Below are 141,393 nucleotides of genomic sequence, written 5' to 3' on the forward strand. Positions count from 1 at the left end.
CTGACTAATCCTCACAGACTGGCAAAACCTCCCAGTTTCACTGAAAAAAACAAAAAAACCAAAAACCAGTCCATGATAGTTTTGGGGAATTTCTGCTGCAGCAGGTGAGGTGTGCTCCTGCCCCAATTCCCAGAGCCAGAAAGCTTGGGGAGTTCAACAGGGGCCTGGAGCTCTGCTCAGCATGGGGCTACTCAAATGCACTTAAAGGAGTGTAACTGATATGGTAACATTTTTGAGCTACTACAGACAAGATACACAAATTACAAATAGACACAAGCGACACAGAAGGAAATTGAGTTTTTTTGAGAGCAGTATTCCCATTCAATTTTAACTCCATTTGTATTCAAGCACCCAAGAGTTACTGTCTGGGGGCGTCTACAGAGACTCCCTTGCAGGGCAGAACTCCAGGAGAAACTTGCTGCTACTGCTGTCCAGTTCTCTTCAAGACACCTTTGTGAAAACAAGAAATATAAATCAAGTGCATTTTTAAGTACAAAAGGGGACAAAAGCAGAATGCTCACCAGGCAGTTTTTCCTACCCCTAGGAATAGCACTGAGCTGCTGGAACCTGGCTGGGACATTAATCCTGGGACATTAATCCCCTGCCCCCAAGGCAGGCACCAGAGCAGCCCAAGGAATTGCAGCAGCTCTTATTATTAGCTGGAGCAGGGAGGCTCCCATGGCGAAATGCCCAAGCACGGCACGGGGAGGGCCGGCAGCACACGTGTGTACTCACACTCACCCCTGGTACCTGCCACTGACAGCACACTCAGCAGCTAAAAAACAACCAGAGGCGACAGGGATACCTCCTCCTCTGGCTGGCACGATGAAATGCCATTTAATAAACTGCATCTGAGCTACTCGGGTATTTTTGCACATAGTTCTGGTGACAGCTGCTGTCTGGGGAGGATCCCAGCCCTAATTCTGGCCAAGGGTTGGGATTAAATCCCAGGACAGAGGAATCTTGTCAGGTGCAGTGCTGGCTCCGTGTGAAGGCAGGTGTCTGCAAGCTGAATCCCCGGCATGAATTCACACCAGCCTCCTCTCACTCATGGAGGGTTGGGCCATTCATGTACCAACTTTCCCACACCCAAATCCAGAGGTAAACCCTGTCCAGTGCAGCTTCTTGGGCAGTATTGCATCGTGCTCTTTAGGAGTGGAACTGAAGCTTAAACCCCAATAAGCACCTCCTGTGGAAAAGCTGCCTGGGGAAACTCAGGCAAAGCAGTCAAGCTCACACATCTGCACACGCCACATGGCAGCTCAGCAGGGAGATGCAAGAAGGCCCTTGCACTAGATCAGTTTCAGCCAGGTTTATTTCTACCAGCTGAAGGGGTATCCAGAGTCAAAGAGGGATGAACATGTCTCAGCTCGGGTTTAAGTATGAGCTTCAGCAGGCACTGACCTTGAGGCATGAGGGCAGTACAAAAGGCAGGTAAGGTCAGTGACCCCTAGGGAAAACAGGGCCAGTCATTGGGATCCCACCATCAGTGAAGACAGAGGGGAAAGGAGAAACCAAAGGGACAAGGGATTAAGAGTGGGAGGAAGCCAGGGCAAACCATGATGTACAGAGCACCACTGGGGAGTTTTCTCTCTCAGGCTGGGCGGAGATTTCAAGCCTGTCCTGCCAAGGCCAAACCCTGAGTATTGAGTCAAGGGGTTGCCAGGACTGCACAGGGCAGAAGTGGGGACATGGCATCAGGACTGCCACACAGGATGGGAGATCTGATAGCTCCTGGGTGCCAACAATCAAATTCCCTGATAGCTCCACACATGCATCCCCAGAGCAGGTGGGATCACGGAGGTGACAGGATCCAGGAGTTTTTGCAAGCCCACCACTGCCCAGTTTGTCACACTCCAGCACTCTGGTATCTCCAAAGGATTGCCACCATGATTCACTGCTTGGCTCCAGCACAGTACAGAGACCAGGGATAGGACACCCTTCCCAGTTGCCCTCAGGAGCCTGGGGTTGCTGTCAAACCCCACCAGAGCCAGGTTAGGGTGCCAACTTGTGGGGCACAAACTTGTGGGCACCTCAAGAGCAGAGCACTGCAAATCTGAGAGGGCTCAGGGCACGGGCAGGCAGCAGCAGTGGGGGCTGGCAGTGGCACAGTGCTCTTCCCAGTCAGGAGCATCAGAGCAGGATTTACAGCAACCAGCATCAGGCACATCTTCCCTTGACACCTGTTTAGTCAAAACCACTGCCCAAAGATGTCCTTTCCTTCAGGCATTGACAAGGAGACACATTCCATGCTCAGGGACACCAAGTACCCATCCCATGCTCATCCCCTGCTCCTGGGCACAGCAGCCCAGGATATTTCCAGGCTGGACAGGAGCTACGTGCCACTGCCAGCCCTCTTTGGGAGTGCCAGGAAAGGCTCTGAGGCAGCTTCAGAAAACCCTTTATGTCAACCCACACCCACACAAAGCCTCAGTATGTGACAGCGAATTCTTTTCACCCCCCACCACCACGGGGGCTGCCAGGCTTGTCCTGGAGAGGGATCCTGCTTCCAGCCCCGTGCCACAGGGCTGACCTGCAGCCACCTGCTTCCCCACTCCAAAGGGAGGAAGAAAAGGTAGAAGAGGTTTTTTTGGGGGCAGATCCTGGCTCCAGGCAAGGTGCAGAGCAGGCTGCCCCCACACCCTGTGCTGGGCTGTCTCAGGCTTCTTTTCCTGCTGCTGGGAAGAATTCCAAAGCCCTGAGAAAGAAGGGGCAGCAGCTCCAGCCCAGACCTCAGCCCCGTGGATTTTGCTAAGGGAAGGCTGAGTTATGGGGAGAGGAAGGATTTAAATCAGTGCCCAGGATAAATAATTGCATGTTCTGTTTATGATCCTGAGACAGTGACAGTCCTGAGACAAAACACCAGAAAAAGACTTGAAAAGAACCAGAAAACACAATCCTGGTAAAATCCAGCAGTTCTTGCTGAGCTCTGAAATTCACCCTTTGCCTTTCTCCTGTAAATATCCATGAGCTTAGCAGGCTCCTGCCTTGCAGCAGCAGCTGTGGGAAGCACGAGAACAAAGATAGGGATGGGGAAGAACCATGAGACCAGCCATAGAGATGAGGCTGTTCCAAGGGCTCCATTGGCCCCCACAGCTACTTTGCTCCAAGGGCTCCAGAGCCTGGAGCTCTCTGCAACCAAAATAACCAGGACCAGATGTTCTCAGGGCCACTATGCTCACACAAGTTTCTTGTAAGCACAGGGACTCAGAGGGGTACAGAGATGTCATTGGGACCTGACAGACAAACAGGCTGCACAAGGAACACAGACACTGCAGTGAGGGGGGCCCAGCCAGGTGCCTGTGGGCCCACAGGCACAGGAGCAGCTGAGAGAAAAGCCAACAATGCCCTGACCAAACATAGAGAAAAACAGTCAGTGCAAATTCCCCTAGGTAGGGAGGCTTGTCCTCCCTGCTGGGCCTTGGGGAAACACCTTCTGCCCTCAACCTCTGACACACTCCTGCTGTGCTTGGCCACCATCCCAGGATGAAAAGAAATCCTGTTCCTATTTGGGTAGAAACCTCTCAGGGTAGTAAGATAACTGTTAAAGGATATGAAGGCAATGTAACACACTGGATTTCAACTGCATATCACCAGCCTGAAGCAGGAGTTTAGAGTAAAAGAGAAGACAAATCACCCTTGTCTGGCAGAGCATCCCAATGTCAGGACCAGCTGGGAACCTCTAGGGAGCAGAGAATGGGGCACGGGGAACAGGTACCCACAGCCACCACGTGGAACACTTACCAGATGTCCAGAACATGACTTCACTTCCCCAGGAGACACAGAGAAGGCATTAACCTCATCTTCCTTGCAGTCTAGGGCACTGTGGGCTCTCCCCAGGTCTGCCCCAGGCAGCCCCACCTGATCTGTTTTGTTGTGCCTGAGCATGTGCCCAGGCTTTTTTTGGGAATGTTCATCAAAGACCAACACTTTGCTGCTGCTGAAAAATTTATTGTGGCCTGTAGCATCCCCACTGTGCCCTACAGGTCCCTGTGGGAGGTTGATAAATCTTGATTGGTGCCTCCTCGTTCTCCTGGGAAAAGATCCCCAGAGGGACAGCAATGATTTGTCATGGATCAGCTCATAAGAAGGCTCATCCTCAGGACTGTACACTCTGCTCTTCGGACAGAGGAAGCCATAGACACTTTCCTGATCTTCAGCTGATGAGGAAGAGCATGGGGTTGGGGGCTCATCCTGCTGGCCTGGAGACATCGGTGGCTTTGCTTGGTGCTCAGTGCTCCTTGGCTCCATCGTCTGTGGATGGAGCCCTCGCCCCCACTGGTAAAGCTGGCAATGCAAAACCATAACTCATTAGCAAGAACCATACAGGAGACTACATTTATTTTGCTTTTCCTCATTTTCCTCTCCATTCCATTTGATTAGAAAGGGGTGTTATGGTCCTTACTCTTGAAACCTCCATGCTCTGCTCACCAGAGCATGCGGACTCACAGTTACAACTCCACCAGCTGGGTTTGTATTCTTCATTTCTCTCTCAAAATACCAAACTCCCTCCATACTTTCAGAGGAGGGTGTGGTTCACATCGTGCCCTTTTCACTGCTGGCAATGCAGTGCTGGGGAAAGAGCAGGGGTTTGGAGGGGGCTTGTTGGGATGGATTTCAGGTGCTGTCTGAGTTGTTTTCCAGGCTCCTGGGAGGAGCTGGGGCCAGCACTTCTGCACAGGCAGAGGAAATTTGGCTGAGGCAGGGAATCACATTGTTTCCTCCCACCTGGACACCATGGGGAAGAACAGACTTCCCAGGTGGCAGGACTCTGCCTGCCCATGTGTCTCACTGTCCCCAAGACTCTGATGATGCTCCCTTGCTTCCATTAGCAGCACAAACAGCAGCTGCTCAGACACAGAGGGCTCAGAGCACAGATATAACAAGGTGCCAGGCATGGGAAAGCCGTGGCACTCCAGAAAACTTGCCCTGTTCCCTTCCCTGAAACGTGGGCAGAGGGGACAAGGTTCAGGGAAGGTAACTGGGGCAGAAACACCAAACCCGTCCTTCCCACATCAGGAAGCACACTTATTATTGGGTTTTATTCCAACTAGGATTCAGAATAAATAGAGCAAACCTTCGCTCTTGTCTCCCAGAGACCCTGAGTCCCCCAGCACAAGCACTGCCCCTGACAAGGTGGCAGCAAAGCAACGCAGGGACCTTTGTGTCTGTCCCAGCAGCTGTCCCCAGTGCTGGTCTCTCACACCTGCCCTCGGTGACGCTCTCCCTGACATCTCTGCTGAGGAACCCATCATACTGGACACAGCCTGTCCCGTCCCACCCATCACTGCCCTTGCATTGAGTACCTGCAATGTGGAGATTCAGCAGCCTCCAGCCTGACTTCCAGCTCCTGCAGCCATGTCACCTTGTTTCCCTGTCAGGAAAGCCAAAGGTCAGGAATCAGGTTCACAGTCCCAGCTGTCAACACCTGCACTGGAAGGGTTACTTCCTGATTTTACTGGGAAAGTCCTTCCTTCCACTGCCACCTGCCCCGCTCATTTGCCCTAGGATACAATTCAGCAAGCAGAATATTTGCCTTACAAGATTCGCTTGGGGGACAAAAATGCTACATTTGAGCTTTATCCAAACAAAGTGTAACTACAAAGCCCAGAGCTGCACTTGGGAACACCTCTTTTGAGTGAAACAGCTACATGTCCAGGACTGGTAAACTGTCCCTTTTTTTGCCCCGTGTTGAATGAAAGTGTCTTCTTGCCCTGAGCAGGCAGAAACCCAGCAGCAGGTGAGGCACCACAGTTCGAGCGGGTGGCTGATGGTGGTGGCTGAGGCTGCTAGCTCACAACTCGCCTCCCGGAGCTGCCTGCAAGCTGCGGGACCGAACACGCCGGCTGTGCTCCACAGAGCCACAGGGAGGTGACAACTCAGCCGCAAAAGGCTGCCCGGGATGGCGCTGTCCTGCCGCCCTCTGGTGAGCACCGGGCCATGGTAGCTTTCCCCAGCCCCGCAGCCCATGCCCGGAGCAGGGGCAGCGTGTCCCTACTGCCACCAGCCCCGGGCCAGGGTAGTGTCATGGTGTCAGGGATGTCCTCATTGCCAGCCCGCAGCACAGAGCGAGAGCATGGACAAACTCCTTCCCGGCCACTGCCTCAGATCGTGGTCCAGCTCGGAGCTGGGGATGGGCTTAATTGCCTCTGGTTCATTAACCACTCAGGGATGGGCCTTGATATCCATTCACCCATCAGACCCTTTCCCAATAGCGTTCTGCTCCCCCACTGCCCCCACCTCGTTCAGCCCCCGGTGATCCCTGGGCAGCACTGCTGAGGCACAGGCAGGTAGGTCCCTTGGGTGGCTCCTGAGACCTACTGGCCCTGAAACCACTAGAACACCGACTTTGGGGTACACGGGCACCACTGCTCCTTCCCCGAGCAGCCTGTGAGCACCAGCAGGATCCGAGCCTGGGCGGGGCGATGTCCCGGCTCAGCCTCACGGGCTCTGGCACGTGTGGCCCATGTGTCCTGCTCTCCGTGTGAGGCCAGGGAACACCAGGGTAGGGACTGGGGAGCTTCTTCCGCCTTCCTGCCCCAGCCAGGCCAGGGGAGCTCCTGGTACTGCAGGTGCCACTGGTACAGAGAGCACAGAGCTTCCGTCCACAGGTCACACTGCCCACGTGACTCTCCGCCTGTTTGAATTTTTCAAGTTAAAACAAATAGATTCTTTTCCTTTTTATTTGTATTAAATACATCAAAATTAAACATATACAACAACTTCTACTGATAAACAGTATCAAAAAAAAATCCTAGTAGGAAAGAACGCCTGGTTTGTGCACTGGAAGATCAGCCATTTCTCTGCAGAGCAGTTCTCTCAAGCACTCCATTATAGGCAACACAGCTGTTTCTCCTTGCCGCCCATCCCCAGCAGCTTTAGCCAAGAAGGAAAGGCCTTTCCCCTTGGAAAGCACAACAGTTCTCACCACAGACATTTCCAGCACAAATTAAACCTCTCTGTTGTGGCGACAGGCATCACTTCCCTGGAAGGCCCTTGGGAGGGGTGTGCTGCACACCTGGCTGGACAGGACGAGGGATATTCAGGGAGCACTCAGCACTCCCAGGTGACACCAGCACTTTAAAGGACTGTCAGTCAGCTGCATTAATTTTAGGCATCTGCAAGTACCAAAGAAGCTCGAGGCATCTTGTTTCCCCGAACCAAAATGGTTTGGTTGTCTTTAAAGTGCCCATGTCCCACTGGCTTTGGGACCACCCTCTCGCTGAGGACCAACTGGTTCTGTCACAGCAGGGGCTCTGCAGGACCTCCAGGGGTGGCTGAGGAACAAGCCCTAGTTTGGGCTTTTTGACTTTCTGAAGTCATGTAAAAAATTCAAAATATTACCGGAGCGATTAAATGCTACTCCAATTATCCTTCAGACAGAACAGCAGCTCAAGTCACAAACCCAGAGAGAATCCAAGCAGTTCTTTGACAGTGTGGTTAAATTCTTGTAGGACAGAAAGATTCAACTCAAGGAATCCCACCATAGTCAGCAACAGCTTTACCATCCACTTCCCTTGAATATTTCTTTTCAGCTTCAAAAAGCAGAACTAACATTTAAATGAAAGAAAAACTACATTTCATACCAGCAATAATTTAATGGAAGCTTTAAAATTCCCCTTTCCATGGTTCCTGTGTCTACAAACCACCACAGCTCTCCTCCAGCCTCTTGGTGCCACAGCCACACATAGCAGCTCGTTATCCACAAATGCAAAAATGCACTTTTAATCTGAAATTCAGCAATTTCCATCCCAACTCCCACCCACCACCAGTGTTTACAGCAGACTGCTCTTGCACATTTAACTAGAAATTAGGCACACTCGCACCTCAGCAGAACCCACAGACCTCAGTTTCAGTCTGTCTGCACAAATGTAGGAAAAAGGACATTTTACAGCAGGTTTTTCACCCCGGATATTTCATGGATTGCTGACTGAGAACAACAGACAACAGGAATCATTTCTGTAGTTTGCAAAAGGAAATCCCAGCTCCCAATGTCTGTGCCAAGACACCTGACCCTCGCACACCTGTACCCAGGAGAGGTACACAATGAACTTGCAGTGACTGGGGGAGGCCCCTCCCTTTCATTAAGTATTAAGCAAATTAAAACCCCACAAAACAACCCACAAAACAGTGTCTGACATTGCATGAGAAGTACAACGGAATAAATGCACATTTGCACATATTTTTTTGCTATCCCCATAAACAACCAAAGGAACAGACACAGAGGCAGGTGAGAGCAGAATTCACATCCTACTTCCAACACCTCTAGTACCATTTACTTCCCTTCCTTTAAGCTGTTTTAACACTTTGGGGGCCAAGCCCCGGTATGGTTTTTCAGACCCAAACAGCCTGTGCAGCAAAACCCCAACTTCCTGCACAGAACCCCTTGTTATCATACATACATATTCATGGTACTTTCCAAGGAATTTTCACTTCCCAAATGCAGAGAGCCCAGTCTCTTGCTACAAAGCAGTCTCAGCATTTCTGCAGGACTCTGAGCTTTGTTCCCTGTGGTCACAGATCTGTAACTTGCAGTGAGACCAGTCCCCTCATGGATGCAATGCTGAAGGCACCAAGCTGGAACCCTCTTTCCTGCCACATGACAGGATGGACACACACCATACATGGATATGGGCAAAAGCAATTCCATGCCACCACCCCCTATTCCCCGCAAACGGACCCAACAGAGTTTTCACTGAACTCTCCTTTCCTGGGAAAGTCCCAGTCCCACAATGCCCTGGGTGTGCATCCCACCACTCTACAAGGGAATGAAAAGGAGTCAGACGCATCTCTTTCCTCTCCACACATCATTGCAGTGAAGTTCTATGGTTTGATAAGGCATTTTTATCTTCAGTGAGAATCCAAGCACAGGCAGGAAATCTGCCAAGTCGTGAGAACTTCAACAGCTTGAAAATCCAGGATCTCCCGCTCTCTCTTCAGAGGAAACAATCCCTGTCCCAGTGGGCATTGTTTATTTAACACCACTACAGAACAGAGCTAAATAAACCCCTCAGCAGCTGGACCTCAGTATCTTTCACAAAGAGGGACACACAAATGAGCACTTTTTGGAGCTCTCTGGCTTTATCCCACAACCTGCCTTTTTACAGTATCCCTATATATAAATTAGAAAGAGATAAAGCCAAGGATTCACTGCAGCCTCCACAAAAAAGTCCAGTCCGTGTACCAGTCCCTCTGGATGGTGCTCACTGAGGGGTGAAGGTCAGGATCATCCAGCTGATGACGAAGTAGAAGAGGAAGATGGGGTACACAACGAGCGCCTTGCGGTTGGGGGGCTGGCTGTCCGCCAGGAACGCCGTAGATGCTGCGGAGACACAAAACACGTGGAGCACGAGCAGCAGAACCCTCACAGCCCCCACTGCATGGAGCAAACTGCAGCGAGGATCTGCACTGCCATTGTGTTGAAAAAGAAACCACTGCTCAAACCAACGGGCTGTAATCACCAAGTGCAACTTCCTGGAATCATGTAATCACAGCATGGTTTGGCTTGGAAGGGATATCCAGCTCCACTCCCTGCCACAGCCAGGAACACCTTTCACTAGCCCAGGTTGCTCCAAGCCCCTGCCAGCCTGGCCATACATGCTAATCAACAATATACAAGAGCCAGACTTACACATAAAGAACAGGAGAAATCATGCAAACGCATCTCTATAAAATCAGCATTTTCTAATAGTATTTATAACATAATCCTAGAATAAACCATCAAGCAGTCTCACAGAGTTTAACACTATCATCATCCTGCTGCCCAAGAAAATTTGCATATGACCATGGAAATCACCAGGAGCAGAGGTAGAGGCTGAACCTCTGCCAGCTCAAGGATTGGAAGAACTACTTCTACAGCCTTTCAGCAGCCCAGGGACACCTTAGACTAGAGCATCCCTTGGTTTTGCCTCATGGAATGAACATGGATGAAGCTCCCCAAGCGGGCACACATGAGGGACTCACCCAAGGTGGACCAGCCAAACATGGTCCCCACCACGATGAGGCGGATGATGAAGCTGACGGTGCCCGCGCCCGCCAGCAGCACCAGCCTGCACACCAGCATGGCCACGGTCAGCGGCATCACGCAGTAGCCCAGCACACACAGGCTCTGGAAGAAGGAGCTGCACGGGGAGACAGCAACAGGGAAACAGCAGTCAGGCCAGAACTGCCCAGACAGGAGCACGTGAACTGCCACGGAACGAACCCACACTCACATGGTCCCTCCCAGAAGCTTCGAGTTGAGTGTGATGACAACGGCCCCAAACCAGATGATGACAAAGACCTCGGCAAACTGGGGCCCTCCGTCATCCTTGCTGTCTGCAGAGCCACCCTGCAGCATCCTGAGGGGGGAACAGGGAGAGAAACAGCTGCAGTGGGGAACAGACACAAGGAGGCATCAGCACTGATGGAGTTTCCCTAGAGTGGAGCAGGTGCCAGAGCAGGAGCCCCAACACTGATCCCCAGTTATGCTGCAGGCCCACAGTTTTTCATCCATTTTTGATTTTCCCTATAACCTGAGTTTTGCAAAGGAAAGGAAAATGGTTGTGGTTTAACTGAGGTGATTTCAGTCCATTTGTTTCCCTGTTTTGAGGGCTGTGAAAGCATTCAAAAGAAAATCACGCCATAGACAACAGGCTGAGAAGGAAATTAAAGTACCAAAGTTTTGGTACCTCTCAAAGCAGCAGAGCAGTATGTGATTGAACAAATCACCCTCAGAGAAACCTTGGAATAACTACAGGATGCATGCACCACAGCTGAATCAGGACAACTTGAGACACCTTCAGTAAAACCATTCCTATACCAGGGGGCCAGGAAGAGCTCATCCTTAAGTCCTAAATTTAGGGTCAGGACGTTCTAATGGGCTTGCAGTGTCACAAACACATTTTATCGGAGAACCCAACCAAGCAGTGCTTGCACAAGACAGAGGGATCAGATGAAATTGATCTTAATACATTAATTAGTAATTTTTAATGCCTCATTTCCTCATGCTACAAAATCCCAAATTCCCCTAGAATACTCACAGAGCCAGGGAGACACAGAGCACCAATGGGCCCCACAGATCCCCTGCAGGGAGAGAAAAAATGCATCACAAAAGTCACGGAACCATCCCAGCTCCGCTTTCCTGGGAGTGACAAAGGCCCTTGCCCAACTCCCAAGGTGCCATTTTCCACATCTCACTGCTTTACAATTTTCTTATTCAGCATCTTTCCAAGACCCACCAGTTGCTAAAGCTCCCAGTTCCACCCCTCCTGGCCCACGCCACCCTGTCACGGAGCCCTGGTGACCCCCCAACTGTCAACTCTGCTGCTGAGGATGTTCAGCACTCCTGAACCCCTGTCCCGCTGGATTCTGCCTCTCCTCTGGAGATCAGGAAGGCCCCAGCACGTACAGTCTCTGAGGAGCGCGCTGCTCTTCCTGGGATACATGACATGGACAAACTTCTTCCCAACAGCCTTCAGGTCCCTCATCTGAAACAAACACAAAACACTTTTAACTTATCCCCTCACAAAAATTACAGCTCCCAGCTAAAGCAAAGAGACAGAAGCAAAAGAACATGGACAGCAAATTAGGAGAGGATCGAACCCAAGTTCTTTAGCATCCCCTGCAACAAACAATGACCACTGCTCCTACACAGCATCACATCCTTTTCTTCAACAACAACAACATGGTATCTTTTAATAACACCAGAATATAACCAACAATTTGTTTGCTCCTCTGGGAAAAGAAAATAAATGAAAAACACCTCCAGTCAGTAGAGTTTCTCACAAGCTCCCACTGTGCCCTCACATTGATTTCAGGATCACAGAGAAACTCTGGGCCACAATTCAGACACTTTTTGACCCACAGCAATTTGTTTTACAGGAATTGATGAGTTCTCAAACTATGCCCACTGAAGTATACATTGAGCAGAGCTGTGCAAAAACACAGGTTTTGCAAAATAGCTACCAAAGACACCAGAACATCTGAATTTTACCCCAGCCATGGGCTCAGACTCACAATTGTGTCCTTGACTGGCTCATCCAGTGTGGAGTAATCCTCATCAGGAGAGCTAGATCCCACAGGGACAGTGATCTCCCCTTCCACTGGAATATCCTGGGATATGGACACATCTGCCAGACCTGGGAACTGAATGGGTACAAAAGTTTAGGAAGAAACACAAACATGCTCGTGTGCCCTTCAGATGGGTTGTGGATGGCCAGAGCTGCTCAGAATTCAGGGATACAACAAATAAAAGGTTCTGCAGCAGGGCCAGGCTGTTGCTGCCCGATGTGAGCAGGTCATGGCCCGAAGAGCTGAGCAGGTGTGTGTGAGCCTGTCCCTTGCCACCCCCAGAACCTGCCCCCTGTGCTCTGTTCCGGCAGCAGTAACTGAAAGAAGTAAAAAGCCCTTATTTTAAGGGAGGTAATGCCTGGGGGCTGTACAGCCGCACCACCCCCGAGTACCCGCATTTAACAGCCCCGGGGAGCTGCAGAGACACTGCAGCCCGGGTACACACCGAGGCTGATCAGGAACCAGGCTTAATCGGGCTGATACCCTCCTCGCCTGCGGGCGAGGCAGGCTCTGCGGTGCCCGGAGGCGAAGGCAAAAAGAACGCACACCGACCGGTTCTACGGCAAACCCTGTGGCAGGCAGGGCAGGGAGGGCACGGCGGGAAGCCGGCGGCTCCCCAGTCCTGCACCTGACCCTGTCCCCTTTCCGGTCTTCTTTTCCTCTCGCCTTCCTCGCCCCTGTCCTCGGCTCCTTTCCCCGTCCCCGCCCTTCGGACGAGCCGCCGCCTGCCCAGGCCTCCAGACCCCGCTCGGCCTTTGCCCGACACCTCACCGACTGCCTGGCCCCGCTCAAGAAGAGAGGGAAGCCCGAATGCCCCCGGCCTGCCCGCAGTCTGGCCTCCCGATTCTCCTCCTGCCCCCCCGCAGCTGCCCCCCGAGCTCCCGCGGCCGCACTCACCAGCGTCCCCCCAGACCCGCTCCCCTCCGCCGCCGCCATCTTGGCCGCCCCGGCGACGTGGAGGCTCTGACGTCATCACCGCACGCCGCCGCGTCACCCGCAGCCGCCGTGGCGGCGTCCATGGCAACGCGTGCGGGCGGTGCCGCCCCCGCCCCGCCGGCAGGGGGCGCACTCGGACTGGCGCGCGGGGCGGCGGCAGCGCCCGGCCCGGATCGTGCGGAGCGGACGGGAGCGGAGCGCGCGTCCCTCGCCGTGCGGAGCGGCCCGGCCCGGTCGGGCTGGGCGGGCGGCGGCCCCGGGCGGCTCATCCCGGACTACACCTCCCGGCGGCAGCGGCGCGGCCGGAAGCGCGGCGAGCGGGCGGGCGGGGGTCCCTCGGCCGAGGCGCGGCAGCGGGAGCGGGCGGGGAGCGGCGGGCGGGGCCGGGCGAACGGGGCGGGCCCGCGGGATGCCGGCGGCGCGGGGCGCCCGGGGCGGCGGCGGCAGCGCTTCGTAGGCGCAGCGCGGCGGAGCCCGGCCGAGCCGCGGCCATGGGGCACCCGCCTCTGGAGTTCAGCGACTGCTACCTGGACAGCCCCGACTTCCGAGAGCGCCTCAAGTGCTACGAGCAGGAGCTGGAGCGAACCAACAAGTTCATCAAGGAGGTGATCAAGGACGGCAACGCGCTCATCGCCGCCATCCGCGGTGAGCGGGCCGGGGCGGGGGTCCGGGCAGGGCTCGGCCGGTCGCTGGGGTGTGTCCCGTTCCCTGGGCATCGCCGGCAGCCCCGTCCTGGAGCCGCTGCGGGCCCGTGCCCTGCATCGCTCCGGGGAGGGCTGGCGTTCCCGGGCAGCGGCCGCCACCCCCGGCGTGTCCCTGTCCCTGCACTGCCACCCCCGGGGCCACCCGCAGCTGTCCCCGCGCAGGGACAGGCCGGATCCCACGTCCCGCTGGGTTGGGACCGGCCGAGCCTCCGCGGGCATCGGTCTGCTCGTTTGGGGACCGTGATCCCCGCTCGGGAAAGGCGCTCCGTTATTCCGCGTCTCCCGAGCGCGGGGGGAGCGTGGCGCGGCCGTCGCTGGGCATCTGTCACCCTGGGGGCCCCCTGTGAGCATGAGAGGGGCCCTCCGCGCCCTGCTCCAAGTCCTCCTTTTGTTGTCGGTGTTCTGTCATCCTTTAAATCACGGTGAGCATTTCCCCCCCATGAAATGTCGATTTAAATGTTGACTTTGCGGGAGTCGCCCGTTCAGAAGTGCTGACAGATCACCGGAGCACCTGGGCCAGGTTGTGTCACCTGAAACCACCAAGTCCCACGTGTCTGACACTGACGTTCTGACTGCTTAGATTTGTTTTCCCTCCCCACAGCTGCGGATACACCTTTCATACACACCTTCCCTGTGTCGTCTCCCATGTCTTCCTGGACTCCATGATCGTAAAGGTCTTTTCCAATACAAATTATTCCATGATTCTCTGCTGTTACTGATGCAGTAGAATCCAGGCCCAGGCCAACAGAGCGTCCGTGGGGGCATTGGAGGGACACAGACAATCCATGCTGGTCACACACAGTTTTCCTGCCAGCTGGTTGGTTTCAGTTGGTGTTAATAGGTTTAGCTGCTGCCCTTTTGTTCAGAATAATTCAGAGCTTCCTTGTTATCGAGGCTGTGGCTGGAATAGCCCATGTTTGCCCATCTGGAAGCAGCAGAGACAAAAGCTGGTGTGACTGAAACTGCCGACGTCACAGGGCTGTGAGACCTAACGTGGGTACAAAACCCCAAATCTCTGCCCAGTCCAGGGCAAAAAAAGAAAACAACAAACAGCAAAATGGAAATCAGAGGGATTAAAACAAACCTGCTTGCTAATGGAAATGCTTTTCTTCATCACTTTGTTCAAAACCATTTCCCTTTTCAGTGTTTTTAGTGCACAGGGATGTGAGGGATTTTGCTGGGTCAGCAGACCCGGCCCAGGGAGACTGGCCAGGGAGGAAGGGCAGAAGCAGAAGAAAGCAGAGCACACCCAGACAGCACTGAGAACCCCCAGGGCTGAGGATTTCTTGCCTGAAATGCTGTGGGGTGTTTTTGTAGCTGATCCAGCAGGCTGCCAGGGAGGTGCTGGGGACAGTCCTGCCTAGGCTTCCATCAGCTCCTGTGTTTAGCTAACAGATAACTTTAAAAAGTAGATCTATCTCTGAATCCCATCCATGTGGAGCTGTGGGTGGGAATCTGGGGTACTCACTGGCCATGGCTGGCTGGATCCAGCTGGTGGATCACAATATCCACTCAGCTATGGCTGACAATCCCTCTGTGCCCCTTGTCAGGGTGGGGTGGATGTGCCCTCAGCTGCTGGGATACAAAAGGGGTGGTGGTCATAGCAGAAGAGTGAGATCCAATGAGGATAGAGGGTGAAGTACCTGAAGGGGCCTATAAGAAAGGTGGAGAGGGACTTTGAACAGGAGATGGAGTGACAGGACAACACGGAGTGACTTCAAACTGAAAGAGAGCAGACTTCGACAGGATAATGGGGAGAAATTCTTTCCCTGTGAGGGTGGTGAGGCCCTGGCAGAGGCTGCCCAGAGAAGCTGTAGCTGCCCATCCCTGGAAGTGTCCAAGGCCAGGTTACCGGAATGAGGGGGGCACTTTAGATGGCTTTAAACTACTTTGGCCTTTCACAGATTAAAAGAAACTGGTTCCATTCCCTCTACCCAACTGATGTGTCACAAGCTTGAACAAATAAAATTCTGGGGTGAAGCTCTTCCAGGGGCCTGCAGCCCAATATCCCAGGGAAGGTCATCCTGCAGCCACAGCCCTACCAGTACTGCCTTTGAATGTGATGTTTTTTCTTGTTGACTGACACCCCCCCAACACCTGAGTAGTCACAACTATGTGGGACATCATAAGGGAATAAAGTATTCAATATTGCTAAGTGGGGAATTAAACTGATGAAAGCAGAGAATACTCATGTTCATTTGTAATAGGCTTGGGTGTGAAAGCCAATAATAGAAAATAATACTTTCAGTCAGAAATGGAAATTATTTTTGTTGTAAAGTTGGCTGCATCCCTTGTTTTTGTGCCAGGAGTATGGAGAGTCATGGCAGTGCCAAGTGACGATGCTGGTCCCACACGTTGTACTGGCAGTGCTGAGACCACTGCAGCCTGTGCCTGGTCAGGAAGGGAGAAGGACTGTGAGGTGTCTGTCATTCATTTTAGTGCCCATCCCCTTGGGATGGCCAGGAGCAGGACCTGATGTAGGATTTGGCTCCAACAGCAGCTTGTCCATGCCCAGAGCTCACCATGGCCAGCACTGGTGTGACAGAGGAGCCTCACTCAGAGCACATGCTCTAGGCCACCAGGATGTCTCCATGTTGGGACTCCATGGCATCACGATGGCTGTAAGAATGGCTGCTTTACAGCAGTTTCTCTCTGTGCTTCAGTACGGGTTTCTTTAATCTCTCCTGCTCACTGTGCTCTGCTGTGTGTATGATAATGCAAAACCACCTATTTCCCCTGTCTTTGATCTGCTCTCCCAATTAAATTGCGTTGGAGAAATGTCAGATGGAGGCTTTTCTCATTAGTACCTATGAGTGCTGTGATGGTGAAAGTTGTCCTTTGAAGCTCGAGGAGCTGTGAGTTCTCATGCAAATATTGTGTATGTGGTTTTGCGTTTGATTTCTGTCCAGCGTGGAGCTCTGCAGAGTGCCTGGGACTATGCTGGCAGTTCCCAGCCTCCCCCAGTAACTGTGAGCATTTCAATCGGAAGGATAACATGTTTCACACATTATCACATGATAAAGGAATGTGTAGGGACTGTGTGAGCTTTTCCCCACAAATGGGGTTCCTTGGACACCCAGGAAGGTCCCACCATCATCATCATCCCTGCAGGTCCCACAGGGATGTGCAGTGGTGTGTGTGGGAACTGGCGTGGCCCCTCAGGGAACTCCTGTGTCCCTCAGCGTGGCAGACCTGTTCTGGGCAGGTTTCTGTGCTGTCGTTGGATGTGGTGCCTGGGGGTTTAATGCTGTGGAGTGTGGGAAGCAGCGTGGCATTGGAACAGGTTATTTTAATGGGATTGAAGCCACCCAGAGCAGCCTGTCTGGCCAGTTCCCCTGAACCCCGTGTCCTGGTTCATGGGAAGGCTGTGGGGACAATGGCTGGAATCTGTTTGTGCAGTATGTTACAGCCAGACCCTGGGGACTGTGTCCAAAAAACCCTAAAGCTCCTCTGGAAAATGGGGAAGAAGAAGGAGTCCATCCCACACCAGGAGAGGCTGCAGCTCTCCAGGCAAGCATCAGCTTTGCTGGGAGGCACAGCTGGGCATTGAGGTGCTACAGTGACAATGTCTTGTCCCACAAAGACACCTTAGCCATGAGACAGTATGGAGCAGGGGGGAAATGACCTGATGGAAAATGCATCACTCTCCTCCAGCAATAATGTGACCTCTTGTCCTTATCGGCTCCTTGCTGGTCTTCCTCATCCTTGCTGGGGATTTCAGCCATTAAGGGCACCAGTTACTGTAAAATTGTCTCCTGACTTCCCAGCTCTAATTGTCTCAAAAGACGTCACACCCAGAGCCAGACCTCAGCCCCCACTGGCAGCATCTGCACCCTGCAGGCATCCTCAGCACAGGTGGGCAGAGGAGGTCTCTGCAGCCAGCAGCTGCTGATGAAGCAGCTCCTGCTCCTGGGCTGCAGTCTCTGAGCACACGACTAGGGCCCCAGTTGGTGCAAATCCAAACCAGACACACTTTAACCAGAGTCTAAAACACAATAGCGGAAAAAAAGAACAAAAACCCTCCCAAAAGCGAACTCATCTCCAGCGCCAGAGCCATATCCTCAGTGCAGGCAGGAGAGATGAGGGGCCAGCACAGGATCTACCAGATCCAGCTGCAAGGCAGATCTCACCCCGTGTTTCTGGGCTCAGGGATATGTTTGCTGGACTAGCTCTCTGGCTGGGCATGTTGTCGCTGTTGGGTTAGTTTTGCCAGTGGCTGAGGCGCCAGGCTGGGTACAGGATGGTTTGATGGCCCCAGGCCTGGCTCCTGTCCCTCACTCCTTCCCTTCTGCAGTCCTGAGCTTCTCAGCCTCCCCCCCAGAACCACTGGGTTCTGCTGGTTACAGTTGCCCCATCCATGCCTAGGTGTGCCCTGGGCCTGATTTGTTTTAGGAAGCCCAGGGCAGGAATGTGGGCAGGGGTGGCTGGCAACAGCATCAAGCCAGCCCTGTCCCTGCCAGCTCGGGGGCTGGTGGGAGGGCTCTGGATCAGCCTTGGTCCAGCTTGAACAAACCAATGTGCAATGGTTTGTCATAGTTTTTCCAACCCAAACAGGCTTCCCGAGGACTTGCCTGTGTACAGCAGCACAAGGGGCCAGGACAAGAGGCGAAGTCATTTTCATGTGTTTAAGGATATTTTTTCTTGTGCTGTGTATGAGGCATGCAGGCAGCTTTTCATCCATCTTCTACTGTCTTTTCTGGCTTCTTCCGTGGGAGGATGGGAGGTGTTATCCATGTTCTGTGTGTCTCACAGCCCATGGCTCTCAGCAGCGCTGCTGCTGACCTAAGAGTTTCCTCTTGAGTCACTGTATGAAGACTCAGCTTTTCTGGCTTTTTTCTTGGGGTATTGTTGGAATATTTTATTTCCTAATGCTGTTGATGGCACACTGGTAACCAAGGATGTGGCATCCTATGCTTGTTCCCAGGCTTTTCAGAGGTGGCTTTTGTCCTGCTGGGTGCCAGCCTGGCTCTGTGGAGTGACAGTGGTGTGCCCACTCTGTTCTGCTACAGCGCACAGCCAGACACCTGTGGCACATCCTGGCCACGCTGTATCATCCTGCCCACACAGTGTGGCTCTGGCACTGATCCCTGGCTGCCCAGCCATGGATCTGGGCTGCAGGGAGGGCCTGCAGTGCCGGGTTGGGCTCTTCTCCAGGCACAGAGGGCCAGGTGCTGCTGTGGGGGCTGCAGTGTCCAGAGCCCTGCTGTGCAGCTCTGCCTGGAACACAGAGGTTTGAAGAACTGTGGGTTCATGGGAAAAAACTCTGGTGAACAACCAGCACCGTTTACATGTACTGAGCACCAAAATGCAGCAGCTTTGGAAGTGCTGGAGAAGTTCAGGAGGCAGCAGTTATTTTTCCTTACTCAGCATTAAATGAATCTTCCAAACACGCAAAGCTTGTGTCTGAGGTTCTGACACGTGTGAAGGAGAAAGCTTTTGGAACCTTGTTGTTTCTGTTCTGGGGATGGTGGATTGTCCACACTGGCCTGTGTTGTGTCTCGCAGCCTCCTCAGTGCTGCTGGCTGAGTTGCTCTACTTGGAGCAGCGATCCCAAGCCATGCTGGCTGTCTTCTCCTGGGGCACATTCAAACATGGCTTCTCTGCCCTGTGTCCTTTCTTGTCACTGAATTCTCCATGCAGGTGAACGTGCAGTCATGAGTTGTTCAAGTGATGATAAGAGCAGCAGCATAGCCTGAGATAAAGTCTATAAATATAAGTACAGCCCAGAAGTCAGTTGCTCTTTCAGTCTGATCTCTCTCCTTTTGATCCTGTTCCCCCAGCCAAGCCTGATTTTGAAGAGCCTGGGGTTGTTTAAAACAAGAATAGATGTACTAATGCTACTAAACCTTGTAGCTGTGAGAATGAAGAACAAGGGACACAATCTGTACCTGTTCCATCAAAGGATGAACTGGTGACTTGCAGAGCATTGGGGGACCCTTTGAGGTGGAAGCACAAAGCCAGACCCCTAAATCCTTGCAGAGGTGCCCAGAATGGGGGGTAGCTCTTGGCAAAGCCCCTTTAAGTGTGCTCTGCAGGTCAGGCTGCCCCAGTGTCGGTCAGGTTGACCGTGCCCAGTAGTCTCCCAGGAGGTGCCAGCTGGTGCAGGACAGGCCATGTCCACGCTGGCATCCTCTCCCAGCCTGGATCAGGAGGGATATGCATTCCTCCCCGCACCGAACCACTTCGAATAGCTGGTAAGCCGCCGGGGATCCCTCCCTGGCGTGCTGTGTGAGTCAGCTGGCCCCCTGCCCAGCCCCGCTGCACCCTTATCGAAGGAAACTCTGAAATCATCTGTGCTCAGAGCGAGCGCGGCTCCTGCTCCGTCGGAACCTGCCCTGCCTGGGAAGGGGGGCTGCAGGGAGATGCATGGGAGGACTCTGCAGATCATGGGATGTCTCTGTGGGGATTGCTCGTGTTCTGCCCTGGATAAGAGTCTGTTGTTTTCATGTTTGTTTTCCCTGTGTCCGTCCTGCCTGTGCAGCGGGGAGCCGCGGATCTTGGAGCACACCCTCTCCTGCCGCTCACGCCAGAGCACTGTGCCAAGAGCCTGCTCAGCTGCTCTCGGAACCGGGGGCTCTGGGTGGCCTGGAGCACTGCAGGGACTTCTGCAGCTCTGCCCTCGCTCTCCTGATGTGTCTGGGAAAGCGGCTGCTGCCCCTCCCTGACAGCTCACTCCTCCCAAGGGAGGAGAAAATCCATTTGTTTTCCATGGCTCAGCTTTGTGTATTTTTATTTTTCAAAGAGTTTGTCCTTCATTCCCCAGCCCAAGGACCTGCCCCCAGGCTGGTCTTCTGAAGGCAGTGACTGGCTTCTGTGGGACAGTGATGTAAACAGGTGGATAAATAGGTGCAGCAGCCTCACCAGCCAGCCTCACCCTGCTTCCAGCTGGCTGCCTGCTTGGCTTCCAGCCCCAAAGTGTTACCTGGCTGCCGCAGCCACGGCTCACCTGGCACTGCCATCCCCAGGGCTCACCTGGCAGCAGCATCCGCACGACTCACCTGGACATCTCTGCTGCAGGGGCAGGCATCCAGCAGCCTCTGTGTTGGGAACTCTCAGGAAAGCTGCTGAGTGCTGCCGTCCTTGGAGCCTCCCATGCAGGCTTTGGGAACCACTGACTGCCCTGCACAGGAACTGCCCACCACTTCCACCAGCAGCACCGGTGCCCACGAAGCTGGGCACTGTCCCCCAAATGTGGCTCTCCCTCCTATGTCCAGGTTCACTGTGCTCCAGGGCAGTGCTGACCAACTCTCTGGTGTGCTGACAGTCAGACTGGGTCACCAGGTGATCTGAAATTCCTGCAGGTGTGGCAGCACCAGCCCCATGACTGGGCTTGGTCTGTGGTGAACCAAAGAACTGTGGTGACGTTTCCTCCTTTGTGACTCTTCTTTGCCTCTGTGACCCTGTGAGCATTTGTTTAGAAAACAGTTACATTATTTCTCACTGCGCATTTCACCACTTTTGCTGATTTCTAAGGCTCTCTTAGAAATCATCTCTTCTTAACTTCCATTTCAGTTGGCCACGTGTTCTGGGCTGGCTGCCCTGTGTCTCTTCCCAGTTTTGCTGAAGCAACTCATCCAGCTTTGCAGGGCTGCAAGGTTGATTTGAAAGGCAAGCAAAATGCCAAAGGGAAAAGAGCTGTTCTCTGAGAAGTTCAGGCTTCCAAAGTGCAGTTTTACCCATGGCTCATCCTGAGGAGCACTAAGGGAAGTGCTGATGCCAGTGGGAGTTTTGCTGCTATGGGGAAAACAGGGGTGCCCTGGCTGAGCTGAGCCAGGCAGGAGGCTGTGCTGCAGCGTCCTGTGCTGCCCTTGTGTTTCAGAAGCTAAAATTATTTTAAAAAATTAATCCAACACACTGTCCCTTATAAAAATATTAAACATACAGCCTGAAGTGCTGCTCTCTAGGAAACCAATACAAGCCAGTGAGTGTCACTGGAGGAATGGTGTGTTCTATGTCTCTGCTTTGAAATGTAGCTCCGCTGCATGATTCTCCTCCTGATCAATGGATCTGTCACTGTGCAGGTCTTGGGAAGAAGATGCTGGATAACTTAATCGAAGGGAGAGTGAGAGTGCATCCTTCTCCCGAAGCTGTATCCCACATCACTCCCAGTTTTCTCAAAACCAGACCAATATACCCCAAAACTTTGTCGTCCTTCCAGTCTTGCTTGGTGGCTTTGTGCTTTCGGGTTGATATGTTACCAAACTTCTGAGCTGTTGGTGAGGAGACCCATGATCTCCTCGTGCTCCAGCTATCCAGGAAAGCTCCTCTGTGTGTTTAACTGCCTTGAGTTTCCAGGTGCAGCCTCATAACCTTTGCCAGCTCTTTTGGAGCATAGCAGGTTTGGCAGAGCCAGTTTCCTTCAGGCAATGAGGGAGATAAAACAGGCGTGAGAATTATATGGTGAGGGTGCACCATTGCCATCTGGGTCCTTGCATATTTAATTTAACAGTAAATAAGAAAATAAACCTGTCAAGCACGTTTGGGCACTTCCCACAAGGCTGGCTGGGCAAGGAGGAGAATTTATGAGAATAGAAGATTGAAGTTTAGGACAGGAAACAGAAACTGTGGAGGGTGGGGGGAGAGTGGGAGGGGGATGTTTGTGTGTGTGGAACTGATGGTCCAGAGGGCAGGTAACCAGCTTGCAGAGCAAAAGGTCACTGGTTAGGGAGAGGTACTGAGAAAGGTCCTTTTGCTGGGAGCACAGCCCTACTTTTCTGCCTGGAGCCTGGGCTGGACTGGTTGAGAAAGGGAAGTGGCAGCTTATGAACAACTCAGTCAATGAAGGGCTGATTAGGAGAGGTAAATGTGTGACAGAGTGTGAGACATCCAGTAAATTCCTTTGCAAGAGATTTGTAAAGCACAGCTAAATATAGCAAGTTATTTTTAGCAGTTCATGCTAGCCACTTACTCCTGGCAAGTGGAAAACCCGTGTCAGTGTGGGAAAAGTGGCCTTTGTCCAATGTGTCAGGATTTCTGAGTCCCCACAGAGCCTTCAGGGGCACTTGCGGACGCCTTGCCCTGGGCCAGTGCCAGGCACTGCCTGTCCTGGGTCACTCTGTAATTCCCTAGTGGTGAGCATCTCTCCACTGTGCAGCACTGAGAAGGCTGGATTCTTTGCAGGATCCTGTGTGGATTTGGACTATCTAGAAAGCTGACCAGAAGGTTATTTTTTATCGTCATCTGAGAAAATCAGCTTGTTTCTGTGTTTGAGCAGCTGTAGCATATTTGGGAGTGTTCCCTGAGTCAGGGCTCCTTACTCCTGATGGCACACCTGGGCTTGGGGAGGAGAGGAGTTCATGGTTTTCCAGGGTGAGGTATTTTTGTGGGACAGAGACTGGGGACTTCAAGTGGGTAGAACACACTGTGTAAATCCAACAGCTCAGAGCAGAGTCTGGCCCCTTGGCCACTTACTTTGTGTGTTGGCTCCTAAAATTCTGCTGCAAGGACAGAGAATTCCCAAGAAGCAGTGGGTCAGGTACTATGTCCAAAACCTTGACCCCAGGGTAGTGATGGTGATCAGCTCCATCTCCTTAGTGATGCAACTCCCTGGGGAATCCTTTGGCAGGAGCTGGTAACAATGGGCACATTATTTTCGCCTTAGGAATCACAGCCCTCTCTCTGCATGCTGGGAAAAGTGGTGTTTCTCATGCTGTACGTATGCCATGCACAGCTCTCCGCCAGGGAGGAGAAAATCATCCATAGGGACCATTAGCAGGAAATGTAGGTGTGTTCTCAGCTGCTGTGTGTCAGGGTCTTGCAACGTTTCCGTGACAAAAATGGATTTCCAGGGCTGAGATCCCAACCCAAAAATTTCTGTGTCTTAAAATGCTCCTGTTTAAGGGCAGAGTGAAATTTCATTGTCTTTTGTTTGCTTATTTGAAAGGAAGGTGTGTGGCCAGCCTTGATAGTTCTGTTTTTGAGCTGGGGAAGAAGAAAGCAAAATGCAAAGATGGAGCTCCTGCGTAGCTTTGCTCTGGTTATTTGCACTGCCACGGTCAAACCCAGGCTGTGTTTTCCCTATTGATTCCTTGTCGGTTTTATTATTCATGGGTTGCTGAAGCTGTTACTGAGTTGCTTGGCACTGCAATCTGTGGGTCAGGCGGATGCAGAATCTCAGAAATTGCTTTTTCCCCCATGGAAATCTCCACTATCTGCTCTTCCCTGAGCTGCCCATGCGTAGGTGCAGGCAGGGAGACCAGTGAAAGTCGCTGGTCACCACCTTCTAGTGTGGGCCGGGACATCCTGTCTCTTCCCAGGAGCAGGACAGCGATGCTGCAGCCCCATCACTGCTCAGCTATTCATGCCTTCAGCTGGATCAGATTAAACTCAGGATTGCCTTTGCACTTTGTCACTGGCCAAGGATTGCAAAGATGAGGAGGTTGGGGTGCGGTATTTTTGTTTTGGTTTTTTTCCTCCTTAATTTGCAGTGTGATGCCCTGGAAGAAGCATGTGATGGGGATTAACCAAAGGGCTGCTGAACCCACTGCTTGCTCGGCCCCTTAGCTTCTGGAGGAGCAGCAATTGCCACCTGGCTGTTTCCTAGGAAGAAGCAGAGTGGTGCTGTGTATACCAGTTGTTACACAGACAATGAGTCTCATATAAACAAGGGCTATTTGGGTGTGGATAAGGGGGTGAGCGTGCTGCCAGCCTGGCCCTGGCTGCTGTGATGTGTACCCTCCACACCTACTCTCTTCTGCATAGCTGGAGATGTTCTGTTGGTTTTCAAATTGTTTATTTTTAAAAATCAGGCTGTTCTTTGGACCTGTGTCACACCCATGTCCCATTGTGTCCCTGTGGTGTTAAATGAGGCAACCCAGGCAGAGCCCTCCTATCCTGGCTCAGAGATCCTGCTGGTCCCCATAGTTGTCACCACTTGGTTGTCATGGCCACTTCTATTTCCGTGTGCTGAGGGGCATGGTTTCCTCTCTTGGGAACAGAGGACCATTGCAGTCACACAGACTGTGACCTCTGAGTTGCAATTAATAAAGCTAATTAAGGATGTGCACCTGTGACACCTCGAGCACTGCAGACCCTCGGAGCAGCACCTCTGTGTCCCATTCTCTGGCTGTCGGCTCACCCTGTTGCCCCATGGTTTTCTCCTGTGGTGATGGTTTCTTTCTGGTTTAAATTCTAAGCACTGGAGGAAAAAGCAGCAGCACACCCTGGTTTGGGGTTCTGCTTGTGTTTGTGTTTTGTCAGGGACATGTGGCTTTGGCAACAGTAGCAGCACTTTTTTGTTTGTGGTTTTTGGTTACCTGTGGTTGCTGTCAAAGGTTGAAGTGAGAATCGTAGGTCCTTACTGAGCAGGCTGTGAGGCACATCCTTCAAGAGCTGCTGGCTCTGGAGGTGTGTTTTACCACACATAAATACAGCCCCAAGTTCTTTGTATGCCCCCTAAGGCCGGCACAGCTGGCTCTGGTGCTCCTGCCCTGCAGCCTCGCTGGGGCCACTCTGTGCAGGGATGGAACTTCATTTTGACTAGAAGAGTAAATTATTGTAACTAGCAATGGTGAAATTTGGAATTGCTTCCCGACGCTGGAAGTGAGAGGAGTGCTTGAGGACTCCTGATCCAATTCATTTTGGTGTGTTTCCATGGAAACAGGCTGAGCAGGCAGGGTCCTTGGGGTAGTGCTGGGCCTTAGCGTGCTGTTAGCAGGGATATTCCAGCTTGGAGCATGGCATTATTCCTTGATCCTTGGGTCCTGGTGCTGGGGGACCTGCACCTCTTCCTCCTGCCAGGCTCTGGGGGTGCAGAGCAGGAGCCTTTGGCAACCGAGTGTTTGTATTGGGGGAAAACATTTCCGATGGTTAAAACAAGGAAGAGTACGGACTTATCTCTCCCAGCATGGGATGGAGCCTTATTTTTCCACACAGCAAATCTCTTCCTGCTGGCTCCTTCCTGTGGTCAAGCCTCTTTCCTGTGGCCATGGCATATCTCTTTCTCCCTGGCCCCACTGCTGGTGTTACCACCCTGCCATTCAGGTGCCACCGAGAGAAGGGGCAAATGTCCCACCAAGTGTCTCTGAGCACTGACACCAGTTCTCTGCCGCAGGGCCTGGTGCTGGGTCCTGCAAGGACAGAGCCCCTGAGTGGGGACCTGCTCTGACCTCCTCTGCTCCCCTGGTGCCAGCAGTCAGCCCTGTGTTACGTCCCAGTCACACCCCAGAGCTGTGGCGGTGCTGCAGCAGCAGCGATGCTGTCCTGTGCATACACACATGAGCTCTGTCAGAGCCGGTGTTCAGCCAAGGCTCGCTACGTGTGGGAGTCAAGTTGTGTTGGTCTGGAGAAGCCTGGTTTCCATTAAGCGTTCCTCTGGAGCCCGCCAGGCACGCGTGGTACAGGCTCACGCCCCCTCTCCCTCTCCCCCTCCTTCTCCTCTGGCCTGACAGGGACACACGGCACATGGAGACCCTCTGTCCCTGCCAGGTACCCCCTGTGGAACTTGTGTGTGCTGCCATGCTCCTGGCTCATGGGTACACTGGAGCCATGGTGCCTTGTCACCTGCCCCCAGCCAGCACCAATGGAGGGGACAGACCGACAGAGACAGATGCTGGCTGGGGGTGCTGCTGCTTTCAGAGGGGCTGAAGAACACACACACTGAGCTGGGAGGGGAATTTGGAGGGATGGATTGAAAATCACCTTCGACCAGCAGGAGGGGAGTGGCTGGTTGGGGCCCTAGCAGCGTCACGATGATGGGGGATTTGCAGGGGGATGAATAAAGATTCCCCTGAGTAAGGGCTGAATGAGCCTCTGGCCTGGCCTGAGCGAGCACTGGGGGACTGAGGGGGAATTATTTGCTGAGGTTTTCCATCAAGTCAGTGACATCGTTCTGTGTGAGAGTTCACCCATTTACGTGCTCCAGCCCCTGGCAGCTGGGGCTAAATAGCGACATTCAGGCCTGAATCTGCCCATTCAGGAGCAAAGGTTTGACCCATCGGAGGGAGCTGCTGAACGAGGCTTTTGAGGGAGAAGCAGGGACTGCACTCTGAGCCTGCACTGGGGACCCGGCAATCCCCTCACCCCTGCCTGCCCAGGGACATTGGGGTGGGTCAGGAGCTTCTGACCTGGGGATAGGGAAAGCAGGGCAGTCTGGGGACCTTACAGGCCAGTTGATTTCTTTTCCCCAACATCAGTTTCAATATTGTCCAATTTTTCTCTCCCCTTCACAGCAGCATTTCAGAACATCCCATGATTACCATCACAGTAGTAAGTCTTATTTTCAAATCAAGAAAACCCATCCGTATACACCAAGTTCCTGTATACAACAATCATGGTGCTGGTTTGGCAAAGCAGTGGTGGGAGCTGGTTGCCCGTTAACATCTGTGCCATCACATCTTCCCCACTTGTAATTTCGTGAATTTCTGAAAGTGCTGTCTCTGTGCACCACCACAAAGGAGTCCAGCCTAGGACTGTGCCTGTAGCTGGAGTCCCAAATTAGGGAAATGAGAGCAATGTAAATCAGAGTAACATTAATCCTTTGCTTTTCTTTTTGTCACTTAGATCCTACTCTCTGAGGCCAAGCAAGTGCAGTCCTTCTGTTAGTATCTCAGGAATTGTTGTAGCTTTGTGCAGGATGATGTGGTCAATCCAGTGGGCGTGCTGTCCCCGCTGGCCCCGGGTTGGCCTCTGTTGTGGTGTTGCTGTCCTGTCCCAGGGCCCCTCTGCCAATGCCAGCGGACGCCATCCAGCCACATCCTGCAGCCACACAGGGTGCAAAGACACAAAGCATCCTTTGAGCCAGAAACTTCTCTGGAAGATCCAAAAATAATTTGGATTGAGCCACAGAAAACATCAGGCAATTTCTTTCCTTCCGGCCTGGACTGTTCCGCACCAGCGGGAGCAGCAGGTCCCAGGGCCATCTGTGGGTGCCCAGGCAAGCTCAGCTGAGCCCCCTGGCTCAGCTCTGTGTTCTGTAGCACTGTCCTTCCCTCAGGGCCTGTCTGTGTCCATGACCCCACAGAGGGACAGTTATTTTTAGTCCTGCCTTTTTCCTCACATTTATTTTCTGACTCTACAGATTTTTCTCCCATATTATGAAACAATTCCTGTGAACAGTGAGCAGTCTGTCTGACAGCCCCTGTGCTCCAAGGAGCTGTGCTGCTGCACAGAGCCCTGGAGTATCTCCTGAATGTTTTCCTGCAGGAAAGTGTGTCAGTGTCCCTTCCTGTATGTGGCTGGACACAAGGCCATCGATCAGTTGTACTGTGTGGTGCATCCATTAATGGTGCAGAAGCTTTTTCAGAGAGAGAAAAAACCCCAAATCCAATGCTTTCTACAGTCTCTGAGGGTTATTATGAAGCTGCATCATGTTCTGCAGGGCTGAAATCCCCAATGCCTATGGATTTTCATACCTTCCTATGGTCTTACTCCATTCAGGATAAAATTCCTAAGACATGTAGAACAACTGCAGAAGCCCCCAGCTGATTGCTCTGTCCTTTTCCAGGATACTCCTCAGCAGTGCAGAAGTTCTCCCAGACTCTGCAGTCCTTCCAGTTTGACTTCATTGGTGACACACTAACGGATGATGAGATCAATATTGGTGAGTTCTCTGCTTTTTGAAGCTGACTTCCAGTAACTGTAACAGTCTCCCTCTCTAGGAATTAGCCTGCCTGATGGTTTTTAAGCTGCCTCAGGAGCCTGGTTCCAGGCAGCTCTTCCAGAGCTTATTTTATGAAGTTGAACAGTCACGGGTCAAGTTTCACATTCCTAATTCACCGGATAATTTGCAGAGGTTTTCCATGGCTCCAGGCCTGCTCCATGCTGCCAGGTGCTGGGGAGGAGGGGTGGTGCTGACCTCCTAGCCAGCCCCTCTTCCCAGTGCTGCCATGGAGCCATGCTCCCAGAGCTGCCTTTGCTGCACTGGAAAGATCTCACAGGAACAAACTGCCCCATGCTGCCCTGCAAAGGCACCAGGCTGCAAACTGCTGGGAAAAAGGGTTGCTGGATGTGTCTCAAATGGAAAACAATGGCCATCTGTGCCCTTGCAGGACTGCTCCCTGCACATCTGCTTGAGGATTAGTGATTCTGGAGCTGTGTTAGATCCCTGCCCTCCCTCAGCACAGCTCCGGGAGTCACTCAGCATCCACGGCCCGGGGGGATGAACCAAAGGGCCTTAATGCCCCAAACCCCACACATTTCACATGAAGCTGCTCCTGGCTTAGCAGGGTGGGTGGACCCTGTGGGGGTGACAGGGGGGCTGCAGGAGGGACAACAAGGGATCTTCAGCCTGCGAGGTTCTGACCCTGCCCCATCAGACAAAACACTTGGGCCACCTGCCTGGGCTGAGGGGCTGGAGCTGCCCACAGGCTCATGGGGCATTCATGGGGTGGGGCACAGGGCACAAGGTCTTTTCCAGGCAGTTCCCGAGGGCTGCACATGGAGGAAAAAAAGAAAACCAGCTTTTGTCAGGCAGCAGTTGAAGAGTGGCAGCAGTGTGACATTGCTGGTCTCTTGGCCCCTGTCAGAAGGGGAAGGAAGCAGAGCCTGAGCTGTTGTATTTAAAGCCACGTGAAGCAGATTGCAGCCTGCCCCTCCAAGGCTCATTTCCTTTATAGAAAGTCTTTGGGTGAAACCCACTGGAAATGAGTCAGCTCCAAATGTAATGGCAGTGGAGGTGCTGAGCTTCCAAACACATGTGGGTCAGGGAGGGGAGAATTCTGCCATGAAAATGCCTCTCCTGGGAGCTGAGGGGTCTGAGGCAAATGGCCATGCAAGGAAAGGAGTGTCTCTTCTCTTGGCTGGAAGGGACAAAGCTCCAATGACCAAGCAAGGCTGCTGGGAATGAGAGAGGCTGAATAAAGGGATTGTGGGATGAGGGGGAGCAAGACGAGATCACAGCAGATGTAAAACCCTCCATGGTGAAAGGAGCATGTTTTCCTTCTGTTTTGCTGGGGAGTATTTGTTTTGCTTTTTCAAGAAGAGGTCCCTAGTTTCCCTGTGGGGAAGCCTGGGCTGTGTTCTTCCTCTCACCCAAGCCCTGGTGCACCTGCAGGGGTTGAGGCTTCCTTATTCCTGACACAGCAGTGGGGCGTTGACGTCTCCGTAGCAGCTCCTGCCAGTGTGCCAGTGATCTGTGTGGGAGTGCAGAGCTCATTTGATGTGCAGGATATGGGAGTGAAGCAGAACACTTACAGGCATTTCTTATGCTCTGCAAGAGAACGTGTTTGGGTTGTAAATAGAGCTAAAGTCATGCTGCTTTCTTGTTGTGTGGGCATAGAGCAGCCCGGCACCCGAGCTGGTGGCAGCGGGGACACTGAAGGTGACAGTCAGGACAGTGGGTTGATGTCTGTTGTGAGCAGCACTTTTCCCTGGAGATGTGAAAGGTCATGGATGCACCCATGTTACTGCACAGCTGCAGCCCCTCCTGTGCTCTCTCCTGCGGCTCTTTCACTGTCACTTCACAGGACCCAAATCAGCAGCTCTTTCAGAGATGAAGGAGGCAATGAAATGGAATGGCATGTTCTTCCCTCCCAGGCAGGGGAACCTGGAATCCTCTGGCTGCAAAGACCTTCCTGGAATGCTTCTGGCTGCCTAGCAGAGTTGCTCTGGCATTTCTAGGAGTCAGTTCCCAGGTGTGGCTGGGCAGGCGGTGGCTGCTGGTGGCCCCTCTGCTCCACAACGCCCTGCAAGGGCTGGCAAATTCTGACCCATGCCAGTAGCACAGATCGACCCCACTGCTCCCAGGCACTGCTGGGCTGGCAGCAGGATCTGAGTCTTGTGTGTGTGGTGCAGGGTCAAACTCAGTAGGTTGTTCTGTGACTGGAGCCAGGAAATATGTTCCTGGGCTCTTCCTGTAGAGCAAAGAGGAAAAAATGGCTAGGGAACATTTTAGGCACTGATATATTGCCTGTAAGTTTGGGGCTGGATTCTCTTTCTCCCTGTGATAATTCTTTTCCTGGCTTGGGCCCCTGCTGCCCATGCACTCCGTCATCCTGGGGAGCCACAGTGACAGCCACGTGTGGCCCTGGGCATGAGCACCATGAGCTGTAGGGCCATTTCATTGCTGGGTGCTGGAGCTCTCACTGCAGGAGAGCTCAGAACTTCCTGACTCATCAGGAAGGTCTGTTGTGCCACTGCCAGCTGAGGGCCCGTGTCACGAGGCTGCAGTTGTTCCCTTTTGTGTCTCGGCAGCTGCAGAATGAATCCTCAGGCTGGATTTTAGCAGGACAGGTACCTCTCCCGAGGTGCCACTGTGGATGAGGGGAGAGGGCCCTCAGCTCGCACAGAGAGCACAGGAGCACCCTCTCCCTGAACTGTGGGACAAGCTAATCCTGTGCCTGCCTTGCTGTACTCCTGCTGTGCCCCCTCGTGTGCTGCCCTGCCCAGCCCAGCGTGCTGCAGGGAGGGAGGGTCTGAACTGCAGAGCTCTGGGGTCTGACAGAACCACTCTGGGATGTTTCCACCAGGGCAAAAGGGAGCCTGGGACCCACCAGACCTGTCCCACATTGTGCTGAGCAGGCTGGAATTGTGGGAAACCTTCCCAGCTAACTCCCAGGTAGTTCCCAAGTACACTGGGGTGATCAGGTTGTTTCCCCAGGCACACAGACACACTACCTGCATGGGCAGGTGTTTGCCCAGCCTTGCCTTGCAGCCCAGAGAGATGGGAGTTTGGCTCGGCAGTCAGTGCTCTGCTGCTGAGGTTTCCTCCCCTGTTACAAATTCAAGCCCTTCCCAAGTTCTTCTTTGATGGGCAGGGAGAGGGGCTGCATGTTTCCCCTTGGTGTGGGGTCAGCTACTCCCTCCTAGTCTTTTATTTCCCCAGGCTAAATTATTCTTATTTCAGCTTGTTAAAGGAAAGATTTCATGCTATTTTTACTGTAGTTGGACTCCAACTGCTTATCAATTAGATCTTTTTGTTTCACTTCTAGCATTTTGAGGACTGGTGTCAGTGTCTTTGACTATGTCTACACCTGCTGCCTTTCCTCCTGTACACAGACTTTGTGCCTCCTGGTGCTGAATGTGATCTGTCATTCCAGGCCATTTTCATTTGACACATTTGTCCTGGTCCTGGCAAGCACCTGCAGCTCTTCCTGGGGCAGAGGTGCCAGGCCCATACTGGTGCTGCTGGCAGCTGTCCAGGCAGGCCCGGCAGCCCTATCCTGCTTGCAGCTTCCGCTGTGGCAGGGCCTATCCTGCTGCAGGCCCTGGTAATGGCAGCTCCCCTTCTCCCTGTTTGGCCTTTCCCTGCCTTTTGTATTGCCACCTCTATAACACAATTCCTAATAAAAGCTAATTAACATCCTCTTACCTTCCCAGGGCCTTCACTCCTTCATTGCCCCAGGCAGGAGACCCTCCTTTCCCTTGCATAAATAAATACCCCTCAAGGCCAGCCTGCACCTGGCATTGCATCACACAGTTTCTGCCAAAAGGGGCCACCTCGTTTTCTTTGCCAGCCTTTAGACGGCCATGCTGGGGGTGCAGCCACATTGGGGTGTCCTGATGTGTGTCCCTCACTCCAGTGCAACATCCCAGCTCCATTGACCAGTGTCTTCTTTTCTTACAGCTGAGTCCTTTAAGGAGTTTGCAGAGCTGCTGCAAGAAGTGGAGCTAGAGAGGTCCATGATGGTAAGGAGATGGGAACTGGGCTCTGTGACATGGCTAAATGCCAAATCACAGCCACAGCACCGTGTGCCTCGGTGTGAGGCTTCTCATCAGAGGGAAGCCAGGAGCGCTGAGAATATGCTTTGTGTTCATCTGGTCCGCGGTCCCATGGCCATAGGCCCTCCGAATGGGGCAGGCACAGCAGTAGGTGTGGGGAGCTGTGGCTGTGGCTCTCCCAGGCAGTACAGGCAGGCACAGAGCCCCAGGCCCTACAGCTCTAGGGGCTGCAGTGTGTGCAGGCTGCTCACCGACTGCTTCTGTAGTGAAACCAGGGGTTAAAGAATGAGAAGTGGTTTTGCTCAGTTTTTGCTGGCTGCAGGAAGGCAGGTGTCCCTGAGCCCATCTGTGCTGGTCCAGCTCCTGCAGTACAACGCACTGCCATGAGCTTCTTGCTGCCATGTGCCCTCAGCCTCTCCAGGGCTCCTCCAGAGCCCGTGCTGGCTTCCCATTTCATTCCTAATTCCAGGAAAAACATGAAAGTTAGGCTCGGTGGAGAGCTTGCAGCATGCCAGGAATGTGCTGCTTGGCTCTGTGTTCCCCTGCCTCATGCAGCAGCAGGAGCTCCTGCCAGGCTGGGCCAGAGGGTCCACAGGCAGGCAAGAAACAGCAGAAAACCAGGAAAGCACTGAGATAGTTCTTTATTATTAATTACATCCCAGGTGTAGTGTCTCCTTTGGCAGTGGGGGAGCAGTGGAATATATTGTTTCAGGGATTATGGGCACTGTCCAGTTTTCAAAGTTGGAGGGTTTTGCCCTCTACTTGTCGGACCAGTTCTGTTTTACAGTAGCTCCCTCACGAGGCTTCACATTCACCATGTTCATCAGCTTTAAATTCCCTGAAGGGCTGTGGCTGTGTGGTGTCTTGCCCCCTTCTCTCCCCCTCTTCCTTCTCTGGAGCTTTTTTTCCCTGACAGAGCCTGTCAGGGAAATGGGGATGGGAGGAGACAGCAGGTTGGTCCCAGTGCCAGGCTGCAGCTGGAGCCAGTGATTCAAACTGGGATGAGCTTTCATGTGGATTCATGGTAATCTGAGGTGTGCCATTCACCATCCGGGAAGGCATCTCTCAGGCATGAGAGAGGAGCGGAAGAGACACAGGCAGGCTTCCCCTTGTCCATAGCTGTTCCTGTGCCAGATAACCTTCCGGCTGGATCTCCAGACAAGGGAAGCCCATCCTTTATTTGAGAGCAGCCTGGTTAGCTGGGGGTGGGGGACGCCCTCTATCATCCACCGGATGCCCCCAAAACCTCCTGGGATGTGGTTGGGGTTTGCTGGGTGTTACCAATGGGGAAGAGCAGTACAGATGGTTTAAGTGAATTCACCTACAGACAGAGAAGAAGCTTCCAGTCAAAAACATTAAAATCTCAGAGTTCTTGGCTTCTAGCCCTGTTCGGCCTCAGTTTAGGAGAAAATCAATCAGCATCCTGCAATTAAAATGCTTTTCCTTTGCACTGTAGGTGCAGAACGCGAGTGATTTGCTGATCAAACCTTTGGAAAACTTCCGAAAGGAGCAGATAGGGTTCACCAAGGTAAGGCTTGTTTGTTTTCAGTGTAAACAGATTTGTTTTCTGTTACTGTGTTTGAATTCAAATTTTTCTCCTGTTGTTAACAAGCAGTTGCTCTACTGCATTCCGACTTCAGGGCATCAGAAACTCTTTGTTCAATACTGGCTTTCAGCTGCTGGCATGAGGGTTCATGCTGTGACTTTTAGTCTGATTTTTCAATCATAAGAGGTTCCAAAATCTTTTCCTGAATTCTTTGGGTTCTCTCCTGGCCTGATTCCAGCACCACCTCTGTCCTGAGCAGGGAGAGCTTGTTTCAAACAGGAGATCTTCCTTGCTGCTTTCTCTCCTCTCCCCTTTGTTCAGTCAGTGCTGTTGAGAATAAAATACTTTCTGCAGAAAATACTGGTAGAGTGGGAGGGAGGATGGAAAGGAGGGAAAAAGGGAAGGAGAGAAAGCAGGAGAGGCCAGCAGGCAGAACCTGATTATAGTCATAGGGCTTTTGTTATGAAATATTTACATAAAGCGTCTAATGAGTCTTTCAGATGGATGAAACTTTTAAAGAAACAAGCTATAAAAAGCAAATTCTGCACATGTGCAGCACAAAAGATCATTTTTCCCTTGTCTGCTATCAAGAAGTCCAGGTTCCATGTTACTCAGCGGCAGCTTAAAATGGGTCTGGCTCTGACCCAGCTCCGAAATGGAGATGTTTTGGAGAACACTTGAGGCTTGGATTCAGCCCAGCCCATCTGGAGGCTTTGACGTTTAATAAATACAGGGTTTGAGAAGAGATACTTGATGGCCCTCCTGCCCTTTACCATGCCCTAAGGGCTGGTGTATGCAACCCTCTTAAGAGCTACAGCCACAAGCGTGGCAGAGGTGCTGCCCACGGCCCCTGCTCTCATGTCCTTTGGGCTGTTTTCTTCCCAGGGAGCCCTTAAGGTGTTTAAGGGCCACTTTGCCCACAGCCCAGAGCATGCTGTGCCCCAAGAGCCGAGCTGCCTGCACCCACGGGCCATGTGCCCATGTCCTGCTCTGCAGCAGGGCTGGTGCCATAGCCCCGGCACTGACACAGATTCACCTGGCAGCCTGCAGCCCTTTCTTGGTCCCTGTGGATGGGCAGGGTGCTCCAGGTGGAAGCACAGGGTGGTGTCAGTGTCAGGACACTGCTCAGAGCAGCTGGAGAGATGGTGGAGGGCAGGGTTGCAGGTTGCAGGTGGCTCAGCCATTGTGGTTTGGTTTAGGGTTTTGTTTCTTGTGAGGAACATGAACTGCAGAGGTGCCAGAGCACTGCAGTGGGAAAAGGCCTGTGCTGTGGCTCAGCACAAGTGTTCCATGCCGGAGCTCACAGGGCAGCACCTTGCACTGTGCCAGGATCCAGGTGTGCCAGCACTGACAGGGATGCACAGGGAGGTACCACTGTCCCCAGTGCCACTCCAAAGCCTCGAGAGGCTGCAAGTTGGGGAGCGAGCCCCAGCCGCTCCAGCCTCTTGTCCTCAGCTCTGATACTTCCCTGACAGGAGCCTATGCCACACTGCTGGTGGGCTGCACCCTCAGATGTCACCTCGGGCACAGAGCCTTTCTTCACTTGCCAGCCTGCAAAGCATCTCAAGGTCATCCCCACCTGGCAGCAGAAGGTGTGAAGTACAAATAAGACTCCTCATAGCAGTGCTCTGTCAGTGTGTGTTCCTCCCATCACTGCTGGGCCTGGCATCGCCCCATGGACCCTTTCTGATCTGCACCAGGGGCAGAGGCCGAGGCCTGCCTGTGGAAAAGGTTGGAGACATGACACAAGGAATTTGTGCCCTCTGCTTAGTTTCCGTATTTTGGCAGTGCCGCCTCCTGTGAGATGTTTTCTGTTCCCTTTGCGAGCTGCTGGAGCCAAATAGGAAGAGCCCTTGAATTGGGGCTTTGTGATGCCTCTGGCTGGAGCGCAGCCAGTCTGACCAACACATCTGAGTCTGCATTCACCCGTTCTCCCGCGACGAATGGAGTCTCCTCGGGAGGGTGTGCTCCCACACGGGCAGCCCTGGGCTGTCACTGGGACCCTCTCCAGCCACTCCCTCGTGCCACAGCCCCATGGGGTCACTGTTTTTTCCTGTGACTTGCTATTGGTGTGAGTGACTTGCTGTGCTGTGATGTGCCACATCAGAGATAAAAGGGGGGATCTGGGACCCCCTGAACTGACCCATTTCCCACCTCTGGCACTCGTGGCAGGGGATGAGTGTGGAAAGGAGCTGAGGCATGTGGAGGCCCCATCCCTCCCTCTCCATAGCCCTGGGGCTCAGCTCCACACAGTGGGGCTGGAACACTTTGGGAAGAGCCTGGCCACACTTACTGAGTTGAGGAGGATTTGAATAGAAAAGTTTAATTCCAATTTCACTTGGAAGGAGACAGCTTAAAAAAAAAAAACAAACCAACACAAAGCCAACCAAAAAAATCAGAGGCAAAAGCTTATTTAGATGTACTGTAAGGGCAAGAGGAATGCTGAATAGCTGCAATGTTTGTCAAAATTTCTTCCATAGGAGATAACATATTCCTAAAAGGTCTTAGTTAATTCTGCTAATAATTTCATTAATTATAATTTTAAGTGAAAGGAGGATAATAACTTTTACTTGCTTTCATCTCTGGGGGAGCAGAGCCTAAGGAGTGTTTGAGAGAATGCAGTGGGTGAAGGAAATATGCCAGGATGAACTGACTGTGCTTTGATAGAACTGCTCTTTCTACACCCCTTAACTTTTTAGAAATCTGTCTTTGAATTAACTGCTGATGCCTTATAAAAATGAGTTATGATGATCCTCTATCCACTGCTTTTGCACCCAAGCCCCTCAGGTGTGCGTGGAGGTGGGGGCTTCCAGCAGGAAAAGTGTGTTTAATTCCTTATGGAAAGAAGTGGCCCATGAGCTGGGCTTCTTCTCACTTGCCACTCAGTCCACCTCTCCAAAGACGGGAATTTCAGAAGATCCTAATTAGCAACTAATGGTTGAGGGGGAGTTTTGGCAAGTGAGCTGGACCTGGAGCTGCTCAGGGGCTCTGATGTCGCCCCAGTGCCAACAGCAGGTGGAGTGTGGGCAGGACCCAGCACACACAGAGCAGCCAGAGCTGCTGCTGGATCACCTGCCACAGCAGGCAGCCAGTGCTGTCCCACAGGCTCCTGCTCATTCCTGGGCACAGCAATGCCCATCAAAGCTCCCAGCGTGGGGTTTTTGCAGAGCACCCTTCTGCCTGCACTCAATGGAATCCGCTCGGTTGGTCCCAGTGAGCAATAAATGGAAGGTGGGTGGCTCTTGGACTTGGCAAACCTTAATGGGAACGTGGTGCTGCCCTTTGCTGAATATTCATGAGGAATTAATTTGTGCTCATGTTTCCAGATTGTGCTTCAGTCTGGGTGATGTTTTTGTGTTGTTTTTTCGTCTTGGCTTGCTCTGTTCAGCAGCCAATTCAGAAGGATTTGTAGGTCATCCTTCTGCTGTTCAGTTATATGCTAATTAGCCAGAGTGGGAATGATTGGCAAGCTCCCTCTTAGTGGCCTAAAATGCCATGCTGCACTGTGTTCCTGTCACACATGGGTCTGTCTTGAACATCATTCCCAGTCCCTTCAATCCCCAGAAAGAGCTCAGTGCTCCAGGTCCCCAGTGCAGCCGTGTGACCCTGCCTGCCATAGGTGCTGGCAGAGGAGGAGGCACTCCCTGAAGGAGTTACTGTCTGGCTTCCCAGCTCCTGATGCAGAAGGAGCTCCACTGCTCTCCCAGGCTCTTCCTTTCTCTTCACCCTCTTTCCCTGAGCAGAGGTGACCCCTCTTGCTCAGAACCCACCATGCCTTCCTGCAGGGAGCTGCTCACAAGCTGGTGGCAAAGTAGCTGCCCGGTGGTCTGTGGTCTCCCTGTAGCTGCAGGCTGTGGCCTCTGTGGCCATGTGTTTGGCCACCATGGCCACACACAGCTTGTGGCCTCCTGCATGGACACCACAGCCTCCCACAGCAATGTTCCCTCTTCTAGGGACAAGCCAGGAGCCACTTACTCCCAGGCTGCTGCATCCAGAGGTACATCCCCCTGCACATCTCATCCTGCTCGCTGCCCATGGGCTCTGCTCTGTCTGGCCACAGTAGCACCAGGCTCTGGTGGGCAGCTGTTCTCTTGCTCCATGCTTTTCCCACAGCTCCTGCTGAGCAGCCTCCCAGACAGAGAGCAGGAGGCGTTGGTCCCAGCTCTGGCCTGGAGCATGGGTGTCTTCCCTGGTGGCCTCCCCACAGGGTGGGCACAGCTGAGTTACCCTACATGTGCTGCTTGCTGGTGCTGAGAGGCAGGAGAGGACTCCTGGAGTGGGTTTCAGCCCTGTTCCTGCTGTACCTTCAGCTCCTCACCCTCAGTTCTGCTGAGGAACAGGGATGGCACCATCCCTGTACTGCTACCACCACCTCTGTGTGCCACCTTGGTGGAGACAGTGGAGCTCTTGGCTGGGTTTGGAGCTAGCTTTCCATGGCAGCACTTGCTTTTCTATCTCAGGACCTGCTGCTGGCAGAGGCATCTCCTCTAAGACCTGAGGAGGTGGCCACAGGAGTGCTGTGCCTGCAGCCCCACAGCTCTGCTTCCCTGCACTTCTGTGGCCTTGGGGCTTGGAGGCTCCTGTTTAAGGAAATGGAAACAAGGCAAGTTCCTGGCTGCATTAGATGGAGCATTAATGGCGCAGACAGCCCAGGAGTGTGACCTTACAGACACAGGAACTGCTGCTCCGCAAACGCTTTCGCCTACGCTGGATTTGGATTTGCTGATCAGGGCGTTAGTCACGAGGGTGGTGGTTTGTTTTGGTCGTTCTTCCTGGCCTCAGCCCCACAGTTGCTGCGCTGCCTAAATTAGGATTCACCCTTGGAGGACTTTCTACTCCTCTGGATTTGGTGTAGATCTCTCTGATGTGTGAAGCTGCTAACACAGAGTCACAGTACCTGATTGGTGATTCCAGAGGATGCACTTCCCTTCAGGTGTCCTGTAATTCCAGGGTCTGCAGGATGTCTAATTGCAGGGCAGGATGTGTAATTGCTGAGGTGAAAAGGTTTGCTGGACTAAGCCTGCCCTGCTCCAGACAGTTACACGTAAGCAGGGGTAGTTAGGTTGGTGCCATTTCCTCATGGTAATTGTGCTTTCACCACAGCCATGTGGGGAGAGAATCCTTTTCCCCTGAAGGCAGCTGGCAGGAAGGCTTGTTGCTGTCATTGGGAGCCACCTGTGCTGAGCCCAGGGGTCTGGGGAGGCCCCAAGCATCGTGCTGCAGGGCATCATGACAGACAGATGGAATAGTCCATCCAAGTGGAATGGGGAAGCAAAACTACAGGGGAAGCTGCGGTCACTACTGAATTAATGAGGAAAATTCCTAATACTCAGCAGCCTGGCAGAGTCCATCTGCTCTGGTTTGTGTAGCACTGGTGTATGCCTGCTTATCCATGCATTTCTGAGTGGGGGCATGAGAACAGCATTTCAGGGCTTTCAAGAGACTGATGTTGAAAGATACCAGTAATTCCCCAGGAAGCTGGAACTGCTTTCCACTTTCTTGAGCTTTTGAAAGCCAGACAGAGATCTGGGCATCCCATACATACCTGCACTGTGTGTACACAGTCTCTCAACTGCTTGGACCTGGCACTGAGGCTGCTGCCAGGCTGGAATTTCCTGATTTTAGTAATTTAGTTGCCTCCCAGGAATCTGTGATATGTCAGATACCATCTGAAGTAGGTATTTGTCAACCTGGCCCCTGCCCTGGTTGTTTTGTGATCGTCAGTGTCACAGTCAGTGAAAGGCAGGAGCCAACAGCCTAGTGCTCAGTTCTGCTGCTCCCTGCCTGCTCTCAGGGGCTCTTTCTTGAGTGTCTCTGTTTGCTGCTCTCGTTCATATGTGCTCTCTTTGCACCACTGCTGACAGCAATGAGGGTTTCCTGCCTGCCTGTCGACCTGCCAGCCTTCTGCCTTCCTTCTGGTACTCTTCAGAAACAAATGACAAACTCTTTAGAACAGAAAGCTGCCAAAATCTAATGAACTTTTTCTTGACCTTGACATGTCTCTGACATTGCAGTGTTTGCCCAGTTGTTTCTGGGCTGTGTGAACATCATGTCAGGAGATGGTGAATAGTTTTTTGATGTATGAGTACATCTTCAGTTTACTGGATATTGAAAATATTGAGAGAGGGAGCAATGCCTCATTGGGGGGCTTTTGCCATGATGTTGGTATGAAAAAATACTTCTTGTGCCACAGAGTATTGCTAGACTGGGTCTTGAGGTGTAACTGCATCCAAGGTAGGCAAGGAGCTGTGAAAGCAGAGCAAATGAGAAGTGGCCTTCTGTTCTTTGGCTGGGTTGACCAAAATTTGTCCATGGGAATACAGAATTGCACAAAGGATCTTGGTGTTGATGCATGTTCTTATCTGGAAAATGCCAATAACTGGTTCTGTTTCAACCTCTTGCACCTACAGGAAAGAAAGAAAAAGTTTGAGAAGGATGGTGAGAAGTTTTACTCTATGCTGGATCGCCACTTGCATTTGTCTTCCAAAAAGAAGGAATCTCAGTTACAGGAGGTGTGTATGGAGTTTTTCTCAGAGTTAGGTCCAGAAGCAACAGCACCAGCTACTCTAGGTCTTAAAAAAGGGGAGAGAAATCATCCCTTCCAGTAACCTGTTGAACCTGATAATCAATTAAATCTACCCAAACCCTGGATTCTCTGTGAGACCAGGGAAATCAAGCTTACAGTTCTCCTGTGTCTGTTGCATGCTGGTAGTGGCTTTGACTTGTCATTGTTTGTTGTCACCTTGATGGTGAAGGGCAGTGACCAGTGGCACTGGCACAGCTGGGTGTGCTGTGCACTTCAGCTGGAGAAGTGCTCTTGCTGAAAAGTAACCAGTTTTTATTCCTTTTACTGGCCTGGTGTCTTGCTGGTGCTTTTGGGTAGCTGTGGGGGCAGGCAGAGGAGGGGTCTTCCTTTCAGCTGGTGCTGCTGCAGGCATGTTGCAGCAAGGAAGGAAACACAGCTGTTCCAGCGCACACTAGAGCAGCTGGATCTGGTCAGATCTGTCAGACCAGTTGTCAGATCAACCTACGAGCATATCTGCAAGGCAGACTTGATGTGAGCTCTGGGAGCTCCAGGAGTGTGCTCCTGGCACTGCTGCAGCTCCAGAATTGCTGGTTCTGGGACACAGATGGGGTCGGGCAACAGAGTGGTGATGGTAGGAGAGGGAGAAGAGGTTTGTGCTAAAATAATAAATAAGCTTTGGGAAACCCTTGTCCTTGCTGAGTAAAAAGAGGTTTTGGATCCTTGAATGAAAGGGAGCCAGAAATGGGCAGACTTAGAAGAATATCCAGTATTCCAGTTCACAGCTGGGCTGGACACCAGGGAGGTTTTTAGTGAAGACAGAACTAAGTGTGGGCTGACAGACAAAAGCGAGTCAAATATTTTCAAACTACATATGATGTATTTTCTTTTTTTACCTTTCCCTCTTTCTTCTAGGCTGACCTTCAGGTAGACAAAGAGAGACACAATTTCTTTGAGTCCTCCCTTGAGTATGTGTACCAGATCCAAGAAGTACAAGAAAGCAAGAAATTCAGTATTGTGGAACCGGTAGGAGCTTCCTTTTCTCTCAGTCTCATTGTTTGACGCTCAGATATGCTGGCAATGGCAGGAAGGGATGTGTTGCCAGGTTGCATTAGATTCTGTGGGGCAGAAGTTAACCCTGCACCCTTGGCTTGCTGCAGCTTGATAGCCTTAGTGGTGCTTGCTGGAGCAGTGTAAAGCCCCAGGCCTGTTTCTTCTGGCTGTCTGTGGATCCTGAGGAACAGGTTGGACAATGTACAGAGCTACAGGTCTTGTTACAGCTTATCTTGGCCCCCTTGGGCTTGGTAAGTGCTGTCTGTCTGTCTGCAGAGGGACAGAGGTGTTACCTGTCCTGCTCATCCATCCCAGCCTGGCCAGCAGGGGTCCCAGACAGTGGCTGAGGCCAGAGACCCTGCCCTGGGTGGTGGCTCTGCCCCATTGCTGGCTGCAGTGGAGAGTGGAATCGTGGGATCCTGTGGATCTTGTGGATGAGCACTCTGCACACCTGCTCTGGGTCTTCCTGCAGGGTCTTTCATTCTGAGTGTTTTATTCAGACAGATGTGTGGGTGGTAGTTTGGGCTTTAAGGACACCATGGTGGATAAGCCATACCAAGGTTGGCATTCCAAAGTTGTGAGGAGAAAGTAATTGTATTTGTAATTTCTGAAACCCCACTCTGTCCATCTTTCCTTCCATTACAAACACAGAAGTTCAGTGTGTCCTTTCCCTCCACTGCAGGTGCTGGCATTTCTCCACAGCCTTTTCACTTACAACAACTTGACAGTGGAGCTGACACAGGATTTCCTCCCGTACAAGCAGCAACTCCAGCTCAGCCTGCAGAATGTGAGTCTCTGCCCAGCTGAAGGAATTTTCAGTGTGACTTCTGTTCTCATTTGGATTGACACACCTCTGATGGCAAGGTCTATTCTGCAAGGTCACCCAAGCAGTCTGACCATGTTTGCACTGTTGCAGATACCGTTATTTCCTTTCCAGTTCACGTGGGTTTTCCCCTCTCCTGCATGGAACAGTTCACAGGTCTTTGAAATCGTTTTCTGTGGAAGGGGCTACTGCAGTTGCATCATTTAACCTGGTGCATAAACAAGCCTGAGATTTTCTGTCCTCTAAGAAGTTCTCTAACCTTGGCCTTGATGGTACTGGCTTCCTACAGGCTTGCTACACACTTTAGTAAGCTCCCCTGTTGGCCAAGTGTGTTCATGGGGTATATCTGAGTCCCATTTTCTTTATCCTCAGTCTTTCCTGACTGGCCTTCCTTTCTGTGGAATGACAGCCATAAATCTGAGCCAAGATGGTTTTACTGCTGGCTCATTAATTGTTCCAAGTAGTATTCCATCAAAATGCCTGGATTTTGTCCTCCTATTGATGTGACTCTTTCATGCTAAGCAGTGTAGCATGATCCTTTGGGAATTAGTACCTTTGGAAGGAGAATACACCTGTTACCCAAGCAATGGTGTGAACAGGAGCTCAGGTGCTGCCTCTGCTCCAGCCAACCTTGAAATGTGCTGAAGTTCCTTAATTAAGGGAACAAGTGGCCTCCCAGCTGTGGCACTCCAGCACCATCTCTGCACATGATGTGTCTCTTAGAGCTCAGTGGTTGTTATATCCAGTTTCCATGTGGATCTGTGGAGTGATTTCCATGTTTTGTACCTTGGGAACCAATTTATTTCTGCTACAGAAATGAATAATAACCTGCAGCTCACTTTTTGCTCATGTTCAAATATGCTTCTGTTTGTTTTCTGTTACCAGACAAGGAATCACTTTTCCAGCACACGGGAGGAGCTAGAAGATTTGAAGAAGAGGATGAAGGAAGCGCCCCTAACCTGCAAGCTGCCTGGGCAGCCAACCATCGAGGGTTACCTGTACACTCAGGAGAAATGTAATGGCTTTGGGATGCACCTGGATGCAATAGGGAGCATGCAGGCCTGGGCTGCCCTGACATAACCCAGCTGTGGGCTGTATTCAGCTCCCATGCCCAGGCCAGCCCTGCTGCACTGGATGTCACTGCTTCAGGGCATGTCATGCCCAGGGTGTCACCTTCTGCCAGTGCCTGAGGTGCCCGGGGTGTCACCGCCTGCAGTGCCTGGGGAAGCACCAGCAGCTTGGTCAGAAGTGGCCCAGAGCTTTGTCCAAGTGACATATCTGTGACAGCTCATTGCCCTGCTCTCTGATGAGATGGGATTTATGACTGCAGAGCCTGGAGCTCTGGCAGGCTCTGCCTTGGCTGTGTTTTACCAGGATGAATCTGGTGTCCTGCACAGCCTCCCTCTGGCAGCCTCTGCGGGCAGCTGAGCACAGCCAAGGTGGAACCAGTGCTGAGTTAAGCTGCTGAGAGTGAAACTCACAATCCTTAGCAAAATCAAATCAGACCAAATACAGCTTTTTCCAAACCCTGCCTGCGGCTCTCCATGGCCATACAGCAGGAATGCTCAGGGGACAAAAGTCTGTGCAAAACTGTGACCTCTGAGGCTACAGACAACTTTGTAAGCATTCATTCTTATTCCTGTACAGAAATTTATTTATACATATATTTATAAGCCTGTTTATCTTGCTTCTAAAAGAAAGCACACTCAGTAATTTTAGACCCCAAATGTGGCTATTTGCTGCCTCTATTTACGCTTCCCTATAAATCAAGTATGGAAAGTTGTTCTTCATGACAACTGCAACTTAAAAAAAAATTACAGAAAAAAATACCAGTTGAATTATTTTCTATAAAGGGGTTCAGGTAAGAAAACAGAGAAAAGTGGAAATGAATCCAGAAATAGGAACTCCAGAGTATTTTAAAGCTACTGTTGTTTTTATTATTGAGTTTTCACCCACAGGAAAAAGTAGTGGGGTTTGTGAAACAGACGTTCAGGACATGCAGGATCTTGCCTCTGTAGGTCTTGGCTGGGCTTGGCCAAACCAGCCTGGCTTGTGGTCAGAGTCCCACAAACGCCCTTTCACCAGCAGTGAGTTGGGAGGGTGCTGGAGACAGCTGCTGCCCTGTGCTCTGCTCCTTCTCTCCCTCTCTCCTCCTCCCCTCCTCCTGCTCCACCTCTCCTCCTGCTTCTGGCTTCATCTCCTCTCCTTTCTCTCCTCCTCCTCTCTCCTCTTCTCCTCCTGGCTCTTGCCCATGGAGACACCTGCAAGTGAGATGTCTCCTAGGGCTGTCAGTGTCCATCCCAGAGAAGGGAGGACATGTGGGCGGCACTGACCATGCGTTGCTGGCTGCATCCAGCTACAGCCCTGTCCCTGATTCCAGCCTCTCATGTGTTCTGCAGGGGCACTGGGCATCTCCTGGGTGAAATATTACTGCCAGTATGAAAAAGAGGCAAAAACTTTACGGATGACACCCATAGACCAGAAGCCTGGAGCTAAGCAGGTGAGTTGGATTTCTGCAAACACTGGCCCAACCACCGGGCCCACCTTCCACCCATGTATGGCCTCCCTTCCTGTGACAGCTGGCCCTGCAGCTGCCACAGAGCAGAGCGGTGGGCTCTGTCCCCTCCCTGCCCACGCAGGGCAGTTTGGTGTCACCTGTAAAAGCCACCCTCATGAGGAGAGGTCTCACTCCACTGTGTCCCTGGGAGCCCAAGCCTGCAGGGTTTGGCAGCAGACATGGGTCGTATGACATGAGACACCAGACAGTGCTGGGCCGTAAGTTCAGTCTGGGGTGAAACTTGTGCCTCTCTGGACCAGCTGACATTGATTCTTCCCTGTGCACAGGGGCTGGGATCCACAAGAACTGTGGCAGCCACTGAAGTGCTTGAATAACTCAAGTTACTACAGGAGTTACTGTTTCCCAATGCAGCATTTCCTTTCCCTTAGCATATGCTCAGAGCACTGGTTTGTGGTTTGATTTCTGCTCTCAGCACTGGTTCTGTGGGACTGGGACAGTGTGGGGAGAGGAGATGGCAACAGTGCAGCTCCAAACTGCACTAAGGCAGCAATTTGGGTAACTACTTCTTTCACAAAGTGCTTCGGTTTACTGAGGTCTGGGAGTTCCCTCAGTCCCTCCGCGTGACAGGAGAGGGGTGGGAGGATGGAGCACAGCCAGTGCCTCCAGCTGAGTCCCCCACCCTCCTCTGCCATGGAGCGGGTCCCCAGGGCCTTCCCAGCCAGGCGTGTGTGCTCCAGTGTGTGAGCTCATGGCCTGATTTTGGCAGGGCTCTGCACACTGCAGCAGGAAAATAAAATAGATGTTTTGCAACCCCTTGGCAGAGAGCTGGGCAAAGAAATATCCAAATTATTGTATGGAGAGATTTGTTGTCATTTATTCCTTAAGCATATCTAGTAAAGCCCATTACTGCAGGTGAGGGCTTGGAAAACTTAGTGCCTCTCCCAAACACTGGCAGCCTGCACCGTCAGGTCACTGCTGGCCACAAACCCACAATCAAATTATGAACTGACCCTGCTGCGGAGTACAGGGTCCTGAACACCCAGGGCCAAAGCTGATTCTCCCCAGAGCACATCTGCTCGATCTGGGGTGAGGAAATGTACGTCCCATTGTCACACAGTGTTTGTGTAAATCCATTTGGATCATTGGTGGTGTGGATAATTGGTACTGATGACCAGCCCTGATAAAAATAAGGACCTAGCTGTGTCAGAGCATGGTGAGCATGGTCCTGCCCTCAGAGACCAGGGAATGCCTTGCTGGGTTGGTTGGAGCAGTGTTCCAGCACTGTAGAGGCAGAGTGCTGCTGTGTGGGGTAGTGCTGTTGAGTCCAGAAGATTCTCTGGCTGAGAGCAAGTCTGGAACTGAGAGCCTCTTATGTATGCCTGTGATGATGGTGAGAGGACCACCTGTGCTCCTGGTACCAATGCCATTGGAATGTCAGGACAGGTACTGTGGGCAGTGCTGTGCTGGGCTGCAGCTGAGGGGCCTGAGGAGCCCAAAATCTCCCATGTTTCTGTCCTCTCACCTTGGCTTTCATGTTCTCTCCTAGGGCACGTTGGATCTGACCCTGAAATCCTGCGTAAGGAGAAAGACTGACTCCATAGACAAAAGGTTTTGTTTTGACATTGAAACTAATGAAAGGTGAGAGTCTTCGTGTCTGGTGGCCCCGAACTGCACAGGCTTGCAGCAAATCCCTCTTTGCTGTCTATTAAAAACAACTTTTCTTCCTTTCCCTGCCTGTCCCCGGGGGGATTCTGCGCAGGTCCGGGACCATCACGCTGCAGGCGCTCTCCGAAGCCAACCGAAGGCTGTGGATGGAGGCCATGGACGGGAAGGAACCGGTGAGGGTTCCTGGAGCTGTTCCCAGCTGGAATGCGCTGCCGAGCAGCGTCCTCTGCCGGCGGCTGCTGCTCGGGATCAGTGCTGCACGATTGCCATAGGCTCCATGCTGTTCCCTCAGCTCCCACTGGGGATTTTGGGACTAAAAAATCTCGGGAAGTTGCCTTGCTGTGCCAGCCCACCTGAGGACTGGCCTTTCCGGGACTGGTTCATTCCTATTCCTGCTCCTCACTACCTGCTGGAAATGATGTTTTGTCTGTCCCTGCTCTTAGCCACCTTTTCAAAGGTGTCAACTTTTGTCACCTTCACGGGTGCCCATCCTGCACAAGTGTTCTCCCACTTTTCTGTGCCTACAGAAGGTGTTTCCTTCCTTCAGTCTGAGCAAAGCTCAGAGCCCTGTGGTTTCCCTACAGAACAGAGAATTTCCCTAGGAATAGATGCCCCACTGAAATGCAGGGAGGCAGCAGAAACTCCTTGATTGTGCAGATAATGGGTTCCTGCCTAATGAGATTTTTGTGGGACATGGTCTTTTTGTCTGTGATTGCCTCTGGGTAATCTAGGGGTGATTTATGGGATGCTGCATTTTCTTTCAGAAATAAATACCAAATTGTGCTGATGATATTTTTTGCTTCTCCCTCCCCCATTCTCTCCGTTTTTTTCAGATTTATCACAGCCCCATCACGAAGCAGGAAGAAAGTGAGTCACTTACTTCTGTTGCTGTTCTCTGGGCTCTCACCGCCTCGAGGCTAGGCAGAATTTTCCTTACAGATACACTCATCCTCAATTCCTGCTGAGTAGCACAGTCCCTGCTCTGTGACAGCAGTGTCACTTCTGTTCTTGTACCACAGTGTCTGGCACTGAGCCCAGATAAGAACGAGTTGCACAGAACTGCAGTGAGCAGTTTTTACTTAGCCAGGACTAGTGGGATGTAAGGTTCACATTGCACCTCCAAACCCCAGTGAGAGATTCGGAGGATGTGTCCCTTAAAAAAAGTTATAATAAGGCAATAGAGGTGACACTGAGTTCCCTGGATCTCCTACTTACCACCATGTCCCATGTCCCCCCTCTCAGTAGTGGGGTGTAACCTGCAGAGCGCTGGAACCCCTCTGGGGTTCTGGTAGCTGGATGAAACCTGCATTCTGTCCCAGAATGGTTGTCATTTATGCCTTACATCAGCACTGTAACTAGTTGGCTCTAATGAGCATGGGGGGAGCATTCCCAGAAGCATGAGCACAAACCTCTGTGGCCATGTTCACATCACACGCTGGGAGGAATGTGAATTAGAGTTTCACTGAGTAAACATTCTCTATTTGTCATAGATTAGAGCTGGTAAGAATTCCAGTGGTATCATAGCCCTCAGTGTCAAGCACCAGGTGGGTCTGTACTTATTCCTGGGGTAGGGCTGAGAGATATCTGAGCTTGATGCTGCTGTTCCTCAGAGCAGACAGAATCAGTATAAACAACCTGCTGAAAATGCAGGGATCCCATAGGATTCCCCAGCTCAGTGGAGCAAGCCCTGTGCTCAGCTTTCCTCAGCACATCAAGCTGGATTGGTTTTGCTCTTTAATCCTAGTGATGTAGATAAGCAGAAATTACACAGTCTCATGATGAGGAAGAGCTTTAACTACAGATTTTGGTCTGGCAGTGATTATTTAAGTCTTTATCAGACACAATCCAAATCCAAATAATAATAATAATAATAATAATAATAATAATAATAATTATTATTATTATTATTATTATTATTATTATTATTATTATTATTATTATTATTATTATTATTTCACTGATTTACACTGCTAATATTAAAGACAGAGAGAGGGTAGAGAGAAGTGCTACAACTCAAAATAAATTTGAGGAAAAAATGGGAGAACATATGGAACTAGTAACTCCTTGTCAGGATGCCCATAATGCCGATGTTTCCTGAGGGGGTAGGGGATATGGGGGCAGGTGTGAATACTCTGTGTGCTGGGACATTGTGGCTCTGGGTGCCAAGAAAGGCTGGGGCTGGGGGATCTCCAGGACTGCTCAGGCAGCTAACACGGCTTCCTTGTCCAAAACAGTGGAGCTGAACGAGGTGGGCTTCAAGTTTGTTCGGAAGTGCATCAATGCAGTGGAGACCAAAGGTGAGGAGCTCACCCGGCCTGGTCGTGCTTCCCATGGTCCTGAGTTACACTGCAGTTCCTGCAGTACAGTGTTAGCCACTGACACAGGACTTCAGCTTTTAGCTGAGGAATGTGTGTTGTTTGGTTAAATGCATGTTCCTTGGCAGCAGAAATCACACCTGTTTTGGAGTGTTGTACCAAGTGGGTTGGGGTTGAACTTCCACTTCTGTACTGTTTTCACTCGTGGTTTTCTCAGTTTTGGCCCTGTTGGGCAGGAGAACAGCTGTGGCAGCAACCCACTGTTGGGCAGGAGAACAGCTGGACAGAGGGGTGGCTACAGGCTGCTTCAGCCCCAGTCTGAGAAGAAGCAGCAGAAACAGGTGGAAGGGTGGCAGCTCATGCCCTGGCCTATCACATATCATCCAGCCTGCACCAGTGAACATCACCAGTGTGGGACAGGGGCCTGGATTCATCTCCAGACGTGGTCTTGGGGCTGCTAGGGTGTGGCAGCCAAGGCCCACTGGAGTGGGGAGCAGTGAGGGTACAAAGACCCTTTCAGATTCTACTTCAATGTGTTTGTCTTCTGTGGAGGTTTGAGCAAATCCACGATAAAGCAGTATCCCACAGAAATAGGGTGTGTGGGCTGGTGTGTCCCACACCCTGGTTGTGTTCACCGGACCACGGTGACCACAGTGGTGCTGATGGCCTTGGCTGCTGGGCTGAGCAGAGTCTCTGCCTGCAGTTCCTGGGGAGTGGGACAGGGCCTGAGATATGGGACAGAACCTGGGGTGTGGGACAAGACCCGGGATACGGGACAGAACCCGGGGTGTGGGACAGAGCCCAGCAACGGGAAAATAATTCCACTAGATGGGGCTTTTGGGTCACCAGCAGGAAACCTCGGCTAACGCTCTTGGCTTTGTACTCTAAGGAATCACTACGGAGGGCGTGTACCGGACTGTTGGCAGCAATATCCAGGTGCAGAAGTTACTGAATGCCTTTTTTGGTAAGAATTAATTATTCTGTGCAATTACACTGTCCTATTCTTGAATTGTTTGTGAGGGGTAGAGAGAATCTGGTTCCACAGTGAGAAATGTCCAGCATCCAGGCTTTGGTCCCTGCAACCCCCTCTGAGGCTCATCTTCCCCTTTCTTTCCTGGGATAACATGATGAGCTGGACTGGAAAGGTGGCCTTTGCAGGAAGCTTTCCACCCTAGTGTTTTTCTCTGGAAGGTTGGGGACACCTTGCTGTGTGCAGTGTCCCCATCCCTCCAGAGAAAAACTGTATGATAAAGATTTAATGCACGTGTTAAGAGATCAATGGATGTGTTCCTGCTGTGAGCCTTCCTGTGGCTGGATCTGTCTGTCATACAAACTTGGCAACTGGGGACAGTGTTTACAGTCTCAGCAGGCAGTGGGGCTCAGCAGTGCTGCTTTGTGCAGGGGCAGACCCTTCTGGGGTGGGCCCTGCCTGAGGCCATCATACCCTCACCTGCGAGCCTCTTGGGGGACCTCTGGGGTCAATCCCACCTGCCCGAGGCCAAATCATTCTCTCCTGAGGCTAGAGCACAGGGCAGGGATTGCATTCACCTCACTGCCTGCCTGCCTCGGACTCACGCCAGCTGAGCTATCTGATATTAACACAGCATTCAAAGGCTTTGGCTCTTTCCTATTGCTTCTACTCTGGATGTTGTTTATTAAAACCCTGGTTTGTACTGGTGTCTGGCTATGCCCAGTTCTCACAGAGCCATGACTTCGGGCATCTGCCCAGCTCCACTGGCCTATGACTCATTGCTGAGCCTCAGGTTTTATTGGTGCGTGATTCTCACCCTCCCTGTGAGCAACGCTGTGATTTTCTCCTCTGAATCCCACCAGTGAGTGGCTTTTTGTTTTGTTTATCTGTTTATGAGTCTGGATCACCACTTGCCACTGCACTGCATATGAAAGCACAGTGGAAAGCCCAATACCACAGAAATAACTGCTGCAGCAGGATTTCATCTTTAACCACCCGAAGGAGATAGATTTTTTTTTTTTTTTATCTCTAGTCCTATTTATTTTCAACAATAAATACTCCTGTTTATTTCTGTGGTCCAGCCTCCCCCCATTTCTACAGCTACATCGTTCACTTTGTGGCACCACAGACATGATGTGGTTTATCAGGGAGGGATAGCCAGGAGCAAATTGTACTTCCTTGCTGCTGGGCCTCCCCGGAGTTCCCTCCTCTCCGTGCAGCAAGAGGGAATGCTTCCAGAACAGCCTTCAGGGGAGTAGCTGCAAATGAGAGATTGGAGCTGGCATTCCGATTACTTTGGATGTCGGAAAGCTTGTCTTGGACCTGTTGCAATGTGTCGTTTCTGTCAGCCTTGGGAAAAAATAAACTATAGAGAATATGCTCTCAGTAACTTCGCAGCACTGCTTAAATTTTACTTTATAGTTCCCCTCTTTGTCCCTTATTAGCACCACTCCCCAGCCTCTCCAAAATACTGACACTGGTGCTGTTTTTCTGTTTTTCCCAGCCATGGGAATTAGGAGCTCTTTTTGTGTACTGCTGTGGCTTTGTGTGTCTCGAGGGGAAACCCCCTCCCCAAACAGACTGTTTATTAGCCACCTCTAAATTAACTTTATTCTAAATCATTTTCATTTTTCTTCCAGATCCAAAATGCCCTGGGGATGTGGATCTCCAGAGTGGGGATTGGGACATCAAGACCATTACCAGTTCATTGAAGTTCTATCTCAGGTAGTGCTGCAGGTCATGGCTGCCCCAATGAGGCATAGGGGACAGGGGCTGATGCAGATGAAAGGTGATATGAGCTGCCAGATATTCACATCTGGCTGTTGAAAAGGGCAAAGTGACAAAGGCTTTGGGAGGAGGATCAATAAATATGGGTGTTGCAGAACTCCTCAATCCCACGGGGAGGGCTGTTTCACTGATATTCACTGCAGAGAGAAATGCCACTGGGACTTGGTGGCACTGAGGGACAAGCCAGTTTGCCTATTGATCCAAGATGAGTCACGAGAGGGTCACAATGCCCTGCAGAGCTCACTTTCCTTTCTGTTTGTTGCAGGAACCTGTCTGAACCCGTAATGACATACAAGCTCCACAAAGAGCTAGTCCTGGCTGCCAGTAAGTCCCACAGCTTCCCCACTGATGTCCCTGGCCCTGCTGTCCCCAAAATCACTTGGCAGAGCTCTGCCAGCCCAGCTCTGTGGTGTCTGTCTGCTTTGCCTGTAGAAAGAGCAGTGGCTCTCTCCTCCAAGTGTTTGTCTGTGCAGGGCATATGGTGCTGGATGTTCCCTTCCCTCCTTTGCTACTGCAGTGCCCTTCCCTCAGACAGGGTCTTGTGCTCTCAGGGGGTCTGGAGAGCCAGAGGATCTTGCTCACTTGAAAGCAGCACAAGTCTGTCACAAGAATTGTTTTCCCCTAGTATTGATATATTTGTTTTAAAACCTGTGAGGGAATGGGATGTGCTGTTGCCACCCAGATAAGTTGGTGTTCCATTCAGGTTGTGAAATGTTGGAAATAGAGTGTCTACCAGTACATGGAAGACATTTCTCTGCTGTAGCTGTTGGGATCGAGTCACATTTGGGAATAAGAGGTCAGCCAAGAAGCACTAATGTAGTGCCAGGGCTTTAACTGTGCTGAGCCAGCCAGTCCTTGGCTGTCACCTCGTTGTGGCTATTGCAGATAAGCCATGACAGCTGTGACCAAATGCCCTGCAAGGGAGACAGGGATGCAAGGAACTGGTCATCACCCTCAGCATGGGAATGCTGGCATTTGGAAATGTGTGGCATTAGAGCATCCCTCATCCCACTGTGCCTCCAGAAGTCACTGGGAGACTGGGAGGGTGCCCACTTCTTCATCCCTCTGGAGAATGAATAACACTGATTCTTTCTTGGAAAGGGAAGTGTTCCACTACTTGCTGAAGGTGGTCAAGGCCAGGATTAATTCATTTCAGAACTAGTTAAGCCCATGATGGCTGGTTGTGGGCAGGGCATTTATCCCTTACCTGCCCTCCCTCAGAAACTTGCACCATTGAGATCCTCAGCCACCCAAACCCCATACCATTCTTTTCACTCTTGAGTATTTTATTGTTTCCTGATTTTTTATTCTAAGGGTGACCTCTTTGGATCAGGGACTCGGGTTTTTTCCCTGCAGGATATTTTAGGTGTTGTTCAGTGTCAGAGCTCTCTGAGCTGATAGACTCCCAGAGGCAGGTGTGTGGAACAAGGATGCGAAGGGGAAGACCTGCCCATGCCCATCCTCTTTTGGAGTGTGTCCCTGGACTCCCTTTCAAGCTCCATTTCTTCCTCTTTCCACTTCATATTGTTTCTCACAGTGTTCACCCTGTTGCTGTGAAATCTCACTTCCCTCTGATCCCTTTCGCTCCCATGCTGCACAGTGAACAGCTTCCACAGTTTTCCTTTGGCTTTATATTTTCCTAGTGTACTTAGTTTGAAAGTGTTGGGTACAAATTCTTTGTGTTTCTGCTTTCCAGAGTCTGAGAACCTGGATTACAGGCTGGGAGCCATTCATGCACTGGTCTATAAACTGCCTGAGAAGAACAGGGAGATGTTAGAACTCCTCATTCAGCACCTTGTCAAGTAAGCAGATGTTTTCCTCTAAAACCAAAGAAAGGGGAATAATAGAATCAGCAGAACAAGGCTTTTTGGGTGGTTGCGTTTGCAAAATTTTACCCACCATAGTCCCCCTTGGGAATTTCCATCTGGATTGCACAAAGGGGGTGACTATCCTTACTACCCTCCACATGAAGTGATTCTTCTCTTTCTGGTTGCTCTTTCCATCCCCTTTTAGACATGCACAGAGCAGGAAATTATTTAAAAATTAAAATACTCTCTGAGGGCAGGGTCTGTAAATTATAGCCCCTCAGAAATTTATTGGAAACCACCATAATGGACTCCTCATAGTCAGTTCTCTTCCTTCAGAGAGAGGGAAAATTAAAGCCAGAAGTCAATTCTGGGTAAAAAGGATACAGGATTTAAATTATTCCTTTTGTGTATATGTTGTGCAGATAACTTTTGATTGCAGAGTTAAAGAGGAGCTGGGAGTGGGAAGAGATCAAATAAAGATGCTATCAGCACATTGCTCTCTCCAGCATCTGTCTGGGCTAAATGTGTGTGTCAGAGCTAGAGCCATGTTTGTCACTTCTGGGAAACAAATTCTGAAACACAATGAAGAAAATTGAGTGACTGATTCTTATTGTATCCTGGGTTTTGTTTTGTTTTTTTTTTGGAATAAGATCTGTTTGGAAAAAAAACCAAACCAAACCAAACTCTATTCCCCCTTCCCCTGCTCTCTGCAGCGTCTGTGAGCACAGCCGGGAGAATCTGATGTCACCTTCCAACATGGGGGTGATCTTCGGGCCCACCCTCATGCGAGCACAGGAGGACACTGTGGCAGCGATGATGAACATCAAGTTCCAAAACATCGTGGTCGAGATCCTGATAGAGCACTTTGGGAAGGTACGGGGCAGCCCCGGAGCAGCTCCAGCTGCTCCAGCCTGCTCCTGCAGACTGTTGCTGTGGCAACACGGCAGCGCTCCAGCTCCTTCTGGAGTCTCCTTGGGCTAGCTTTATGTAACACGCTGCTCTGAAAGGCTTCAGGAGGAAGCAAAGAGCAGAAGTTGTGTTCCTCGATGTTGCTGTTATCTGGTCCCAGAGGAAACAGCTAGTTGGGGCATTTTTTGCCTTTTCTTTTTAAATACAGGGAAGCTTTGTTGAAAAAAACCCTGTTGTATGACTGAACTTTACAGGACTTCACTCTTTCCTTTGCTAGGCCAGAGCAGAATTGGTTTTAATGGGCACAGTCCAAGGTGAGACACCACACAAATGTTAAATCAGTGGAAAAAACCTAGAGCAGACAAGTGTTGAATGGTTGATGAAAGTAGTTCAGATGTGACTGCATTCAGATACAGATACAAAGACAGTATGGAGATGGTATGGGGAGTCTGAGGGAGCTGCTGCCTGGGGAGGAGCTGAGGTTGCTGCCTGTGGCCCTGGGCCACGCTCTCACAGGACCTAGAGTCCTGGAGGGCCTCTAGTCTCATCTGCCTTCCATGGATCTGTCCTGGTTATTTCATATTTCGGCCTAAACATTGCCCGTGTGTCCAGGCAGGGTCCAGCTGGGGTGGTGCTGAAGACGCACGTGCAGACAGCAGCTTTGTCATGTGGAGTTGTCTTTGGAAAGCAGAATATTCCACTTTGTCTGTGTTCACAGTTGCTCTCAGTGGTACCCGACACCCGCTCACGGGTGTCAGGTTGCTGGGGGGTGGCAAGAGCTGCTTGTTAATATTGAAAGCTGGAGCAGCATTTGCATCCAGAGCAGGAGATCCCGAGTAGGGAGCAGATTACTGGCCTGGTAACAGCCCTGGGTTCCAGGGAGTGAGTTTGGTCCTACAGGTTTCACAACAGAGTACACAGTGTCCAAAGCTCTCTCATGCCTTAGAAGCAGGAAGCACATGGAGCCATTCATTCAGGGATGCTGTTTGCTGTGAGAGGGCTGGGGCAGCTCCCAGCATACAGGGCAGCACAGGAGTGGGGACAAAGGTGCCTTTGGAAAGGGAGGAGGCAGCCAAAGCTGGAACAGCAAGGTTCTTGCAATGGGAATGTGGAGCCAGAGCAACCAGATGGGGACCACATGGGGGATGTGGGACCAGATGTGGGGGTGAGAGTTGGCTGTGATGCCAAGGATTGAAAATGGGATGAAGCTCAGAGAGCTTTCTGAATACCCACAGTAGAAGCTCATGGAAACAACAGCCAATTCCTTTGTAGGTCGCTACAAACACTTGTAATAACTCCCACAGAAAACCAGACTGGTTTGTGTCTGGGATCCCTCACACTGGCTCCGGAGATGAGGCTCTGTGCTCTCTTACAGCCTGCAGCACAGTCTGAATCAACATACTCTGCCACCTCTGAGAGCTGGGACGACAGCTTTAATTAAGACAAATGTCCTTTTGCTTGCTTTTAATTTCTCCATCAATAAGGTTAAATTACTCACATTTATTGGATTCAGTTTGTAAGTTTGGTGTTGGAGTTGAGAGTGTCTTCAGCTCACACATGAGCAAACAGCTCTGATGAATCTTGAAGGAGGAGGGAATGTGGGTTATATGGTGCAATCTGAAGACTCTGAGGATAAAGTAACTATTCATGAAGTGTTTGTGGATAATTGCTGTTTCCACAGCTCATGTTTCAGTGCCGTGGTTAAATTAAATAGGTTGATTGTTCTGGAAACACCTTCCCTGTACAAACCTCCTTAAGCTGAGGGTCTGTCAATATCTTTGTACCTTTAGGTTATTTAATTTGGATTTTCAGTTAGAAGTAAATCAGAGCCTGCACTCACCTCTTCAACTCAGTCATTTGTGGTTGGTATAGCTTGGGTTTCAGGTGTGAAAACAGTGTTCTTTGGTACCTGTGTAAGTGCCCATGGGGAGCTTAATGTTTCTTTTAGAAGCAGGATTAGATTCTGCTTGGGATATAGGGATGAGGTTGATATTTTCAAAAAATTTCCTTCCTACAGTCCTTTGCTGTTTTAATAATACATGACCAGCTGCTTTTAATTCATGTGCTGCTACATCACAGCAAGAGAGTACTCCAGACCTTGTGTTTTGGAGCAGGGAACATGTCTTGCCCCTGCCCAGGGCAGAGCCTAGCAGGCAGTGAGCCAAAATCTGCCCTGTGTCACCAATACCTGAGTGTGGGGGATTTTTCCCAGAGTGGGTGTGTAATCTTCGCCTACTGGAGATATTCCAGGACTGTCTGGACACAATCCTGTGCCACTTTCTTTAGGGAAACCCTGCTTGAGCAGGGAGGATGGACCAGATGACCCACTACAGGCCCTTCCTGCCTGAACCATTCTTTGATTCTATGTTGTTCCTCCTCTACTCCACTCTGTGCAGAGAGGGCCAGGCTGTCAGGAGCAAAGCCTGGTCCCGGCACATGGATATATCCAGAGCCAGCCCAGGCTGGGCCAGAGCGGCCTGACCTTGGGGAGTGGGGAGCTGTCTGCCACTGCCTGCCCTCCCCAGGCACACGCTTGGGACCAAGGAGTTTAAACAAGGGACATGTTTTCCTCTCCCATCCCCCATCTTGATCTCCTAGCACTGCTCTTTGGTCCAGAGAAGAAGGAATATACTTTTGTTTTGAATTACCAAAATGAAGCACTTAATCAAAGCAGAATGTTACATTTCTTCATGTTAAGATTTTTCTGGGTGATGCAATAAAGTTGTTTTTCTATATTGAAGTGTGGCCCAAGGGTGTGGTGACCCAGAATGCCACTGGGGCTGGCACAGCTCTCTTCCTCTGGGCTGGAGCCAGGAAGGGACCAGGTCCATATCTCCCAGGGCAGGCAATGCAGCCTCTGGTCTCAGCAGCTCAGACCACCTCTCCATAGTAACTCAGGCTTTAAAGCCAGATAAAACTTCAATTAACATCCCTGGGAAGAACACAGGAGCAGCTGCTTTGGGCCTTGATATGGTGTTTCAGCTCTTCAGATGTATTTCTTTTTCAGCTCTTAAATAGATGACATAAATGAGAACCTCTCAATTACTCCCAACCAAATAGGTGCCACATGACCAGTGAGAAAAGGAGATAAAACTTCTCAGTAGCATTGTTTTTATGCCAGTATTTCATCCTAGGTAATTTCCTGGTGCCAAACAGGTCATTGTAAGCCAAGAGCTGAAGGGTTTTAGTGTTAGATCTGAAACAATGCAGGGTTGGTTTGGGTGTTTAGGAGATTGTATCTCTTTGACGATGGGAATCTTGATACTGGTCAGGACCTGTCTGCTCCAAAACTTCAAAGCCTCCCTCATCTGCTTCAGTGGAATTTGCGTCTACAAATTGTTTGTGTTTGTGATCCTCCTGCTGAGCCACAGAGACAGTGATGGGGACGGTGTCAGTGGTGGGGACAGTGTCTGTGGTGGGGACAGTGTCAGTGGTGGGGACAGTGTCAGTGGTGGGGACGGTGTCAGTGGTGGGGACAGTGTCAGTGGTGGGGACAGTGTTGGTGGTGGGGATAGTGTTGGTGGTGAGGACAGTGTCAGTGGTGGGGACAGTGTTGGTGGTGGGGATAGTGTTGGTGGTTGGGACAGTGTCAGTGGTTGGGACAGTGTCAGTGGTGGGGACAGTGTCACCATGGCCCTCTGTGCTGGGCGGGGGCACCTGCAGTGGGAGGTGAGGCAGCGGCCCCTTTGTGTCAGGTCACCTGAATGTGTTTCCCTTTACAGATCTACTCTGGCCCCCCAGAAGACACCACAGCCCCCCCAGTGCCCCCACCTAGGGTGGCTGCCCGGCGGCACAAACCCATCACCATCTCCAAGCGTCCCCTGAGGGAAAGGCCTGTCTTCTTCGGTGCCTCTGTGGAGGAGAGCGAAGGTCAGTCCAACTGTTCCCTGATGTCTTACCTGCCTCTCACCCCTCCTGCTCCCTGTAGCACCTTTCCAGGAGCAATGGAGGTAACAGCGGCAGGGCTGCACTTCCCAGATCCTGGACACAGGAGGCAGTTCAGAGAGAAAGGAAAGCAAAAAACACTCATACATTGGTTGCATCATGTCACAAATCAGACTTTGTGGGATTTGGGTTTTTCTGATACCTGCTGCATTTTCCATTAGCTAAACTAAGGCTGGTTCTTGGCACAGGAGAGGCCCAGAGGAGAGGTTTTATGGCATCAGAGGCAAAAAAACTGCACGGAGTGCTGGTGGGACGGTAGCCAGGAAGGGCTGTGCTGTGGGAGGCCCAAGGAGGTCTCAAGCTGCCTCAGCTGCTGGCAGTTCCACATCCAGAGCAACAACTCCAAAGAGCTTTTTCAGGACACAGTGAAGGTATTTTCTAGGCCAAGTTCTACTCTGACATTATGATAAGGGCTTCAGCATTTCCTTACGGTCAGCTGGATTAACAGCAAAAGGCACATTCAGCTTAAAATCACATTTCTGCACCTGATTTGCTCTAATTGGCACTGCAGGCTGTGCCCTGATTCCACAGTCACCAAAGAGATGGAAGTCTCTTTCTCCGTTAGTTTTCAGAGCTCTGATGATGTTTAGGTATAAAGTGCACTTGGTGACAATGGCAAAACATGATTGATTCACATTGCTCTTTAAAATCCCCAGCCAGCTAATGGAGTTGGGGCTGGCCTTGCATTTCAGTGCATCCCTGACGTGGGAGCAGAAGCATTCACCTTGGACTGCCCCAAGGCTGCACCCAAGGGATCAGTCAGGTTCACAGCAGAGCTCCCGCTCTTGGGTCTGCAGCACAGCAACAGGGGTGGGACAAGTGGCTTTTGGAGGCACATCAAGTACGGCATACAGCTAACCCCATGGCTCTCTGCCCTCGTGTCTCCACAGCAGAGTGGCTCGGCCAGACCCCCAATGGTGGCGGCGTGGAGGCCCCCAAGCCCCTGCACCGCAGCCGGCTGCTCACGCCCCGGCCAGGGGGGGACGAGCCGGGGCGTCCCTCTGCTGAGAGCCGGCCCCAGCCACGCACTGAGCCCGAGCTGGGGAAGCTGGGGAACAGACTGCAGGATGGAGCGGCAAAGCCAGGTGGCAGGGCGGCCAACGGGGTGGTGACCAGCCCTGCCCTGAGGACCGCCACGCTGCAGGCCAGGAGACCGGCGCCCCGGCCAGGCATCTGTGGCAGAGAGGGTGAGTGTGCACCCACCAGAGGCCTGGACAGAGCCAGGGAGGAGAAGCCCAAGGTGCCCAAGTCAGTTCTCTCTGGGGTGGGTCCATCTCCCCTTGAGTTCTCTCAATGTAGCTCAGCAGGAAGAGCTGGGAGACCAGAACAGCTTAAGGTGTTTACAGAGGCAAAGTCTGATATTCATTCCTTGTTGACTTGACTCTTCAAGATTTTGAAGGGTAAAGTGAATAGCAAGGTTGGCTGAATCCTGGGGAAGAAAAGCAGCTGAGGAGAGGAAAGGTAGTGTCACTGTCCAGGATGAAAGCTCAGCCACAGGAATCACCAGTTTGTGCTGTTCCTCTCCCTTTCACATAGCAGCACCGCACAGGGTTTGATTAAGAACACTTGTCATTCCCCGGAAGTTTCAGCTTCACAGTCAGCAACTGCATTGAGTTTGTTCTTGTGGGTCCAGCTTCAGCCACTGTTCCCAGTGCCAGGAAGGCTTTTGTGGGGCAGGTAGTGTGGGAGCTTCCTTTCCCTGGAATCCGTCCCTGCATTCTTGCTACTGGCCACTGTCAGTGAGAGAATGTTGAGGTAGAGGGACAGAACTAAACCCAGGGACCTGTTCAATGCCTCTTCATAAATATCTGGCCTCTGCCTGAGCTTCCTGCTCAGTGTTTGTCATCTCCATCCCTGCAGGTGACTGTGACAGTGTCCCTAAGCCACGTTCCCATGGTGATAAGCCCGTGATAACGCGTCCCCCTGTGAGACCTCCAGATCCACCGTGCCGGATTCCCATCCCTCCAAAGCTGGAGCAGAGGCCAGATCTGATAGCAGGGACAGCAGAGGAGATGCCCTCATCTGTGTAAGCCGTGGCGGATGCATGGTGCTGGTGGGGACACCTGGGGGCTCAATGGCTGAAGCCTGTGGATGTGTGCAGGTTGGAACCAGTGCAGGTTTGAGTGTCACTTGGAAAGCTGAGCAGAGGGCATGGCCCGGGAGGGGAGTGGGGCCACAGCAAAGGCAAACACAAAGCTTTGGAGCTGCTCAAGCACAGCTTCAAGGCTGAGCCTTGTCCCATCCCTTTCCCTGCTGTTGTTGAGTTGGTGGAGCTGAGCCTGTCCCTGCCTGCCCCCAGCAAACCTCTTAAATGAGACACTGTAATGGTTTTATATTCAAAACCAGGCAGAAACACCAAATTATGTAGAGGTTTAAATATTTTCTTATTGTGAAAATAAGAATAGGAGAAAAGGCAAAACGGGGTTTTTTTTAAAGATAAAAAAAATAGATTTATTAACACACACTAAAAGAAAGAGGGAAAGAAAAAAAGAAGATACTTTTCAAAGCACCTCCCCCAGTTCCCCAATGATTTACTTTCTTACATACAACATAGAGACAAAAGTTGTAATTTTTAGTCAGTTTCACCATTCAAAATAATCTTTCATCTGTTCTTTTAAGAACAGAGTCTTTCTTAGAAACTTCTATAGACTTTCTTCATCAACAACATAAAAGTTGCCTTGTGGGTCTCATCTGTCACAAAGACAGCTGCCCAGAAATCTGCCTCTGTGAGGTCCTTCCCAATAGCAGCTTTTCCAACACTGCATATGGGCCACATGTGCTTATTAGGGGGACTGTTTATGCCTCTTCTAGTATAAAACAAAGATTCTCTTCTATTTCCAAAATCACCTTCATCTCAAAAACGAAAAGTCCCCTTTTCCTTAGGAGCAAAGAGCTTCATATCACTTTTAACTAGAGCTTTACATCGCCCCCCCAACAGCATTCATATCTTACAGGTAAAATAGTCCATTATCCATAGTTTACTAGAGCGTCCAGCCAAATTAGGCCTCTCATTCTCCTTTGTTCCAAATAGTCTTTTCACTCACTCTTCACCGACTTCAAGTTTCATGCTATGTCCATTTATAGTCCAGTCACATTGTTCTCACTTCAGGAAGGGCTGGTGCTCTGGGATTTCCATCTGCTGGCAGGAAAGAGTTAAAGCTTGCCCAGGCCTGCGGTGCTCAGTGGTCTTGCCTGGCAGCAGCTGCAAAGATCTCAAAGCCATGCCGGTGAAGGAGGCAGATGGATGCCTTCTTTTCCTCCCCTCGACCTGATCCAAGGTAGCCCAGCTCAGGGCTGCCCTCAGAGTGTGCAGGCCCCTTTTCCTCGCTGCCAGCTGCTCCCGGGCCCGGCCATGGCCTGGCCCCTCTGCCACGGCCTCCAGCACACGGCCAGGCCTGCCCAGCCAGAGCCTCCCGTCTGCCCCGCCGCAGCCGGGGAGAAAAGGGGCTCAGCCGGGAGAAAAGGGGCTCAGCCGGGAGAAAAGGGGCTCAGCCGGGGAGACAAGGGGCTCAGCCGGGAGAAAAGGGGCTCAGCATGGGGAGAAAAGGGGCTCAGCCAGGGAGAAAAGGGGCTCAGCCGGGAGTAAAGGGGCTCAGCCGGGGAGAAAAGGGGCTCAGCTGGGAGAAAAGGGGCTCAGCCGGGAGAAGAGGGGCTCAGCCTGGGGAGAAAAGGGGCTCAACCGGGGAGAAAAGGGGTTCAGCCGTGAGAAAAGGGGCTCAGCCGGGGAGAAAAGGGGCTCAGCCGGGGAGACAAGGGGCTCAGCCGGGAGAAAAGGGGCTCAGCCCGGGAGAAAAGGGGCTCAGCCGGGAGAAAAGGGGCTCAGCATGGGGAGAAAAGGGGCTCAGCCAGGGAGAAAAGGGGCTCAGCCGGGAGTAAAGGGGCTCAGCCGGGGAGAAAAGGGGCTCAGCTGGGAGAAAAGGGGCTCAGCCGGGAGAAGAGGGGCTCAGCCTGGGGAGAAAAGGGGCTCAACCGGGGAGAAAAGGGGTTCAGCCGTGAGAAAAGGGGCTCAGCCGGGGAGAAAAGGGGCTCAAACGGGGAGAAAAGGGGCTCAGCCGGGGAGAAAAGGGGCTCAGCCGGGGAGAAAAGGGGCTCAGCCGGGAGAAAAGGGGCTCAGCCAGGGAGAAAAGGGGCTCAGCCGGGGAGAAAAGGGGCTCAGCCCGGGAGAAAAGGGGCTCAGCCGGGGAGAAAAGGGGCTCAGCCGGGGAGAAAAGGGGCTCAGCATGGGGAGAAAAGGGGCTCAGCATGGGGAGAAAAGGGGCTCAGCTGGGAGAAAAGGGGCTCAGCCGGGGAGAAAAGGGGCTCAGCCGGGAGAAAAGGGGCTCAGCCCGGGAGACAAGGGGCTCAGCCGGGAGAAAAGGGGCTCAGCCGGGAGAAAAGGGGCTCAGCCGGGAGAAAAGGGGCTCAGCCGGGAGAAAAGGGGCTCAGCATGGGGAGAAAAGGGGCTCAGCTGGGAGAAAAGGGGCTCAGCATGGGGAGAAAAGGGGCTCAGCTGGGAGAAAAGGGGCTCAGCCAGGGAGACAAGGGGCTCAGCCGGGGAGACAACGGGCTCAGCCGGGAGAAAAGGGGCTCAGCCCAGGAGAAAAGGGGCTCAGCTGGGAGAAAAGGGGCTCAGCCGGGGAGAAAAGGGGCTCAGCCGGGGAGAAAAGGGGCTCAGCCGGGGAGAAAAGGGCTCAGCTGGGAGAAAAGGGGCTCAGCTGACCGGGCTGGGCTGCTCCCCATGGCAGCAGCTCTCGGAGAACCATGAAGACCCTGCTGCCCACGGTGTTACCTGCTGGCTCACCGGGATAAAAGAGAGGGAGGGCTCGAACAAAGCTTCAGTTTTATATGGATATTACCAAAAGTCAGGTTCTGTTTTCTCAGTGGTCAAACCAATTTGCCAATAGTCAAGAACTGGCCCTTGCTAGGTCCTTGGCTTTTCTAAAGAAATCCAAGGTCCTGACAGGGCAATAGTCCATATTATTCTTTAACTAAAAACCAAACTGTGTTGACCCATAACAGACACTTTCTGGGGCAGGACAAGATCCAGCTTGGATCTGCTTAAGGAAACTGAATGGAGTTCAGCTTCATCTCATCCTCAGTTTTCTTTCAGATTTTAAGGGAGTCAGAAACCCTGCTGGCTTTAGTGGCAATTAACCAAAAGGAAACAAAAAGTGCCATGAGGGTCAACTCTGTTCCAGAACTGCCTGGCAGAACTTCTCTTCCTTGAGCTCAGGCAGGAGCACATAAACACTGAAGGAAAGACCACAAAGAGGATGGATGCATGCAGGACTACAGGCAAGAGCACAGAAATAATGCCTGGATGTGGCACTTGATGCTATGTTTTAGTTGGTGCGGTTCTGTTTGGTCAAAAGTTGGACTCTGTGATATTGGAGATCTTTCCCAGCCTAAAGGATTCCATGATTCCATCGTTCTATAAGCAGCCCAACCAAAGCCCTGGCAGGTGGTGTGAGGGTGGAGTGGGCACAGAAGGAGCCTACCTGTGTCTTGGCACAAGAACTGTCAATTGAAGGTGATCTATACAGTTCTGCCAATGCTGCAGCTCATTCCCCTGATCTCATTAACAAATTGCCAGATCGAATCAGAAGAGAGACTTCTGTTTTCTTTGCAGGGTGGCCTCTAGGACCAAGTTCTTTGAGACAGCTTCCCGAAGAACAGGCAGGTAAGGCTGGCACTGGGGAGGGAGTGTATGGGTAGCAGCAGCCCTGCAGCACAGGATGCTCCCCATGAGGCAGAGCCAGCATAGACAGCCCAGTCTGCCTTGTCTCATACTCATAAACAGCAGATGAGGCTCAGCTAAAATGCTGACACTAAACAAAGAGCAAGAAGCGTAAAATGTGAGTCCAGATACAGACTTGATAAGTTAAATCTGCCAAATGAGAAACATCCCTTTAGATGCCTGTTACCCTGTGTGTGGATCTGCGTGGTGTAGTGCCGATTGTACTCAGGCTTTGTGGGAAGATCAGGTCATGGGTGAGGTGATGAGGGCTGGCTAAGTCCCAGCAGCTGCTGAGAGAGCATGGCTGATCCAGCACAGGGGGTATGCAGGCAGGGAGCTAGGGGGTTATGGGGACACACTGAGGGGCAGCAGGTGCCATTTGTGATAATATTTGCCCAAATAAGCCTCAGCTTCCTGCTCTGAAAAGCTGACACCCTCTGCCCAAGGATGAGCAGGTTTGTGTGTAAGTCTGAGAACTGCTGCTGCTGGTACTGAGAGTGAAAACATTTGTTCTGTTGCAAAACAGACCCCTCCCTGCCCATTACCCAGCCTCAAGGAGCGTGTGGAGCTGACTTGGAGCTTGCTCCTTGCACTCATTTTTTTTCTCTATTCTTCTGCTTCCTTTTATCCAGTTCTTCATCACCACAAGGCAGGATCCCAAGTGATGAGAGCTGAGACTAAAGGTACGTGTTTATGACAACAAATCAAATAATAAGCTGAAAGTAGGTGTGTAATACAAAGTCAGCATTTCTGGGGTTGTGGGAGTCTGGAGTCTGTCGTTTCTGGTGGATTGCACTGCTGCACAGACCATGGAGCTTGTTTTCTTCTTCCAGGCTTTGCAAGCACACCTCAGCCCAGCTGGACCCAGGAAACTTTCTGTGTTTGTGACCCAGGAGTAAGAGCTGACCCTTGCCAGCCACAGTGCCCTGGAGAGCAGCTATCTTACTGGACGATGATTTCCAAGCCGCAACTGGCTCAAGAAATTAGGAGAGTGAGACCACAATGGCAAGCAGGTCCTGCCCGCACATCTGTGTTGAACTGTTTCCTGCCCTCCCTCCTCTCCTCCTCTCCCTGCAGGCTGTGACAGTGCCCATGTGTGCCCACGCAGGTGACAGCAGCATGGGGACATGGAACGCCTGTTCACCTGCTCACTTTCAGGAACACACTTTGAAAAGGGTGTTGGGACAGCACAGGGGCTGAGTCCCTGTGTTTGGATGCAACGGCAAAACAGCTGCACTCCCCCCTTGCCCTGAGAAGCCCCTTCCTTTGTGTTTGTGTCCCTCACTTGGTCAGTGTGTGGGGCAGCCGTGTCTGGTGACGCTGCCCATGGTGATGCAGGCTGGGCAGGGATGGGGGAACCACTGTGCTCAGTTCTGTGGAATGTTGCTTCATCTTCTCCTGGAAGTCCTTGGCCTGGGGACACCACGCTGACAGGCGTGGTTTGGCCAGGGGCTTGGCCTGAGCCGTGTCCACAGCCTTGCCTGGGGTCAGCTACCAGGCAGCACCCTCGGGTCAGCAGCCTCCAAGGGTGCAGCTGCAGGAAGGGGCAGCACGTGCTCCTCCTCTTCCTCTTCTTCCACTGCCTCCTCTTCCATGCGAGCCACACTCCCACCAGATCCACTTCTCACAGCCCACCAGAAGTCTCCATCCTGGGTGATTACGGTGGCCAGCACAGAGGTACTGAGGATCTGAAACTCACTGATTGTGGGTCAAACCCATTGTTTTTATAAGAACTGCCCAGTTTCTTGTTTGCTTGTTTATTCATTTCAGTACAAGATGCCCAGTCTGTCCCTCAGCCATGGCCCCGTGGATGATGTCCATTGGCCTGGGAGGAGTCTCTGACCACAACCTCTGTAGCAGTAGGGGCTTGTCTCTTGCTCCAGCTGCCATCAGGGCCCAACTCCAGGGCTTGTATGGCAGAGAACTGCTTCCCTGCTTCCTCCACCTGCACAAAGATGACTCCTCGCTTTTGAATGGTTTTCTTTAGGTGCTGAGAGCATTTGCAAAACAGTGGCCAAACATTCCTACAGCTGCTTCCTGGGTGCTCCATCCCTCGAGCGTGCTGTGTCCTGCTCAGCGCTTTGCCTCTGTGTGACCTCGTGCCTCTTATTGCTGAATGGCACACATTGGCACTCACATGTGTCATGTCCATGGTGCTCTCGCTTCCTTGGCTTCAGCAGTGCCCCAGCTGCTCCCTCCTTTAGGCCTGGCACATGAAAGTGGCTTTTAAACCAAACCAACCTTGTGCTGTGGCAGTTGAGCAGTGCCACATGCGCTGGAAGCACCTGGAGCTGGGCTGGGCCCCTCCTGCTGTAGCCACTCACCAGGGGCTCAAGGACAATGCACAGTGGTTCTGATTAGGGATCTCTGAACAGGCAGGATGGAGCTGAAGCTGGAGCGAGCTGCTCTGACCAGCCTGGTAGTGGGGCCACCTGCCTGCAGCACATCAATCCTTGGCTCTACTGGGATATTGGGCCTGTGGCTCTCACCCAAGAGGCCAGCATTTCCCAGCTGTCTGTCTTGCTTTGGGCTGCTGTTTGGGAACCCCTTGAGCCTGTCACCTTGGGTTCTGCTGATCCATGTGTCTCTGGAGCCGACATTCAGTGGGAGCAGTGGCTTGTCCCATCCTCCTCATGCTCACTGCCCAGCACAGACCCCCAGGACAGAGTCAGGCTCTGTGGGTAGGGAGAATCCAAGGGTTGGTTGGGTTTCAGTCTGACAGTGTGAGCAGTGGGGAGAGGCAGCTTTCTGCATACTATTTCATGATGTCCTTTTGAAGTTCTTTGTCACTTGTATGTCTGTGCTGATTTTTCCTGCCCCTGTGGGTGTAGCTGAACAACACTGGGGACCAGCAGTTGGAGTGGTAGGGGATGCTGGCTGTGCTGACGAGGGGCTGTGGGGTCCAATCCCTGCTGCCATGAGGCACAGTCCCTGCTGCTGTGGGACCCAGTTCCTGCTGCTGTGGGGCCCAATGCTGTGGGGCAGCTGTGAGCACAGTCCGTGCTGCCAGTGGTCCAGAGTGACAGCTGGGAACGCAGGATCAACCTGTGCAGCATGGCAGCCCCCCAGCATCAGCCCCAGAGCCATTGTGATGTGTACAAGCTTAGGTTACTGCACGTTTATAAAGTTTCCATGAAGTGAACCACCTCAGTGTGTTTTGTTCCTCTTCACCCTGGGCCCAAGCGCTGCCCCCACTGCTGCCCTCTCTGCAGGCAGGCCTTGCTGTGGGGGTCCAACTGTGTGCCCTGGGGAGGCCACACAGGGCTGTGTCCATGGGAGTGGGAGTGTCCTGGGCTCTGCCATAGCCCCACTCTGGGTTTGCAGTCCTCAAAGCTGGTTTTCTGCCTTTTTCAGATTGGAGAAGCTACCCTGCGAAGGCTGATTCTTCCTGCGCTGCCACAGTGCCTGAATAGCATCCTGTGCCATGGGGTCACTGAGATTCCAGTTTTCCTGTGACCACCAGTGGCTTCTTTCTATCTATCCAGCACTCTTCCCCTCCCCACATTTTGACGCTGACATTGTGCACCAGTGTTTGCTTTTCAGGCTTCTTGCTTTTCTTTAACAGCAAGCTCTCTCTCGGGAGAGAACAGCTTCTCTCTCTGAAATGGGAATCTTACAGCCAGCTTTGGAGCCCAGATTTCTGGAGAAGCCTGACAGAGATGACTGCTCCAGAGGGTGTTCCTGGGGGCCCAGGGTCAGCAGAGCTGCTCTCACAGCCACGAAGATCCCCAGCCGGAGAAGGGGAGCGTTCCCATCCACACCCTGCTCAGGGCTGGTCGCTGTTTTGGGGATCCTCCTGCAGTTATTTTGTGCGTGCCCGGCCCCCCCCACGGGCTCTTTGTGCAGCACTGGCCAGGTTTGCCAGCGCAGAGAGGTCTGTGCCGTGCCCTGGCTCTGGGCCCAAGCAGCTGCAGCACTCCTGGGGCGGGCATGGACACGGTGCACCTGGAGCAGCAGCTGGAGGGTTTTCTGCTTGTTTTTTCTGGCTTCTTATTTCTCTCAAAAGTTTCTTTGTGGGGCTGTAACTTTTCCAGGGCTGGATATATTCAAAACAGCCGCATTTGGGGACCTAAACTGTTTTCTTTCCTCACTAGGCCTTGTATGAAGTGATCATGAACTGGAATGAGCATTGAGGCACTGCCCCAACAATACTTATCTCCTAACCCACAGGTGCCTGGCTTGCTTTCTTACAGAAAACATTTGGATTTAATTTGAGCAAGAAAATTATTTTCCAGCACAAGTGAAACCTTTCAGGTTTTTATAGAGAGGAGACAACAAAACAAACAAAGCTTGAGCCCAAGCCTCAGTGAGTTCTTTTCAGAAGAAGAATTTGAAGAGAGCAAAGACATTGCAGCAGACACATCTGTGTGACAAATTTAGAATTGAAATATACTTAGTGGAGCACTGATATCTGAAATGTATATGCTACGCAGAGACCCATGAAGGCGCCGGAATCCACCCACGTGGGACTCCTTGAAGGATCAGAGCTGTAGTTTTCAGTTCTGTAGTTCTCCCTGACCCATCCCACTGCAAAATTAGCCATTTGGATGCTCCAAGCTGGGAGCAGCTCCCTGTGCTGGGCGGGTTCCTGGCAGCCCTTAGCAGGTTTCTTGGCCTGTACACATGGTTGTAAATCAGGTCGGGCCTCCAAAAAATTCTGTGATTGGCTTAAACAATCAGGAGATGCTTTGGACCAGTAAAGGCCACAATATTTTCCATTTTCTGTGTTTTCAGAAATTTAAGAAATGTTTTAACAGCCTCTGCCAGGGTCTCTAAGAGCTCTCACAAGGCAGAAGTTCTGAAGACCCTTGAAATCCTGTGTAAAATGTGGCCATGCCCATGAAAGCTCAGAGAGGCAAGTCTCCAGGAGCTCCATCTTCCCATAGCTTCATCCTTTCTCACTCTGTGTCCTGCACACCCCGGGTCTCTTCAGTGCCTGGGCCCCACAGGCTCCCCTGGTGGCCACCACACCATGCTACCACCCCTGACACTGCGCCCTGCTCCAATGGGATGGGACACGGGGCATGCCAGGCAGGCCCTGTTTGCCCTCCCCTTGGCACCTGTCCACCGCTGGCAGAGGGAAGCACAGCGGGTTTGGGTAAGGAACAAACCCTAGCGTTGCTTGATGTCCCTCGTGTCAGGGCACTTGAGTCAGCGTGACCCTGTTGAGGTCTGTGGCTGCCTCTGACTCGTCCTGGGAGCGTGGGCACAGCCCTGACACCATGGAAGGCACACAGGGCTGGCTGCCAGCGCAGCAGGGTCACAGTGCTGGTGCTCACAGGCGTGCAGGGAGGGGAACCACTGCTGAAAGGGCTATTTGACACAACTCATCAGTATTTTAGGAAACAGAACTTCTGTTTTAAAAATATCCCACTTTCTGCTCTGAGGACAAGAACAAATAAATCACCTTAAAGCATGGGACCATTTTGGGGTTTTCATGATGTTTCCATGTTTCAGTTGGCTTCTTCTTCATGGTAACTGGACTTTTTCCTGTGAGCTTGGTGTGCCCTTCTGCCAAGATGTCTCTGAGGGCAGCTCTCAGTTCTCGCTGGCATGTGGCTCATCCCCAGTGCTGACATGGTGGCTGTCACCATGCTTCCAGGCCCCACAGCTACAGCATTTAGGAATGGTCAGGGAGGTCAGCAGCTTCCCTGTGAGCTGTAGGTCCTGGTGAGCTGTGCAGGGGGGATGCAGGGTGTAGGATGTGGGATGCAGGATGTGCAGCAGAGGAGGCTGGAGCATAGAGGGGCAGAAAGAGTTGAGGGAGGTGAATTTGTCCTTCAGCTAGTTCTGACCCAGCAGCCCCCAAACACGTTCTTTCACTGTCCTCCCACAGACACTGTTCAAGCCACACAGGTTTGGGGCCATCAGAGACTAAGGCCAGTGTAAGCCTAGGATGTGTAGCCACTGAGGGACCAAGTCCATCGCCCCATGAGGCACTGGACCAGTGAATGAATGTCCCTGGTGACATTGCTTCCAAGTGGCCATTAGGCAGGTGACACTGGGGCTGACATGCTGGCAGGTACCCAATACACCAAACCAACCCTGAGATGCTGAACCTGCTCAATGTCCATTAAGGGTGAATTGTGGAAAAAACACATTTTCACTGTGACTCAGAGCAAGGGATGGGATCAGGTTCCTTGCAGATGACAAACCCAAGGGTTTTTGTTCTCTTGGCACACTGTTCTTCAGCTCATGGAGCACAGTTTGTGGAGTGCTGCTGTGCAATTACACACCAGACATTGCCAGCTATTTGTGGCCCAATGAGCTGCTTTTATTTTTTCCAAGCTCTTTGCTTTATCTCAGTGAATCAAATCTTGGCCCTGGGCAGGACTCACATCTGTGCCTTGAATTAACAAGTGGCTGATAAGCATCTTCTTTATTACTTGGAGGGCGTAGGTCAAATTTATAAAGATGTTCCAGAAGAATGGATTTATAACTGTTCATAAAGATACCAAAAACAATGACAAGAGCAGGAGGAGACTGGCCTTTATTAGCTCCTTGCTTTGAGAAATACATTAATCAACTGAAATTCAGTTTAAAAGACCTAAAGAGGAATATATGAAAGGATTAGCCAATTGATATGTAATTGAATGATGAGTTCAGACATGATTAATAGTGAGATATGACTGTGAAAGAAAGCTTACAATGACTCAATGTATAGCCTCATCTACTGGCAAATGACCTACTGATTCCCAGCACCTTTTCTTGCTGGCAGCCATCACACCCACAGCGATTTCATGCACAAAATCGACACAAAAGCCAAATGCAGGTAGAGGGTAGAGCTCCAGCAAACCAAATTCTGCATTTATTGGACTCAGAACAACAGCAGAGTTTCAGGTTACAAAAAGAGCTTAACACCAAGCATGAGGGGCCACTCCATCATATGGCTGGGGGCTCACGTGGGCCCCAGGCATGGCTGCAAGAGAAATGAGAATTGTCATTTATCCCCAGCACGGTGTTGTTGGTTTCTTGACCTGGGTGCCAGGCAAGCCCCTCTCTTTGGTTACACAAATAAACGTTGTTCAGTCCCACATGGGAACTTGTGAGTTGCAGTTGTCCCCAGGGCATCCTGCACTGCACCACACTGGCCCCAGCAGCATCTGTCACCACAGTCCTGCCCCCATGCTACCAGGACACTCTGGAGCTCTCTCTTCCTTACCCAATGCATTCAGTTCCAATTAAAAAACAAACAAAACAACAAAAAAAAACCCAGCTGTGTCAGCAATCCACCCAATTCCTTCTCTGGGAGAATTTACCCTCAGGTAATGCTATAATTTGGGCAAAGCACTGCGATTCCAAACTGAGCCAGACCAGGCTGTGTGGACTGCACCTGCATCATGAGGTTTGTGGGGTCTCCAGGGTCACAGTCCCACCGAAATGGGCCCAAGGCATCCCCAGTATCATGCTCAGCCCTCACCTTGGAGCCAGGCCCCAAGAAAGAACCAGCATCATACCCCAAAACCTCTCTGCCATTCCAAGGCTGATGGCTCTTTTTCTTCTGGCAATGCTGTGGCATTGGCTTCTCCCTTTCCCTCAGCTGGATGCAGCAATTGCAGACACTGACCTTTGTTACTCCCAGGAACATGGCAGTGGGCTGGGAGGCCCCCCAAGCAAAAAGGCACCAGCAATGAGCATTTTGGCGTTTTACAAAAAAAAGTAAAATATATCAAATGGAGAATTCTTATTCTTACAAAGACAGGTTAACAAAGAGAAACAGCATAAAATTGCCACAGAACACCAAACATCCAGCACAGAGAGCAGCTTTTATCCACTTGCTAAGGGTTTATGTGGGTGCAGAGATTTACTCTATGAGTCACAAGCACAGCGTCCCTCTGCTGCTGAAGGGAATGAGTGCAGGGAGCAGGGGAGGCTCTGACCCACCCAAAGGGGCCGGGACACCCTGCCTGCCCACAGCCATCTGCAGTGCCCGCAGCCAGCCCTGGGCCTGCAAACAGGTACGACACAGCCACTCTCTGCCCAAATGTGTGAGGACGCTTTGTGCACGTCAAAGAGGGAAGAAACAAAGGACGCTCCCTTGTTCCTCAAACTAAACACTGTCCTTTGTCTAACCTCAAGAAGACACAGGAAACCTGGAGAAGCTGATACTGACCCCAGCCTGTGCCAGCGTGTGCTCTGAGCATGCCACAAAAAGGGGGACCTTTGTAAACTGCGCAGCACCCAGCCAGAAAAAAAGTCTGCATTAAATTGGCACGTTCTGACTCATCTCCTGCAGAGCAACCCAGAGCACCCAGAACCTCAGTGTGCAACCAGAGAGGACTCTTCGAGCATGTCACTAAATAGGTATCTTTAGCAATAGAAAATGGGCCATGCCTTTATTCTATATGGAGATAGATAATTTTAGCATACATTATGTTATTGAAACATCCGGGGCAAGAGCTCAGCAAGGGGAGGGACACCACGGGGACTGCAGGGCTGGCCGCTGGTGGGAGGTGACTGTGGGGGCAGCAGCTCTCGGGCTGGCTGGGAGGCAGGTGACACCTCGGGTACCCCTCAGCATTCCCTTCAGACCACAGAGATAACCCCACGGCCCAGAGCAAGGAGTGGTACCACAGGGAAGGTCCAGCCCCAGCTTCACCTCCCTCGCTGAGCACCTTGTTCCCTGAACCATGCACAAAGGGCCTCTTGGACGTTATAGCAGTGGCATGTGGATGCTGCCGGATCTCCAGACTCAACCACAGGCCTTCCAAGCAGAGAGCTGCTGTCCTGGCTCTTGCTCCTGCTGAGCTGAGCTCCGTGCTTGAGACAGCAGGTGCTGGCAGGAGCCTGTCAGGCTCAGGTGGGCACAGGTCAGTGACCCCTGTTCTGGGAATGCTGCACACCATTGCACCATTTGATCTCTCTCACTCTTCTGGCGTGACACAGGGCACCATCCCTCCTGCCCTCACTGAATCCTTTATCCCACACCCTCTGTTATGGAATGGTGCCCATCCTTGCACCAACACTGCTCCCAGGGAGATGCCAATATCTGTATCCCTTGTGGGTAGAAGCTGATGAGCTGAGCCACAACCCAGACTCAGTCAGCTCAGAACCCCCCACACCTCTGAGATGAGCCAGAGCAGAGTCAGGGAATCCACAGGGAAACATGGAGATGGTTGACTCTCAGCTGTGACACCCAGGGGGTCTCCACTCCAGGGCTCAGCCAGCCCAAGGAGAGCCTCAGGGACAGCTTCTTTGGGACTGTGAACACGGTGAAATTCTCCTTGCTTTATTAAAGCAAAAGTAGACAAAAAAACGCAGAATAAAACAAAAAGCATAAAGATAAATGGCAGCAGTTGGACTTTGGTATTTCTTAAAGCCTCTTCTTCCCCAGTTCCTGCAGCTGTTCATGAAAATCCACATGGAAACAGCATAAATTCCCCCAGCAAATTCACACACAGGTTCTGCAAGTCCTGGCTCCCACATTTCCTAGTAATTCTATTGTAGACACCCAACTTTTGAAAGAACAAGTTGCAGAAGTTTACTGTGATACTGAAGAGACAGAGAACATGACCTCAATGCCCCTGACTGCCCCTCTGTCCTGGGCTGGGGGTGCTCCCCATGAGCTCCTGCCCCACTCAGCACTCGCTGCCCAGAGCAGCTTCACACTGGGTGACACGGACAGGGTAGGTGATACATGGGCAGTATCCTTTCCCTCCTGCTCCACTTCTCATTAGCACGGTGCTCCCACCAGCAAAACAGGATGGGCAAATCCCTTCTAGGTTTGGCCTCTTTCCAGTCTCCCAGCAGATGGAACACCCAGCAGGACACTGCCACACTCACTAACTAACAAAACCCTCACTAACATGAGTCTGTGTGAAGCACAAAGCTCTCCCAAATTGCTGTTCAAACTTCTTGGAGCCACTCTGAGATGGTAACAAGGACTGGGAATCACCATTCATCTGCTCACTGAGCTCTGCTGTGAAGAACCAGGGAAACTTCCAGAAGACAGGAATGCACTAGCTGGAATTTTTTACTGGTTCATTAGCAAATATCTGTAGCTCACACCAGCATTGAAAATACCAGCAGTCCCCTGCCATGAGGGAACCTCTGAGAGCAGCAACCTGCTGGCTACCAGCTGGAAAGTTCACCCATGGATTCTGTTGCTGCCTACATGAGAGGATTTCAGGGAGCAGGAGGATCAGAGCCATACCTAACAGAGGAACGAAAATCATTGCAAAGAAAGATCCTCCCCTCCAACAGGGGCTTTTCCCCCACTCCTTCATATAATGAAAATCTCATCAAAAGGTTGGAAAGTATCAGGGAAATTGTTTTACTCCAAGTGTATAAAGGAGCAGCTGCACCATGACAGCATTTCCTGGAGAGTTGAGCGCAGAGTGGGCACAGGGCTCTGTGCGGGATCAGGGCTCCAGGTGGGCACAGGGCTCTGGGTGGGCGCACTGCCCTGGGAGGGTGCAGAGTTTGCTGTTCGTCTGTTGCCAGCAAAAGGATCCTGTGTAGATATCTGGCTTGATAATGCCAGACCATGTCACAGCCCATGATGGCATGTGTGACCCTGGCACCAGCCTGTGCGTGTGCAGTCACTGACAGCTTGTCTGGGTCTGAGCAGCTGGTTTTGATGGATTCAGGATGTGCAGGAAGAAGGGACTAAAACCCCACAGGGCACGTAGGCCTGGGTGATGTGTGTGTGTTGGGGACAGGCTGGGAGCGTGGGGCGGTGCACATGGGGTGGTGTGTGCAGGATGGTGTGTATGGGATGGTGTGTGTGGGGTGGTGTGTGTGGGGTGGTGTGTGTGGGATTGTGTGGGGGGGTGGTGTGTGTGGGGTGGTGTGTGTGGGGTGGTGTGTGTGGGGTGGTGTGTGTGGGATTGTGTGGGGGGGTGCTGTGTGTGGGGTGCTGTGTGTGGGGTGCTGTGTGTGGGGTGGTGTGGTGTCCCATGTACATGGGACAGTGAGTGCACCATGGTGTTCTCCTGGGCTGCAATCAGCCACTGCCATCAGCAGGAGCTGTGTGTGCTGCTTCCAAGAGCAGAGGGTCTCCGGGTGCTTCCCTTCCAGCCCTGCAAAGCGCCGTGGTGGCACCAGCCAGTTGCCACTGCCACCTCCTCATGGATAGGATTCAGAGAGGAGTCCCATGGTCCCACAGGTCCCACAGACCCTGGCCTTGGTTTTGGCTCCAGGACACTCATTTGCTGGCCTTGGAAAAAATAGCGGAGACAAAACATTTGGGACAAATGAAAGGAAAGAGCATAGCTGGAATCCCAGATCTGCAGAGCCATGACAGGAGCAGAGCAGGTATGGGGGCAGGGGCTGCAGGTGCAGGGCAGGGGCCGCAGGTGCCCGGGGGAGCCAGGCAGGCGTGAGGGCCAAGGGCATCAGGCACTTTCAAAGGTGGGTTCAGCTTTGTCAGGGAGCAGCAGCTGGCGAGGACAGGAATGTGACTGCTGGGCACCCGGGGGTCTGTGGGCAGACCAAGACCCAGCTGGACAGGCCAGAGGAAAAACATCCCAGGTGGAAAACAAGAGCCAGCCACCGTTAGGGGATTTCCAAGGTGATGTCTCTTGGCAGGCCTTCGGCTGCAGCCTGTCCGCTCCAGCGCTCCTGTCTCGGCAGCACAGGCAGGTCCCAGGGCCGAGCTGACCGGAGCAGATCCCACAGTGGCTGCAGGGCCCATGAACTCCTCAGCCACAAATTTGCCTTGTCCCCCAGCTCTACTCTGCTTCGCTTCTGCAATGTTTGAACTTATCTGCTTCCCAGTACCATAATGCAAACAAAACGTCTGGAAGGAGGCTGGCAACATAGCCCACTCCCAAATGTGGAGCTGCAACCTGCTTTGTGTTGTGTTCTTCTCATAAAAATCCCCCCAAACCCACCAATCGCTGGCACTCCTCCTGTTGTCCCGTGGCCCTGGGCTGCTGGAGTCACAGTGACAAACAGAGGAGAACACAGACGTGGTGCCACTGCCCCCGCCAGTCCCTGTCCAGCACCATGAGCAGCTGGAGCCAGGCAGAGGCCGGCGCCAGGGGTTCAGTTCAGAGGTACCTCAGGAAAATAGTAATCTCAGGAATCCCAGCAAGTCTGTCCCTGCCTGTCCCCTTGGCCACCACCGCAGAGGGATTCCCCAAGGCACTGCAGGACAGTAGTGCAGAAGTAACAGGCAGGAGATGGCTGGAATGGGGGTGGCAGCACAGGGGTCCCTCTGAAAGATCACTGTGCGTGGAAGTAGATAGGCTTGACTTTTCCCGACAGGATCTTGGGAACCTGCACAGAGATGATCTCGGCCATCATTTCCGGGTAGTCCACACTCACCATGTGTGCCTTGATTAGGAGATCAAATGTAAACTGATGCAGATCCTTGGCAATCTGGGGAAGGAAGAGAGCGGGTTAAACAAGTCCCTGGGCAATGCTTTCTCTGGGAAGGCACACAAAAGAGGTTCCACCTTCCCTGGGAAAGGGAGCCTGGATGAGACCATCTAGTGCTCTCTCCAGCTGTATCTGAACTCCTCCCATGATGGGTAGGTTGTTCCAGGGAATGATCATTCTCATTGTGCAAAGTTTCTTTTTTATATTGTTTCTTATGCATTTAGATGGACATTACGTGTATAGATGGACATTACGTGTATTTTCCTGTCCTCTCTTACCGGATGCACAGAGTCTAGGACCTTGGTGAGCTGGTAAAACCTCCGGGAGCAGGAGGTGGGGTTCTTCCTCTTGCAGGCAATGATACGGTCAAGTTCCTTAATGTAATTCATGCGCAGTTCATCAAAGAGCTTCTGGTTCTTCAGGCCATCCACTGGAACTGGGTGGGATGGGAAGGAAACAGTGAGAGGAACCCAGAGAGTGACAACAACAGGAGAGCAGGAGGAAGACTGGAGCAGGGGACATCCCCAACCTCCTCCCGGGAAGTGAAAAGTCCAGGCAGAAGGAAAGCAGCAGATGCCTCAAGAACGATGCAGCAACAGGTGCTGGAGCTCTGTGGGGGGAAGGGTGTGGATACTCACTAATACTGAAGAAGAGGAGAGCCTTCATACAGAGGAACTCCTGGGGTGTGATCTGAAGCCACCCAAATTCCTGGGAGAGGTGCCGCATCCTGATGCACTGGCTGTACATCCTGGATTTGTGCATGCGGTACCTGGCAGGGAGAGATGGGTACAGATGGCACGGAGACCAAAGTGCACATAGGTGATGGGGAGGACACTTCCTGACCCAGCAAACCCCCCCTTGCCTGGCACACCCTGCTGCCAAGGGCCCGAGCTCTGTCTCAGGGATGCACATGCAGGAGTGGAGCATTTTCCAAAATGCTTGTGTGTGATCCTCGCTAGACACAGATGCCTACAAGGGATTTGCAACTGCAAGGATTTCCCAAACATTTCTGTCTGAAAGGGATATGAGGTCGAGTTGGAGATCCCAGGCAGGTGGGTGTTTGCCTGCTGCTGTGCTTGGTTACTGGGTTCAGGCTCTTCTATCTGAGTGCCAGCAAACCCTCCCCAGCTCTAAGCTGATGGTACATCAAGGAGAGCCCACCAGGACCTCACAGTACATTTTGTCTCTGTCTCTGCTCACTCAAGCTGCCCAACAGAGCTGGAAACTGGAATTCAAGCGTCATAGCAGAAAGGCAGAAATGGAGCAGCCCCTCACCCCACACCAGCTTCTGCTGCTGCCCTGATGGGCGTCAGCCCATGGCAAGGCTGAGGAAGGGGGCAGAAGGACCTGGAGAGGCATCACAGTGCCCTCTCTGCTCCTGGAGGTCACCAAGGATGACGGCAGTGGGGAGCAGGCTGGGCACGGCCAGGCTGGGTGGGGCAGCACTGCTCTAAGTGTAGTTTGTCACCTGGGCTGACCCAAAGCTCAGTGTTAGGCTGTTGCTGTTTCACACTTACTCATTGAAGACCAGGTCTGGAGCAAAGTAAAGCATCCTGGAATTGACGTTGGTGAAGGATCTCCATCCCATAGCAAACACCATCAGGCCCATCCAAGAGTACTGGATTATTGACATCTGGTCATCCACATGCAGGTTGCGAAATCCTAATAAGCAATGAGGGAGGGATGTTATTAATTACTGTGGGGTTCCTGCAGTTTCCAGGGATGCTTCCATGCAGACTCCAGCTCTCCTGCAGCACTCTTCTTAGGACAAGATGGTCAGTCCACAGCCCAAGCTCAGCATGTCCCAGCCCATGAGTCATGACATGGAGCTCCCACCTTGACTGGAAGTCAAGGATAGATGAGCATAAACCTTTCCCTGGAAGGGAAGAAAGGGGACTTCGAACGCAAGGAGGGGAGAAAGTCCCATTAGGACCTCTCTAAAGTTAAGTAATTGGATTTTAATGTGATGCTCAGAGCCAGCAGGCAGCCCCGAGGCCTCCCATCATGGTTATAGGTGCTCTGATTTCTGTCACATACACACTGCACAGATCTAATGACTGTGGGAATGAGTGTGGAAATCGCAGATGTATTGCAAGAGAAACAAAAATAGCAACTAAATTCAAATTACCATTCCCAGATGGCAGCCCAGAGTTAAACCCCAGGCATGCTTACACCACATCCAACGCTGTTTTTTTCAATGTACTTGCAAATAGGCAAATATAATTGAGTTTCAAGGCAATCATGCATTATTTCAATCAAATATTAAAGCATTTTAACAGCTCCAGTGTATAATTACCACCCATGGAGGCAAGGATCTCTGTGGTTTGTAGAGCTCTTCAAGGCAAACCAGACGGAGAGTGAACCTTGCCCAGATGCCAGCCCGGCACAGTCGGTGCTGCCCTGGGGGGCAGCAGGGCAGCAGCTGACACTGCTACACACTGAGGAGTCAGGCATCAGGTGCAGTTCAGGAGAGTAAAACCCTCTGATAAGGGGGTGGTTATGACTGAAAACATTTTCCAAAGCACTCTCCCATCAGCACTGCTGCAGTGGTAGAGCCTCAGCCCCAGATGCCAGGTGGTAGCTTTGGTGGTGTCTCTGTGTCTGATCTTGATGTCTGGTGTAGATAAGCCAAAGAGGAAGCAGGATTTGTCCCTGGTTTTACAAGCCAAGTGACTCAAGAACAGCAGAAACAGAATGGGCTACTCTGCATTTAAGGGTATTCAGACCAATATCCCATTGGGAGCACCAACCTAGGGGGCTGCTAAATTCCTGGGAACGTCAGACACCTGACCACAGCTCATCAGCAGGGTTTGGCACAGAGTGACAAACTTACTGTGCCTCAATCTCCTCCTCTGGCTGTATCACCCCCCACACACAAGGAGTGGGGTCCCCCTCTTCTATGGTAACCCCTGAGGAATGGGGGCAGAAGGGAGCAGGCGGCAGGAACTGGCCCCATGCCCCAGTCTCTGGGTTGCTGGAAGGTGAGCTGGGTCCTGCTATGCTCAGACTGAGCTCAGCCCTCTGCAATCCCACTCACTCAGTTCCAGGATTACAACGTGGAAAAGGCAGCATGTCACCAACCTTGCAGAGACACCCTGCAGATCCAGTGCAATAAACACATCAGTCACCAGGATGCTCCATTTACTGCACCTGCTGATCAGCATCTGGAAAATTCCTGACCCTTATTACCTCTCTGAAGGCATCATAAATATATCCCAGCAGGCTATCACATGGGCAACCTGAGTGACTGCCAGGAAGAGCCCTTTGGGATTCTGCACTGCTCTTCTGCCACTTTGCCATGTTGCAGTTTACCCTCTTCATCGCTTCAGGTGGGTCCTGGGACAGGGCTAATCCTTGTCTGGAGGGCAGTTCTACAAGGGCTGGCACACGTGGCCTGAAAGTGGAGCAAAACCCCCATGGAGCGGTGGGGAGAAGAGCAGGACCCTGAGCCTAGACCAGCTGCAGCCCTGCCATGGGGGAAGTGCCCTGTGCCCACACAGTATCACTCACCAGGGACTATCTGAACCCAGAGTTTAAATTCCAACACATTCCCTCAGTTCCCCCTCCCATCGTCAGCCCCTCTAGAGACAAGTCCCACACCACTACAGGCTGCTTCCCAGGCAGGCGACACACACACTGCCCATGGAGATGGCCCCCCGGGAGCTGTGTGATGGGACACAGGCTGCAGACCACCGCCTTTGCACCTGCCCCCGGCAACGCAGATGGGCTTTGGAACTGGGAGAGGATCTGTTTGCTCTCCTTCTCACCTGGCAGGGCCTTTGCCCATTTGACCACGTAGACCAGCTGCCGCTCCCCAAGCTCATTCAGGCTGGTCAGCAGGTTGGAGAAGGAGTCAGGCTGGCTGTTGTCGTGGCCAGCACACACCACACCAGGCTCGATGGCCTCCAGGACGTTGAGGAAGATGGGCTGACACTCGTAGCCATCAATGCGTGTCATCACCAGCTTGGGAGCTTGCTCCTCCATGGGGCTGGATGAGCTGGTTCCCTCCACATCGTCCTGTGCCTTCAGGTTACCCAGTTTCTTCAGCTTCCGGGCTGCGGGAAAGGTACAGTTTAGTGTGATACTTTAAAATATATTAAAAAAAAAAAAAAAGTCAGGGCTTCTGGGCTCTGTCATTTATAGTTATGAGGAAAGTAAAAGTGATGACCAGCAGCAGCTCCTCCCTTAGTGGGCATTGCCCAAGGAGTGCCCTGCATTGCAGTCTTGTCTAAGGACAAGAGGAGAACAAACTGCATGACAAAATCCATTTCATTGTTAATCTGACATGGAAAAGAACCAACACCATTTACATGCTCAGCCACAACCAGTCTCTAACTCCCACTTGGAAACAGAGAGGAAGATCCAGGGAAGAGAAATAATAGGTTTTGACTCAACTCAAACAACTGCTCATATGCAATCAAACAGAGGAGCAACACAAGATGATAAGCTCAGTACATGGTCATGTTCCAGGGTGAAAAAACATTGCACTTGGATGCCCAAGTGGCATTGTTCCACGCCAGACCAGAGTCAAAGTGGGATGCACCTGAGATAAAACCCTTCTCCCTGCAATGCCTGCTGCCCCACAGCCAGGCTCTCCCAAACATGCTGCACACGTATCACAGGAAACACGTTTCAGAAGCCAGCAGGTGGTTCCAGGGCTGTTTCCCTGGAGTTTGCCAGCTGCCCCGAGGAGGGGGAGCAGACCCAAGCCGGGTGGCCTCACTCTGCTGTGCGGCCTCACGAGCCCCATCAGCAGGGCAGGCAGGTTGCGGGGGGACCGCAGCAGCCAGTGACTGTGCCTGTGCCCAACACAAAATGGTGTCTTCCCCACACACCTGGCTCTCAACCACAGCTGCTGGTCTGCCTGCAAGGACACCAGCACCCCAGAGGCGTGATGGCAGAGGTCTTGCAGAGTCTGTATTCCCCTCATTCCCCTCACCAGGATGACATTGCTCAGCACAGGTGGCCTGCTACTGCCACCCCTCACCAAATCAAAACCCCAGCTAATTAGAGAATATAAGCCCATGGCTTCCTTCAGGAGGGAGTACAACATCAGACCAGTTGTCCTTGGGGTTTTGGCTCCTTCATTGCATGATACTCATCTCGAATTTCCTTTCAGCTGTAATTAGAAAAACAAGCAGCAAAACATAAAAACGTCAAGCTGAAGTGCAGCTCTGTAAATTAACTCCAAACGTTGATCTTTAAGCACTGTACTCTGGATGATCTGCTGTATGGGCAATGAAGACAGGCTTCTCCATAAAAAGGGAGGAGGGATTAATTAAAATAAAGGAGAGCGAGAGGAAAACAGTGCTGCAGCACAGTGTGATGGCCTCTGGCCATCAGCCACTCATTTGATACGGCCTCCTCTCCCTTGCCTCCAAAGTCACAGCACTGCCAAGGCCACCACTAACCCATATCCCCAAGTGCCACATTCACACATCTGTTAAATCCCCCCAGGGGTGGTGACTCCACCACTGCCTTGGACAGCCTGTGACAGAGTTTGGATTCAGTTTGGACCAATGCCCCAGGTCATGTGTGTGAGTGAAGCCAAACCCACATGTACAAAACACACACATGGTTTGGTTTAAATGTTTGGGGTTTTTTCCTTAATATTTAATTATCTAGTATGAAAAGGTCCCGACTGAAGTGAGTAGACAGGAAATACCCACTAGGCTGGCTTTGGGACTGCAGCCACAAACCAGACTCCTGTGCAACAGTGGGTGATAACTGGGCTACCAGACAGGCCTTGGGTTTGTGCATTCCAGGAGCAGCTGTCCCACTGGTCACTGAAACACTGGCATTACAAGGTGGAGAAAATGTTCAGAGGTAAAGACTACTTTTTACTCAGTCACCTGTGCCAAACCCCTTTGTTATGGTGGCTCCTACTCAGCAGGTACTATAAACAAAAATTTAAAAACTGGAACTAAAGACATTTGTAATGTTTTTTATGCTGGGATGAGCCAGGCTGGGCAGAACTCTACACTGCACTTCTTCAAACCAAGTTGGGAGGAACCTTAGGACATGTGACCAATATTGGGATGTTCCTGCTCGGCTGTCAGGAGGGATAAGGGGCCCAGGGAGCCTCAAGGTACAGCAGCACAGCACTGCCCCAAGCCCTGCAAGCTGACCTGGGGGTCTTTGGGGAAGTACTGGATGCATTTGGAAAAAAGCTTAAAGGACACAATTATATATCACAATAAAATATTCACCAGTGCAAGAACCTCCAGGAGCACTCTCAGAGCGATGGCCAAAGTGATGCACATTTTAAGCACCTCCCTTACAGGCACTTCTAAAGCACTGAGGAAGGAGCATTCTGGGCTCCAGCACAGATTTTCATGATGCCAGGATTCAGGGAAGTTACAGAGATCTGGAAAAAGCTGCTCTCGCACTTGGTACGATGGAGAGATCCTGCAGCCCCTGGCAGCACACGTCAGGCTCAGCTCCCAGCAGGACACTGAGGAGCTGAACAGGACTTGATTTATATCCTGTTGCCCTTTGCAGTTTTTATGAACTTCACACAAGGCTTGTCAAAACCTGAACCTGTCAATCTTGTCTGGCTCAGCAATTTCAGTTGATAATAATAATATTACTGCTTGTAGCAGACACATTTAAGAGATCTGAGTCAGGTCCACACGAATGAACAGAATTTGAAGGATGTAATAGTAGATAGTATTACTGAATGCTTGTAAATGCCCTAGTGAAACATCTCAAAGGCAATTATGTGTGTTGAAACAATATCAGACAAGTTTGTTTCTTACAAGAGTGTCTCATCACTACATTTACCCTAAAACCAGACTTAAACATTTTTACTCAACCAGCCCATATCACAATGTAGGGATGGGAAAATAGGGATGAACATTAAGGATAAGCACTGAACAGATGGGCTGAGATCAGCAGACAAGGGCTGATAGGTGTTGGCAAACTGCAGAAGCCATGAGGACACTAAAGGTTTGACAGCACGCCCTGGAGCAAGGAGGTAAGGAATGTCACTTGGGTGGCTGTGTAGGAGGCAAAAGGGTTATTGAGTCACAGGTGACAAATACCCACTGAGGGGACTGAAAATCAGTAAAATTAGGGGTTTTAATCAAGCAAACCAAGTTGAAATGAAGATACAATTGCTGTAAGTCAAGGTCAGAGAAGATGAAAAATCAGGTACATCCAATGTAACACTGACTACAACTACTGCAATGGCTCTACAAAAATTGTGTCAGATTCCCTCTGGCTGGAATTGCTCACATCAATACCCACTGTGCTGGTGAGACATGAGCTCTGCTCTGCCCCCAGCAGCTGAACCTGAATTAGGACTAAATACAGCTATACCTCAAGACTGGGCTTTCACAAGCTTTTGGCTGTTACTACAGGAAAATTCTAGCTCTACCATAAACAAAATGAAAGGAATTACACCTATTTTGAGGTTTTGCTCCAGCCAGGGCCCACATGGTTGCAGCTTGGGTGGCTGTGGGCATTGTGGAGCTTGGAGTTCCCCACAGAACAGCCCCTGGCACCTCACATGCTCCCCAGGCTCATTGCTTGGTAGGATCTCTGCAGCTGTGCCCATACCAGAACATTTCCCAGGCTCAGGGCTGGCAGGACCCCTGTAGCATCTTCCCCAGAAGCAGGCACAGTGGGATGGTGGGCACAGGCACAGAGGGATGGTGGGCACAGGCCAGCACACCAGCAGGACCCGAGACACTAAAACAGCATTATCTCCATTTTGCTTTTTGCTCTTTTTTGGTTTGTTTTTGCTCTTTTTTGGTTTTTTTGTTTTGTTTTGTTTTGTTTTGTTTTTTGTTCTTTTCCCTCTCTACAGTGTCTTTTCCCTCTCTGCAGAGAGAAGATCCTGGTTAGTGGATACCAACTTGCAGGTCACTGTGATCTCAATCAATACTGAAGTGCTTCAACACATTGCCATCCTGTTCCAGAGCAGAGCCTGCAGAAGGCGTTCAGTGTGTCACCTCCCCCACCACCACCTCCTCCTCCTCCTCCTCCTCCTCCTCCTCCCCCACGAGAGCCGCAGGGAGGGCTGTACCCCACCAGTGACTGTAATTAACCACCAGTTAAAAACAACTGGTTGGAGCTTGGGAATGATTTCAAATGCCCTGCCTCCACTGTGGGAGAGGTTACTGTGGGCAACCACAAGCTTGTCTGTTAGTAACAATTGCCTTTACACCGACATCCAAACCAAATGTAAAATAGACCAGGCAGAACAGGTCACGGTGACCCAAAGAGCTGAAGAAAAAAGAAGGGAGCGGGGTATCCGTATTAGCATTAATTTTGTCAGTGTGTCCTGCAGGAGAGGGTTACACTGATGTATGCCTTCTCTTACTTAAGGAAACTTCACCAGAAAAAAGCACTTTAAAAAATAAGCTAAGAAAATGGAGTTAGGACTGCACTGCCTTTTGGGACCTTTGGGGAGAAATTAATCTAAACCCTCTGCTCCTTGGTGAGCCACAAATCAGAGCCACTTGAGTAACAAGCCCTTCAAGGCAGTGTTGCAGCCCAGCAGCCCTGGAGGCTCCAACAATGGGGTCAGGATTTAACCCAAAATGCAGACACACCCAACCAGTCTGGGCTGCCTCTGTCCCCCTGCGCTGTGCCTGGCACTGCTGGGGCTCCTCTGCAGCCCCAGGAGCCCCCTCAATCCAGGGCTTCCCAGCAGGGGCAGCCTGTCAGCCCCCTTTTCCAGGGTATTTTCCTCCTCACTGCAACATCACAGAATCACAGGGTGGTTTGGGTCAGAAAGGACCTTAAAGATCACCCAGTTCCACACCCTGCCATGGGCAAGGACACCTTCCACTATCCTGGGTTGCTCCAAGCCCTGTCCAGCCTGGCCTTGGACACTTCCAGGAAGGGGGTAAGCAGAGATTCTCTGGGCACCCTGTTGCCAGGGCCTTACCACACAGGGGAGGATTTCATCAAATTAACTCAACAAGGAGACACCCAGTGATCAACATTTGCTTACAGAATATGATCAGAAAACCTCAGATTTTGGATATCAGCCCTCTGTCATTTTTGGTAGGGCTACAGGTTTGGGAACAGAGACAAACTGTAACAAGGACCCTCACCAGGGACACAGGAGCAGCAAAGGAAAAAACCGAGGTTGTGTTTTTCACCACTCTGCCTTGGAATAATCCCAGCAAAAGAGAGGAGTGCTGTGCTCTGACGGTCCAGGAGCCAGAACAAATTCACCCTGCTATTTTCTTTTTTTTTTTTTTTTTTTTTTTTTTTTTTTTTTTTTACATTCACAAGGTTTGAAATCAGGGAAAGAAAGTGTGTTTCCTGAAGCACAACCAAAAGCCACTGAAATTCACAGTTTTGATATTAGAACCCTGAAAACATTTCCTGAGAGTTTTATCACCCTCCATCAGCCTCGTTTTCCAGCCACTTACTGACTGTTCATGCACCAAGTGACGTGCAGGGACCCGGGAGGGGACCCTGGCCGTACCTCCGAGAGTCATCCCGGCCTCGTAGCACTTCCGCAGGCGGCAGGAGGGGCAGTTTTTCCTTCGGAACTTGTCGATGGTGCAGTCATTCCGGCTGGCACAGAGGTACTTCTGCTTACCTATAACACCAGAGAAATGGAACATGGGTGCTGGGTACCAACAGAGACACAGGCTGGACTCTTTTGGAATCACCAAATTCAGCCTGGAGAGTTTGGTTCTCGTTTTTTAAATGTCATCCATCTGTTGCACAGCTTTTGGTGGTTTCCTCCCTCTAAACCCCACCATTTGATCCTTCTGCCACAATACTCACCCGTCAATCCCCTCATAACCATGATGCTGTACAGACCTTTTTGGGACTGAGTTATTTTTCGTGCAACTCAATACCAGTCGCATCTGTGGCCTCCAGATTACAGATAGTGGGGTTGGGGAGCTGCTGTTCCACAGGTGAGTCTGATGCCACCCTGTCTCCTGGGATGTATCTGCAGTCAGCCAGGAGGGAACAGCGATAAGCAACCCCCCGTACACCAGGCCTTGTGCAGCTGTAGGTTTTGGGGAGGTGCAGAAAATTCAGAAGTTACTTATGGTCAGAGTCACCCACACCTCAGACTCACCCTGCACTCACTCAGAGAGCAGCCCAGGCAGCTTCAGGCCACAGCTTTTTCACTGACCCATTTGCCAGACAAGCCAAGAATCATCACTTTTCTTGTCAAGTTTGAACACATTTACTGGATCAGGATTTGTCTGATGTTCTTCAGGCTGTTCCAAACCAAACTGGATTCAGCATGCAACATTTCAGAGAGGTGCAGCTTATAGATCTGCAGGTAGCCCACATGGGAAACCAGCCCACAGCGTTTATTTATCATCCTGCAAGAGGTTACTTTCTGCATTCCTATAGGAATACCCCTTGAGTCATCAGAGATCTATGAACAGGACGAGGCTGAATCCAACCCCTTAATGTACCATTTTTGCCATGAGATGCACCAATTCTGGTGCACAGATTTTACAAACCCCATACCTCCACCACTGCTGCCCTTGCTACCACTGCCTGAAGCTTTCACAGCGCCCTCCTGGGTCACCCCAACTTGTGCCTGTTCTGGCAGGATCAGCTGCCACTGTCACTGTCACGGATCCCCCTGGCAGGGCTCAGCACCCAGCCCACTCCCCTCACAGTGCCCAGGGGCCGCACAAACACTCCATGTTTGACCTTCTCAGAACTGTCCTCCTCAAAGTGGATCATCACCCACCCCTGTGCCTCGGCCATGACCTACATTACCCACCACAATGAACACCTGTTAAATCATTTTAACACTGTCCTCAGAACAGCCCTTCTCACCCTCTTCCTGGCTCATTTCCTCTGAAAAGGATACTCAAGCAACCCTTGATGACACCTAAATCCCTACAGATCCTAAAGGGAGCACAAACACCATCCTTCCTTTCACCAGTTCATTGAGGAGGAGGATCGGTAACAAAGAACTTCAGCTGAAACTGGGTTACTTGGAGTTATTTTTGTGCCAGGAGCACTGAGCGCTGAGGCCACACTCCCTCCACCCAGCCTTCTTAGGTACTCACAAATGGGCGCCCTATTTTCTGGAAAACAGAGAGCTGGAAGGAGATTTGGCTGCCTGAGCCCGCCAAGGATGTTCCAGGATCAGGCACAGCTCCTCCAAATTCCCCTGTGTCAGGAGCAGCACCGTACAGCCCCAGTGCCCTCCTCATCCCCAGGATCTGGACAGATCCCAACACATGGCCTCATCCCCCACTCCGCTCTGTCTCCATCAGGCACCCACGGGAGGGGAGCACGTGAGGTTTCGTAGTGGAGTCCAAGCCTTGCACAGTGAGGCTTGTTTCCCATTTGCTCCTCAGCAGCATCTCCAGGCTCCAGAACTGCTCCCTCATGGAGAGGGAGCCTCTCCCACGAGCTGGGAGCAGGCAGAGTGCCCTGGAGGACAAGCAGTGCATGCTGGAGAAGGCTGCAGGATGGCTGTGCCACGCCACAGCAGCACAGGCTGTGAGCTGCAGCCAACAGCTCTCCCCATGGTCATGGTACAGTGACATTGCTGAGATGGCCAGGCCAGCTTCATGGTTCATGGACAGGTTCTTTGGGGCAGGAACCTGTTCTGTGTTGCCTGGGCCTGCACAAGTGAGCCCTGTTTGCTTTATGTTCTTTGCCAGTAACAAAAAGAGAACCGAACAGCCACAGCTGGCATTGTGCTGCTGCTGCTTGGCGTGAGAATGAGCTGAGCTCACCTTGCCCTAATTCCTGGGGATGCAGAGATTTCTCTTTCACCACCAGGAAAGGAACCACCAGCTCTAAATAGGCAGGAGAACAGGGAAGGGTGGCTAGAATGTGGGTGAGTTCCTTCCCTCTGATGTGAGTTCTCACACATAGAGACTTGTTTCTAATTTCAGGGTAATTCGCTCTCGTAATTTCAGAGCAAGGTCAGACATTTGCAATCCGCTGTTCTTTATTTAAAGATGAATTCACTGGGTTTTCCTTCTCCAGAGTTTAACACTGAAACTACTTCTCCCTTTACCTTTTCTCCCCTGAAACAATGGAGATCTTTTCTCGATTCACTCCAAGGCAGAGGCTCTTGCTTTGCAAACCTGTACATACAGGTCCAAACCTTACATCCACTCTCCGGTGTTCCCTAGTGGTCTTGCTCTTGGCAAGGCCCATCACCCAGCCTGTCCTTCCCTCAGGCAAGGCGCCCACCCATAGACCACTGCCCAGCTGAGGACACTGCAGATGTCACCAGAGAAGCCCCACCTCCTCCCCTGCCACCTAGGTCCTGTTTGACGTGTGCAGAGGTGAGGAGGGAAGTCACACCCAGCACCCTCTGCTTTCCCAGACCAACACAGGCACCCCAAGAGAGCATCTTTGCAGCAGCCCCTGCTGTGAACACACTGCAGTCCCTGTGTCCCCTCTGCCAGGAACGTCCCCGCCACTTTGGGCCCCTCCTGGGCCACCTCACACCAGGCAGAAAGATGTTTCCGCCACCTCCGAGCCCCCCCACTCATCTGCTGGGACCACAGCACACTGGGAGCCAAGGGGAAGAACTGCCCTCTATTATTTTAGAACTGCTCTCCAGTTCTAAAACAATGATTTATGGAGGTGAGTTGCTCAATCCACAGCAATCATTTAACTAACAGCCTGTTGCCACATGAGCTGTTGTGCCCAGACTAACTTTCTCTTCTAGACAACAAAGTAATCTGTGCAAACATCTGGAGCGAGATATATGACTGTAAATGTGAAAAACCAGTAAATGTCTTTCAGAAGAGAGAGATCCTCATATTTCAGGACATAAACTGAATTTTAACAGCTGGGGGAAAAGGCTTTCTGTGAAAGCAGCTCCTCTGGGTCTCGTGTAACCGTGGAGGCTCCCAAGCTGTCCTGGAAAGCCTCTGGTCCTTGGGGCTGTCACCAGCAGGGCCATGCCCAGAGCAGAGCCTGTGGGTTTGGTGCTGGCACCCTTCCCATGTGATGTTCCTATTAATAGCTCAAGAGGGTTCAGTCACAAGGCTCCCAGGAGCCAGCACGGAGCCACTGCTGATGAACTACCTTTGCAAAATCGTTTTCTGAATAGTCCTCTCTATTTACCAGATGGCTACAGTGAGCATAGGGAAAGCACCCAGAGCTTTCCCTATGCTCTGGTCGTCCCATCTTTTGCTCTCCCCATGGCTTTTTAAGGCAAATAACACCCAAATAGTTGTAAAAAACCCACCACTGGAGCATTGGGGTGCTGCAGCACCACTCAATCTTCTGCAGACTCAATTTCTTTGGGTGTCACATCAGCCTGGGAAGGAGGAGAAAGCTTTTTATAACATGGCAAGCATCTTTGCCAACATTCACTTCAACTCGGTGTCATCTTGAAATCTGGCAAGAAGCTGTTGAGTTGGCCCAGAGACATCTCTCTGCTGTAAGGCTAATCCTCAGCAGGTCAGAACACAGAACATTAATCCATATGGAGAATGATGGAGGCACTCAGAGCAGCCTGCAGAGCAGCCTGCACAGCAGCCTGGCTGGGTGCCTGCTGGGAAAATTGCCAAATACTGTGTTATTTTTTTCATTTAACTCTCTGCTATTTAAAGGCAGCCCCATCAGGAACACAGCCCAAAGCATCCCAGTACTACACTGCCAGGAATGCTGCATGGAGGCAACTCTGAGCTGGCTAAGGCGGCCACCAGACTGCAGAAACTTCAGAGGGACAAGGAAGGTCTGCTTCTCTCCAGGGATATATGCAGAGAGACAGTGATCTCCCTCCTGGACAGAATGGGACAGCAGGAACCCCTGGGCTGCTAGCTGACCCAGGAGCTGCCTTGTTTGAAGCATTTTTCTGTTTCAGGGTGGCACCACAAGGACTGAAGTCCCAAGTCTTCAACCCACCCCAGCCATGCTCACCACGGAGCTGTCCCGCTTACTCGTGCAGGGAAAAAACAACATCTGTGCTGAGCTGGGTGAGCTTTTTGCTCACCAAATGAGGAGGGGGAGCCCTCCTTTGTGGGCAGAAGAGGAGCAGCATCCCTGGTCACTGGGCAGCCACCCAGCCCTCTGCACTCTTCCTGCTGGGACCCTGGGACAGGTAACTACAAGGGAGAGCACAGCACTGGGTCACAAAACCTTGCAGGTGAGGAAATCCCCACTGGTGTGGGGAATCTGTGGGGTGTGCTTCAGTGCTGGCCTGGACACAGCCTGGGCATCTTGAGAGAGTCAGTGAATCACGAGAGCTGGCAAAACAAGATCAGGACAACATTCCTGTCTTTTCTATTAACTCTTCTGGCATCTTTCTGGAAAAAGTTGAACCTGAACTTGTGAAATGCCTCAAATCTGTCAAATATTTTATCAAAGCAACAGTGACCTGCTCCTGCCCATAAACCCCTCAGTGTGTCCAAAGGAAAGAAGAATCAGTGTCACAGCTTTTTTTTTTTTTTTTACACTTTTTCCTTTCTCACCCTAGAAGCCAGTGCATGTCTATAAAACCTCCTTAAACATCCCTGAACCTTTACCAGATAAGTTCACCATTATCTCAAAAGAATATAACAAAAAAAAAATGATGTTCCCAGTTATTTCCCTCTCCTCCAAGGTGCTGTTTGTGCTGCTCCAGTCACAGCCCTCTGCTGCTCTCTTCACTGAAGGCTGTGGCTTGACACCAGAACTAGGAAGGTAACAGGTTTCTTTTCTCATGGGGAAGCATTTTGATCTACTGCTGTAAAGTCTCCAAGGGCAAACTAAGATTTTATGAGAGACACTTTATGGACTTTAAAACATGAGAACACGCTGAAATATCAGCTTTCAGTAATGCTCCTCAGCTTTAAGAAGGAAGAGATCTGTCTGGAAACTCACCAAAAGTTAGAACAGAAATTATCACCTGCCATCCCTGCATTCAGTACCTATAAAGGAGCAAAATTTATAGCCACTTCCCCAAAATAAAGACTTACCCATGGACCTCAGGGTAAGATGAAACCTCACAATCTGGCAGCTCCCCCTACCCCTCTCTGCACACACATACAGCTCCTCAGGAAAGGCAAAGGGCGGCTTCCCAATCCCAACACATCCAAGTGCTCCCAGCCCTCTGCCACACTGCAAGGCTGAAGAACCAGGAAGAGACATAAATACCATTTAAATTAATGATATAACACAATCAGGAGAGGGAACAACTCCACGGCACGTGCCTCAGAGCAGCGCAAGCAGCCCAGGCTGCCCCTCTGCCCATGGGCACCTGGAGTTCCTGCCACCCCCAGGACAGATCCCACCCTGGTGCCAGGGGAGCACAGCTCCCGCACCCACCCGCAGACACAGGCGTTCCAGCAGCAGTTCATCTGACTGAGAGCCAAGACTCCACTTACTATAAATCAACAATAACTTGCTGACTTAAACAAGCATCTGTTATTTACTCTGGCTGCACAAGCCAACCTACTTGGCTTGACACAGAGCTGGTGTGCAGCAGAGACAGATCTGCAAATTATTTACTTGGGAGAAATATGCAAAATTTATTAACTATTATTTGACTGCCCTTTTTGGCAACAGGACACTGACGTCCCCTGTGGCATAGCCCCTATTCTTCCCTGAACCAGCACCGGCAAGTTGGCTCCTGGCACAGAGGAGTGAGGGAAACACGACTCCAAAAAGAGGCAGGATAATGATAACTGATATAGAAGCAGCATTCTGACAACAGGTGAGCACCCCTAGCCCGGGACCTCTGCTCATATAAAGGAGGTTGGGCACAGGGGAAGGTCACAGTGAGACAGAAGCTCTGTCCCCATCACTGCTGCCAGCCTTCTCCCGAGGACACTACAGCCACTGACACCGGCTGCCAGCAGCGTGCCCATAAATTGTGCCCATAAATTGTGCTAGCACCAAGGAAAAATGATGGTTTGTGTTGGGTCATCACTCCTGACAAGACTCCTGAGGAGTAACTACAGGCACGTTACATTGCCGGACAGTTCATCTTCCACAACAGAGACTCTCACTGCTGCCCAAGAACCACGGCTCTGAACTGCAGGTAGAAACCAGACTTTGCTGAGGCACAGCCTAAGGAAACAGCTGGGCTGGGTGCTTCTGCATGTTCATTCCCTGGGTAAGACGGTACAAAGACCTTGCCGTTGAGAGGGAACATTCGGGCTCACACGTATCCCTGGAGAACCTGACACTACAGAGGTAGACATGAAGGAGAAGTTGCTTTCTCACGAGCTGGGGGAGAAGGATCATGGACCCCAAGGTCAGAGCATGGCTTCTGATGGACAGACGGTTGTGCTGTTTTGTGGGCAGTCACAGAAGTGACACTCTGGAAGGGGTGCAGGAGAGGAAAAGCCTCCCCTGAGCTGGCAGTTGTGCATCTGAGACTGCAGGTGGGCTGATGGGAGCTTAAAGCACTATGGAGAGTCAAGAAGAGAAGCAAGAACTGACTGCTCCATGGGCTCACCAGGTCACTAAGATAATCATGGAATCACAGACACAGTTGGGTTGGAAGGGACCTTTAAAACCATCTTGGTCCACACCCTTGCCATGGCAGGGACACCTCCTAAGAGATGAGGTTGCGCAATGCCAATTAAAAGAATTATTTTTGGCAAGTATTTTGGCAAGCTGGTTTGGTTACTTTTTGAGACCAACCTGTAAAATGAAGTGACAAACTCAGGAGAGAAAGATCAATTTATCCTTGATTTTTCTCCTTTCCTGGTTTAAGAGATCTTAGAATGCCACCACAGCGGGGCAGTGACCTTTCCTCTCCATCCCTGTTACCTTCAGCTGCCCGTTTGAAGAACACTTTGCAGCTCCCACATGTGAGGGCTCCGTAATGGCACCCGGACGCTTCGTCTCCACAGATCAGACAGGTCTTCTGAGGTGGGAAGTAATAGTCAATGGGCAGGACATGGTCACGGCCACCCTCCAACCTGCAGCACAAAACAGGGAGAGCAACAGAAGGGTCAGCAAATGTGGTCGGGACAAGCTGTGGGGAGTGTGGTCATGGCAAACCCAGGACTTCAGGGATGGATCAGCCAAGCACTGAGCAGAAAGAGGGTGAGCTGCAACTAAGCCAAGCCTGGTCCCAACCACGCAGAGACCATGCTGGGTGTCCCTCCTGACACTGCTCACTGCATGCGGTGTGTGACAAAGTGTAACAAAGTAGTGACACACAGTGACAGCATAGTCTAGGGAGAAAAGGCGACTGAAAGTGGCTGTCACAGTGCTAATGGAATTTTGGCTTCAATAATGAAGCTCATACACCAAACAAGGCAGAGCATGGCACTGCCAACCACTTGATGCCACGTTAACCACCATGCCAAGATGTCCCCAGTGCCTGACTCCCCTTCTCCAACACCTCACCATTCCATACATCCAGATTCTGCCCTCTCAGCCAGTACCATTCCCTCCCCAACCTGATCTGATCTGTTTCATCAGATCCATGGTGAAACTGCTTTTCCAGAGGGCATGGCAGGAGGAGAAGGGCTTATCCAAACCAGAAGCCAACACGTCCAGGCAGTTTGGGAAGCACCAGCACATTGAGTTAACTACCAGAACTCATTTTTCTGCAACCACTGGATGAGGCAATTAAGTTTTAACAGTCTGCAAGTCACTGCAACTTTTGGGTAAAATTAGATCTCCTTTCATTTTTGGTATTGTTTGTTGATTGCAGGTGAGCTCTGAGAAATCAGATTACAACAACAGTGAGTGTGACAAAGATGGGACATCTTGAAAAATCTTTGTACCCAGAAAAGCCCTACTGTCCTCGCCTGTCCCTGACCTTGGAGCTGGGGGCAGATCCCACCTCAGTTTCAGGTCAGTAACTGGAGCAGCAATTTCATCCTCAATTCTTAGAGCAGAAACCTTTTGAGAGATTTCTCATCTCTTTAACAGGAGCAATCAGTGACTCATCTGTAGATGCAGCTCAACCACTCTTTCCCAACCATCTCCATTTCCAAGGCTTTTCTTGAATTACTGATAAAATGGAGGAGACACAGTTGGCTGCACCATGCCTGCCATAGTCCAGTCCTGTTGCAACCAACATGCTCATTTCTTGGCTTATGTGGCATCCCACCTGTCCTGGTGTGATCCTACCACCCATCTCAGGGTATTCCCACATCCCCCATGCCATGTGCTACAGAGTCCTGCCACTGGATGAGAGGGGCTGGTGGAGAGCAGATCCTGCTAAGGAATACCAGCAGCACACAGGAGAGCCTGACTAAAAGTGCCTTTTTTACCCAGTGTCTTTTAGATTCACACATAACAGGCCTTTCTGCTAATGACCCAACACTGCTTTTCTCCTCTCTGTGCAGAAATCCAGCAGTGCTCATTTCCCTGTTTCCACAAGGCTTCCACTCTGCCTCCCCCACCCTCAGCACTGTGTGTGTGGTGAGCAGCAGGGCCTCTCACAGCAGGTGTTGTGACGACAGACACAGGAATCCCAGAGGATTCCGGATTGTTTTTGAGGATTAATTACGTGAAACTGCAAAGCAGGTTTGCAACTGAGTGGCTTCTGAAACAACTTTTAAAGAGCTGCTCACGTGTGGGAAGAGTTGTGCAAGTACGGAAACACCTTCCAGCAGGTGTGCATTGAGAATATCCCACAGAGGTGCCCCTGCCAGGGCTCCCTGCACACCCCTCTATGCTCAGCCACACTTGTCCCCACTGCCACCAACACGTGGAGACTGGAGGACACCGGCTGGCATGGAAGGTGGAAGGTGACTCCTGGACATGGGACAGGCTCCTCCTGGGCGAAGGCTTGGCAGGGTGTGCCCAGCAGCCCCAGCACTCCAAAGGGCAGGAGGTGGTGTTTAGTCAGGTGGGGAGCGGCTCTACCACAGGCCCTGCAGCACCAATGTGGTTCCCTGCCAGCAGCCACTGCCCAGAGCTGAAGCATCTGCCCAGGAACGCCCTTGACTTTAAAACAATGACAATTTGCCTTTTTTTTTTTTTTTTTTTTTTTTTTTTTTTTTTTTTTTTTTTTTTTTTTTTTTATTGAGAGAGAGAGAGAGAGAGAACTGCAAGAAAAACATGATGTAAAAACGTTTTAGCAACTCGGAGTGAGTTAATGCTAATGGTTCCCTTAACGATCCATTTTCCAGCTTCCAAGGGACATTTGCAGGGTGTTCTCAAAACGTGCAGGTAATACATAACAATGGCAAGCGAGCCGAAGAGGTGCCTGGGGAAGCTGCGGGGCAGCAGAGCCGCAGGTGCCACCAGTCCCGAGATGCCACCGCGCCTCGCCCCCTTTCAGGGAGGACACAGGGGTGGCTCAGCGGGCAGCTCGCCGCAGGGCTGCAGAGCTCAGGGCCGACCAAAACAAGCCCTGCACGCCGAGAGGAGGCTCGCAGTTGTTACGGTGCGCGACGAGTGCCAGCCCCGCCGCAGAGCCCCAGGAAGGGCGACAGCGCGCCAGGCAGACACAGCCGGGACGCAGTGGTGACAGCGGCAGTGCCGGGCCCGGAGCGCGCCCCGGAGGCCAAGGTCGCAGCTGTGACAAAGGAGTGTGGTGGCTTTCGAGGGCAGGGAAAAAAAACAACCTCAGTATCTCTTCTGCAACCCTAGGGTCAGTTTTACTCTCAGTTCAGAAGGGTTGTGTAAGGAAATGGAGGGTTACTGTGAGATCCCCTCACACGCAAATGTATTTTTCTGGGGAGTGGAAACTATCATTTTGCAATGAAGCATTTGTTTGTCATTAGTTAAATTTCACCAAACGGCCACATTTCACAACACCCCCGGAAAGCCAAGAGCAAGCAAGCACTGTTAAAAGAGGAGCCAACAACTTCTCCCCATCCACAAAGGAAGTCTCCATCCGGCAGCAACAGCCGGCACCGGCAGCTCAAAAGGAGCGCAGGGCACAACTGTCCCCTTGCGATTTCCCAAGCTATTTTCCACCCTAAGCCAGACCAAGACAAAATGATGGCAGCTTCCACACGCCCCCAGCTCATCCCAGCCAGGAACCCGAGAGCAGAGAGTCCTGGTCCCATACTCCCTGAGGAAAGGGGTTTTGCACCTTCACTGGGCTGTGTCCAAAATGTGCACCTGCACATCTGTGGTGCTCAGGAGGATGTTGAGACCAGAACTGAACCAGCACTCACTCACAAACTCAGGTGCTCAGGAAGATGCTGAGCTCAGAACTGAGCCAGCACTCACACCTGAACTCATATGACATAGAACCCTATACAGTATTTCAAGTAGTAATTTCCGAGACACCCTGATGTTATCAAAGGAATCTCTGCCTTTAAAACAGCATCACCTGTGCCTGACATTCTCTAATGCAATCTTAAATTTAACTGGCTTCCCCTCAGTGCAGCTGTGGGGCTCCAGCCTGGATGATGTTCTGTGACTCCATCAAGGGGTCAGACCCATGCTCGGCAAAGGGCAGGACTGCTCACTTCGGGCACGTCCTCGTGTCCCCTTGCACTGTCATTTGGCTGCTGCTGGCTCCAGCCAGAGCTGAGCCAAGCCTGTGCTTGCAGCCACCACATCACGCTCATCCGGGTAACAAGGCCCGCACAGAAAATTTGGAGTATTCATCTGTTACAAAGCTTTGAGCCATTTAATCGACAAACATACAGCTTTGTACACTAAATTCATGTCCTTTCTGCTAGATAGCCTTGAGTATGTTTCCAGTTTGCCCATGCCTTGTTTTTGTGTGCGCAGGCAGCAGAGGCACAATAGCATCTAGAGCATGAGCCTCAGGCCTGGTAAACACATACAGGAACTGGATCCTCACCGGATTTAAATAAATATTAGCAGATGACAATGGGTTTTCCAAGCAGTGCAGGCTGGCAGGAGGAGCGCACTTCAAAGAAAGCAAAAGTCCTCCCACCAGCAACTCCCAGGAGCAGGCTTAGCGCTCCAGCCCAGGCACTGCCTCCCAGACCCAGGGGCACAAATAGCCTCCACAGGCACAGGTGCACAATCCCTTCTCAAATCTCCAAATTAAACTCTGGGTTTTTTTGTTTTCAAACACTCTGTTTACTTATTTTGACAGGTTATTTTTCACACAGCATGTCCCCTCTGCAGTGGAAAGCCACCCCCTCCACACTCGCAGCCCTTGGCTCTCTTCTCTTCTGCATTCCTCTGCGGTGCGTGAAGGCTGCTCCAGGCCTGGAGCTGCATGGACCCAGCCACTGTTTGTCCCTGCACTCAGGAGACAGCCCCAGCCTGCCACCTGACCAGCTGAGGCACTGCACACCCGTCAGTGGGACAGGCGGCAGAGCCACGGCATAACCCAGTCTGCTGGGGAGCCCCCTCATTTAATTGCCATCCTGGGCTCTTACCTTCCAATCATCCATAAGGAAGAAGCAGAAAATGAGCTTAGAAAGGTGAAAGGTGGCAGGTTTGCTACACCCGGAATGCAAAGCCTGGGCAAAGTCACCCTGCAGCTTTTGCACGTCACCGGTGGCCACAGCAGAGGCTGCTGCCCACATTTGGTACAGCTAACACCAAAACTTCTGCCTCAAAGCCTGATGTCCAGCCTGAGGTTCAGGGAGCAACTTAAACAAATCAGCTCAGAGGAGATGGAACACTTGATCCCCCAGATGGAGCAGGTACCCACAAAAAGAGATGGCACAAGGGCATTGCAAGGTCACTTCAGATGGGAACTCACCTGACTACAAAGAACAAAGGGGACAAAAAAGCAAACAAGGAGCAACAAGGCTGCAGGCAGGCTGCAGCCCTGAGGGGCACTCCCGAGGTCATCAGAGCCCTACACTGCATCCTCCTGGTGACTGCAGAGTCACCTGGAGTCACCAAGGACAGGACCTTGGCATCCTTGTTGCACAGAGAACCCTACTTATTTTCCAAGGAAACCTTCTGTCCTCACTGATATTTATGCAGTTAGTTTAAGCCTCACCATAATCTCCCATTTTCAAATCCATCTCCTCTGCTCACAAAAAGAAAATGCTCCTGTAAAGAAAATCACAAATAATGAGACACCTGATATATATATTTCATGCTCCAAGGGACACCGCCATGATGCCAGATGCAGGCTTACAGCTCCAGGGTACAGACTTGTGATGCCACATATCAACATCTTCACCTGCAGGAGAACTTTTACCTTTCCCTCTTCCAAAATCAAGTGCAGTGATGCTTACTAAATGCTCTGGAAGAGGGGATGTGAGTTCTTGGTGGCTTTTCTCACAGCTGGTGTGCCAGGCGGATCTCCAGAGGAACAGAACACTCTACCAGTGTCCAGCCATGGGGCACAGCACCTCAGGTGAACTGGGCATGTGGCCCCCAAAGCCACCATGGTCCCCCAGCACCCCTAAATAACCACAGCATCTGGTATGGGGCTACCAAAAGAAACCCAAGGTAGAACGATTCCAATCAGTGTCACATGGAACTCCAAAGGTATTTGGAATTTAACTTGGCAACAAGTATCAAGTAGTGCTGGTGGCCAGAGGTCAGTGGTCAGCTCCCAGCTGGGCTGCTGAGGGATGCCAGGATTCATTCCCAGACTCAGATATTTAAAACACAAAATATTTTCTCCTCTTCCTTTGGCAGTGGAATTATTGCTAAGGAAACCAGGACTGCAAATTCTGCATTTTTATTTCTCCATTGGAGGAAGCACAAGGCAAAACCAGTCAGCAACAAGGGCGGGACTCGGTATCGAAACATGAGGAGACCACAAATACCACGGATCTGGCACTCAGCTGGGGATGGCCTGAGCCAGCACCCTCCCCCTGGCACTGGGGAGGCCCTGGGGATGGACAGGGATGGGAGCAAGAAGCGGAACCCCCCCATCTCAGGGAGCAGCCCCCCTCCCATCCCCCTCGCAGTGAGGGCTGCCAGGGATCACTGCAGTGGCACTGCAGCGCTGGTCCCACAATTTACCAGCAGAACTGGGTTATTTTTAGGCACATTCCTACCAAGACCAAATCTTTGCAGAGACACAACTGCAGGGGCATAAAAATCCTTTGCCTTATTATGTCTGGGAGTAGATAGCAGCTCTATCTGCAGAATTTCCCTTCAGCTCTGCTGGCAAAGCACTGAGTTTCTAGAGGAGACTTCACGACTCGTGCAACAGGATCATCTTCCCGTGTCCTCCAAGCGGATCGTGCTGTGAGTCATCCCCAACACAAACACACTAATTATAATTAAGGTTTCACATATTTAGTGCCAGGTCTCCCTGCAATTCTTAGCCCCAGTCTCAGCAGAATAGGCAACAGAAGCAAATTCCCAGCAACCCACAGACACTGGCTGACACACACCGATCCCCCTGCTCCTGGCCTGGCCTTCCTGGCATGCCCACGGCTCACAGCTGCCCACACCTGCCAGCTGCACATGCATCAGGATAGGAGCAGGGCAGGACTGGCCCCTCAGCAAGGCTTGGATGGGGGGGATGGATACATGGATGGATGGATGGATGGATGGATGGGCAGCTGCACCAGTACCAACCCCACTGGCACACACCTGCAACCCAGGGTATCCCATACAGGCATGGATTGGGAAACAGTGCTTTGATGCCAGTTTGCACTTTTAGTGACATATGGCAGCTGGGCAGGGACAGCCAGACCTGTCGGCAGGGGGGCTGAGAGCATTCCCAGGAAAACATAGAGAGCAGAGCCCTGCAGCCCTGCAACCAGCTGACTCCAGGGACCTGTGGGCGTGGGTGGTCCTGCCATTATCACAGACCCATGCTGGGGTTTTGAGTGGCCCTCCCGGGCAGTGATGTCCAGAGAGAGCCGTGGCACACCAGGGATCAAAGCCCTGCCCACTACCCCTTGGCTGTGCTCTTCCAAGCAGGCGAGGAATGAAAGCAGCCAGAAATCATTTTCTCTCAAGCCTGCCTGCAAACCAAAACACAGATGCCACATCTAATTTTAGGCCTCCCAGCCTTGAGAGCGCTCTCCCGAGTCTCTCTGAGTGAGCAGTGAGATAGTCATCTTAGGACACGCCGCAACCACAGTGGCTGCGCACCCGCCTTGACCCCAACTCTGAAATGATAGGAGGGCAGAGCCACAGCACGAGGGCACAGCACGGCCAGGAGTTAACAGACCCCCACTGCTCCCCGGGATCCTGCAGGACACACTGAGCCTCCTCCACTAACTGCAGCTGAGTGCAAAGGGACTGGCCAAGCACCCTGTTAACCCCAGGCTGCCACCTTCTCCCTGCTGGACATGACAACTGCTCCAACTCGGGACATAATCCAAGGATTCAAGCACCCACATGGCAAAAGAGAGGGTGAACTGAACAAGAAGAGAGCAGCTGCACCCCCCCTGGAACTTTAGCTCCCATCTTAGCTCAGCTCTACCCAACCCTCAGCACAGCCCCAGTGGGACGTTCTGCCCTGCAGACTTCCCAGCACTGAGCTCTGCTCCCTCTTCAAACCACCCCCAACACAGCCCAGAATCAAGGACCAAGCACTTTGGCACAGACTGTGCTGTAAACAAGAAAGGGAAAAAGTCCCTGTGCTATTGTTTTTCTTACAATTTAAAGATGCTCTAGGGACCTGGAGAGCAGACTGGGAAGTAATAGATTTCTTTGTAAGGGGAAGATCCTATTATCCAGGAAAAGACTTTTTGACCACAGTGAACACGTGAAAACAAAGCCAATTACAGAGAGCTAGAAAACCGAAATCCATGTGAACAGGCTGAGTTCATCGGGACAATGTCACATGTTCTGGAGCACAGGAGCATGCACAGGGACAAAGCCCAGGCCAGCCCACAGAGGATACAGTCCACACCGGACCCATGGCTCCAGACACATGTCCCCCAGCCCTGCCCTGCTAACAGTGCTGGCACTGCCCGGCAGCAGGAGAGGGAGTGGGGGTGACCTGGGGGCTAGTTCTCAGTGTATGAGCAGGGAGAAGCAGCAATGTTGATCCCTGTGCTGCCCACAGAGGCTCACAGAGCTGCAGCCACCTCTCTTTCCTACGGGCAGCCCATGGCAGGATGCCCACTCTCCTGGGATGTGTTTGCAGAGGGACCACTGCAGGCCCCAGGGTGAGAGGTGGGGACGTTCCTCATACAGAAGAGAACAGAACAGACACATAATCTGCGTGTGGTGTTTGTGGAAAGATGAGGAACATCCACAGATGTGCACAAGCACGCACACGATTCAAAAGAAACAGTAAATCATCCGAGCTCTCTTTGCAGGGGGATTTCATTTTCCAGTTAACACACCTCATTGCTTCCCTGATGAAAGCTATCAACCCAATCAGCACAAAAATTCCTTCCCTGTATTTCGCTTTCAAGAGGAAACTGGAGCTGCTGAGATATCCCGTTCCAGCCCTCCCAACAGCAGGTCGGGATGCTGCTGATCGGCGCGAGGGGGAGGAGGCAGGAGCCTTTGCGAGGAAATTTGTGATACAGAAACTTGTGCCTGGGCTCTGTTCTCAGCACACAGGCCAAGGTCAAAGTGGTTTTTTTCTGCCATCTCTAACCAGCGAAGAAGCAAACACAGCTAATATGTGCAACAGCAGCCAAAATGCTGAGGGCCAGTAAAAACACCAGAGAAAGAAGTGTCGTGTAATTTTGGGAGAGACAAGAAGCCTTCTCCATCCACCCCCAAGCAGAGAGAGCACAAGGGGAAGGAAGCAAACTCCAGGGTTTTCCCACCTCATCCCAGGGCCTGAACACATCCTCTGTAAAATGTATTCTGGAGATCTGCACCCTCCTCTCTGGCATTTATAGGGATGGCTCCTGCTAGCAGCAATTCCAGAGGCACTTAGCGGGATGGGGGTCTGGAAGGTGAAGATGCACCTGTAAGACAGAAAGATCTGCCCCGAGGTTCTCCCCAAAGCCACTGGCTACAGCCAGCCCATGTCTAGTCCCTGCTGGAGCATATTGGTGCAGAGGGAGAAGTCACTCACCACCCCTCCTTAGGTGACGAAGCCAGGCAGGATACGGCTCAGAACAACATGGTCTAGTGGGAGGTGTCCCTGCCCAGAGAGGGGAGTGGAATGAAATGGGCTGTAATGCCCCTTCCAAAAAAATCATTCCCTGAGTCTATGACCATACTCCCCAGGCTCCAGCAAGAGCTGGATCAGGCAGCCAGCACCAGGACATCCCCCCAGCAGTGCCTGTCACAGGCACCTGGCTGCAGACATGAAAGGCAAATCCTTATAACTGCTGCCATGCCCAGCAGATGAAGGGTGGCTGGGACTCTGCCCGAAGCTCTCAAACAGCTCTTCTGCTCTGAACGGCCTGTGCAGAGCTCTGCCAGCCCAGGCACACCCAGATCTTAAGGCAGACACATCAAATGGTAAATGTGCCTGTGCCTGGCTGCTTGCCCTGGCCGAGGCTGCCCAAAGAGCTCCCTCCCCATGCCAAGGGTGTCCCAGGCCAGCGCTGTCAGTGTCCCAGCACTGTTGGTTCTGCACTGACTCCCCTCATCCTGACTTAAGCCCTCTCTTTTGCCCCTAGAGTTGTTTGGGAAGTGACAGCTGCCTTGACTGTGACGAGGTGCTCAGTTTGTTCCGCCCAGCTGCCAGCAGCTCCACGTGCCAGGCAACACGATAGACTGGCCCATTTAGCAGAAACAGGGGCTCATACCAGGAATCATTATTTACTTATTAGGATGGGCTCCCTTCTCCTTTGGATGGCACAGGGAAGCCATCAGGACACCTGTGGAAAGCATGGGTGTAATCCAGCCCTGTGGACACCCGAGCTCCCTGGGGCCGGGTGGCCTGGGAAAAGGGCAGAAGCTATAAATATCTGGGGAACTGGGTTATACTTTTAAGATTATTTCTATTATTGCAAATCACTTAATCTGAGATCTGTGTCCCTACAAACCAATCCCACCACTTCTGAGAACGTGTCAGCACCTGACTTTGTTCTCACTATTTGCAGAGGCGTTCTCGGGCGGGGGCTGGGGAGCTCCGAGCCAGGGCTGGGGAGCTCCGAGCCAGAGCGCAGTGGGTGACCTTGCTCTTTCTGGCCTCTGTTCAGACTGCTGTAACTGAGGAGCAAGCAGCACCGTGAGAGCAACTGAGCCAAGATGATCCGAGGCAAACCGAACCTGCCCTCCCGTCCTGTCCTGCACAGGTTCCCGGGGAGCGGCGGCTCCTGCGCACTCCTGAGGCGCGATGCTGTACTCCCATAACCCCTCTCCTGCAAACACTATCCCAGGGGCTGGACGGGAACACTGGGGCCAGCAGAGATGAACGGGCCAATGGATGGGGTGCAAAGTCTAGCACGCTGCCGCAGGACGGTCCCCAGCACCTGGCACAAAGCCAGCACGGCCCCCCAGGACCCCAGCGCTGAGCCAGGGCTGCTGCCACTCACACACCGAGGGGCTGCTGTCAAACCTCAGCCCCTGCCTGCAGGAAAGGGACAATTCCTTCTTCCACAGTTGTCTGGAGGCTGAATGAATCGCTGCTCGTGAGTGCTTCAGCAGTAAAGCCCTGCTACTGGGAGTATTTTTATTACTGTTAAGAAGAATAAGGGTTGCAATAGCTAGATTTAAAGCAGAACAAAGCACTGCCCACTGCAGGCACCTGGCCAAGGTGAGCTGGACTCCCCCCACAAAGGAGGTCTCCCCAGGGAGGCTCTCCTTCCCTCTGCCCCTCACACAGAGCAGGTAGGGGTCTTAAGTGTGGTTGGACACGGATGAGTAGCACAGGCAGATCAGGGAAGGCAGGCAGCAGTGGTAACAGCGAGAGAATATGGATGGAGAACCTCCGTCACAAGTCTTTGCCATGACAACTGGGCCAGTTCCTTTTCATTTCAATGAGCTCCCTCATACCACTATTACTGTTAACAAGCAGGGCTGGCTCTGGTCCCCACAGTGTGCAGCAACCATCAGTACCGGGGCCACCAGCCACTGCCAAGGCCACCACTGGGCATGCCTGCACTGCCACCCACTAAGGGGTGATGTGATCATATATGCCTCTTAATTGTTTACCAGACACAAATGCTCTGCTACAACAGGAGGTGGAACATCTGCCTCCTGTCCATGCTGTATGCTGGACCTCTCAAGGAAAAGAAAGAGCTGGAATGGATCCACCATCCCCACAGGAAGCGTTGCCATTGCTGTTTTCCTATGAACATGGTGTAGAGCTGGGCTCAGCCAAGGTGAAAGCAGATCACTCTGGTCAATGCTCACACCTTACCCGATGACGACCCCAGTGGGAGGTGCCCGTGTCTCCTGTGCCCCCTGTGCCAAATCACTACATGCACGTGGTGGCACCAAGCCACCCTCCCAGGCTATCCATGATGGCTTTATGGCTTTACTTGATTTGTATCAGTCTGAGGTGCAGAGGTGCGTTTTGCAGAAAATCACCCCAAAAGAAAATTAACTTGCACAAAGTAAAGAAGCTGTGGAGCTGTGCAAGGAGGAATCTTCACTTTTCCTACGTATTTTCAATGTTCCAGAGCCATCCACAGCTGCACAGGTCTCCGGGACCGACCAGGGCAGCTCTCAGAAACAAACAGTTCTTACTAGAAGTCATAGGAAATCTCCCACTGAATAGTTTTCGTTCAGTAAACACTAATTTGATAATTTTTAAATGTCCCACTGGACAATAAAATAAACACCCTTTCTTTCTTTTGTAATTTTAGTCCACAATCACTAGCAGAAAATATCCACTGCAAACACCAACCCAGCAGCCTCTAGTGAGTGCTCCAAGTCTAGACAGCAACTGGCAATGGAGAACTGGCAAACTGGGACAGCCACTTTCAAACAAGCAATTTATAAAATATGAATGAAGATCCGTGCCAAGAGTGGAATTCATGGGAATGACAGAAAAACACAGAGAGCCGAGTACTGCTCTCTACTACAAATTGTTCTTAGCCTCAAGTAATGAAACTGTTTTCATCACACCAAAACATGACTACAAGACTTTCACTATTTTAGTGAACTTTGTGATTTCTTCCTTCAACACATGGCAGTGTTTCCAGCTTTCCTCCCAGCTCAGAAGCATGCCCCCCTTGCCATGCACAGACTGACTTCTGATCTGGTCCAGTTTCCGCTGTGCCTGTTCCTCCCACTGCTCATCCGAAATCTGCTCCCATTGGGACCTAGAGGTGACCCCTGGCACGGATACAGAGCGGGCTCTTGTCTCTGCTGGAGCCCAGAGAGGCCTTGGAGGGTCCTGGTGTGGGAGTGTGGGGAGCTGGCATCATCCCTTGGATTCGCTGCCTCGCTACAGTGTTTCTGCTTTTATTCTTCCCAGGCCTGTCCCACACCTTCCTCACTCTGAGAAAGGAGACAGGGGCAGCGACCTCCAGGAATCGTGGGCTCCACACCACAGCGGACACAATCCCAACTCCAGCACCCACTGATGCCCACCCCCAGGGGTTGGTACCTGTGCCCATGGCAGGGATCTTGTCTCAGAGGAAAAACCCATCTCTGCAGTAGGAATCCTGGCCCGGGAGTCACCCCTGTCCCCTGGGCTACAAAACACGCTCTATCTCTCATTCCAAATCAGTATTTTGACACACTCTCCTGTCCTCAGAAGCAGCACTAAAGCACATCCCATTGTTCACTGGCTCTCAGTCTGGAACGAAGTTCTCCTAGGAGGAAAACCAATGGTTATGCCAGACTGGCATCAGGGTGTGGTGCAAAGCACAGCTCATCTGTGCAATGGATAAATACCAAGGAATCTGTAAACAGCGGGAAGAATGTAAAAGCTGCAAAAGCAGCAGAAGAGCGGCCATGAGCAGATCCTGTGCAGCTTCCAGCCCTGAAGCCTCGGGAAAACACACAAAATATCTGTGTGATTCCAACCCACCAGCACTCTTACAGCTTTTTGTGGATTGTTTCTTTGGCAAAAATCTCTGATTTCAGCTGCTATTTCCAAAAAATACCTGTGTGATTCCGACCCACCAACACTCTTAAAGCTTTTTTTGCATTGTTTCTTTGGCAAAATTTTCTGATTTCTCAGCTGCTGTTTCCAATACCAAGTGCCACATAAAGCCTGTCCTTCCACTGCAACCAGCAATTAAGAGGAACCAAGGTGGAATACTCACCGCCAATACCCAGCATGAGACCATGGAAGCAGCTTCAGGGGGGTGTAAGAGCTCAAAAATTCAAGACATTTGAAAAATAGGATGGGAAAGCCTAGAGGAGGATGGAGCAAAGTCTACCTTTGAGCAGTGAAGAGGCAAAGAGACACTGTGTACCCTCAAAGCAGCTGGGTAGGTCCCACACAAACACCCTACATGTCTGCCCTCCACAGCCCAACTCCTGACAGGTGATCCATCTCCTCTTCCCAGCAGTAAGGGATAGCTGGAGCACAGGAGACCATGGAAGAGAGGGAGGGACAGACACAGGAGGGAGGGGAAAAGGAGGAGACCATTTTATGAGATTTGACGTATGCTCAGGAGCGAGGAAGAGGAGCCACCAGTGCCATGCTCCAGCGCCCAGAAGGCTGCTCCCTCAGCCCTGAGGGGTTCTCCTTGCTGAGCACGGCTCCAACATCCCTGCAGCACCAGTTACCTGGCCACAGCGTATCGTTTCACAACCTCAGCTCCAGCCATGACAGGACATGCACCCTGCCACAGCCTGCTATCATGCCAGTTCACATTCAACCAAGTCCTAAATTCTCTAATCCAGCTCCAGATGGATAATCCTAGTTGTCCTGCATCTCTGAGCAAGGAAGCAGTGAGAGGTGCTGAGGAAGAAATTTATTTCTTTTTTCTTCTCCATTTATCAGAAACTGACAACAAGCTTTAGCACATCCCCAGCTCTCCTGGCCACCAGAGGCTCCCCATCCATGTGTCTGTAGGGGCCGAAGGGACTGGCTCGACATTCTGCCATGGTCCTCTTGTTTTCAAAGAAATATTTACATCCTGTGTATCCTCTGCCAATTGCCTGAGCACTGACAACAGCAGATGGGAGGGTCAGTCCCTTCACAAAGGCTTTCTGGAATTCTGCCAGTGCAGCGCTGGGGGGTCTCCAGAGCCCTCCTGGGACTGGGTTGCCAGAGCAGCTGCTGCTGGGCATGGACTGGGAGTGAGGGCTACCCTGAGAATGATCTCCTGCCTCATTCCATCTCACTGGGTAAGAGCTGCCCTTTACCCCTTCATCTCTTTGTCAGCCTTATCTCCTCCCTCCATAGGAAGGAATTACAGCAGGTTTTATCTGTAAGCCTATCACAGCTACAGAGCTCAAACGATTACAGAGCCATCAAGCCAGGTGATGAATGAACACGTGTCGCTGGCCCAAACCCACCACAGCCAGATTAGGGAGGGGAAGCCAAGGCAGGCGTAACCAGCAAACACCGGGATTCCAACCAGTATCAGCAGCAGGTAACAGCAGTGATAGCAAATGCCACTTTAAACCATCTGAAGCTACACAGATAGCAAATTTTCCAAAGTCAAAAGCCCTTAAATCCTTTTCTCCCCTTTGATTCCATTGCTTCAGCAACAGCTCCTTCTATGATTCCATTTAATTTGAAACCAGAGGCTACCCCCTCCAATCCGCCGCTGTAATTTTTCTTCCAATGACAGAACCTTGGATTTATTCTGACAATGCTCCATCTTGCTCCTGAAACAGGTTATTTAGTCACCTCAAATACTGCTGGTAGTAATGATGCAACAACCAGAGCACAAAGATAAATAGCTCCAAGTCCACAGAGTAACAAAACCTCAGAATTATTTGCTAATTACATGTAAGCCTGACTGGTGCAGTCAGGGACACTGTACCAAAAGCTTTAAATTAAACCAAATTGTGTTAATAACCACAGTGTTTCTGAGATGTGCTGGCACCTCTTAACCCTGACATTTCCCCAGATATTAAAAACTGCTCATGCTTTAGTATCATATGAAGAGTGTTCAACTCAAAAAATACCTACCCATACCTGGTCCCAACTGCAGCAGGGTAGAATTGGGGCTTGGGAGAATTCCATCTGTGAGGGAAGAGCCATGATCCTGCTGGCAGATAGAAGGACCTTTCAGAGAGGAAAGAAAGTAGGAGCAGCACACCTTGAAATGCTCCTTATTCTCCAAAGCAAGGGGGCCTGTGTGTGTGCCTCTGCTCCCAGCAGCACCCCAAGGGACACGACTCTGAGGTGCTCATTGCCCCCGGCTTGTAAAGCCCCAGAAGTGCCCCTCATTGTCCTCACAGAACACCGAGGCTGCATCCTCTGAGGCTATGAGGGGAAACCTTTATGTGCAAGGTCAAGTAGGGCAGGAGATCAGACCTAGAACCAGATGGCACAGGGGTGTAGGTCCAAAAGCCAATCATCCTTCCATCAGGGAATTTTACTACAGCCTCTCAGCTCCCACAAACCTTTCTTCCCACAGGCACTGCTGCCTGGGATGCTGGTACACAATCCGCTGCTCCTGGAGCAGCAGAAGCTGTTCCTGTGCTGGCACCCACAGATCCAGGAGAAAATACAAGGCTGTAGGAGTGGGCTAGTAGCACGCTGTAAAGCTAATGGAGACTTTGCTAGGATGAAATGTAAACCTGGCAGTGATTAACACTTATGACTTGAGCCAGACCATGACCAGTGTTCCACTTCCCTACGGTATTTAAAAATAATATCTGAACACAGAGAGACGATGTCACTCCATTACATCTTTGCAGCAGCAGAGTAGTGCTGTACAAGCCTTGGAGTTCAAAGGACAAGACACTGGTCTTGCAAAGATTGCTGTGCCAGCTCCAACACTGCTGATCCCACAAAAATCTGCTGGGGAAGCAGGCACAGCACACCAAACAGACCTGCAAGGAAGAAGAGTGTACAGCACTTCCCACAGGAATGAGGGAGATGTCGTTTATCTCTAAGGCAAGACCTGGGCAAAATGTACCTGCTGCTGCCTAGTCCAGCCTCCAAGACTGCCTGCAGACCTCCACGGGACCCCACGCCTGCTGTCCTCAGCGCGACATTCCCTGTCTGTGCGGGGTCCCACTGCACAGGCTCCGCAGGCAGAACGGCTGCACGGAACAAACCTGCACCGCCATCGTCAGCATCCGAATGCTGAACTTTTCCAACTTGATTCCTCCCTGCCCCCTCTGTGCTGATTCCAGCAGAGATTCATCCAGACTGCAGAGGCACACCCGGAGCTTGCATAGCTCCTGCCACGTACGAAGCTCACAGCTGGATGATGCTCACAGCTGCACTCTTTCTGACCTGTCATTACTTCTATTCTTTTTTCTTTTGCCAAGCCCTTGACATCTCTGTACAATCCCCCAGTAAATCACTGTGTGGATGGAAATTGCCCCAGTACCTAAACGAAGCAGTGAGCATCTAAACCAGAAAGAAACCCAGAGGCAGTGCAGTCGCTTTTTTAGGTGCTAATTTAGCGGTAAAATCTAATTGTTCATTTCAGCCTTTGCTCCCAGGATCCCGGGGGCGATGCCTGGCTCCAAGCATCACGGGGTGAGGTTGTGGATGCAGGACTCACACGAAGCAAACCCCAGCTGAGGTCTCACATACTCCTGGATCGGGCTGCTGCTGAGCCAGCAGAAAATCTCTTGGGCAGCCCTTTCTCCCTCCCATTTCCATCAGCTCAGACACGTTTTGCTGTGCTGACAGGCGGACAGGCGAGCATGCATGTGCCGACTGCTTTAAATGTTGTACAGGTATTTTATAGAGATGGTGTTTTTTGTTGTTTTTTTTTTTTTTTTTTTTTTTGAGGTTAATCCACCAGTAAAAATTATTCTTGATTGAATCCTACTCCTCAAAAAAATCACCCCTCCCCTGGTTCATTCCCAAAACCTGTTCTAGCTCTACTTTAAAACACATTTTCTACCTGTACTTAAAACAGCCCCGAAGCACAGGTGATGTTTCTCTGCCACTACATTCGGGGCTTCCTGCTCGGCACAGTGCATTCCCGGCAGGCAGCTCTCGGCGACACAAGTTGTTAGGAAGATTTTATCTCGATGTCAAGACCGGTCCGCGCTTCGGGGCACGGAGTCCCGATCTCGCCCGCTTCCAGCGGCCGGGAGCAGCGGGATAACAGATGCGCGGGTGAACGAGATAAACACAACGACCTCACAGGACGGCGGGAACACCGGGCGTGCACCGCGGTATTCCTGGCACGGTCTAGCCTAGTCAGTCCCAAACGACAGCATCCCGGCAAAAGGGGAGGTTCGGCAGCGGAGAGGTGCACCAAAGCGGGAACAGCCAGGACATAGCGGGGTTGGATGGACCCGCGGTGAGCGCGGGGCACCTGCGGCAGGCTGCGGGGAGTCTGGGGCCGGCGGGGGTGCAGAAGGTGGCGTGAGAGATGCGGGCGCAGGATACCGGTACCGGCGGGAGGTGGGATGCAGGATGCCGGCGTCGCCGGGAAGCACAGCGCAGTGCGCGCATGCCGGTGTGCTGCGGGACGCGGGTACTCACCGGAGGTCGCCGTAAGCGCCAGCGTAGCCCTCGACCCAGGGCTCCAGCTCGCTCTTGATGCCGGGGGCGGGGGCGGCGAAAGGCGCCCGGCCCGGTGGGTACCAGGCATCGGCAGGGCAGTCGGGGGGCCCGGCGGGCGGCTCTGGGTACGGCCCGTAGAGCTGCCCCTCCTCGGCGAAGAAGGTGGGCCAGGAGGGCGCGGGGCCCGGCGGGACCAGCTCGGCCCCGAAGCGGCACGGGCCGCCCCAGCCGCCGCCCGTGGCCGGCCCCGCCGCGCTCTCCAGCTTGACGCGGCCGAAGCCGCGGGGCAGCCCCGGTCCGGCGGGCGGCTCGGCGGCCAGGGCGGCCTCGAAGGCGGGCGAGGGGTCGCGGGCCGGCGGGCGCGGGGCGCGGGCTGGCCCGGCGGGCACCGCGAACATGCAGTCCTCGCGGGGCAGCGGCTCGGCCGGGGTCTCCAGTGCCTCCAGCGCCAGCCCCATGGAGGCGGACACGGCGCGGCACAGCTGCCGGGCACTGTCGCCCAGCGCGTCTTCCTTGTCCGCCGGCTCGGTCTCGGGCGGCGGCAGCAGCGGCATCGCACCCGCCTCGCCCAGCAGCTCCCTCAGCTCTCCGGTGCAGGTGAAGGACGAGCCCGTGGCGGGGCCGGCGGCCGGCAGCGCCTTGCCGACGGCGCGGGGCTCGGGGGGCGGCAGGCAGCCCGGCGGGGGCGGCAGGCAGGCGGGAGGGTCCTGCGGCGGCCGGGGACTCGGCGGGCAAGGCGCGCTTGGCGGCGGCTGCCCGGCGCCCGGCTCCTCCCGCGGCGGCTGGAAAGCGTCGCAGACGCTCTGGAAGAAGCTCTGAAAAGCCCCGCGGAAGGTCCTGCCCGCCGGTCGCGGGTAGACGCGACCGACCCCCAGCTGCACCTCCATGCTCGCCGAGCGCGGGGCAGCGATCGCTGCGGCGGCGGCGAAGCGAGGCGAGGGCGGAGAGCCTTGGCAGCGCTCCCGGCCCGACCCCCGCGGGCCGCCTACCCGCGGCGCTGCTCCGCGGCGCCCATGGCAGGGACCGCCGGGCACGGAGCTCGGTGCGCGCAACAGGCAGGGAAAGTTGTCGGCGCGGGCGCGGGCAGGTGCGGCGGCGGAGCGAGGGGCGGGCGGGGGCGGCCGCCGGGAGGGAGGCGCGGCTGGGAGACCGCCCCGCGCCGCGCCTCCGCCGCGATTAACCCTGTCACGGCAGCGACACCCGCCTGGCCCCGGGCTCGGCGCGGCCCCACCGGCCACCCTGGAGCAGTGCGGACGCGGAGCCGCAGGCCCGCCGCAGTGTCCGGGCTTGGCGCCTCAGCGGGCGGGTCGGAGCTGGATGAGGCTGCCCTGCCCGCTGTGGACATGGCCCGTCACCGCGATCCCTGAGTGAGCGCCCGAGCGGCCCCCGCGCCCTGGTTGGGCGGGACGGGGCGGGGACGGGGGCGCTGCGGCGGCTGTCCCGCTTCCCAGCTGGGCTGCTGATGGAGCGGGTGCGTGCGGACCACCCGCCCCGGGCCGGCTCGGCCGCTCCCCCGCTGTCCCCCCGGCTGACAGCTGGCGCAGCTGGGCGGACTTGGTCAGAAAAATGCTCCTTTTCGCGCTGGCGTGTCGGCGCTCAGCAGCTCCCCAGCCCCGGCTGGGCCGGGCCGACCCCCGCACCTCTTGGTTTGCCTCCTGCCCGAAGACCGGCCGCCCGCTTCCACCTCCCACTGCCCCGCGTCGTGCCACAGCCCCCGCCTGCCACAGCACAAACCATCCCGTGGGCACCCCCGCCCGGGTCACGAACTGCGATGAAAAACACCTCGCTAGCAGAAAAAAATTAGTGCGGGACCTACCGTAAACAAGGCTTGAGCTCCCCTTGCTGGTCCTGGAATAACAATCCTAAGGCAATTCTGGGAGGCATCATCCCCAGGCAACCTGAGAATGGAATAATTTTCATTCGAGGGAGCTTCAAACAAGCCCTGATTACATTACTTTGAGCCCCTTTGGAGGCAAAGGGAAAAAGTCATAAATAAGCAGAGCCCGTGGGGAAAACAGAGAGACATAGCCCATCTTTTAAAAGCCTTTTTACAAGCTGTAGAAGATAAAAATAAAAATCGAAGTCCAGCCAAGCAAAATTTGGCAATGTCCTCCATCCTGCCTGCGTGACCAGAGCAGCTGGAGGAGGGGGAGCAGGGCTGCTGAGCCGGTTGGGACGGGGTCACTGCCGCTGGCTGCTGCAGCCTAGGACGGCTGCAGGCAGGCGCTGCCGCCCCCCAGGGTGTGGCGGGCCCAGGACTGTGCCCAGCTCTCCCTGGCTGCCAGCGAGGAAGAGCATTTGGAGAAACTTCATCAGCCCTCGCATGTGGTTGAAATGCCAAGCTGGGCTCTAATGCCAAGTCCCTGAAGCACTGAAGGCAGCTCAGCTAACACCTGAGACCGTAAAAACCAAGGGAGATGCAGTAAGATGTGTGCTGTCAAGTGGATGTGGGTTCCAGTGTCTTTGCTGTTCCAGCCCCTCAGAGTTGACAGGCTTCTGGAGTGAAATATACAGACTCTGGAAAACATCTAGGGGAGGATTCTCACTGTGAGCCTCAAGAACTGTACTGAGAAGGGCTGAGGGCTTGGGCTGCAGCACGGTATTGCTGCAGGAATGAGGGCCTTTACCCCTCAAACAAGGCGTGGGCTCTGACCAGAGAGCTTTGTTTGACCCCACTGTTCCCACAAGGAGGAAACATGCTCAGCTTGTACATCCTGAAATACCACAACTTGCAAAGACCTCAGCACAATTCAGAATTTTGATGTTCAAACAACCCTCCCGTCTGGGATGGGACCTGTTTGGGCCTCAGCTCCTAGTTCTGGAGCTTTAGCTTTGGTGCTTTTGGTGCTGCCTTGCCCTTTCCTCTCTCTGCAGTATCCACAGGGCCCTGGATTTTCCCCCTGTCTGAATGTTGCCGTAGGGTTTTTGGAATGTTGATCACTGCAGAGGTGCAGCAAGCAAGACTGCAAGATGGTTTGTGTACTTCAGCCTGCACTGCCAGCTTCAGTTCTGACTGATGATCTGTGGTAAAGATGTTTTTAATTTATTTCTTGAACAGGCATCTTCCAAGGGTTTTTTTTCTTACTTGGTCCTCACATTTCATTTAAAATTGATGACATGTTTGTGGATTTCCTGGCTGTATATGTGCATGACTGCATACGCTACGCTTAAAGGTTCTGTGTATTTTAATCTTTATACTTGGTTGCCAAAGTCATCACACGGTGTTCCAGAGGCATCCTTTTCCCAGCCTGAATTTGATATGGATTTTAATTATACTTTCCTGTTCTCCCAGCAACATATATTCAGGCAATTTGTATATATAAGTGGTCATCTAAGTATGAATTTAACATCCCATACAGGTATTTATAAGACTTTCTCCATAGCCTGAGGTCTGAGGTGTTTGTGTCACCGGCAGCTTGGTCTTTCAGTTCAAAGTCAATTTAGATGCATGAGGAGTTAAAATAATTGAAGATGATGGACTTGACTGTGCGTCATAGAACTTTGCCTAGCCTCATCGGAAGCAGAGAGCTCCAGTTTGGGCAGGGGGAGATGCTGAGGAAACCTAATCCAGCAAAACACTTCAACACATCTTCGTCTTGAAGTGTATAAATAGTCCCACTGAAATCTAGGAAATACTCCTGTGCTTAAAGTTTAAGGATTTCCTTAAGTGCTTTGCTGCATCAGTACCAAGATAATTATTTACAAAGTGCTGTCAAAAATATTGGAACCAAGAAAAAACTTTTTCTGATAAAATCCTTTGGCTCAGAATGTCCTGTGTGACTGCTCAGAACTGCAGCAAATAACATCTTTCAGAGAGATAAGAGCCATTCTATGAAAAAATTTCCCTCTAGACCCAAGAGTAACAGGTGGTCATTTGTTTAGTTGCCTGAAAAATTCAACACCAGGTGATCTCTAAGAACTCAAATCTGCAGCCACAAAGAGCTCGAATGTTATCATCACAGTCCCACAGAACTTGCCAGGAACAGAATCAATCATTTTTCACCATCAATCTTTAGTAACACCTAAAGGAGGGCAGTAACACCGAGTCCGACAGTTTTGCTTCCATTCCCTGAAGCCAGCTGCAGGCATAACCCATTAGCCATTGCTCACTGAATTACTCAGATTGCACTCCTCCTTTTGGACCGTCCCAGCTGTGAGGAGATATCAACAGCTGTGAACCTGTCTGTGGTACACCTGCCCTGCCAACATCCTCTAAATGGTGAACTAATGGAGTTTTTTTACAGCTGCAGCAGCCTGCATGAGAAAAAGAGGAATCATTTCTGTGGAGGATTGAGAATAATGGCAGAGATTCAGAAAGAATCACAAGCATGCAAGTGCTGTATCCCACTCCCCGCCGGGCCAGAGGCAGCTGGATGAGCCAGAGGCACTTTGAACCTCAGTGGTGCCTCTGCAGATCGGAACACGCCTCTGCTCTCACCTAATTGCCACTCGGCAAGGAAGACGGTGTAATTTAGGGGAAAGTAACATGCACACGGGCAAGGGAGGCTGGTTTGTATTCTCCTGGATGCTGTGGCCAGGGTGTGAGACCATTAGAGCAGGAGGAGCAGCCAGCCCAGCCTTTCCACCAGCCCACACCTCTGGGCAGCAACCAGGCAGGAGCGTGTAAAACACCAGACACATTAATGCTGCCTCCCACAGCTTTTCCTCGTTATTTTGTCCACTCTGTTATTCTTAGGCTACGAGAACTGCACAATAATACTTTTTTTTTTAAGATTTCAAATATTTTAGCCATTTGTGTCAATCCTGGACTGCTAACTGCCTTATCTCATCACACAGATATGTGAGTTCACATGGGTGGGTTAGGAGGCTTTAAAATTTGCCCTTGCAGGAAGGTGCACACAATGCTTCCACTTTCATATATTTTAATTCTAAGCATTAATAATGGCTCACATCTCTCATAGCTTGCACCTTTCTGATTTAGGGCGCAGGTTGTTTAACTCTTCCTTGCACCTCTCTTTAGCAGCCAACACTGATGTTGCTTTTCCCCAAAAAATCCCTAAGCTCTGGTGCCCCTGGGGCAGGAATTATCTGTGCCTCACTGCTGCCCTCGGTGAGTTTTGATCAAGCACTGGGGACAGATCAGTGAGAGGATCCCGCAAGCCTTCTCTCAGCAAGGGGGGATTGCTTGAGCATTGTCACCTCTCAAAAAGCAGGAGAAGGAGAGTTTGCCCAAGAACCGGCTCACAGCAGGATTCCCTGGCTGGACCTTGCCCAGGGGAGGCATCAGCCCAGCAGCATCAGAGGGAGGCAGACCTGCACAGTGCCTCTCAAATACCTTTGTTCACATCAGGAACAAATCTTGCTTTAAATACAGGGCTAAGAGATGTCTTAGGTAATACTTCTGGAAGAGTTACAATCACCTGAAGTGTTGTTCCTCTCTTTGCCCAAATTCATCCCTGTCACCTCCACAGAATCACTAGCATGTTTTCCTTCTCGGACAACTTGGAGGCCGATTTCCAGAACAGCCTGTTCATGCACCTTAGTGAGATGTCTGGAGTGCTTGGTCCATTCATCAATCCTTGCAGTGCTGAGAACAACACAAATCTTCACTCATAATGAAATACACATTTGTACCATTTCTCATGTCTTACACAAGTGCCTTTTGGGCAGCGTTTGGAGTTTCTCAGGAGCCAGAGAAATGACACACAGGTTTGTGAGGAGTTCCGATACGAAATCTGGTCCAAGGCAACAAACTGACATTTTCCCAGCCTGCAGCTGGTAGAAGACTGGGATTAGTCCACTTCCATTGCTCAGCAGGCATGCCCACCTAAAGTGAGATGCAAGAGGCTGATGGAGGTTCAGTGGCTTCACTGAAGCCTGTGGGCACTTTGAGCTGCCTTCAGCAGGCCAGGGCTCCTCCAAACTTCAGTGTGGAGTTGTGTTTGGTTATTGCTGTGTGTTTGAATACTCTGAGGATTTCAAGAAGTGTCAGGATGTTTTCCTTTATCTGCAGTTTCTAATGCTGCTGGTCTTTGTCCCAGCTCAGCAGGCACAGCTCTTCCCCAGCACACCTCAGAGGTCACTGTATGTGTTTCAATTTCTAATACTGCTGTTTAAAGACCCTGTAACACACCTAAAGACTATCAGAGTGAAAAAAGTATGTGTCTTGGTTTGGAAAGACAGGTATCTATCAGGGAAAACTGGAGTTTCCCTTGGAATGGAGAAAGTAAAACCCCCTCCCTCCAAATTATTATAGTTTTGCAATTAGGAGGTTTCAGGCAAAAGTATGGGAATAGGAGTAACAGTTCTTTACTAGGAATATTAAAAATGCAGATGCAATAATAATAATAATAATTTAAAAAAAAAAAGGCAAGTAAACAAACAAAAGTCCTTGAAAACCCTGACAGAGATACAACCTGACACCCTGTCGGCCAGGGTGTTGGAAGCAGTCCAATTAAGTCCTCTTGGAGTGATAGATGTAGTTCTGTTGGAGTAGAGATGACCCTGAAGTGGCAGTGAGATAAATCTGGTCTTCCTCTGAGAATCCAGTGGAAAAGAGGATGCTCTGCTGTTCTGAATCTCAGGTTTTATCCAGGTAGGAATGCTTGGCTCCCACTGGGTGGAGCATCTCACAACGGAATGATTTAATTTTACCAGTCATGTGGTGAGCCTTAACGGCTCATTAACAGCAGATATCCCCCTGGAGGGAGGATGGGTCGTGGAAGAGATAAGGAACATTGCTCCCCTGGTTTTAACAGCTGGCCCATTAACAGAAGGAATACATCCCCCCTTCCCTCTGGAGTTAGAAGAGATAAAGGAAAAAAAAAATCTCCCCAACTGGTTTCAACAGATGAAACAGAATACACAATTTTTGGTTACATAACCCAAGACAGTATTTCAGGGCTCAGCTGAGAGTGACTGAAAGGATGAGGTTGTGTTGATCATATGTAAGAGCTGCTGGGGGAAGGAAATTGCCCATTGGAAACTTGAATAAAACAACATACCTCTGTCATGTTGTTACAGCATAGTTCACAAAAACTCTGATGCAACGCCCTAGAGGTGAAAGACTGCATAATTTACTCACAGGCATATTTTTACTGCTCCTTGGATACTGAGGTGTCTATTCTTTCATCAGGAAAACCTCCCATGCCCTTTTAAGTCATTCCTCTTGTACCTTGACTTCTGTCTACATTCTCCCCATCTACTGACTATGAACTCCTTGCCCCCCTTCACTGAGCATGGAGCTCTTCCTGCATGGGCTGGTGTGACAAGCACTTCTTTATTGCCTGTAGAGCCAGGCAAGCTTCTGAAGGGGACAGTTTCCATCTCTCCTGTTCTTCTCTGTATGTTCCTTTGCTGCATAACACACACTCTGGGGCACTCACCTGGAGGCAGGTCCTGAGATGCTGCCACTGCATTCCACACTGCAGACTGCACAGCATCCCAGAATAACATGCAACGTGGATGAGAGGTCTCCTTGGGCTCATCCCTGGAGAGGCAAATCCAGGCCTGGCGGGTCTTCACTGCTTCTTGCACTCTCTGAAGCACTTCCCTGGCCCTCTGGTATAAGAAGGAAGTGTGCTTGGTAATAAATTAAAGGGAAAACTGGAATAGTGCATTCCCAAGGGGGACAGTAGAGATGAAAAGTATTTGTCAAGGCATGCCTCACTTAAATGACCTGGAAAAAAGTCATAAATATGGTTAGTGTAGTGTCTCCAAAGTGCCTCCAGTGAATCAAAATAAAGAAACCTTTAAGCACAGGAGTCTGAAGTCACCAGGACTGGCTGCAACACAGAGGTGAAAATAATTTCAAGAGAGCCCAGAGAGGCCATGTGGGTTTGTGTTCCCCACACATTCTCCTGCAACACAAAAGTAACCTGCTGGTAGAACAAGTTTTCAGTGATTTATCTCCTGCTGCCTTTCAATTAGTATGGAAAATTTTTGACTTACAGTAGAAAAACCTGTTAATGACATCATTCCAGGGCAGTAAATCTTGACTTAAGGAGGCCACAGAGACTCCCAGCCCTCTGTACCCTGGGCAGAGATGTGATTTCTGTAATGTTGCTGCCATGGGCAGTGATATGGCATTTTTACTCCTTAGACTTTATCTTTGCTGCTCCAATTCCAGCATCAGCAGCACACACTGGTGCACACACGAGGGTGTGCACACAGACACAGACACCTTAGTCTGGTCCCATACTGGGAACAGAGGTTACAGCAGTGGTTGCAGCCCTTCTCTGACACTTCAGGGCACTGGCCAGAGACTAGACGTGCCACTGAACTGAGTGTTGGTCTGGGCCCTGCTCAACCAATAACTGACATTTATTGACTTCAGAAATTGAAATTTGTATCTGGAACCATACTGCCCAAAGCCTTTTCTGTAGAGCCCATGGTTGTTTTTCACGTGATGTTCTCTGGGTACTTTCACAAACTGTTGCTGCACATTTCCTTGGGAAGTCTCCATGATTGCAAACCATCAGCAGATGTCTTATTTTTCTGAAACATCAAGAAACTGGCAGCTTTACTAGCAGAAAAATAAGGGAGAACATTTTTCTTGTTGTTACGTAGCTCCCTGTCAAGCACAGAGGTCTGCAGTTCCTGCACTTATTTGTGTTTTGTTGTTTAGTCTTGCCCCCAAGGAATCCATCCCTCTGATATCCAGCCCTATTTTGAAACAGACACTAGAAATGCCATTTCTGTGCCGTCACGTTTTGCAATCCTGACAGATCCCCAGGCTAGCCTGGTGTCCATCCTACCCAGAAAGCCCAGCTCATTACCAAGGTCACTAATTGGCCCCGCTGTGATCCCCCAGCCACATTGCCATCCCTCTCCTTGCAGATCCAGAGCACTGCTGGCTCCTTCCTGCCTAAGGGAGGTTTGAGGGATGGCTGCATGTGCCTCTGCAGCTGGAAGCCAAGCACCACGTTTCATTCCTGGTCTCCTCTCCTCCTGAGCATGAGACCACATCAGCCACAGCTGGCAGGAAGAGGAGGGGAGCTAAGCCATGCTTCAGTTAGTTTCAGTTAGTTCCTGCTTCACTTTACTTGTTCTTTTTGTTGTCTTTTCTTTTCTTTTTTTTTTTAAATTCCATATAGACACAGTTGTAACCCTGCAAAAACAGCCTTGTGCAGCATCACGTTCTAACCCAGAGGCAGCCCAAAGCACCAACTTTCTGGGCTTGTTGGCACCAAACAGGCGATGGCCACTGAGAATATAAACCACTGTTGGATGGTGTCCCTTGCAGCAGCACAGCCCAGGCGTATTACTGAGCTGGTCCTGCATACCAACACACACAGAGCATTTCTTTCGGGCCGTGTGTGATTTTGTGATCCCTTAAGAACACGGTCTGCACTGCGCAACCATTCTGCCAAGAGAAGAGGCTTTTGGCTGCGTTAAAATGTGAGCCATCTCTCTGGATTTAGGAAAGGGAGGAGGATTTCTCTCCTGTCGAGATGGGGGATGAACACTGTGTTTGTAAATCTGCAGCAGAAAGCTGTGAAAAACATCTGCATTAGTGAGAACACAGCTTGAAAAGAAAATGAAATTCCCTTGCATTGCAATCTCTGTGAGGTGTCTGCCAACCTACTTTCTGGCAAGCCAAGAGTTTCAACCAATTATTTAGTCCTTCCTTCCTTTTCACTAGTGCTGCTCACAACAACTCATATAAGCTCATCATTTCTCTGTTATTAGACAAAGTACTGTTTCGTATCAGCAAAATAAAGGGTAAACAACGCGTGAGCAATCTGTTTCAAATCCACTGCCACTGCTCAGGTCCTGCCTCACAACAGATCTTTGAACACCTGAAATCTGTTCTGTCTGCTGAACAGGATCTGAACTGAGCTGCTTTTCACCTGAAAAACCACCACAACAACAACTCGGCCAAAATGTTTTTATCATTTTCAGCCCAAGAAAAACAAGTCTAGAAGAAATGCAAAATGTGGATGTCTCAAAGACCACTGTATAGCCAAGAAATTATTTCCCCATTGATATCCATGAGTTTACCACAGGACAAGGGAAAGGCAAAGGCTGTACAGTTTTTGGCAGCTAAAGAACAGTGAGTAGACCAGCAGGAGAGCCTTCTCTGCCTCTTTCATTCAGTGTCAGTTGATCCTTCCTTTTGCTTTTTGATCTTCCTACAGCACTGCAGTAAGACAGGAACCCCTCAATGCTTTGTGGTTTTTATAAGCCCAGTGAGTCCTGCAGAGCTTTCCCAGTGCCAGCAGCCCAGCTGCTCTCCCTGTGCTCACACGTGACAGATGCCTTTGTCCCCAGCCACAGATATGCATCATCCTATGCAGTGTCCAATGGGGCTTGGAAGATCCTCCAGTCCTGGAACTGAGTTGTCATAGAACAAAAATGCAATGAGAAAACCGATTTGAACAAGAAAGAGTGGGTCTGGTTTCTACACAGATAATTCTGTTAGACCTGGAACACAAACACATCCAGCACTGGGTCAATAAGCCACGAGACAAACAGCAAGGAAACGTGAATTCGCTGTTTCAAACCCCAGTATGGCAAATACCCAGAAAGGCTATGGAGGTCAGGGAGGGGATCTGAGAAAGGGATTTCTGCATGTCCTTGAGCATCCACAACCTTTTGGGCCCCAACATTAACGTACAATCCAAACTATCCGCAGTTTTTGGTGGAATCTAACTAGGCATGAGGAATTCCAGAAGAATCAGAGACCTGGTTCAAAGAAGGAGTGATCAGACTGTGTTGCAGTGCTGCAGAGAGGGCTGGAGTCTTATTAGTAATCTTCTTGGAAAAAAAGATTTAAGAACTCAGAAAAACAGTAACATGAAAGGAATCTGTTGTTTTTACCAGCGCAAGAGCAAACATCTAAAGTTCCATTGAGAAGCCCCAGAGTGTCTCAGAGGGATGGAGTGGGCCAATTGATTGTATTTCCAATTCATCCTTTTCTCTGCAGAGAAAGGATTTTTTCAGTAGATTATCTGTTCTTGTTCCAACTCTCAACAACAACAGTGCAAACCCATATGAGGTGCCCGTTGGGTAACTGGGACGTGCTGTCTCGGTGTTGCCTTATCTGCCTGTCCATCTGCAAGAAGGTGCCAGCTCCTTCCTTGTGTTTACTGAGTGATTGCTGCCTTCATTGTGTTGACTAATTTGGCAAAGTGACATACAATTCCTTATCCAGCTCTATCTTCTTCTCAGCCCCAAAGAAGGTTTTGCATGCAATCAGTTTCATGGAATGCTTCCAGTCACTTTAAGGGCGGGACCTTACTGCTTTTGGAAGAAGTTGTAAATTTTGAGAGGGAAATGGAAGACCAACAGCTGCACAGGCTACCACATAATGGTAAATAAAGTGGAAAGATGTTGAGGAAAGAATCACCTTTTATGTCATCTCTCCCTTTCCTTAAGATGATTAATGGGCTGCTATATTGGAGAAGCTGTTTTTCAAGGACAAAGAAAAGTCTTTTTCCTCTGTGTAAGGCTACTGGCATGAAGGAGAGAATTCCCTTGGTGAATCTGAGTGGACCAGCCCTTCTGCCCCTGTGCACAGCCATTCCCCATGCCTCAGCTTTGTTCAATGCTGCTTTATATATTTGTTTATTCCTTTACTCATCCGGTCACCTCTGCTTCTGCTGCTGCTGGAACTGAAGGCTTTCCTTGTTCATCCATCTTCCATTCCCCACATGTGGGAGCAGCTCACAGCCCGTGTGCACCCATGGTGAGGAAATAAGGTGAGATACATTTTTGCAGACTGCATTCAGTAGAAACACCCCCAAACACTGCAGACTGCGTTCAATAGAAACTCCCCCAAACAAGTCTCTTGGGTCTGTTGAGTTCCTTGAAAGAGAGGGTTTGAAAAGGCACTGATCTCACAGGAAGGAAGTATTGGGAATGGCAAAGGGACATATGAAGGTTAATCATAATTAGGAGTTGGGTATAAAGCAAGAATGATGCTCCTAAGGCAGATTAGATAAGGAAAAGGTCCAAGGTGAACCAGTATGGTCTCTGATTCCTTCCAGTGCTTTGCCATAATTACAATTCACCTGTGAGAGGTACAGAGTCTGCTGGACACTCCTCTGCTGCTGCAGGGACCCAGCACAGTTCTTGGACAAAAGGACTCTCAGCATGGTCCCAGGCAGGTCTGTACCTCTGCACAATATTTAGGCCACTGCAGGCACCTTGCATTGAAGGAGTATAAGAATCTGAGTGTGATGTACATGGGAAAGGGCAAAGGACAGGACTCTTCTGGTTCCTCCACCCTCTGATCTCCATTCAAGGATCCCAACCTAGGAACCTGATAGCATCTGAGCAGCCTCTTGTTTCAGAAGAATTCCAGGAAGGGTTTGCATAAACCAGCTGAGGAGTTCCTCATTCTGTATGTGACTCTGTGACTCCAATATCTATCCTGTGCCACCGTGTATAAAGTTACTTTCATTATCCAGTTTGTTTCCTTCTCACCCAAACATTTATTCAGTGACTATTTCCGAGGACCACTAGATTGACGTCAGTCTTTACTTTCATCTTTCAGTCCTCCCTGAGCCAAAATTAAGGACGTTCCCTACTGCTCAATTTCAATCCAGATTCCAGTATTGGGCAGTGGCTGCCCAGTGTCCTTGAGAGCCCATTTGGTAATAGCCTGTCACCCTTGGGAATTCTCACTGTCTTTGGTGGAAGAGAGTCAAGGATGTCACTCCTCAACAGCCTCATGGCCTGAGAGATGGTATTGAGTTGGTTTTCTACACCATTCCCATTCCTTTCTTGTATCTGAACCATTCCTGTTGCTCCCATTGAATTTGTAACAAACATTTTAAAGCATTCCCGGTTTATCTGTGGCCATTTGTAAATGTTTTCACGTGTATGTCCTGGCACCTTTCACATGCAGAGCACTAGGAAATACACCCTAATTAACCTGCCAAACTGCCCTGTGAGGTGGGTGAGATTTCTGATCCTCCATCCATCCATCCCTGCTGAAGTTCTCTGGTTTCTCCAAACTCATAAAACAGTCAGTGTCAGAACCCGGGTTAAACTAGAAATCCTTAGCTCCTGCTGCTGGGATCTGACCTTGCTGCTGCCACAGAAACCTCCCCATTCTGTTTGCAAGTGACACACTGCACATTGCACACTGCAGTCCATCCCTGCCCACACCAACCACCGCCAGGAGACTTTAACCCCTTCCTGTCCCCACCACATCGGGAAAGGCTGCAGGTATGTGCAGGGATGGGTGCCGACAGGTCCTCCTGCCTGAGAGCACTTTAGGGAGCTTTCCCCAGATGTCAGAGGGAGCCTTTCAGCTTATATGTGAGATGTGCTTGTTCAAGTTTACACGCTCTGGACTGGGCATCTCTTTATTTGCACTGAAAGTCACAGTAATTACTCTCCCTGTAAACAAAGAGTTTAATATGCTGAGGGGAATTCACTTAACTCGAGCCATGGCAGATTTATAGTTATTAAATGGAATGCCAGGAGGTTGTTAGCACGTTGAGAATCCTGGTTTCTTATTTCATAATCACATATTTATGGTTCCCACAGCACATTGTTTTTGTCTCGCCATTCATTTATGGCAGGTCTATTAAACTGCCACCACTAAGCTTCCAGGTCCTGGGCTGTAACTCTCTCCAGCACTCCTGTGATGGCACTTTCATTCTGCTGGGGCTGGTTTGATGGAGATCAATACCAGTACCCTGGAGAATATAGAGAGAGCATGTTCTGCCCTAAGAAGCAGGCACAGAATGAAGCCTGTGAATGATCCATCGTCTGAGGAGAACACTCCTTACTAGAAGGATTTGTTATCTGCAGTCCCAGGTGTTGGCTCTTGGAGTGAGTGTGGATAAACTGAGCCCACAGCCTCCAGACTGAGGTGAGCTGAGCACTGGGTGTGCTGCTGGGCCATGAAGGGAGGGAGCAGACCCTCACCCCTGCCACGGGTGCTCCCTCACACAGAAATTTCACGGGCGTTCACTGCCCATGGACACATCCATGCTTCTACTTTCTCGAGGTCTTTTAGTAAACTTGCAAGACTCAGTTGTTCTCATTCACTCTGCTGTTAATTTGTCTCTCTCTGCCCTGCTCTTCTCCCTCTCCATTTCCATCAAGACTTGGAGTGTTTGTGAAGCTTTGCCAGAACCACTCAACCCCAGGACACTTGTCACATTCACGGAGAAGGACTCTAGCCCAACAGTGCTACTCAAAAGTCAGGGAATCAGGAGAATTTCAGAAAGAACTTTTTCACAGAAAGGGTTGTAAAGTATTGGAAAGGGCTTCCCAGGGAGCTGGTGGAAGTGTCCAGGGAATGCCTGGAGTCAGTGCTGTGAGCTGGTGACAAGGTGGGGATCTGTCACAGGTTGAACTTAATGACCTTGGAGATCTTTTCCAGCCTTGGTGATTCTGTGATTCTGTGAAATGAGATGCATTTGTAAAGAACTAGTGTTTAAGGGGCCTTAGAGAGGTGGTCTTATCACAAAGGCAACTCTAGTTCTGGAATTCTCTCAAATTCAGGCCACCAATGAGCAACTGCCCATCAGTGAGGACAGTCTTTAGGGCAGAGCTTGAGTACAGGGCACCACAAAGAATTCATCCCCCCAACAGAGTTTTTGTTCTTCACTTTTCTTTTTCTTTTGTAGTAAACAATTGAGGTGTTGCACTGAAAATCCTTGTCCAAATATTAATTTATTTAGTTGACTCGTTCTCACACAGGGAATAACCTGCAGAGTGCATTTTTGTTTTCCTCCTTCATACCTCTGCCTCTTCTTTAGAAAAATGTACATTTTAAGTTAATATATAATCTAGAATGCTGGAGCTTTTCAAGTTTAAAATGCACATACCAAAATAAACCGAAAGTTTCCACTTTCTACGGAAAAGAAAAGAAAAGAAAAGAAAAGAAAAGAAAAGAAAAGAAAAGAAAAGAAAAGAAAAGAAAAGAAAAGAAAAGAAAAGAAAAGAAAAGAAAAGAAAAGAAAAGAAAAGAAAAGAAAAGAAAAGAAAAGAAAAGAAAAGAAAAGAAAAGAAAAGAAAAGAAAAGAAAAGAAAAGAAAAGAAAAGAAAAGAAAAGAAAAGAAAAGAAAAGAAAAGAAAAGAAAAGAAAAGAAAAGAAAAGAAAAGAAAAGAAAAGAAAAGAAAAGAAAAGAAAAGAAAAGAAAAAAAAAAAAGCAAGCGCAAAGCAGTGCATGAGGGTTTCAAGTAGCCAAATCACTGACTGCATGTTCCCAAGGACAAACAGGCATCGCTGAGGCTGTGGGAGATGTGGGAGCAGCTCCCAGAGACCCCTGAGCTCAGGGAATATGCGGCAATAAGAGGTCATAACTGTGGCAAAGTAAAATACCAAAACTCATATAATGAAACTTAGGAGTCACTTGGACCATTTTAAAAAATGGAGAAAAATGAGCCAAAGGAGCAGAAAACAGAGCAGGAGGAGTCTGAGGTTTATTCAATTGTTACTGAAGAGAATTCCTGAACAGCAGTGGAACCAGGGCCAGAATCCTGGGCCCTGTGAACTCAGCTGTGCTCCTGTCCTTGAGACTATCAAGAGAGTTTGTTTTCTCTGCAAGTCTTGCATTCATTTCTAGGAAGAGAAGTCAGCAGGAACAGTGGGAGCTGTTCCTTTTTATGTATAACCAGCAAAGTTAGTACCTAAGCGCTGATGTGGTCCTCTCTTCCAGGCTTGATGCCTCCAGGTCGGGAAATAATTACAAGTGTATTAGTCATAAGGCCAGTAATAGTGGCATAAGGCAAGTGGCATCGGTGTCCTGCCTGGAGCACACACTTTCGCTGAGGTGAAATGTCAGCCAGCAGAACCAGCACCGCCGGCAGCACTTCAGACATCGACACAGATGCTGCTTGATTTTCAGTTCTGCAGTGCCTCAGCTCCTCGGGCTGGGTCAGGTAGTCTTGCCCAGAACCAGACTCACGCCTTTTCAAAGGAACTTTCAGGTCACATGAGGATTCATACTAGTTAGAAGGTAGCTGAGAGAGGTGGAACTTTCCCCCCGTTAGACTGCAGGATCTGCATTGAGGATCTGTTGCCTGCCTGTATTTTGGCTGGGGTTGGAGTGAGTGACCCTGGTGGACAGACAGGGGCAGAGCAGGGGGGAGCTCGGGCGTGCTCAGCCTCCCCAGCAATGCTGCAACAGCAACAATTCTCATACCTCACAGTCTGTGGTGGGTGGCTTTGGATTTTTGGCCAGCATCCAGCAGACAGCAAGGATATCAGTTGTTGTTATTCCAGCCCAATTCCCTGTCTGCCTTCTGGTTCCTTTGTGTTGTGAATACAGAAACTACTGTTTATGTGTGCAGAACACAACAGCTCGTTCAGACACTTACAAAAAGATTTAAAATTAATTTTTTTGTGTGTGCTTAAAAAACTAACAGGTGTGACTGAAATTCTGCTCAAGCACACAACTGAATAAAGGAAGCAGTGAGTATTGTGTTTGTATGGAGGGAGGGTAACAACAGAATCGTTAGCAATTATTGGTTTCCATTTTCAATATTTTTAGGTTTTATTCATTCTGGAAGTTTCTCTGTGAGACCTGGATTTTCTAAAGAGACTTTTCTGTGCAGCAAATCAGCATTACCAGTGCTGCCCACTGTACCTGTCCCTTACCATGGTATGATCCAGATCTTTTCTGTCTGGGAATGGGAGAAGTTTTTCATTGGTGTTTCTAACATCAACCAAAGCATTTCTTACTGATGTTGGTCAGTCCTGGGCTCTCACTGACAGGCTTGGCATTGCCCCAGTCTCTCTGTAGTGCCTGGGCCAGCCCCAGGATCTGTCAGAGTGTGCTGGGATGGCTGCAGTGTTCCTGGCAGGCCACTCACCCTGGCCAGCCCTATCTCAGGCTGAATGTGCTTCCACTCCTTCCCATCCCCAAAAACCACCCTCACCTTGGCCTTTCACAAAGCTGTCCCTCACCAAACCCAAAGGGTGCCCCTGGGAGCTCCCACAGCCCCTGCTCACCTCTGCACTCTTTTCAGTCAGCTAAAGCAGCTTGAGTTCGCAGCGCTGAGGTCAGTGCTGTGTTGGTGTGTGCAGCTGATGGATTTATTACGTCAACCAGCTCGCACATTCCTGACACCCAAACAGCCCATCCCTGTCCTCAGCAGTCTCACCTGTCACAGGGATGTGCCCAGTATGACCCAGTGAGCGCTGAAGAAGTAAGGAAAGCACCTGGAGTGCAGAGATATGAGGGCACCTGGATCAGAGTGCTTCTCACTAGCAAGATATGTCCTCCAACCATCCTGCCAGGGCAAAGGGGCTCCTTCTCTCCCTCCTTCCATACAGGCTCACAGCTGTGCAGGCTGTTTGTACTGAATCCATCTGCATGGAATTTGCTGGGCTTAACTGCTAACAAGTTTATTAGGAATCATTTTTTTACAGCTATCACCAAATGTAGTTCTAGATTTAGAAGAGAATTTATGAGGTCCAGTAATCACAGTGTGTTTGGAAACAGGGCACACACACTGAAACCGGTGTTTTTAGAACACAGGATTGACAATCTCATGCAGAATCACAAAACCACAGAATCATTCAGGCTGCAAAAGATCTTTAAGACCATGAAGCCCAACCATCAACCCAGCATGACCACCATGTTCAACTGTAAATCCTGTCCTTGTGCCACATCCACAGGGATGGATCAGGATGCTGAATGCAAACTTCATCTTTCAGCAGAGCTTACAGCCAAGTCTGTGCTACAGGATAAGATATAAATGTGAAGTGATTCAATTGTTTAGGCATTCCAATATTTCAGGTTTTCAAACAGGTCCACAGGTTCACACTAAGTGGGGCCAGTTCTGAAGTGGAATAAGAGATAGGGAGACACTGAGTCGTATCCCAAAGTCTAGTCAGCCCTCGGTAAATAATCACCCCGCATGTCACAAGCCTCAGTGCTCCTTTAGGAGCATTTAAAAGCAAAATCGTGTGCATAATCAGTTCAACCACTAAGTCACAGCAAAGCTAATGGTAAAAACAGCTCTTGTACTTTGACTTTTGCATGTAGCTGAGAGAACTATTTCAGGGGAGTCCCAGCTCTATGATGTGTTGTGACACTACAACTGTAACTTTGTCCCTCAGTGACGTGCATACTCATGTTTATTGATTGCCTGGGGTGAATTTGTGTCTGATTAATCACACCAGCACAGCAGGAAGGCTGATTCTGCCAGGGATATATACAAATTCCACCTCGGGCAAGGTGCGAGGGTGAAGACATTTCACCACAGAGGCTGAAGTGGTGATGCAGCAATTCTATTCCATTATTCAGATCCTGCTCCAGAGTTAGGAATTACTTGTCAACTGCAAAATATCTCTCTTGAGCACATAAAAAATAGGCAGTACCATCAGCAACATTAATTGTCTGATTTAAATCCTTTTCTGTCCAAATCCATCTCTTCTGGCTGAGGCTGCCATTTCCCACCTCCCTGAAAGGAAAAGATTTGGTGAACCACAGGGCACTATCACAGCAACCAAACAAGGAGAAACGCCTGATTTTATCTGGTTGAAAGCCCATGAAATCTGCTCCAAATAGATATTGACCTCTTTTACAATAACTGGTATTTTTAAACATCCGTATTTGTCAAGACCTTTCTGAACTGATGAAATATTCATCCAAATCCCTCTGCGTGGGGAAATGAACTCGATACCTGTGCTCAGACCCTTCTTCTGCCTCAGCTTGAACAGCCCACACTGAGGTGCAGGATCACAATTCGAAATTCTGTTTCCAGTTTAAATACATGTTCTGTTATGCACACTTTGGTTCATATCTCAGTTCCTTGTATTGGGCTTGACACCCAGCACGAAAAATGTTACCCATGCGTACAGAATCTGCTTTTATTAAACCCAGGTCAATATATTATGCCCAATTAATATAAATTTAGGAAAGGTTGTTTAACAGGAGCCAGAACTCTGTTCTGGGAAAATCTGCTTTCTCTAATCTCTAATCTCTAATCTCTAATCAGTTTGTGACCTTTCCTCTGCCTGGGTGCCAGCTCTTTGGGATACATGCTGTCTGCAGGTACAGTGCCTGGGGAGGGCTGACCCGGGTGAGGCTCTCCAACACAACACAACTAACACTGCTCAGTGCCACTCTGTGCTGCAGTCTCCTGTGTTCTGGCACATAGTGAAGGGAGGGAAAAACCCTGCCCACAGGGGTTTTTTGCAACTGCTCAGGGAAGGAATGACTTGGGATTTCTAAGATAGCTGCTGCCCTGACTATCTTGGTAGCAGGGATTGTCCCCGGTGGTTAACATGCTTATATTCAAAGCAGAAAAATGCTTCTTGTCTACCATACTGCTAAATTATTCAGAAGTTCCTGTTTTGCCTGTAAAAAGCTGAGAGAAGATGCTAAACAAGGTATGAATATCAAAGGTCCTTTCCCCTGAACACCCCATATGGGGTGCAGCAGTTGCTTTATGATCCCTCCATTCCCACAAGAGAATTCAGAAAGCAGAAACCTTGTCTAAATAAAGACAACCTTGGCAAAGCACATCATTCCAGCCAGAGATTTCTGTCAAGGCAGCGCACGGTCACCGCGAGGCCATGAGGCAGGAACGGGGAGTGAAGGAACAAGAGAGACGTTTTTGTGGAAATAAACAAGGGAAGGATCCCATGGTGAGAGATGCATGTGAGTGCAGGGGCTGCCTCAATACCGCCCAAGGCAACACTCCAAGAATGGTTATTTCCTGACAGGCTCTCTCCAGGGCAGGGTTTCCAGTTTTTACACCCCTCCTAAATCCCAGCAGCCAATGCAAGCAGGAGAAAAGCAGCACAAGTGCTTGTAAACATACTACACACATCACAGAGCTCAATATGCCACGTGTATGTGTTAAACCTAGCCCTACTGATATGTTAATTTTCTTATAGGGTCTGAATTTCCCTTGAAAAGGTGGCGTTCCTTCAGGAACAAAAAGAAGTGGGATTTCAGCTTCATGGAGCTCAGGGAGAACAGAGGGTGAGCACAGACAGAGGTTACCTCCAGGGATGGTTTGTCATAGCAGCAGATTCTCATGATGTGAGTTCTACCAAGGCACACGAGCCTTCTCCCTAATCCAGCCAGGTGAGACTAATTTACTTCTCTAAATCAGAGCCTTGGAAAGTAGAACCCCTGTGCAGAAATGTCCCTCTGTTTAATACAGTCCCTATTTAATACAGTAAAGATAGTCTTAGATCAACTTCCATTCAACTGCCATTCAATCAGCTGTGGAACTCATGATAGTTGGGATGAAAATGGGATTTGAGGGAAAAGTTCTGAGATATCCTCAGCAGAAACTGGAAATAGAAAAGTGTAGATCCGAGCAGCTCCTTTCATGCTTGGGCAGGAGCTGTCGGTGCCAGGAATAGGCAGAAAAGTTTATCAGATACTTAGATGTTCCTTCTTCTCCAGACACATGGTTTCTCCTACCTACATCAAGGAAAGAGAAGTGTAAGTGAGGTGCTCCCAACTGATTCTACCAGTCCACACAGGAGACAGAACCCTGTGAGAATTCCTGTCCTGTCTCACAGCTCCCCAAACACCCAAAGGGCCTCCAGCCTGCTCCAGGCACCTCCTTCCCTCTCCAGCTATGCACAGGCTTCTGCAAATGTGGTTGTCCACCTGTAAGAAAGTGCTAATATTGATTGAAGCAATGTGAAATATTGGGGACTCAGAATTTTCTGCTCTCATAAGGATAAACCATAAGTGCCTAATCTTGAATGGATATTCTGTATAACCTGTTGAACTCAACAAATCATATTTGAGGAAAGACCTTACATTATCAAATTCAATCTATGGTCCAGAAAGAAACCCGGTGAGAATGTAGCACTAAGAATGAAAGATTGGTTCTTTGCTGCGGTATCTGTTCCAGGGTTTAATCACCTTGCTGTTTAAAAGGAGCCCATGTTTCAGACTCTCTGACTTGGAGTAAATTCCAGCCAATGCCTTTTTTTCCCCTGTCAGATTAGGCAGGAATGGGCCAAATATGATACACAAAAATGTGATTATGGATTTTTTTTTCTGCTTCCTCTGTTGTCTTTTTGCTAAAGAAATTAAGTTAATGCAACTTTAAGGCCACGTTCCTTTGCCAAAGTTGCATGTTGGAAAATCCTCTTGACTTTGGAGCATTTCTAAAGCTCTCTGCTGTCCAGCAGTTTTGCTAATCTCAGAGCTGGTGACACACTCATGAATTCTTCTAGAAGCCACTTGTGACAAACCAACAGTAGGAATGAGACCCTGGACAATACAGTGTGGATCAAATAGGCCTTCTACTCCCTCCACCAGTGCAGCACCATTACTTCTGTGTCACACAGATGCTCTGAAGACAAAACACTCAGGTTTTTGATCCTCAGATGCCTGACCCAGCACTGGAATTAAAATGCTCACCAAATAAGCAAGGTACCAAGGTCATGTACTCCATGCTCTCCTCCCCAGGGTCCTGTGAGGTACATGCAATTACAGAGGCAAACAGAAGCTCTTTCTGGTCAGACAGGGTTTGTGGCTGTTGTCCTTTAAGGAAAAATACTAGTGTGGTCGGGGAAATGATGTACATGGATTCCAATTTCTAATTTTGTACTGGATTCCCTCTTAAACTTCTGAAAGAAACACCAGAAAATATCCATCCCAAGGTCGGGAATGAAGACAAATAAATAAATACGCAAATACTATAATTTGTCTGGGCTGCAGTCATTGCAAAATGGCCACTGAATTCAACAGGGTGAGTAAAACTTTACAATTTGGTTGTTATTTTGGAACACTGACAGTAGATATCATCTTGCAAAGAAGAGTGATTCATCCAAGTGCTTAGAGGATGGGAGCTCTGGACAGGTCCTGAGGCTGATGACCAACATAAACAGGCTGTAAATTCAGTAGGTAATAGTGCAAGTCAAAGGAAAAAAGGGAGAGAAAGGAAAACATATGGCCAGAGTCAGAGAAGGAGATCAAAGTCTGAAAAGTGAAAACAAATCCAGAAATTCAGACAGGGAAATATTTGCTCCTGCCTAAGCACATACAGCAAATCCTGCCGAGGAGATTGCGTGGGACATGGTTCACAGAGCCTCAAATGGAAACTGAACTCAGACACCTCTGAACTAATGGAATCTGCAAACCCTCATCCATACTGAGGACCAAGGAAGCTGAAGGAGTCCAATTACAAATCCTGTGGCTCTGCCCCTCTCTAACAAACACCTCCTCCAGGCTGTTCTGGAGCAGCTCCACTGTCTGGTGACGCCTGACAGCTCAGTAATCACACGCAGATTTTAAAATGTGAGCTGAAGGATTTTGTTCAAGAGCTTGACCAACACTGAGGCATAAAAGAGGCTGCAAAGCAATGTAGAGACGTGAGTGGTGTTCTCCTAGAACTGACGGTGGCTGGTACTGTGTCCAGGTGGATTCATGGCTTCATGTCTGCCAGGTAGGCAGCAGGTTACAGAAACCCTTTTATTGTTTAAGTATTACATGGTGAGCAGCAACTTCCCTGCAGAGGAGTTTGCATGTCAATGTAATTTATTTTTTGCCTTGACAACTCCTAACTTCTGTGGTGAGTGAGAGCACTTGTCAAAACCCACTCAGATGTAGGGGAAGATATCACTCTTAATGGCTGAACATATCCAGCACTGGTAACTAATCTTAGTTATCTTTGAGATGTCATGACAAAAATAATTATATGCCACAGACCTCACCAATACAGGGCAGGTTGTGCACTATGACACAGGTTTCTCTGTGCAGAATGACATAGCATTATGAACTGTTTCCTCTCAGGGAAGAAGTTAGTGAGGAAATTGAAGTGGACTGAGGTGGAGTGTTGATCCTGCACTGCAAGGACTTATCTCATAAATCATCACCCCTCCAGTTTGTGTCCCTTGACTTTCAGGAGAGTGATATTGGAGACTCTCTCTCCAATGAGGCCATGCCCAGTACTGAGCACTCATTGCAAACAAGGAGGGCCTGGGGCTGCTGTGACCAGAAGCAAGAGATGTGCTGCATTCCTTCACATACTGTCCCAGCTCTGGCTCCTGAGGCAGTACAGTGAAACCTCCTAGTGAGGCTGAAAAGAAGGAACCATTCTGGATCTGCAAACCCAGTCTGGACTTGGAGGTTAAAAGAGTTTGAATGCACCACAGGGATGTACAAACAGCTAAACCCCAGGTAGGCAGAGAGGCAGCAGAGGCTGGAATTTCAGAGAACTGATGCTGGCAGAAGATAGTAAGGTATCAGAGCAGTGAATTCAGCTTGGAGTAAGTTTTTCTTGGGAAGAACTATCCGTGTTTGCCAGCACAGTGTGTATTGACGGTCCTCAGCTGTGGACAGCAGCTGAGTGTGGATCTGCCTCCTGCCTGAGCAGAAATCATGGGCTTGGAAAGTACTTATTCTGGCAAGAAAGTATAGAGAGCTTACGTTAGACAGCTGGGTGACACAGGCACAAATACAACCCAGAACCTATAGTTAATTGTTGGTGAAGATTTACCCTTTGTCCTTATTAGCTTGCCTTTAAACAGACATGATAAATGCTCTTCATTACTCAAATGTATTCTGAAAGGGTCTAAACTTCCTCAGTTCACTCTTTAATCATCCTCTGGCTTACACGTTTGTATTTCCTTCCAAGACGCTGGTAATAAATAAGGTTGTTGAAATGGTCACAGTGCTGTGGCAAGCCTGCAAGCCCATACATCTTGCTGTTGGGTTATTGGTGTTTTTTAACTGCCTCTATATTTCTTAATTCAAAGACTTGGGAAGTTCAGTACTTGTTTTCTGCCTCAAGATGTCTGGTGAAATGTCTGCTGACATCTTGTCTCTAGTGTTAATGGCAATGGCAGGTGAATAAGCAAAACAAGAGAGCAGCTGCCTGGTGCCTTGGTGCCTCGGCCACAGCACAGGGATAAGGGAGAAGTGCTGCTCATTTGTCTCCTTGTCCTTCATGACTGGACACGAAGAGAAGGTGTGAGTTTATATCTGATGCATATTTATGCCTGAGTAAAAGTTTTTTCACTCAAAGGATGATCGAACACAGGAACAACTTGACATGAGAGGCTGTGGAGGCTCCATTCTTGGAGATACTATCACCTTTATAATATTAAGAGAATCAATGGGACTGAATGCTCGCTCTGCTGAAAAGCAAGAAACAGTGCTGGCATCAAAACCATCTCAACGTTGGAGTGAAAGAGGAGCTGATGTCTCAGCAGCAACAGGAGGTAACAACACCCATCTATCTCCAAGATTTTTGTCAGTTTGGAAAACCAGAGGCTGGAAAGATGACCAGAATCACCTAGGATAATCTCAGGGAAAGTACAGAACAAATTAATTAATAACCTCCTTCTTGAATCTCTGGAATGATGGATCTATGGCTGATTAATTGTGGCAGTGTGCTCCCCAGGACTGACCATGACTGTTTTCCATGGAGGGAGTTTAATCATTGGCTTGGGAAAGTGTTGGTAGAGAAGTTCCATGATGAAAGGGAATTTGAGCTTTTAAGATATTTGGATCATTAGGAAAGAGTTATTATGTGTAGCATCGATTCATCAGCCTGTGCTTTTAAGTTAACGAGATCTGTTTGGCAATTGCAGTCTCTCCTTTTTCTGGACTGCAAGCAGTAATCAATCAAAACCCAGCACTGAAGTGACTGGAGAAGTACCAACTGCAAACTGTGCCCTTGGCAAGGATCTGGATATCCACTGGAACCTGCAAAGAGCTCTGGCTGTCTACAGAAACTTCCCATCTTACACGCTGCTGAATCACCAGCTTTGCATTTTTCTGGGATAGACAAGAAGAATGGAGAGAACATTACTGTCAGAGAGCTATCAAGCACTGAAGAGAAAGGAATTCCTTTGCTGGGATTTTTCTGGCGAAAGTCTCAAAATTCAAGGTGCTCATCAAGCATTGAACAAGTCTTCACATGAATTGCAAATACAAAAGCCAGAGAACTGCAAGGTCCCAGCATATACTCTAATTATTTTCCAAGTATTCACCAGAGTTAACACTTTCCCCACAGTTTCTCCACAGTCTCCTTGGTCAAGCTGGAGATCAGGGATAAAATTTACTCAATGACTCCTAAACACATGAATGGAAGCATCACAGCTACTCCACATGATGGCAGTTCTCCAGGTCCTGGGCCTGGAGCTGAGTTCCAGTGGTCTGTTCCTACCTGGCAGTATGTTTACATGAGCACTCAAAGCTGCACTCAGACAATTGATTATATATCAAGCCAGGAAAGATTTTAATTCTTGAAAGAAAAATACCAGAACTAGCACCACCCCAAGGTCTCATAGGAGAACTTCCTGGAATTCCTTATGGATGGAAAGAAGCCTCAACAACAAACATTTGCTGGTTTCTTCTTGAGGCTGGGAAAAGAGAACATTAAATGGAGGAAAATGTTAGTCTGACTGAAAACAAAAGCAAAACTTGTTCTAAAGCCAGGACTGAGCTGGAATTTCTTTTTACTGTCTGCAAAGGATAATAAAATGAAGTACCAGGAAAATACCATATCTCACAATGATGAATGTGATTACATCAGACTTTCTAAATACAACTTGATGTATATATGCAATAAATACACAAATAAACACAGGAAAAAAAATCAAAAGTCATGTGAGTTTAGGCAGTACAACTCTAAAAACCAACTTGTGTTGTGCACCTACTGTTCTCCATAGTTTTTTCAACCAGAATTACAAAGTACTTCACAAACTTGAACGAGCTCTTCATCCTCTGAATGATTTGGGGAAATATTTCCCTTTGAATGTGGCAGATAACTGAGTCATGGAAATGAGCAGAGGTGAAGGAGTGATCCAGTGGCACGCTGGTGGGGAAAGCCTCCTCTCCTTCCCTCTCAGGAGGAAGGTGCATTGGCACCAAACAGCAGCACAGCAGCAGTGAGCCGGTGCTTGGATCTGCTGCAGGCACCAGCAGCCACTGACCAACCTGATAAATCAATTTTGCCTTAGTAAAATGCCTTTTCTCAGGTCAGCACCACTGTTCAGGAAAGATAACACAGCACAGGTGTGAGAACCTGTGAACGTGAATTTCAGATGGTTCACTGGCATGTTTTAGGATGCTGTGAACACTTCCTCCAGTGGAAGTGATGCTGGATCTTCTCCCCCAAAGCAGTAAGGGTTGAAATCCTGAGTCGAGAAGGGAATTCCTGGAAGCATCCTCAGTTTGACTCACCTGGACTCCTGCAAACATTCCTCATTTTCAAGGAAGGACATAGAAATCATGTACATATTTAGAGCTCATGCTGAATTCATTCTGCCTTAACCTCTGTCACAGCTGAGAAAGTGCTTTCTAACACATTTTCCAGAGGATTATGTTGTTGCCAACTCTATGGCACTATGTAATTTGACTTTTCTCTGCTAATAAGCCATAAAACAATATCAGAGACCCTCCTGATGCTACTTGTAGTTGACCTCCTTTCTGTGGGATCCGCAAATATCCACCCACATCACCCAAAAACAACATGGTCTGTTGCTTTTGACTGCAATACCTGTCCCAGATTACCTGGTTTGTACTCCTTTTGGCTCTGTCTTCCTCTCCCTGTTGATCCCTGCAGCTGTTCTGGAGCATTTTTAGTTATCAAGAGACAGCTCAAGTTACAAGAACACAAAGTAAATAAACCATTAATGGTGCCTGTACCAATTTAAAATCTCTCTAATCTCTGTATTTCTATCTTTATTTATTCTACTAATTTCATGGCCGGAACAAGTCTAAATATAAACAAAACATTCTCCACTATCCATCCACACAGCCCGGAGTTATGGCTCCAAGGAAATGTGCTGACACTGTTAAAGGAAACCCACAGTAGCAAAATCCAGCAATTTTCAACCTTTCCTAAATGACCACTCAAATGTTGTGAATTGGGATGAAATCAGGAATCTTCAGCCCATTAAATAACATGGGAAACGGAGCATGTGCATCATTCTCTGGCAACTCTTCCCACCTCTGAGGGCTCTCACAGGGCTTCTCCAGAGCCTCTCCCAGGGTAAGAACACAGGCAATCAGATCTGTTTCCTGGCCACTGTGCACTGAAGTTACCCAGTGGATGGAAGATGAATTTTTTCTCTTCTAGACAAGACTGTCAAGATGGAATATTTAGAAACCCTTCATAGCAATGTGTTTTTAAGACATTCAAGTTATCTCTTATTTAAAGTGGTTGAAAAATCCGTGCAGCAAGCTTTCAGAAGTGATCACAATGTTATGCATGCATAGGCAGATGGAATAATGGATGATTTCACGGGTTCTTTTTATTTCCAAATTCTGTAATGCTGCTGCCTTCCCTGCCCCTGTTCAGTATCAGCCAGCCCACACTCTGAACACAACCACAGAGGAAATGCATCAAGGCAGGGGTCCTTAATAGTCACTGAAAAATGAGTTCTAAAAATGGATAAATGTTTGCAGTGATCTAGACAGTAAAATACTAGGAAATACTTTCTTTTTCTGCTTGTACCAAAAAGGCTTAGAGAATGACTAATACACTATTTCCACTGGCTCCAAAACATGCAGGTACAAATTGTTGCTTGAGAAAAGGGAAACATCTCTTCTTCCTCAGCCTATTGCCTTAAGACTGTGAGGTTTGAAATCCCCAATTCCTTTATGTTAAGGACCCATGTGTGGAGTTGGTTGACCTGCCATGCCTGGCCACAGAGAGGAGAGTTTCCGTGGGGGAGTTTCTGTCTTCTAACACAACATGAAGACATTTAAGTCACCTGGGTCATCGTGGTCCTCTGAGGCTCCTCTGAGAGTCATCAGATTCAGTCTCCTTAGCAAACAGTAAAACACAAGGTAAATGTCATTAAAATTATGGGGCTTGTACAAACAGCATTGTAGGAATGAATACTTCAATATCCTGCCACTGTAATTTTTCTGTGTCTCTGACACTGTAAGCTGCTTCCACACTGCCTATTTAACATAGTCATTAATATCCTGTTACAGGAACCAGAATGTGTTTTGAGTGTTCCCTGGGGTTTTGCTAACTGGCTTCATTTATTCACACAGCCATGGTGAATTAATTATCACATTCCCTGAATGTGCCCTATAATGGTGGTGAAAATCTGTCTGTGGTAAGAGGATGTTCCTTGACTAAACAAGCAGCCCTTTGCATCTTGCCTCTCCCATATCCCTTCTGTATCCTTCAAGGCTAACGGAGGCCACTTCCAGGATCTAGTCTGATCCCTGAAACCCGAGCCTTGGCAACTTTGCCCAGTAACACCTGCACTGAATGATACTAGTATACAGGCTGCCTTGCTGTGCAAATAAACTCTCTTCAAGTTTGACAACTGCTCATGGAACTAGAAATCTTTCATAAAATCTTCCAGCCCTAATTTACTTATCTGAAGTGTTGAAAAATTTACAGCCTTTCTCTTGAGAGCCTGTTGCATTGGCTGCCCGCCCCACCTTTAAAAACCTGTGTTATGTTCCTTGACTATAGTTCTGTAACTCGAGGCTTCAGCCCTGGCATTTCATTATGTCTCCACTGGGCATCAGGGATGGAACAGGCTGTTCTCTCCAGGATTCTCTCTACCGATGTAGCTCTGAGACAGGAGTTTTGCTTGCTTTAAGCCAAAGCTCTGGTGAATTCTGCACAGACCTGCACTGGGTACACAGAGGCACTCTGCAGCTTGGTATCAGTCCCCCCTTTGACTGGCCAACTCGTCAGAAGAATTCCGTAGTCCCTCATTGTCTGCTTGTGCCATTGCAAAAATTTTTACCGTGTGCAGCTGCAAAAAATAGGAAGAATTGTGGGGCGAGGGAGTATCTGTGTGAATGTGGCAGGGAAAATAGTAGTTCTTGCTCTCAGCCTTGTGACCCTCTGCTCACGTCAGGAAACTCAGCTCTCTGATGAGGCAAGCCACAGTCCTTCCCCAGTGAACCTCAGGCTAGCCCGACCACCCTGTGGCCCACGTCTCTAGAGAGAGTGGGTCTGAGGAGGTAGCGAAGAAGCGCAGCCCGATGTTATATGGTGTCTAGAGATGCGGCAAAGAAAGAGACTTCTCTCTGCCACTAGCCAAATGAGTTTATTCCCTGGTGGGGGACAGTATGAGAAACCCATAAAATGGACTGAGCTGGGACTTATAAACAGGGTGGTACAAGAGGCGGGGTAAGGGCAAGCACTAATCAAAATATAAACAGGCGGAACATGAGGAAAAACTGACACAAACTTAGGCAAATCAGGGCGCTGTGGGGGTGGAAGCATCACAGGAGTACCAATGAGGGGTCAAACTCAGGGGAAACTTCTAGAACTTGGGGAAAGGCTTCAGGGGATTGACAGGTAAAGGGAAGGTCTGGAACTGGGACTGACAAGAGGGAAGGGGAGGAGAAACTTGGATAAAAACAACTCAACAGGGCAGAATAGAACAGTTCATTCCATTAAAGGGACACATTGCCACGCTCTGACATTCTGTTCTGCCACTGTACAAGGTAAAAATTTTTGCAATGGTACAAGGAGGTGACAATGAGAGACTACTGAATTCTTCTGACATGTTGGCCATAGTGATCTTAGAGGGCATCCTGCTGGCAAGGTTTTCTTGATAAAAAGCAGAAAGACAAGTGAAAACTCCCTGGACACCAGCATCAGAGTCAGATATTCATGTTTCTCTTCCTGTTGAGCCCCTACTCCTGCCTACAGGTATGTACTAGAACACAAATTCCAGCATCATCATAGTTTTGTGGAACTGGTTCAATTAATGTATGCCTTTTAAAAGTTATCAGTCCTTGCTCTAAGGCTTTCCAGGCTTTCTAGAATAAAAGCACAGACTGTTTCCTCAAATTCCCAGGAAGAGAAGATGCAAGAGATATCACAAGTCATTAGGAACAGTTCTTTGCAATTTCCACTACCACTTAATAAAAGGCCAATCAAAAATTCATCCAACATCATCACAGAAAAGGATTGGATTGTTTTTCCTCTCCTTTCTATTCCTACTGGGAAAGGCACAGGGCATATTTCTGAGCAAAGGGGTTTCTTTCTTTCAGCTCTCAAGCTACTGAGTTTAAAGATAACTCAGATACCTCTGGCCTATGTGGCAGCTTGTACTTTTTGTATAGCTCTGTTGTCTGGCCTCCCTGACATCCCCATATTCTTTCTTAACACCTGCTCCAGTTTGAATTTTATTTCTTAAATCTACTTCTCAGATAAAAATGTTAGAAGCATGGCCCAAGACAGAGCTGTGACACCATTTAATGCCATCTCTAATCTTGTTTCTTATACAAGTCAGTATTGCTTAACACCCACTAAGAAGTTCTCATTTGGGACATACGAAAGTCAAATCTAACAAGAAAGAACAACTGTGGGGAAAATCCCCAAAAGCAGAACCCAGATAGCTATCTGCCTTTTCCCCCTTGGCTTCTAGGTCTGCAAAGTTATCACTTCCCATCAGATCTCACCAAACAAACCCATCCAGTCTGAGGCTGTAACATTGCTTTCTGCTGAGACCACAGGGGCAAACAAAAGCTTTGATCAACTAACCACTGCAAACTTTTATTTATTTTTAATTTCCTTTTTACGTAGCAGACATGGTTTGCAGCAAAAGGTCATTTGAAAAAGCGATTTGGCCAGTGCACAGAGCAGCAATGTTTTCCACAGCACACTGGGCTCGGCTATGTTGGTGATAGAAGGGCCTGTCCTAGGAGGGTTATGGTCATTACTGTAATTCAGATTTTTGGCTATGCCAGGTTTTTTTCTGCAGCTTTTGGAATGGAATGGGTTGGCATGGAACAAACCTCTGCCTGGGAAGTCTGGTAGACGCCTTTTAGATTCTTTCTTGGTGCCTGTTTCAATGGCCACACAACCACAGAGTTCATTCTGTCCCATTTCTTACATAACTGGTAAATTTTCAATTTCAAATCCATGGTTAACCAAGTAATACAAATTCCTAGGGACAGTGGAAGGCAATGCACTGAGAGGTGAGCTGTGATTAGAGACAAGTCTGCCACAGGTTTCTTTCCCAGCCAGTACCATAGCACCTGGGTTGACCTTGTGGCCTGACAGAAGAACAGTTTCTTTTCCTCTTTACTTTTTTTTTAAATTTTTGTTCTTCTACCTTTCAACAGTGCTCTGTTATGCACCTCCATTCTTGTGCTACCAATCTGCCTCACTTGCTTCTTTGAAGGGAAATAAGGCCGTGACTTTCCTCTGTCCAGGTCAGCAAATCCAAGGGATCAGAGATTAAG

General features: G+C 50.6%; 3 protein-coding genes across 4 annotated transcripts; 1 reads left to right on the plus strand and 2 right to left on the minus strand.

Moving 5' to 3' along the window:
• Window positions 1-6,669: 6,669 nt before the first annotated feature.
• YIPF6 (Yip1 domain family member 6) lies at window positions 6,670-13,073 on the minus strand. The gene is made up of 7 exons (XM_063422656.1): window positions 12,949-13,073; window positions 11,998-12,126; window positions 11,390-11,468; window positions 11,022-11,064; window positions 10,215-10,340; window positions 9,964-10,121; window positions 6,670-9,322 (listed from the first exon to the last, which is right to left on the minus strand). Exons 1-7 carry the CDS (start codon window positions 12,985-12,987, stop codon window positions 9,204-9,206), a joined length of 693 nt encoding a protein of 230 aa, XP_063278726.1. The 5' UTR covers window positions 12,988-13,073; the 3' UTR covers window positions 6,670-9,203.
• A 269-nt stretch (window positions 13,074-13,342) lies between these two features.
• Window positions 13,343-71,079, plus strand: OPHN1 (oligophrenin 1). 2 transcript variants are annotated; one of them, XM_063422654.1, is made up of 24 exons: window positions 13,343-13,632; window positions 28,135-28,230; window positions 32,194-32,255; window positions 33,745-33,816; window positions 40,245-40,346; window positions 41,273-41,383; window positions 42,093-42,197; window positions 43,119-43,248; window positions 44,633-44,733; window positions 46,298-46,389; window positions 46,511-46,589; window positions 47,250-47,283; window positions 48,651-48,713; window positions 49,621-49,695; window positions 51,342-51,426; window positions 51,755-51,813; window positions 53,186-53,291; window positions 54,011-54,170; window positions 57,929-58,076; window positions 59,045-59,338; window positions 60,012-60,177; window positions 63,760-63,810; window positions 64,500-64,550; window positions 64,701-71,079. In XM_063422654.1, exons 1-23 carry the CDS (start codon window positions 13,479-13,481, stop codon window positions 64,540-64,542), a joined length of 2,388 nt encoding a protein of 795 aa, XP_063278724.1. In that variant the 5' UTR covers window positions 13,343-13,478; the 3' UTR covers window positions 64,543-64,550; window positions 64,701-71,079. The 2 variants fall into 2 exon arrangements, with proteins under 2 accessions (XP_063278724.1, XP_063278723.1); XM_063422653.1 differs by having other exon boundaries at window positions 13,344-13,632; window positions 59,042-59,338.
• Window positions 71,080-73,075: 1,996 nt separating this feature from the next.
• On the minus strand, window positions 73,076-112,059 carry AR (androgen receptor). The gene is made up of 8 exons (XM_063422655.1): window positions 110,330-112,059; window positions 92,872-93,023; window positions 85,637-85,753; window positions 79,959-80,246; window positions 77,709-77,853; window positions 76,830-76,960; window positions 76,470-76,627; window positions 73,076-76,191 (listed from the first exon to the last, which is right to left on the minus strand). The coding sequence occupies exons 1-8, from the start codon at window positions 111,235-111,237 to the stop codon at window positions 76,036-76,038; spliced, it is 2,055 nt and encodes a 684-aa protein (XP_063278725.1). The 5' UTR covers window positions 111,238-112,059; the 3' UTR covers window positions 73,076-76,035.
• Between the last annotated feature and the right edge of the window lie 29,334 nt (window positions 112,060-141,393).

Source organism: Prinia subflava, chromosome Z, assembly GCF_021018805.1.
Source record: "Prinia subflava isolate CZ2003 ecotype Zambia chromosome Z, Cam_Psub_1.2, whole genome shotgun sequence".
Taxonomy (NCBI): Eukaryota; Metazoa; Chordata; class Aves; order Passeriformes; family Cisticolidae; genus Prinia; species Prinia subflava.

Coding starts and splice junctions, on each gene's coding strand:
- YIPF6 (XM_063422656.1), bottom strand. CDS start 12,987: ATGGCGGCGGCGGAGGGGAGCGGGTCTGGGGGGACGCTG. Junction 10,341..11,021: donor CTCTGTGTCTCCCTGGCTCT/GTGAGTATTCTA, acceptor TTCCCCCCTCAG/GATGCTGCAGGGTGGCTCTG. Junction 9,323..9,963: donor GTTTGGCTGGTCCACCTTGG/GTGAGTCCCTCA, acceptor GTGTCTCCGCAG/CATCTACGGCGTTCCTGGCG.
- OPHN1 (XM_063422653.1), top strand. CDS start 13,479: ATGGGGCACCCGCCTCTGGAGTTCAGCGACTGCTACCTGGACAGCCCC. Junction 41,384..42,092: donor AATTCAGTATTGTGGAACCG/GTAGGAGCTTCC, acceptor CCTCCACTGCAG/GTGCTGGCATTTCTCCACAG. Junction 46,590..47,249: donor CCATGGACGGGAAGGAACCG/GTGAGGGTTCCT, acceptor CGTTTTTTTCAG/ATTTATCACAGCCCCATCAC.
- AR (XM_063422655.1), bottom strand. CDS start 111,237: ATGGAGGTGCAGCTGGGGGTCGGTCGCGTCTACCCGCGACCGGCGGGC. Junction 80,247..85,636: donor GGCCGGGATGACTCTCGGAG/GTACGGCCAGGG, acceptor CCTTTCCCGCAG/CCCGGAAGCTGAAGAAACTG. Junction 76,628..76,829: donor TCTCCTCTTCTTCAGTATTA/GTGAGTATCCAC, acceptor CATCCCACCCAG/TTCCAGTGGATGGCCTGAAG.